General features: G+C 38.1%; 3 protein-coding genes and 2 long non-coding RNA genes across 5 annotated transcripts; 1 reads left to right on the plus strand and 4 right to left on the minus strand.

Annotated features, from left to right (window-relative positions):
• Nucleotides 1-4,051: 4,051 nt before the first annotated feature.
• Nucleotides 4,052-5,335, minus strand: LOC130642282 (uncharacterized). The gene has a single exon (XM_057449371.1). The coding sequence runs from the start codon at nt 5,333-5,335 to the stop codon at nt 4,052-4,054; it is 1,284 nt and encodes a 427-aa protein (XP_057305354.1).
• A 41,423-nt stretch (nt 5,336-46,758) lies between these two features.
• Nucleotides 46,759-60,033, minus strand: LOC130641601 (6-phosphogluconate dehydrogenase, decarboxylating-like). The gene is made up of 18 exons (XM_057448471.1): nt 59,499-60,033; nt 52,215-52,248; nt 52,100-52,141; nt 51,948-52,008; nt 51,453-51,571; nt 51,272-51,337; nt 50,928-51,046; nt 50,763-50,829; nt 50,618-50,686; nt 50,459-50,524; nt 50,255-50,380; nt 49,756-49,819; nt 49,466-49,596; nt 48,880-49,013; nt 48,697-48,796; nt 48,526-48,617; nt 48,389-48,419; nt 46,759-48,309 (listed from the first exon to the last, which is right to left on the minus strand). Exons 1-18 carry the CDS (start codon nt 59,510-59,512, stop codon nt 48,190-48,192), a joined length of 1,455 nt encoding a protein of 484 aa, XP_057304454.1. The 5' UTR covers nt 59,513-60,033; the 3' UTR covers nt 46,759-48,189.
• Nucleotides 60,034-78,573: 18,540 nt separating this feature from the next.
• Nucleotides 78,574-79,632, minus strand: LOC130641603 (uncharacterized). Its single transcript, XR_008982479.1, has 3 exons — nt 79,367-79,632; nt 79,119-79,283; nt 78,574-79,045 (listed from the first exon to the last, which is right to left on the minus strand). It is a non-coding gene; the product is annotated as an uncharacterized LOC130641603 (long non-coding RNA).
• A 1,105-nt stretch (nt 79,633-80,737) lies between these two features.
• LOC130641604 (uncharacterized) lies at nt 80,738-83,890 on the minus strand. Its single transcript, XR_008982480.1, has 3 exons — nt 83,266-83,890; nt 81,147-82,933; nt 80,738-80,995 (listed from the first exon to the last, which is right to left on the minus strand). It is a non-coding gene; the product is annotated as an uncharacterized LOC130641604 (long non-coding RNA).
• Nucleotides 83,891-118,680: 34,790 nt separating this feature from the next.
• On the plus strand, nt 118,681-120,743 carry LOC130640670 (uncharacterized). Its single transcript, XM_057447189.1, has 3 exons — nt 118,681-118,746; nt 118,864-118,929; nt 119,010-120,743. Exon 3 carries the CDS (start codon nt 119,072-119,074, stop codon nt 119,756-119,758), a length of 687 nt encoding a protein of 228 aa, XP_057303172.1. The 5' UTR covers nt 118,681-118,746; nt 118,864-118,929; nt 119,010-119,071; the 3' UTR covers nt 119,759-120,743.
• The last annotated feature ends 23,436 nt before the right edge of the window (nt 120,744-144,179 follow it).

Raw genomic sequence — 144,179 nt, forward strand, 5'->3', positions numbered from 1 at the left:
GACAGAGATGCCGTACCCCACCGTGCCGTACCCCACCTCTAAGATCCGGGAAAGGATAACAGTATGGTAATAATTCAAAAGAATAATGATGATCCCTGGCCATATGTTGCAATCTGTGGACAACAGGTGTATGTAGCACAAAAAATACGTAATAAGCTTGTCGATTACACAAAAGGTGAGATTGTAGTACTGGCAGAGAGCCTGAATTCGATCGTCCATTACAACTGGCTTCGAGAACGTGGATGTATTGAAGTCAACCCGGAGAGGGTTGGACATTTTAGGCTCGGAGAACACTATACGCATGAACACCTGCTGGAACTCGCGGAATAGGCATGATTTTCACTACCTGCAGGTAGTGAAAATTGTATGCAAAATTGGGTGGGGTAGCACCCCACCCCTTGGTTAAGCTCGATCCCTATCACCAATCCTTCACATGTTCTGGAGGCACCTGAACATCCTCCGGAATAAGCATCAACTCTTCCGAGACGAAGCTGCGATCGGGACCATCTTTCAAATAGTATAGCATGCGACTACCTGCTACTATACGATCCAACCTATACATCTCATTTCGCATCACCGTGCTTTTCCCCGGGTTGCAGGAGGTACAAGTATAAACCATCCTCAGGTAGAGGCATTTCCTCGGGATATTCCTCGCTTTTTGCGAGTGGCACATCATCCAGTTTAATCGCTTTGTTAGGTTTCATACCAATTATAGAAGTCTTGGAATTGTTGAGACCTTTCGCAATACTATACAAATGCTTTACCCAGGTGATACTAGTCTCATCGGATGCTAACTCCTGGGCATCCTGTGTCTTAAATAGCTTTTCCGCAAGGACTCTATTGTAGCTTTCCACGAAGGCCGTAAATGTAAGGTGATTCGTGGTGGCCCGCCTAATTTCAATACCTCTACCAATTTCGTTACATCCGATTTAAACTTGGAACCATTGTCACATTGGAAGGTTTTGGGGTAGTGTAAGGGTCCTGCTTTGTAGATATCTTTGATCATCATCTTCGACCTCGCCGGCTTTCTTTGTTCGTAGGGGCCTTGCTACCTTATATCTCGAGGCCACGTCAATACCCGTCAGGATATATTTGTACGTTTTTCCATATACCCTATTGTTGGGCATGTACAGTAGATCAAACTGATGCATCTCATTCGGTGTTGTAATGGTAAAGTGTGGATAATCGATCTTTTTAGGACCTCGAATGTGTCTCAACCATAAGAGTTGCCTACTAAGCCAATGAATAACTAGCTTTTAGGAGAGACCACTCTCCTTCATAAGGAGAGTGACGGCTTTCCGGCCGGTCCAGAGATGTTCCGGAGTGTAGTAGATATTCCTTAGCTTTTCAGCCTCTTCCTCTGTAATGATATGTGATGATTTTTCTGACATGTCTTTATTATATATGTCAGAAAAACGCACGTTGTTACAGATACTTGTAGGCCACAAAGCCCAGTAGGGATAGGGAGCCAAGGATGAACATGAGTTCTCCATCTCGTTGGATTTTTGAAGGGGTGTAGAAGTCCTTCAACTGCGGGTCTTTTTTATCAGAGGCAATATAGAACTGATACATATCATTGTCCAGCTCCTCAAACTTTTTCCCGCCTTAAGTTGCTTCTCTCTTTCATTCGCAAACCAGTCGAGTTTTTTCTGTCTATCCCTGGTCCATTGGGCCTGGGCCGTATTGAGCTTTTCAACGGTCTCGTCGTGCCGTTTACGTTCGGCCTCCCCATGCCCAGCAAGTTTAGAAAACAGGAAGTTAGTCCCGCTGAATGCAAGGGCGTTTATTAACGCCCCCCCCCCTCCTCCGCCATGATCATAAGAGTAGCTATTTTATTCTAAGACGAAACGGTTGCCCTTCGACATGTTTTCGCTTGCCCACATAGGTTGGGTATTGGTGTAGTGAAGTCTTTTCGCCACCTCGGCAAGCGAAGGATCATCGCCATTTTCCCGATACCTGAGCGGTACCTTGTGATCAATGTGCCACTCTCCATGGTTATCCCATGTCATGCCCTGAGAAAACTGGGCCTCGATGTGAGCTCACAGCGTAGCCATGCCGCACCCGATATACTCCCGGGAACTGAGCTCCTTGTTTCTCCTTAGGGAGTTATGGGTTCGGTTGCTTACAACATGGGCGAGATTTTCGTGAGGCTTGCAAATGGGGTAACGCCGCCTTTGTTTTTGATGGTCGCAGATGCCTCCACCTCCACATTCACGGCATGTTGATCTTATCCTTTCATGGTGGCAATACTGACTCCCCTTGCAGTCTTTGCATTGTGATCTCCGCCTTTTATGATAGCAAATCCCACCCCCTTTTATTTATTTATTCTTTCTTTAAAGTCGATATACAATATACAATAAAACATTAATCAAAAAAAAAAAAAAAAATGTTAGCCTTGGGCTAATTAAAATCGACTGTCCTAAAATAAAGTTTCTAAAAAAATAGGAGATTTATATTATAATAATAAGAAGCTAATTCGTATATCCTACGTTACAAATATATGTGGCACAGAGACGACAGCTGCACTGAATAAACGGAATGGTGTTTAGCCCGTGATGGAATAAAGACAACGAAGGGGCATTTCGGACAGAGTTTGGAAGCTTCTCCCATAATTAGACGCAATATAAGATACGTTTAATAGACCATGCTTTGTGGTGCGAGTTCTGCACCTTTCAAGAGAACTTGATGCACGGAAACTATATGCTGTGTTTTTGAATGCAAAAACATCATTCATGTAGGATGGATTCTGTTTCATTTTTGTTTTAAAAACCTCCTTTAACAATTTTCGGCAGAACTTTTCATGAATACTGATTCTGCATTCATTTTCAATTCTGTCGCATAAAAGTCTATTTGCTCTACTATGAATGCTATTAACTTTATGTAGTAGATCTCTACTTGAAAATCCCCATATAAGAGGGCAGTAATTAAATATGCTAGAAATAAATGAATTAGCAATAACATTTCGCTTATAATTAGACATATATGGTGATATACGTTTTAGGGCATTGATCTTGGCATTAGCCTTCTTACATAATGGAAGAACATGTTGCCGGAAAGAAAGCTGATTGTCCAGAATTATACCTAACAAATTTACGTATGGAGACTCTTGTAATATATTATTTTTCAAATTTAAAGTAACAAAGTCTTTGATTTTTGATTTTCCCAGAATGAGCAGTTTGCACTTCTCAGAATTTAACTGAAGCCCATTATTGGAAAACCATGTGCTAACAGTTGAAAAAGCACTTTCTAAACATAATTTTATCTCCTCAAATTGTTTTCCATATGTATAAAGTGTATTGTCATCTGCGTAATTACAAATTTTAACATCAGTTCTATCATTAAAAATAAACATTAAATCATTTATATAAATATTGAATAAAAGTGGACCCAGAATCGAACCTTGTGGAACACCACTAATAATTTCTTTCCACAAGCTGAAATAGCCATCAATTCCGACTCTTTGGAACCGATTGGTGAGATAACTCCTTAAAAGACCTAAAGCACTTTTGGAGAAACCATATGCATGTAGTTTCGCTATTAACAGATTATGATCCACACAATCAAATGCTTTACTCAAATCCATCAATAGCGCCCCTACAGCATTTCCTTTATCAAGATCTTTTCGCCACGATTCTATCATGTGAAGCAAAACATGCTGGCTGCTAAAACCCTTACGAAAACCTGACAAAAGAGGTGATAATTTACTATCAATAAATTCATAAATCTGATCAAACATAATACGTTCAAAAATTTTTGACGCACTGCTCAGTTTACTAACAGGACGATAATTCAATTTTGATGAACGATCTCCGTTTTTAAATAGTGGAGAAATATCAGCCAATTTCATCGCTCCAGGGAAAACTTCATCGACAATAGATTTCTCAAACAGCTTGTTGAGACGTTCTCCGTACACATCGACGTAATGTTTGAGGAAACACGGTGGAATTGCTCCTTTCGGACCGGATTTGTTTTCTTTTAGGTTACCAATATACTTTTTCATGATGTCAATTTCAATTGATTTGAAGCTCATTTTGTTGGTAGTGGTAACATGTTAATTTATCCATATTATACTTGGATGCTGTTCGTAATTCTTGATGACGTTTTCAATATCGTTTTTAATATCGTTATAGTTTTCGTGCGGAATTCCATAAATATGCAAAGAATTCGTGACATTAACAAAATGACCATTTATTATATTTGCTATATGTTCTTTTTCACGAATTATTTGATCATTTTCAACTATTACTTGGACTGTATCTTTTACACATTTGTTGGAAAATATCGGCTTTACAGTTTTCCAGAACCTTTTGTTATCAAAAATGTTGTTCATATTTAGTGATGTGTAATAAATTCTTTTCGCGTCTCTACAAACAGTGACACATTTGTTTCTTTGCCTTTTAAAGTTTTCCCAGTTTTTAATAGAAGGGTGCTTATTGTAGATATTTTTAAATCTCGATCGAATCATTATCTCCTTTCGTACTGCTTTTGTTATAAATGGGGAGTTATTATTTCTAACAACTTTGTATTTTATAGGGGCGTGTTTGCTGACCAACTGACTGAATTGTTCGTCAAAGTCGTTGTAATTTAAGTCATTGTTTAATGCAATAAGTAACTCCAGGTCATGTTTAAAATGTTCGTCATTAAAAAGTCTGTAACAACGATAATTTATAATTTTAGGACCTTTCTTTGCTATTTCCACATTTAAGAAAGTTACAACTACATCGTGATAATCAGAAAGGTCGTTTTCCAAAATGCTGGTGTGGTGGAATCGTTTAGAATCAGACACCCATATGTGATCGACACATGATGGATTTTGTAATGATTTGTGACACGTTGGTTTTTTAATGAGGTTTTTTAAACGCAACTCTGAATTAAAAAGTAACATATCATCGTCATGTTCAACAGCATTAAAATCACCCATTAAAATAATATTATCAGAATTAATTTTCGAAAGAAACTCACGAATGCATCTTGTAAAATATTTAGTATTCAAGGATGGTGGTTTATAAATGCCAGCAACAATCCATTTTTGTTTACGTAAATTAATTTCCAAAAATATTGCTTCTATATCTTCTGGTAAGGACGATTTATCGATTTGTCTGCAAACAATGTTATTTCTAACATAAAACATAACACCTCCACCATATTGGTTTCTATCGTTTCTGAATGGTGGATAAAAACCATCCATATGAAATTGTGAGTTCAGAAAGCTTCCATCAAGTTTTGTTTCTGATACTAAGAAAATATCAACTTTATCACACAAGAGATTGTTTAAATGTTCAAATTTATTTCTGATTGAGTTGATGTTTAAGGGTCCAATCATAAGTTTGGACATGTTTTTCGTTTTCAAATATTTAATGGATTTGACATCACTAATTTGAGGAGATTCAATTGATAGAAGTGCGTCTCTGTGCTTTACATATCAGTCCTTATATTGGGATCTTTGATGGGGGCACTTTAATTTTCCGTTCATTAGACCCCTCCTTCTCCTCTTGTAGGCATGCTAGGGTTACAAGTGGTAGGGATAGACCAACAGCGGTCAGGAAGATCATGAATAACATACTTTTCAAACTATATTGACGGTTGATACACATTTTATTATAGGTTACACATATTCGAGTACCTCGGGATCCTTTTCAACAGCTTTGTTACACATTTCCGTTGTCTTGAAACGATCCGATATATATTTGAGCATGCGTGGATTCTTTTCAACGGCCCCATTACACATGTCTTGCGCCTTGAACCTATCCAGTACAAGCATTAGCAGCCAGTGATTTTTTTCAACAACTTTGTTACACATGTCTCTTGTCTTGAGTCGGTCCGGTACATGCCTTATCAGCCATGGCTCCTTTTCAACAGCCTTTCAACAGTCCTACTTCCAAAGTGATAACGGTAGCCTTGGTATCATCGTGGACATCCGCAGACCTGATCGGGGGTGGGGTGGGACCCTGCCCCATTTCAGGACTTGGTACTTGATGTTTCAACGACTCGATAGTCTGCCTAGGAGGTGTGGTGAAGGATGCCTCATGTTTAACAGTATGACTCAAGGCTTTGGTATTCAAGTCTAGCTCCACCCTCACGCCTACGTCAGAGAGCGCGATCAGAACATTATTGTTACACCCCACGATTTTAACAATGCGGAGGTCCATGTTAGAGGGGATCATGTACACGTTGGACATCACGACGAAGTTTACCGGAGTTCGTGCATACTGGAGCACATTTAGAAACTCCCTGATGTCGTGACCTACGTTCTCCTCACGCTTAACTAGGACTCGAATTTCTGCAGGAGGATCTGTCTAGCCGTGAAGTTATCGGCGTTAGAGCCCAAGATTGAGGGCTTGGCACTCGCTTGGGATCCTAGTAGCAAAATCACGTAAACGCGAATACTCTCGCTAAGCTTCATCAACCCCTCCGATGTCAGACCCTGGATAGTGGGGATGATAGACTTGGCTCAATCCCCATCAACCGGCGGCCACCATCTACCATTTGTCAACAAAGACACCAGGGCTTTGAATTTGTACAAAGCGTTGGGGTCCGCACCGTACTCACGACATATTTGCGCACACCCCGAGATTACGTCTCATGTGATAGTACACGTGGAATTTGAAAATGGATTGAACAAGGGGTACGGAGCCACTCATGTGCTTGTCAGAGATCCCCAACACCGTTGTCGCCGTTGTCGCGCAATGACAAGCGAAATTCACCTGGATGTTCCAATAATCCAAGGCTCCCAATTTACATTCACAGGATCGGTCAATAGGTTAGTGGGAACTTTGATGGGGTACTTAGTGAACTGTAGGAAGGTCACGAAAATAGGCTGAGTCGTACTCACGTAGAGGTCTTGATGCTCCAAGTTAGTTACACCGAGAGGCCACTCACCTCTGTTGGACTTGTACTTTGCTCTCGGATTATACGAGTAAATGTTCATGTTTGTTTAAAGAAACATGAGACAGCTGTATATTACAGATATAGAGAACCCTACGATATTTGGGGACTACCTAGGGCGGGACACGACGATCGCTCTAAAATCGATCAGTATCCGCCCTACGTGGCTGAATCTTTTCAAAAAAAAGAACGATATCAAGATTCATAAAGGGGTGTCTGGGTCGACCGATGATGGGAACTTTAATGTTGGGGCTTTTGAAGCCCTCATCACGATCGAGAGGGGTCTATATAGGATCGAGGATCTCGCTGCCATAGTCAACGACCAAGCAAGGAACAGGATCAAGTTCTTCGTATTCCGAAATGGAGTGTGCAGGGTTAGGGTTAGCAAGGGGTACTTTGCAATAGTCGATAAATCACTGTTGGACCTTATGGGTTATAATCTTCATATCGAAGCAATGTTTACCGAGGGAGACCATGACAGCTTCTACAAGACTGACGTCTACCAGCGGCTGAGACTCACTTGTCACCAGCTCGATGAGGATGACTGCCTGCTTAACGGAGAGAAATCTAAAACTCTTGCAACCCTACCGACCACAGAGGTAACTGCCTGGGGAGATATGTTGACGTGGAGTTTCGATAACCCTGTTTACCTTCCTCTTAAAGGTTCAACAGACAGGCTGGAGTTCATGTTGACGGATGAACATCATCATGATAAGAACGTCTTGTTCGTGGGAATAACTATGCACCTATTGATAGATAGAATAAATGCCGGACATTGTTAAGGTTTATCCGAGCGTACCGAGTGCACCTGCGTAAGAGAGGCAGGATGATAGTTCACAAGTCTACAGACTGAAGAAAAACGAAGAAGTGGAGAAATACTTGCGAGCCTAGATTAGGGAGAGTGACAAACTCGCTAAAAAATTCAAAAGGCATGATACGTGGGTTAGATACATGGATCACGGGCTACTAGCGGTAAGTGTGATAACTTCCGGTGTTGGCATTGGTAGTATACTCTCAGGAATCGGTGTACCACTGGCCGTGGCTATGGGTGGAATTACGATTGCCGTAGGGTTGGGACAAGCGGGTCTGCGGAACGCCGGGAAGAGGTTGGGTGCGAAGAGTAGGAAGCATGAGCGCATCAGATTACTAGCGGAGACTAAGTTGCACTCTATCGTTGACTTGATCTTGAAAGCCGTGGAGAATGGTGTGATCAACGACTACGAGTTCAGCCTAATCATGCAGAAAAAGCAAGAGTACATGGTGCTGAAGGAGTAGATCAGACAGTGTGTCAAGAAGAAAGTGGACTCTATCAATGAACGGGAACGTATGCATCTTGTCGCGAAAGGGCGTGAGGAGGCGAAGGACGAGCTTCTGAAAAAACTTCAATCTGCGCAGTATGTCAGCGGTACTTAGAGGAGCCGCCTGCTTATTCATAAATCTAGTGTGTTGTTCAACATACTAGACGATTTAGAGTACTTCTCCAGTATATCGATCGATGATGAGGTCACCATCATGTACGACACGTCGCTGCTTTTCGGAGAGCTGTCTTGAATATTCATCGATATTCTTCTCCCAAGCGAGTGTGACGCAAGGTTCGCAATAAGGGCCGTCTGTTTGTGTAGAAGCGTCCTTGTACTTGACCTTGCGAATCGCTTTGAGAAGAGGACCCCTATTCATAGTTGAGTAGTTACGGATCTCCAGTGCTTTCGCTTCCTTTTTCAGTTCGGGAACGTTCATGTTTGTTTATGTTGAATCTCAATATAGAACCTTGATAATCCACTTACAACTCAGTGACGCTCTGGGCGCTGATCAGGTAAACCCGAAGGTTCACCTGATTGAATGTCGTCTCCTACTCGAGGTCTACAGAGTCATCGGATGGTAGAGAGCCAAGGTTGTCGGCTTCATCGTCCGAAAAATCTCCTTCATCCACATCAATCATCAGCGATTAAACTGTCTTTTCTTGGTTTTATTTGATAAAGTTTTTCCAACAATATTTTTTCTTTTTCAGTTGAATTAAACTGCTTACACAGCATATCCTTATGGGTGGTTCTAACTTGATCAACATGACAAGCACAGTGGTTTCGCATCTCTTAGGTTGTTTTCAGATATTTTACGCTTGTCCTTAGGTTGTTCTAGCCTGTTCCAGGTTGTTCTTACAGTCTCCGGTAGAAGAGAAGACTCGTGTTTATTGTTCAAGATCTGGCGATTTCAGGCCAAAATTGCAAAATAGACTTTGTAAAATTAATTCTTGATAGAAATTTACTTCCCTTGACTTCGCGATTATTTCGACTTGCAAAGGTTTTTCCTACGAAAGTTGCTTCCTTTAAAGTATTTATACTTTATCAATTTATCCTTTCATCAATATATTTTCCAGAAATAATAAAATAAAATAGATTTCGCGCAGAAAGATATACACAATTTACAAAAATAATCCCTTCATAAAATATAATGAATTTAATATATACAGGAATTAAAAAACTTAGAAGATATCTTTCTTCTCCACTTTACTGATAAATGTAAAGCTACATTCACACACACACACATTTTTTTGGCGTAAGGACTTTATTTTAACGTAAAGAACGTAAGAAAATTTTGCCTTACATGAAGTTTCGTTCACATGATGTACGTTTTTTGTTTACACTTGTTACGTAGTTAACAAATATCAAGTAGCCTTTTTACCGATGTGCAATACAGTATACTTGTACTAAGCGCTTAGCCCAATGTTACGATGGGCTGTTTCTTGTGTTTCTATTCAACCAAAGTTGCAATACAGTTTCTTGGAAAAGGGTTTGTACCTATATGGGTGTGTAACATTGTTTACCTGTACTTAGCACTCAGCCTGGAGTAACATTTATTTTTGAACTTTCATTGGGAACATTTTTCGAAAAATAAAAAACCTTGGCCAGCTGTTTTTGCTATGATATTTTATTTCAGCTAAATATGCAGAAAATTTTTTTTGTAATATATATTATACCTGAAACACCATAATGTTGTGTGCGATTGTACTTCTACTAGAGCGTTCCACCTGAATGTATACCACAGTTTCGGTTTTTATTAATTGCTCCACTGGTTGTTCAACGTTGGGTAACACTTTTACTTGTGGCTTAACCCGTCGTTTTGACGCTGCCCCTCCAGCTAGTAAGATATATATCATAGTTAAGCGTGTTTTATTTTTCTAATGTTTACTATCCATTCAATAAAATTTGACGGCATATGTAAAGAATAGAGACTTTGAATTTTTTAAAGTAGTTATATAAAACCAATTTTCACAAAAGCAAGAACTTTTTTGTCCTAAAATTTCATAGTCACTAAAAAGTGCATTAGCCTTTCTTTATTAAAAATGAAAAAGAGATATTTAATCACATTCAACACATCAAAATGCATCGAGACTGCTTATCGCTATGGTAGCTTCAACTTAAATTTTAGGGCAAAAAAATCTATTAACTATTTGATCACGTCGCAAGAGATATGCGATCCTCGATGTTAAGTTACATTTTTTACAGTACTGTTGTACATTTATTGTACATTGCAATTTCTAGCTTCACACATATTGCATTTTATCGCTTTAGAGTTTAGGACAAATTCGCCACACTTCTTTCGACAGTTCATTGTGTTTTGTACTCAGCTGGTTTGAAGGTTTTTTTTTGGTTCAGAAATAATTTTTTTTTGTTAACTATTATTTTTAATACACACCGTTCCTTGTCAGTTACAATTTTATTCTGTTGATGTACTCTGGTTATTGATAACTTTATTGGAAACGCAATTAACAGAACGGTGAATCTATTATGATTTTGCACATAAAAATATCAAAAAATACAGCAGACCATCTTTTTTATAACGATTTTGGATCAGTGCTGCTAGGTGTTCACAGAAGAATTTCAGAAATAAGAACAACGATTAGCACACAGAAGAAACATATGTTTCGAAATACAGGACTTTATTTTAAACATCTTAATTTAGTAAATATTATTAATTGTGGTGCAAAAGTATTTCATCAAATGGTTTACTGAGCTGACAGTCGTAGGTTTCTTTGCGTGGACTAATTTTTGTAAGGACAGATTTAAAGTTTTATGTCTAGTGTACTGGCTGTGGTTGACTAAAAAGGATTAAAGTTTTTACATGTTAGAGATAAAATACTAAACATAATAGGATATAATAGAAAGAAAATAGAACTATTGCAATAATTCTAAAGGCATAAATTTTACCGTGTTATTTAAAATTGGACGGTCACGCTCAATTAATGAGCTCTCCACCAGAGTAAGTTTAAAATCATTAGACTCTTCTGCAAGTATTGAGAAGTTGTGAAAGGATGCTGGAGAGTGATTACAAAACATCAAATGTTCGAGAACGGTACTGGCCTGGGGACCAAGTTTAACGCGTTTACCTGTAAGTGCAGAAATACCTAAATGCTCAGACATACGGACTTTAAAATGGCGTTTTGTTTTGCTATAATAAGTGGCTTTGCAGCCACTACACTTAAAGCAGTAAACGAGTCCGGAGCGTAACGATTCGGGCATTCTGTCCTTAAGGCAAAGCAGCTACGTAGCTTCCTCTTGGAAAAAAATATAAGTTTAACACAATGCGCAATTTCTGGTTAAACCAACGGTGCAAACGTTTTCTAATTTGTAAGGAAATTTTTCCTAAAAAAGGTAAAACAAGGACTAACTCTTTCTTAGGATCAAGGGACAGTTCTTTCTTTGGTTCGTAATTTCTGCTCTTGAAGATTGAGACAGAATTCAAAAACCTAAAGGCGTTGGCGAAAGCTTGCTGAAAGATATATTTTGGATATGTCGTAAATTTCGTCGTTTGCTCTACCAACAAGGATTAAAGTTGCCAGACCTGATTCTCACTGTAATTAAGCTTTCCTGTAACATTAATTTGGCTATGTAGATTGTGCCAAATATTATTTTCCTTCCAATCAAAGACAAGAACAGTTTGAGGTTTTTCCGTCGAATAACAAAATTTAAGTATAAGTTAGAAGCTAATATTACCAAAACTATAACGGATTATCTCGCATGTTTGATAGGCTGTGTGTTTAATTATTTAAGGAAGACAGACATCGTTTAAGTAGTCAGAATGAATTAAGTAGTAGTCTAATGCCAGGCATTAGCCCTACTTATGAAAATTTTCCAGGTCGAGCTTATCAACATTTGGCCTTAAAAGATAATGACAAGCTCATTTGATTTAAAATTTTCTTAGCATATGCATAGGTTGTGTAGAAATGACTTTGCTCAAAAAATGTCAATAGAAAAATGTAATTTTTCTTCGTTATATGGTAAATTTGTTATTTTCTTTGAAAAGGGTCATCGCCCTCTCCTAAAATGTAGAAATTCTGAAACTCAGAAAGTATAGCTATTACGAATTCATTTACATTGGCCTGAAAGCTCCCCATAATACCGTTCAAGTCAATTATCCACTTTATACTCAACTTAATGCTTTTTGATATTCACGAAATGGGTTTGAGGATGCTCAGTCATGACAATATAACCAGTACAGTGTAACTGATGAAATTCTTTGATCATCTTTTATATGTTGTCAACTGCTTGACTGATATGTGAGAGAATTTATTTCCTAGGAAGAGAAATAACAAACCTAAAACGGTGAAAATACATTCATTCTGTAGTGTTAGATCCAGCGCGCGATGCAGAGTCTCGTTAATTTTTTATCAAATCCTGAGCTACAGTTGCCATTACATTTTTGATGTTTACGGTAGCTCTTCGTGACCCCCAAATGTTTCGAGGATAATTCTTTCCACAACAGTTGGACTTATTCCGCAGTTTTAGGCAATGTTAATTTCCAGTAACTTAAAGTATCTCATAATAACACAATCTGGCTTGATGGATTCTCGCATTCTTGCTTCTTCTTTTAAAACAAGAAGAGCTACCCAAGACAGTAATGTTTCAAGATCAGAAGGAGACATACAGTATTGAAAAAACCGTTTATGATCATATAGTTTTAAATCCTTTATCAGTAAATGAAACTCTCTCTTCTGCTTTCGTTCTGGGTATATTTGGCGTACCCAGAATCTATTTTTATATTTCCTACCCTTTAGTTTATTCTCCAAAGCCAAATACTTTAAAAGCTTATAATCTTTGCCTGCAATAATCAATAATAAACAATCAATAATCTTAGCCGGAACTTTATTTTGTTGTTTACATTTTAATGGCGCTTTTGGCACCATTTTCCAAGTGAAAATAAAATGTATTTGGCGTAGCGGAGACGTCCATTGCGCTGAACTCTGAGCGTGGAATATCACGCGTAGTGAAAATCCTGCCTAATACCCGTTTTTGTAACTCGACCATTTCGTCGACTCATTTCGTCGAATCTAATTTTATTATTTTTAACTTTTTTTAGCTTATTTTCTGTTTGTTTTTTATCACTTAGGCTCAGCAGGAATATGTGGACATAATTGAAGATAATGTTGATGATAGTCACAAAAACGTTCACAGTGCAGCTACGCTACTGGCTCAGGTAATTAGTTGAGTAACAATAAAACAAACATTTTGCTAACTAATTTGTTGGCTGACGATAACCTTTTCCGATTGGGAATGGCTGCTTTAGAAATACCGATCCTGCCTAAATTATCAGCTCAGTTCCTCTTCCTCGCTGATGTGTAAACCATACGTAGACACATAAGACACGATGGCTTAGCCAGGACACTTAGCATAACACCCAGAAAAAAATTACGCTGGCTCACAAATGAATTGCTGCGGTCAGAATGCTGACCGCGTTTTTGATTGGGCACTTCTATCGTTTTTTGCTCGCATGACTATTATCGGGAAAACCCTTTTCTTCTTTAATGTTATGAGGGAGAATGGTCTTATACTCACCCAAACAAACATGATTAATTCCCAAATTATTTAGGAAGGTAAGATTTGGCTACACTTCCTTTGTATCCAGTGGGTGATTTTAATTTGGGGTTTGCTCTGAGAAATTATTTTGTGTTTATTCCTAGATTTGAATCGGGAATTTGCTTTGGCACATTCGTTTGCATCTAAGCTTTCGTATAAAAAATAGATTTTGATATCCTCGAAGATAGCTTGTTAACGAGCGAAATAATTGTTATGGTATCAGACAAATTGCACAATCATTAATTAGGCAGAAGTGCTTAGTGAGGAAAGCAAGTTGTCCACCTAAAAATGTTTTGTTATCATGAACAACTTGTTACAAAATAATATGACAGGCAGCAAAAAAGATTAACATATTTCCATTGCGTTGTGTCTATTTAAAAAAGAATGTTTAATGTGAAAGTATCCAGTTTCATTTTTTTTATTATGGAGGAAGGGTTGATGTATGTAGGATTGTTTTTAATTCTACTTACACACCTCATCTTTCTCTGTGTTAATAATAGCTGTATTCTGTCTACCTATTAAAAGCGTGTTATGCTAATTTTAAAGTTACAGATATCAAATGCGATATATTTTTACCGACTTTGTTGTGATCACTCGCATGTAGTTAGTCAATCACAAGCCCTTATTCTTATGAATAACCAATTAAAGATTTTTACAGTCTTGGCATGCCGATGAAGCCATTATGAGTAAGACTGTTTTGATTTTGGAAGTTGGTCATGTTTAGTGTTAGGTTTGGACGTCTATTTTTGACTTCACTTAATTTGCCACATGCTGTTTTCCTCCGGATGTACGGCACGGTTTATATGAACCTAAGTGCTCAAACTGACGCTCAACCGCAGGAAAGCTTTATCATTGTAAGCGTTCCACTGAATCTTTAGAAACAACGTATACCTGTACTAAAGCTTCCAACCCATTTGTACAACATTGGTTACCTGCACTTAAGCACTCAACCTAGCGTTTAATGCTTCATTACTGGTGACTTGAGCCGTATAGGATGATATATACTTGCTAGTGGGGGGACACTTTGTCCCTCGTGTGTACAGGCTTGTTAGAAGCATTTATGATTGAGATGAGTTAATTCATAGGTCAGAAGTAAAAAAAACTGAGTAGCATGTTTTTCTATTATGGGCGTTGTCCCTGGATGACGTTAAAAGTATGAAAATCAGGGGGTAAAGCTTACATAAAACTTGTTTCATTTTTGTGTGAATGTATTCAAAAAGCCCTCTAGTTTTTATTATTTGTTTGGATCACTACTGGCCTGATTTAAAAGACACCATTACATTCAATGACTGATATAAAATTGTAATTGTCATTCCAGAAACAATACCTCGTGCTTGTAACCCCCTAGAAATAGTAAAATGATAGTCAAAAGCCCATTTCTGCGAAAAAAAAAGGTTTTGAAAAGTATTTTAAACGTTGAAAAAATATTATATACTATAGAAAATGGAAATATCATTAAGCAAAATCTAACCATTCGTCACGGGCGTCGGTTTTTGCACAATCTACATATTTGCACAAGTCTGTGCACCAAATTTTTTTTTACACTTACATCGATTGTTAACGCAAGAACAACAGTTCCAGAAGTGCCATGGGAGCAGGTAAGTTGTCAGTCGTAATGGGTGTCAACCCCGAATCAACATCTTCCCATCCATAATTAACTTGAAGGTAAAGAGAAGCGAAATTGTGCTAGAATCAACAGATGTTTTATGCATTATTCGCCTTTTTATATCCTCTCTTGCCTTATTTATTGTTATTCTTTTAAGGTTTTTCTTGATTTTTATATAAGAGCTTTTTATCCTGGCCAACATTATTGTGTTATCTTCACCAATTTGATTTTTACTTAGCTACATCTGGGGGTTGTAGCTGCTGCCCGGCGCATATCAACTATATTAGGCTACTTTTAGCCTAATACGGTTGGCTACAACAAATTATTAATCAATAATTCATATGCTGAATGCATTTAGGTACAAAATTTATATTACAATAAAAGTTGTAGCTACAACCCTGGAAAAATATTTCGTTTTTTATGTCATAATTTCCTTTAACTGTTCCCCCTTTCTCCCAAAGTCAATGTTGTTTACCTCTAGGTAACTGGAGTACTTCTGCAAACATCAACTAAGCCAATACGATCTTTAACATTGACTTTTATGGGAAAATGGAAACTAAAATAAAATTCCCATTATATTTCAGGATTGTAGCTGCAACTTTTACTGTAATATAAATTTTGTAACTTTGGGAAAAGTTCAAATTTTGTTTATTCAATGATAGAACAGTCTCCATTAACCTGTGATATATATATATATATATATATATATATATATATATATATATATATATATATATATATATATATATATATATATATATATATATATATATATATATATATATATATATATATATATATATATATATATATATATATATATATATATATATATATATATATATATATATATATATATATATATATATATATATATATATATATATATATATATATATATATATATATATATATATATATATATATATACTCTCACTTTATTGCATAGCATGGCATTGTTTTCAGGCTAACAGAAATATTCCACCTCGTGTTCAGATATCGTTTTTGAGAGTCTTAAAACCGTTCTCCTGTTGTTTATTGTTAGAAAGCTCCAGAAAGGACTAGACATAGCTGTTTAAAGATATTGATATTGCATTGCTTTCTGGAAAACCTTCCAGAATATATATTTACCTTCAGAATACATCGTTACAGAAAGTTTGATTCGGGTGTGATTGAACTAACTTAGGTAATAAATATTTTAACTTAAAGTTTCTCAGTAGCTAGCTATATGCAGTATTTTTTTGCATCTAACAGGACACAGTATTTTAAGTATAGCTATAGGCTAGCTATATATAGATGAGTTTTCAATATTTACAAAGTTAGCGTGCGGTTTATGGTCGATATGCGACGTCTGAAATCCTGACGTTGGATCAACGTCGGTTTATGGTCGAAATACGACATCGGAAATTACGACGTCGAAGCGACGTTGTAACAACGTAGCCGACGTCGCGACGTAGCAGCGACTAGCAACAGACGTCTGTACGACGTCGTGGGCCTGCTGGGTTCTTATATTTTAATTGTGTCGTGATCTGTCGATTTCTTATATTTTAAGTAAAAATTTGGGAGGGTTGCTGTATGTAAAAGCTTGAATAGCTGATTTTGGCTTGATATGTTACAAACTGTAAATTGTCGAAATTTTGTAACAAACTTTTTTGTATAACTTAGCGATGTTGTGCTTTTTTTCCCTGGTGTGCATCTGACATGGGAAAAGCCAGTATATAGTTTTAGCAGATTTCGCTTTTAACCTTCGATTTTGTTGGATATTTCGCATTTGGCATTTTGCAATTAGTTTTTTGCACCTGCTTATATTTCCACACGTTTTGTTTCAGCGGTTATAAATGTAAAATAATCAGATTGTGACTTTTAAAAATTCAAATTACTGCGTTGTATGTTTTTGTTTGGTACCTCTACGTGTATTCAACAAGGTAGAGATACAGTGAATTCTTCCACGGGAATACGGCCAGTTACATATAGTTTATCATCGAATTTGGAGGAAATGACTGTTCTTGTAATGTACAAAAGTGGTTGGGTTGAGCTCTGTATGCACATTAATGTAAACTTGGTTTGACTTCAGCTTCTGTTTCCCTAGACTTGCAAGGTTCCAAAAAATTTACTCTCCCAATTTCGGACGTGGTCACTTTACCGCCAAAAATTCTGTCTAAGCAAATTCTACGCTGATTGGAATCTCAATAGAAACCATGATCGAAAACGAACCGAACTTGCGATATTAAGCCTAAAATAATGCAAAACATTTTTTACGGAGCTATTGTGTATCCTGTAATGGACTCTATGTATTAAGAATTTTGGATTAATTTCTTACTAGCTGTATGCACTGATTTAAATACACCATTTTTAATTTTAAACAGTAACAATCTTCATTCTTTCATGTTTTAACGTTTAACAATATAAGCAGTAAAATAAGCAGTAACATGAACAAAAAAACCCTCAAAAGTGTCCAACAAAATAGAGTGACTGCAGTATAGATGTGACATGTTAAAGCTAAATCTGCAAAAATTACTTCTTTAATAATGCGAAAAGTCAATCAGGAATTAAGTTCATCGAAAACTATTGCATCCAACAATGAAATTTAAATCACTGAAAATATTACTCTCATATCTTTTATTAAGTGAAATACAAAAAACAGATTATCACAAAATTTTCAAAACCTACAGCTTGCGTCACGTCACATAAAAGTGTACATACCAAAATCAGTTATTTACCCATTGCATAATAGTCACCTTGCAAAATAAAAGGTTTGCACAAAGTAAAATAGAAAGGTTACACAATTCAAAATCATCTTAAATGTAAAAACAAATGGCTTGCAGGGATTAATTATAATTAACAAGCGGACGTGAATTGTACTGAACGTAAAATTTAAATGAGAAGTAATAGGCATGGTTCAAATGTAACGAAAAAGCTTCCCGTTCCATAAAGCGTGTTAAAAGCAATTTTTTTGTAATAAAGTTTTGTGATAAAGATTAGAAAAAAGTAGGGTTACATTATCATAGGGTTACATACAATTACAGTAACATACAATTTTTTGCGAAAGACAAAAGATTTGATAAAATGATAAAAATAATGAAATATACAATGCATACACTTTTGAAAAAATTGAAGACTTAAATTTTCATATTTTTAACGAATCCATCAACAAGAACCTTAAAGCAGGCTCTATGTTCAAGGAAAAATCATAAGCCAAAAATATTAGCGGTATTGCCACAATTTAACTGTTTGCTAAGATTTTCTGATTTCGTCATTTTTATTTTTTTTTTCATCAAAGTTTTGTTCTCTTCAGTTTTATTTCACAAAAATTCAAATAATGGTTGTGACTCAAAATTCAATTTTTCCTGTAACTTTAGCTGAAATAAAAACACAATATACATGTTGTGTCCCTGTGAATCAGCCAACCTTTTTTATTCTTCACAAAATGTTCCCGTTGAAAAAATGAATTTTAAATCGGGGTGAGCGCTTAATACAGGTATAACGTGTCGCATCGGTGTAGGCATAATACCCTATATCCTAACTTCAGTTTAAATAAAAACAAAGGAAACAACCTGTTATTGTCCTGTGCAGCTGAATCAATCACTCAGTAATTTCATTTGTGGAAAAGTTTACCAGCCCGGCCCCAAAGTGCACTTTATACATTAAATGCCAAGGAGAGGAGTGGAGAGCTATTTTTTGTGGACTTACACATGATATCCGACATTGGGTACAGTTCAGGTCAAGTTACAGAAACAGAAATTTTTACTAATTGCGAAATGTTTTATACATCAACATCTACATTTTCCATTGCTAAGTTATTTTTAAATTCTGGCGAGCGGTGCTGGCTACCCCTACTTAATGTTGTTAACATCGCTTTTAACTCTAGCTTATCCTCTTTCACTAAATTAACTTTTGCTATTCTTTCGTTGATTTTTGTATTTAAACGTTTTTATTTGCTGTTCTTTTTCTTTTTAATTTTGCTAGATCTGCTTCCATTATTTCAACTCAAAGCAACAACAACAAAACACTCAAGTAAACTTTTACGTTCAACGTTCAAAATAACACCATATACAACTCACTCTTGTCGGGTGTGGACAATGTAATAAATTGTATTCAATAATAACACAAAGTTTAATCACAAATGTGTATTCTAGAAAACTGTATTTCTTCGAAAAACGTTTTTAAACTCTCCATGAGGTGGGATGTGTCGGCCCAGTCTCCTGGATGCAAAAATACGCATGTGCGACCCTGCGACTGTCCCTGTTCCACGGATTATAAAAAGAATATAATTTGGAACAGGGTTACCATCGACACACAAAAAACGGTCCCTTCGTCATGAAAAAAGTGAAAAAGTAAAGTGGTTCAAAAAAGCATATATGAAAAAGAAAAAAAGAGTCCAAGTGAAGAAGTAGAAGTAGAAAAGTAAAGTTGGAAACCACAAGAAGTTGCTTCGGAATTGAAGAGTGAAGCTAAAATTAGTAAAGTAAAGTTAGAAGTAGAAAATGAATGCTAGAGTTTCAAGTGGATTGGAATTCAGAAAAAGTAAGAACTTTGACATTATTAGACGTTCCGTTTTTGTATGTAGCACACTTGAAATTGTCACTGCATTCTCAAAAAAAAATCCATTGGAGCTTCAAGTTCTTAAAGTTTTATATTTTACCGCTTTTTTTAAAAAATAAAAAAACTAGCATATTTAGGTTTTTTGCATAATTATTGTGTCCCCTGGTGCGTACCGTAACTAACGTAATTACCCTAAAATTCAAAATGCTACACTAAGCTGTCAGCTTGATACCAAACAAACTTGATAGAGAAAGAGGAAATTTTGGTTTGTTGAACTGCAAATGTCATAATTTTTACATTAATATTGTATGTGTTTTACTAAGCATAAATGGCTACCTAGCTATATAAATCTCCCCTGTTAAAATATATTTAACTGGATGTCCTAGCTACTGTAGCTAATGTTAGCTTCAAGCTGCATTAGCTAACTTGTTAGTTATGTTGTTATTCCTCTTTCTTAAGTATTTATAGTAGCCAAACTTAGGGATTGTTTTAGCACGAATTATGATGTAACAAGCTACAAAACCTTTCAAAGACTTATTGAACTTTTAGAAGTTCAATAAGTCTTTGCCCAGCATAGTGATTTATTTTTTCACGTTTGCTGTAAACATTACAAGGAGGCCACATGCAATATGACAAGAGGAAGGATTTTTTGTAAAATTTAAAGTGTGTGTGTTAAGTGGATTTATTTTTACTATTTTGTTTTTGACATACAGTTAATCTTTTGTGAGCCAGTAAGTTACTAGGTTATTTCTACAAGTGTTATTGATATTATTACAACAGTTATTGATATTTTTAGGGGGAGGATCGTATTTTTGTCTGTTTATATTGTTTGTGTTGCAAACTACCGTTTTTTTTAAATTTTGTGTAAACTTCGTGGAAACAGATCACATGCAATATACTAAAGAACAATTTTTTTAGAATTGGACTCCACTGCAAGCTGTTGTGTAAGCTGTGGTATTTTTATATTTCGTATTATAAACTTTTGTTGAGAAGAACTAAGCTTCTGTAATGTCACTTTTGATGGAATATAATCCCACTGTTTCACGGTTTTGTTTGTGTTAAGAATTTTACAAAATTTAGTGGGAATATATGATTGTTGATGATAAAAAAATTACTAAATGTTCTGATTGAAACTGTTTGTTTTTTACATTTTGTTATCTAATGGGTGAGGACTGATGCACTGAAATTACTGATTTTTCTATAATTTGCTGTGTTTCATAACATTTTTGAGGAAGATTTATGGGTAAAGGCAATGTTGAATGAACTGATTTTTGTTGGCTTGGATGTGCTCCTCAAAAACCAGTTTGTTTTTTGTAAAATTTTGTGACGGCGGATCATATACAACGTTTCCAAGATAATGATCTTTGTTGATTCGAAATTTATTCCTTCTTTATTGCTTTTTTGACATGTCGGTTTAAAATGGTTGGTGAAGGCAGTACGGATCATCTTCCAAAAATTTTTTTTGTGCTGTTAACAACAGGTTAATTTTAACCTTTTGTGTATATTTTTGTGGACAATTTTAAAATGCGTAAAGAACTTGTTTTAATTGGTTCATGCTTGCTCTTGCAAGTCTTTTTCTTTTGACAATTCAGATTTAACCCTATTCGGTCCGGGGGTTTTCGAACATAAAATGACCGGGGGAGGGGAATCCGTCGCCCCTTAATATTTTATAGGCTTTATAGGCTTGTCCAAATTGAATCAAACTTAGCACACTTATAATATGTCACAAAAGGAACAAAATGACAGCAATAAATTTTTGCTTGCGTCAGCACCATTTCTGTGATGTCATCAAAAGCAGAGAATATAAAATGTTCCTTCTAGCACAGTCGCGTGCGCGAACGCAGTGACGTCACAACAAATCCAATACCATCCAGCACCATACCATATTGAGCTATGGAATTCAAGGATATATCCCTAATAATCAGTGCAATGTAGTGACGTCATCAAAGTATGCAGAATAGGAGTAAGAAATTTCTGGCACAATTCCTAAAAGTCTACGCATATCAAGTAGTAGGGTTATTACGGCGTTTCATACCGCGCAGGTCTGGGCACTAGCGAAGCGCTTGTAGGGACAAATTTTTATATCCCCCCGCAGAGCGTAAGGCATTTGCTAAGAAAACATGCAGTACGAAGAGAATTATTCAATTTTTCCTTTGTATTTTTACTTTTTAAACTGGTGCGATATATTGATTTTACAATTCTTTAAAGGAAGGATACGCAATATTGACATAAGATTGTATATTATGAAGGTTCAAGACCTAAACTTGGTTATTAATTTAATTGCTTCAAGTTGTGGGGTACACTCATCATGAAAAGTTGGCAGTCAAAAGAGAAAGAAACCTTATTTTGGTAGTTAGTTACATCACAAGTTTTAATATTGTCTTAAAAATATCACAGTGCTGATCAAAGAGGGATTGCTAGCATGTCATTAAAGATTTATATAGCTACTAGTACAGCCAAAATAATGTAGCTCATTTAACATAGTAAAGAAAACAATGGGTTTTTTTCTAAACTAACAGTTTCATGCTCATTAAACAGATACCTAGCTAGCCATAATATTAAAAAACAATTTAAAAATTTCTTATTTTGTGTTTGCTGGAAACTTTATTTAACTAACCAGGGCGGAGCTACCTACATTTTTTATAAACCAAATTAAAAATTGTCAAAAAGCTAGCTGTATCTGTCACACTGGGTCACTCATATATATCGTAGCCTTATTCATACAGTAATCAGATATATAGGTGGGTAAGTGCCCAGATGCTAAAAATAGGATCATAAAAACTCATTTCTAATATCACTCAACTTAACAGTGCAGTTCAAACACCAACTTAGCCTTGAAAATTGCTACGCCTCAATTTTGCATTGGAATAATTTTAATCTGTAAAGTACAAAGTTTCGACCGCTGCGAAATATAAAGTAAAATAACTGTGGTTAAAATTAACAAATTTAATGGAAAATAACTTTTTTAACAAATTTAGTGACTTTAACTGTTTTCGTCAAATATTTTCGGTTGCCAAATTCTTATGTCAATGTACCAAAATTACTATAGCTATCACAAAATTGTAAAAGTGGACCTTGCCTAAATTTATTCTTGTATTTTATCAAAATTAAGAATACAGTAATACAGTACAACATGTTATTATATATATCCCTTCCTAGCTAGTTATAATATTTATATACAATAATTTCTAACGAAAAGTCAAAGCCAGTCATTATATCATTGAAGTGTGTATTTTATTTTCAGTCGATTTCATCTGTGCTCTTTTTTATATAACTAGTTGGCTATACTTTGCAAATAAATCCTTTATTAAATGCTCTTCCACATTAATCCATGTCAAACTTTCAGATCCATACATAGCTAGCTAGCTAGCTATAGCTTACTGTAAAAAAACTTCCTTTAAGTCTTTCTATAGCTAGCTGTAGTTTTTATTTCTTTTTGCCAAAGTACACTGATAATGATAGAATAGTGTTTCTTTTTAACCATTACTTTATTCCTCACAACACAAAATGTATGGTATATGTAGCTTGCAACTTCAGGAAGTTAACCCCTAAAACCAACATCAACAATATGTCTTCTCTTGCCTCTCTATAAAAGTCATTAATTTAAGTTTTCTTCGATTTCAACATCTTACCCATGTCAATATACCACAAAGAGGGTTAGCAACACCATTTAAACGTGTTATTCACAGATAAAAAAACTCACACTATTTCTAGGTCCCTGAGTTTAAGGTCCCTGAGTTTAAGACTTCCGATGAGGACGGACATGCTCTGAAGAAATAGCATAGCAACGCGCCGAGACAAATAACATGACTGAGAGACCGACTATAGCTCGACTTGAAAAACAATTGAAAGAAGGTTTTGATCATATTGAATCACGAATTGATAACCTAACTTCGAAAAGTGAAAAAATTGATTGTGATTTGAACGAAATAAAAAATAAAATTATAAGCAATTTGATCGAACAAAACAAGAAAATGCAAAAAAAAATCGAAGCTTTAGAAAATACTGTATATGAACAAAACAAAGAGTTAAGAGATCTCCAACTGACTACAGTGGCAACAAACCAATACGGCAGACGTAGCAATATTGAGATTTCAGGTGTAACAAATGATATAGATGATGATCAACTGGAAGATAAAATGATAGAGATTTTCAACAAACTGGAGGTCAACGTTACGAAATCCGATATCGAGTCTTGTCATAGGCTTCCTGCGAAGAAAAATCAAACAAAAAAAAACCATTGTACGCTTCGTCAATCGCAAAAATTGTCAAAAACTCTTAGAAAACAAAAAAAAACTGAAAATATAAATTTCGAGGAAATTAAGCTGCCACCAAACAGCAAAATCTACATTTCCGAAAATTTGAATCGATTTTATCAAAGACTGGGATTTGAATGCAGACAACTGAAAAGAAACAAACTCATCTACAGTTACAAATATCAAAGTGAAGCTTTTTTTATAAAATTTGATAAAACTGATGAAAAACACAAAAAAATTACACATGTGGATAACACAGAGAGTTAGATTGTTGTCTTTATCTCACTTTTCTCTTCTTTCTGCTACACACGATTTTCCCGCCTAAAGTTCTTTGTTTGTTTAATCTTATCGGTGATATACGCTCAGGTAATTTTAACTTCAATATGGCGCAAGCTTGCTGTGCAGTCAGTATATAGCGTTTGTTTTATTTGTGAAATCGTTTGAAGCCCAAAACCTGTTCTAACTGGTAAGTTTTCACTTTCTCTTTCTTTTTTGTACTTTTAGACCCTGTTGTCCCTTTAAAGCTGCCAGTTTTGTTTCCCCCCTATATATAATTTTTATGCTTAGCTGTAATGTCTGCAAAAAGCTAGTTGATGAATCATGTAAAAAATCAATTTTTTGTGATATCTGTAATTCCTGGATACATTTTCAAAACTGCTCTAGACTTTCAGTATCAGAATTTGATGCCTTATCTCACAATTCTAGTAACTGGGCTTGTCCAAAATGTTTGGACAGGACATTACCATTTTTTGATTCAGAACATCTGTCAAATTGTAAACCAAAACCAACCCCAAATTCTACATCTCGTATTAATGAAAATGTGAGATCCCTTCTTTCTGATCTTAATAGTATTGTTCATAGCATGGACAACGATGCTGACAGTATCAATTTTCATACAACTAGTTGTAAATACTATGAATGTGAGGACTTTAACAATCTTAATCTAAATCCAAGGTCGCTCTCAGCTTTTCATCTTAACATTGCCTCAATGGCTAAACACTTTGATGAATTTAACACCCTTTTGGCCCTTTTGAGACATGAGTTCTCTTTTATTGGTATTACTGAAACCCGCTTTATCAAAGGCTCACCACCAACTTTCAATTACCATATAGAAGGTTACCAGTGCTTATCCACCCCCACTGAATCCTCAGCAGGAGGGAGCTTGTTGTATATTTCTAACCAGTATAATTTCATTCCTCGTACAGACTTGGATGACATTATGTACCAATCTAAATACTTGGAATCAAGTTTTGCAGAGATGATCTTGCCTAACACAACCAACTTAATTGTCGGTAGCATTTATCGACATCCTTGTATGTCAACAAATTCCTTTAATCGTGATTTCTTAAAACTCTTGCTCAATAAAGTCAGCATTGAAAAGAAACAAATCCTTCTACTGGGGGATTTCAATAAAAATTTGTTAAAACTCAATGAAGATGCAGAACTCTCTGCCTGCATTGATATACTCGGCTCCCACCTTATACTTCCCCAGATCTTATTACCAACAAGAATAGCAGCGACTTCCAAGACGTTAATTGATAATTTTTTTTTCTCTGTCACTGGTCAACCATCAATCTCTGGTAACCTTATTCACATGATCTCTGACCACCTGCCTCAATTCTTTATATTACCTGACCAATTGACTAACAACTCAGAAAAAAATATTCAATACCAAAACTGGTCCAAATTTGACGAACATAATTTCATTTTAGATTACCTGGATATTGAGTGATATTGAGGGTGTTGAGTTTAATAGTCCTGGACAAATTGACCCAAACAGCTGTTTTGACATTTTTAATTCTAAAATTCAAAAGCTTGTTGACAGACACGTTCCCACAGGCAGGCTCACCAAAAGGCAAATCAAAACCCAACAAAAACCATAGATTACTTCTGCCATCATAAAATCCATGTCTAAACGTGATTTCTATTTTCGGAAATTCACTAAAGCCAAAGATCCAGATTCTAAATCAGAGTTCCGACAACTTTTCAAACGCTACCGAAACATGATTGTCAGCTTATGCAGACAAAGTAAAACAAACCATTATACCAATTACTTCAAATAACATGCACAAAATTTGGGAGGGTGTTCGTAGCATTATTTCTACGAAACCGTCGAAACTAATATTCCTACCTCCATTCAGGTTAACGGTAAACTTGAGACAAACCAGATTGATATTGCCAATAGTTTTAATGACTTTTTTACATCCATAGCAAATTCTATTAGGAACAAAGTTCCACCTACATCCAAGAGGTACTCTGACTACCTCAAAAACCCAAACCCAGACTCAATTTTCTTATCACCTGTTACCCAAGAAGAAATCATCGGGATTATTGGCAACATCTCTCCAGGAAAATCTTCTGGACCAAACAGTATTCCAATCAAAATTCTAAGATTGTTGGAAAATGATATTTCCAAACCTATATCAATTTTGATCAATCTTTCGTTTGAATCTGGTATCTTTCCTAGATCTTTAAAAACATCCAGAGTGGTGCCTGTTTACAAAAGCAAAGGTTCTTCTATAGATGTGTCAAATTACAGACCAATCTCATTATTATCAAACATTGAGAAAATCTATGAAAAGGTTATGTACAACAGAATCATAGGCTTTCTCACCAACCATGATATCCTATATCCCAAACAGTTTGGATTCAGAAAACAGCATTCAACATCACAGGCTGTGCTTACTATAGTTGAACGCATTAGACATTGCCTTGACAAAGGTGAGCTTGCCTGTGGAGTGTTTGTCGACTTACAAAAAGCTTTTGATACTGTTGACCACAAAATCCCTCTATCCAAGCTAAATCACTATGGTATTCGGGGAAAAGCAAATGATTGGTTCAGGTCTTATTTAACTGATCGTCTCCAGTATGTCTCAATCGGTGAATTCAAATCTCAACTTAAAGCCATTCTACATGGTGTGCCTCAAGGCTCTGTTCTTGGTCCGCTGCTGTTCTTGTTGTATATTAATGATCTGCATAATTGTATCAAATCGTCAGAGACCTATCATTTTGCTGACGACACTCATCTGCTGAAATTCTCAAAATCACTAGAATCCCTTTGTAGAGGGATGAATGCTGATCTTAAACGCCTTGTGTGTTGGCTTAACGCCAACAAAATATCACTGAACTCCAGCAAAACAGAGTTTCTTGTATTTAGATCCCAATCTCGTAGGCTTGAATTTTTACCTTTTTTGATTCTATGCGGTAAGCGCATTTATCCTAGCAAAAGTGTGAAATACCTGGGTGTTCATGTTGATGAACATCTTTCCTTGAAGTATCATGTCTCATCTGTGGCTACTAAACTTCAAAGAGCCAATGGGATGTTATCTAAAATTCGTCACTATGTTCCCCTAAAATCCCTGCTAAACATTTACCATGCTATCTTTAGTTCTCACTTAAGCTATGCTTGCCAAGTATGGGGCACTCAAGACACCACAGTAGCCCACAGAATACTTACCCTCCAAAAGGCTGCCCTTAGGCTGATCACCTTCAGTGAACCAAGATCCCCATCTTTGCCTATATTTGCAGAACTTGGAATTCTTAAATTCTTCGACCTAGTTAAAGTCCTTAACATTCAATTTATCCACAAATTCCTAAACTCTAACCTCCCATCTGACACACTTACCTCACTCAAATTTGATCGAATCTCACACTCTCATGAAACTAGATGTAACACAATTGGTTTGCTTATTGAACCAACAGTTAACACATCGACGTTTGGATCTTTTTCATTCTCTAGAATCTCCACATTACAGTGGAACAATCTGCAAAGAAATTATCCTGATACTAACCTCACAAACTGTAAATTAGGCACAATCAAATCCCTAGCTACAAGTTTCTACATGAGTCAATGCATCAACTAGCTTTCCTATTCATTATTTTGTCTCATTACTTTTTTCTATTTGACTATATGGTACTGAATTTTCATTTATACTAATTATAATCAATAATGCTTTTTAATTTTAATCTTTGTAAACTTACAGTATTTACTGACATATGAAAATATTTCACATTTTTCTTGGTGGCTTTCTCCTTTGTTTAGCCTTGGCTATCGGGAAAGTCTCCTTCCTAATTGCTAATTTATTCTTTTAGTAATGTAAATTGTCATTTCTTAGGTAAATAAGTGTTTACTTACTTACTTACTTACTTACTTATTAAAAAGCAAAACGTCAGTTAAAGTAAAAAATTAGTTGAAGAAACATCAGGCATCTTTTTTGCAGCACTAACCAGAATAGTTGTGAAAAACTGACCATGAAAATTATCTGGGCTATCGAGACAAATGAAAACAAGCCAAAAATTTGTCCCTACAAAGCGCTTCGCTAGCGCCCAGACCTGCGCGATATGAAACTCCGTAATTCCCTATCAATCAACGCATGCGCAGTACCTGCTCGTCAATCTTCGGACCTTGTTGCACATATAAAAATGAGTCAACTCAAGAGCAAAAGATGTGCAACAAAGCTGTTGAGGAGGAGCCCTGGGCGCTCATGAATGTACCAGATCAACTCATGAGGCAAGACATGTGTAACAAGGCCGTAGGAAAGATGCCGGACATGCTATGGTGGGTACCATACCACTTTAAGATGCAGGATATGTGTAACGAGGCTTTCCTAAAGGACCATGATATATTTTGGTTTATTCTGGATCATTTAAAGACGCATGACATGTGCAACAAGGCCGTTGAATATCATAGCTGTTTTCTAAGGCTTTTGCCAAGCAAGTTCAAAACGCAGGCTATGCCCTACAAAACGTGCCCTGTATGTAGGTGAAGAAGCCAATGTTATCTTACAACATTGTTGTAAGATACCATAATAAATGTGCATCAACTGTCATTCAAAATTCGATATCTTCGGAACTGCAGCATTGATGACCTTTATAGTCGGTATCGGCATCTCCCTACCCTCATGGCCCTGGTATTAGTACAAGAATCTGAGAGGGAGAAGGAAAGTGAACGGAAGATTCCAGCCCTAAATGATCGTCTTGAAGACTATGGAGTAAATGGGGCATTGTAAGGACTGTGAAAGGGTACTAAATTTGTACGACAGGTGCAATTCTCTGAAGTCGCTTGAAATATACAATAAACAGGATGCTGCAATTTGAAAATGAGCTTGTCAAACCCAAATTATTCTACTCATTTTCTGCTACATTTGCAGATATAAACGATATCAACGCGGACTACCTGACAGTGTCGGATCCCATTCCTGCTAATGGGGGTAATGAGCAACGGTATATAGTAGGATACCATACATGGGACCTTGTGGTAGCCCTCAGGGTAAAAACACCAAAAATCTACTCCCCACATGGGGTCACCCGGTACAACGCCAATGCAGTACCGGTAATGAGTCTTGATTTTGAAGAGTACCCCGATTGGATTGCAAAGTATCGTCAAATCTGGTCCAAGATCGGGGAGTTGATTTCTAAGCAATTGAAGACGGAGCCCGTGAAAAAGGACCGTTATGTAAACGCCAAGCTTAAATACTACAAGAATGCAATCACGACTAAATTCTATGGTATGCCGGTACCCCATGATTAGTTGTGCCATGTCAGTGCCATCCTGGCCATTTCATCGGTGTATGTGCAAGGCAAAAACCACTACCCCCAGGTACACATCACAGAATGCCGGTATAAAGACTTTAAAAAGGAATGGTTGCTTAGTGAGGATTAAAAAGCCATATATTTTATAGGCCTTGTGAACCTATAAAATATATATAAATTAGGGGCTGTAAACAGGAGGTGTGTCTACATCGTGCTTGCATACTGTGCAGATTGAAGTTTTTTTAAAATCTCATCTCTTACCTTTTGCTTTCTCTCCTCTCGGGCTTTCGCAACTAGCTGGGCACGCTCTTGTTCATTAATGGCATTCACGATACGATTAAAACGCTGCCGCATCTGTTCCTTCAATAGCATATACTTTTCCTTCTCTCGAGAGATTAGGCTGTACTCATAGTCACTGATTACACCATCTTCCGTTGCCTTTGAGATGAGATCAACAATAGAGTTCAATTTCGCTTCTGCGAGTAGCCTTATACATCCATGTTTCTTGGATTTGAAACGGAGCCTTTTTGAAGCGTTCCGGAGACCGGCTTGGCTCATACCGGCTGCAATCGCGAGCCCCCCCCCATGGCAATGGCTAAAGGAACTTCCATACCCGACGCAATGACCCGATTCCAAGCCCCGACGTGATAACGCTTATGCCAAGCAAACCATGATCTTCTTCTTCTTCTTAATTTATTTAACGTCGGAGAAATAACTATGTACATATAGCTTCCTGATATAAAAAAATAAATAAATACATACTTATAAATATACAGGAAACTAATCAAATCCGACAAAAATTTGTTTATGGTTTTATGAAAAATGTATAAAAATTAAGAAAAAATATTTAAGTAGACCGAGTGACTGAAATCATACTCCTTTAGTTTCGTTTTAAATTTTTTAAGGCTGTTACAACTTTTCAATTCGGAAGGTAAAGTATTCCAAATTTTAGGCCCCAATGAGCGAAGACATTTTTCCCCAAAATTTTTTGTATTAAAGTTCAATGTTTTAAGATTATTTAAATATTGACTTCGTACTGGCCTGTTTGTTTCGCTGCGTTGAAAGATGTCTAACATAAATGGCGGATTTAAATTATTAAGAGATTTAAAAATCTCTATACATAGATTTCGTATTCGCATAATTTTCATGTAGTTACTTTTGTTCTTGGTAGAAATGTACCTTTCTTTTCTCTCTGAATATCCGCTATCTACAAATTTTAGGGCTCGCTTATGGAGTTTTTCGACCCTAGAAAGTGATTTTGAAGATGAGAAATTCCAAATAAGTGGACAGTAGTTAAAGTTTGAATACACAAAACTTTCTGCTAAGACACTCTTAGCTTTAAAAGGAAGTATGTTTTTAAATCTATACAAAGCATTTAGTTGCGCAGATGCTTTCTTGCAAACCTCATTTAAGTGCTGATCAAATCTAAGGTTATTGTCAATTTTAACTCCTAACAGTTTGACTGTGTCTTGCGAATATATGTTTTTATCTCCGATTCTTATCAGTTTACTACTTGTGTTTTCTATCCTATCTTTGCTGATTATAATGCATTGAAATTTGTCAGGGTTAGCAATCATTTTATTTTCATGTAGCCATGCTAACGCCTGCTCAGACTCACCTTCTAAAATTTTAATGAGGTTTGGAATTGAATTGGAAAAGCTTGACAATGTATTATCATCAGCATAGTTGTGTAGGTCACTTCTGGTTATAAAAAGAAAAATATCGTTAAGAAAAATATTAAAAATTATCGGGCCTAAGATTGATCCTTGCGGCACGCCTGAAAGAATCATTTGGAAAAGACTGTAGTGTCCGTTTATACGAGTAGATTGTTCTCTATTTGTTAGGTATGACAGGACAAATTTCAGGGCATTAATTTCAAATCCATATGCCTCAAGTTTAGCGATTAGTAAATCATGTGGCACACAATCGAATGCTTTTGATAGATCCATTAAGACTGCACCAACCACGTAATTCTTATCAAGTTTTTTTTTCCATTCTTCTAGTAAACGAATTAAGACATGCTGTGTGTTATAGTTTTTCCGATAGGCTGACAAAAATATTGAAAGTTTCGATTCTATGAAAGACATGATTTGATCCTTCATTATGTTTTCATAGAATTTTGAAAATACATTCAACACACTGACAGGTCTAAAATTTTTAATGCTATGTTTGTCTTTGCCTCCTTTGTCAAGAGGTGCTACCGTTGCACGTTTGGCTCCATCGGGAAAAATATTCAATTTTATGCTGCTGTTTATAGCATTTTTCAATGGGCCAATCAGATATTCACTAGCTAACTTCACAAGCTTTGGGGGTATTTTGTCTCTACCTGGAGAGGAATTTATGTTTAAATTAGTAAAAAGTTTTTTGATTGTGTTGTCATCTACCTCCTCAAAGTTAAAAAAATTTATATTTTCGTTGCAGGCTTTAATTTTGACAATACTCGGATGACTCTCGTATGTTTTAATTATCTCATTAATTAGTCTCTCTTTGTCTAAGGAATTTCGATAATCAATTGATATTGGCTTGGTTCCACTACTTTTTTCTACAATGTTAATATAGTGTTCATTAAATAATTCAGCAAGCTCACTGTCATTGGTTATCTGAGCACCATCTTTGATAATCATAATGTTATCATTGTTCAAACCACTTTTATTGGTTATAAACGGCTTAATAGTTTTCCAAAAAGTTTTATTTTCTACAATCCCAGAATCTATAACATTTTTAAAATACATTTTTATGGCTTTCTTTCTGATCGCAGAAGCGTACCCACGTGTTATGAAATTTGAATCTCTTCGCAAGTCTGTTCCGCTCCTTAATCTCATCCCGCAGGTACTTTACAATATCCTCAATATTTTTTAGTCTGTAAACCTGTCCTTCATCCTGCATATCGGTGCCCTGCACAGGTGCACTCGGCAAACGCGGATACAGTTTGCTGATATTGCTCATCTTTATTCTATGAGAATGCACATGGGTAGGCCTGTGAGCGAGACGTTCTTCTCATTGTGGTAGACGTCTGTAAGTATAAACTCTAGACGGTCCGTAGAGCCCTTCAGTGGAAGGTAAACAGAGTGTCAAAATTCCAGGTTAACATTAAGCGTTTAACTCTTTGGTGGAAAGCAAGGCCAGAATTTTAGACTTTTTATCATCAAGCAGACAGTCGTCTTCATCCAACTGCGGACAAACGAGTCTCAACCTATGGTAACCGTCAGTCCTGTAATAGGCATCGTGGTCACCACTCGTTTAGTACTTTTTGCGGGATCGTAGGGTAGGCCCCAAAGCTCCTTTCTAGGGTCCGGTGCAGACAATTATACAGCAAGGCAGATCCTATTGCAAAAGTTCGAGGCCATGGTACAACGCCAAGAAAATGTAGGCCATGACATCACGGAATTCCAAAAAGTGTTGCAATATTCCCAAACTCCAGTAAATTTTGCCGTCATGACCTGCAGGACGCGCAAATGAACATCCTGGATGGTACGCTCGATGGTGTGTGGTGTATTAAATAAAAGATGGCAACGATAGCTGTGATCGTGGCCGGGGCTGCAATAAACGCACTAGCCTTCTCCGGGACGAATTATCTATTTTCTAAGCTCTCGGGACACGGCGAGGCGAAACGGAGGCGTCACGACGAGGCTGTTGAAAAGCTTAACTCTGCCCAAGCGAAGTGGATACGAAAAAGGCAGGCTAAATTGGACTGGTTCAATGAACAGAGGGAGATACAATTAAAGGCCGGTAAAAGCCTTCGTGATCTCGATGACGATATGTATAAATTCTATATCGCCTCGGAAAAGAAGGCCCCGAAAAAAGATTTTTACACACCCTCGAACTAGCAACAAGATGGTGAGTTAACGTTTGTCCTTGGCTCGTTGTCTCTACTGAGATTTGTGGCTTACAAATACTTGTAGGAACGTTTTCTGACATATATAATAAACATGTCAGAAAAATCACCACATATCCTTGCGGAAGAAGAGGCCGAAAAATTAAGCCAAATTTACTATACCCCGGAACACCTGTGGACTGGCTGCAAAGCTATTAAATTACTCGCGAAGGAGAGTGGTCTCCCGAAAAAGCTAGTAACTCATTGGCTGAGTAGGCAACTCCTGTGGCTCATGCACATCAAGGGCCCAAAACTTATTGATTATCCACGCTTCACCATCACAACACCCAATGAGATGCATCAGTTTGATCTATTGTATATGCCACATGACAGGCTATACGGTAGCACCTACAACCTCTGCGTACCAAAAAAGCCAGCGAATTCGCAGGGATGATCCAAGATATCTACAAAGCAGGACCTTTACACTACCCTAAAACATTTCAGTGTGATAACGGTAGTGAGTTCAAATCGGATGTAACCAAGCTACTACAGGGTAAAGGTGTGGAAATTAAGAGGGCCACCACCAGATATCATCATACGTTTACGGCCTTTGTAGAGTCCTACAATAACGTACTTGTCGAAAGGCTATTCAAGCCCAAAGATGCGCAAGAGCTAGTCTCCGGGAAGCCCAGTACCATTTGGGTCAAGCACCTGTACACCATCGTCAAAGTCTTAACAATACCAAGACTACTATGATAAACATGAAGCCTAGCAAAGCAATTAGGATGGATGAGGTACCGCTCGCGAAAAGTGAGGAATATCCCTAAGAGAAACACCTACCCAAGGATGGCCTTTATCTCTATCTGCTACAACCAGGAGAGGAGCACGGGGACTCAAAAAGACGCGCCACTGACGCCTTTTACAGCAAACATACTTACAGGTTGGACCGTATTGTAGCGGGTAGTCGTGTTGTGTACTACCTGAAAGACGGTCCTGTTCGCAGCTTCGTCTCGGAAGAACTCATGTTGATCCCAGAGGATGTTCAGGTACCGCCGGAGGTTATCAAGGAATGGTAAAATGCTTTCACGAGTTCGCCTAGATCACCCAGATCTATTTCATTATCCTCGCCATCATCTTCATTCGGATCCCTTACATAGTCCAAAGGATGCTGGGTGTAGAACGGGTATCCATAGACAATGCCTTTGATGACATTAGGTTCATTCTCCAAATCGGAAAGTTGAGTATATTGCCTATTGTTGCGATATCAGCCAAATCCGATAGCTTCAAATCCTTATCCTTGATGACCTGGTAGCAGAGTGCCCCATAATTTTTCGCCTTGTCCGCAACGATATGGAGCCCTAGACGTTCAATATCATCCTCGAGATCATCATCGATCCCGTTTCTCGCAAATGTTGCCCATGCTTTTTCGCTTGATTCTACCCTGTGTAAAAGATCTTCGTCTGTGGTATATTCAAATCCTTCGTAGTATACTCCACCTCGGTACCTAAAATTTTCCAGGAAGGTAGGGCAATAACTGGTCACTGACCCTGCTTTTATACAGCAATGTAGCACAGGTACCTGAATATTGTAGTTGATTGTAAATTGATTCCTTTGAAGATAGGATTCCATATTGTTGATATTTCAGTACCTTTTAACATACAGCTGAATAGGTCAAAAAGGTATATTCCATAGGAGGGGTTGGGAACCCACCACTAAATGAGGCTTTTTCCTCTTCACTACCCACAATTTTTACTACTCTTGTAGGTAGTGAAAATTAGCGCCTGCTTACGACATATCAATGTCGAGCATTCCCTCAAATAGCTCCAAAGTATCATCGTCGGGCATCGTGAAATGGTTGAGGTAAAAATTCTCAATGCCTAGGGTATCGTCCCTGAATCGGCACTAGGCATGTACGGCATTGGGGTCGTCGCATTCCGGTTTCCTTACAGTCTACTCGGGGTACATCTCCCCTAACGTGCTTATTCTTGTACTTAGTTGCTTACGTTGGCATAGGATCATATAGTGCTTATATATACCTTTTTTCCATGCTCGTGAGGATCGTTTTTATCAACCACACATATCACGGTATCATATTGATATCGGTGTGGAACATGCCTATGCCGTAGTTCCGAGTTGTCTTGTTTAAGAGCACTAAGGTGTTCGTCTTTATCCTCGAGCTTATCCCCCAACACCATGAGTTGGTTGTCCCAATCCTCGACTTCATCACCGAGAAAAGCCATAGCCCCATCCCTGTCTTCGAGGGCTTGACGCTGCTCCTTAATTACATCTTGCAGTTTTTTCACACCTGGCCGGGCTAACCATTTGATGACCCCAACAGCTTTTGGTTTTTTTGACCTACGCACAATTTCCAAGGCGCCCTCAAGCGTGACAAAGACGTCATGCCCATTTTACCCTCCTCCTCGCATACCTGATCGGGGGCCCATGGGAGGAGTCCCCGCCCCGGCCCTACTATTTCAGACCTGGTAGATAGAAATGCCAAAGGTATTGTCATATTTTTAACTTTTTCGATACCCAGGAAACGTCCCAAATTGGCACGTTTAATCATAGGCTGATCCTGGTTGTTGGCTAGGATCTCGATGACTCCTGCGTTGAACATAACTTGCGACTACATCTTTCTATATACCGATGCTTACCCAGAGGATTTCACTGTGGTCATCCGAGGATCTTCCAAGTCCTGGGGTGTTCCAATCTCACATACAAGCATGCATGCTTGAATATTTTCAATTCGGCCTTGGTATCATCCCAATCGGAGATCATGTTCGTCTCTTCATCAGCTTGCCTCATGTCGATCCTCTCCGAGGGGTACCACAAAAACAGAGCCTTCTTTTGGCTCCTCAGATTTTTAGGAAGAGTGGTATATGACTGCGTGAGTAGCCACAAACTATGCTTACGATGCCTTCCCGAAATAGTCAATTCAAGTAGTGATTGTCGACGCTTGTCAAGGTCTTCATCGGCTATGACGTCGTCAATCACAAATAACGTCTCTTGGCTTGCCAGTAATGAGGATAGTTTTTGGATCCATTCAAACAATTGATCCTTAGGATCAATCAGAAACACATATTCGTCACGCCATAGCGATGCCCTCTCTAAATAGGTGGTTTTCCACCGTATGGTCAGGCATAATATTACAATATTGTGGAAGTGCTTCCTGTACTCATTCTCGAGGAGGTCCAAAACACGTTGCGTCTTGCTACAACTTGTGGGCCCTGTGAAAATTGCCGTGTGGGGGTCCCTCACAACCTCCAACATTTTATTCTAATAATTCGACCCTTTTTGATCGTGAATTTTGAGGTATATGGCAGCACACGAGAAACATATTAACACACCACCGTTATTGTTTACTAGGGACCCTTGACAGGCAGGGCATAGCTTGGTATTTTGGGTCTGATATTCCAGAGGTAGTGGAGTATATATTAATTTACCCTGTAGACATCGCAATGCATTGCGGTACCTTTTGACGAGTAGTGCCTTCTCCAGGCCCTCCCCAATGAGTTCGGCGTACCGGGGTATAATGTTGTATGTCAACAAGGTATACAAAAGCAGGTAATCTTCATCCTGTTTGGACCCTATAATTTCCCCATCAATGGCAAGGGGGTCTATTTCATGTTCGGGATCATTAATGTCCTTGCATTTGGTGCACCGCCTCGCCTTAGCTTTATCGAGGCAACTTATACAACTGGAGTATGTCCCCTAATCTCGAACTTGTCTGGAGCAAGCAGTTTTTTGTACCCCCTACAACGTTTGCTCTCCATTTAGTATTGCGGTGTACGCCTTGTATAATGCCTTAGCAACCTCGGCAAGCGTTGGGGACTTCCATGTTTCCTGATACCTGAAAGGTGTCTTGTGGTGTACATGCAACTTAAAGTTCTCAGTAATAACCCTCGGAGAACTGGGTCTAAATATGATCCTGCAGCATAATTATCAACTCATGTAGGGGCTGCATATAGGTGCGGCGCTTGCCCTTTGACAGCCTCTTAAGATCAAGACATGGGATACATGTACTCATTTGTTGGCCGTCTCGTTTGATCTTGAACTGGTTCAAGGGGAGAGATTTTGAACACTTGGAACACTTTTTAGCCTCCTCCATATTGACTAGTTTTTGTCGTTAGGGACAAACACGAGCTCTTACTGGACACTTTTGTTGGTTTTGGCACGATACTTGCCGGCAACCACCTCTTCTTGACGGCCATTTCACGACTTGCTCTACCTGCTGCGAAGTACGCAACCATTTTGAGGACGTCGTTAGTGTCCATCTTGGTAGAGGGCCTCGTTATGCCCAAAAATTTCTTACCTGCCATGGCAAAGGCAAAGGTGAAACCAAGGTCCACGAGTGTCTCGTACAACATATCCAAAATCTCCTTTTCCTTCGGTGTTACGTTGCTTGTGGTCATTTATTATTATTACCGCATTTTGAAAATATCGACATTTGACTAGGCTTTGCCCTGCTGGGGCTCTGATGCGGGGTTTTGAGATTCATTATTACCCCTACTAAACATATACCAGACGCCTACTCCTATGACAAGCACAGCCAAAGTCCCTACCCCATAAAGGTATACATCAGTTGACTTGCTAGAACCTGACGCAGGTTCTTGATCATCCTGTGAAGTACCTTTGTCCACGTTCTTCTGTAAGTTAGCCTTGTTCTTTCTGTTCCATTCGACAAGTCTCTTGCCAGCTGCGACACGATCCTCGTTCTTCGGTGGTTTTGTTATAACCCTCTCCTCTTGTTTTTGCTCCTCTTCACTCCTTTTATTATAGCACCGTCTTTGCCTCCTCTACCTCCTTCCCCGCATCCTCTTTCCTCTTGTCCCTCCACGAGAAGTGGGGACAGACACCTCCCGATAGTGCAGTACACAAGGATTCCCAAATCTGTCATGGATATCTCGTCCTCGATATCTCGACGTAATTCATCTACATTGTCGATGTCGACAAAGTTCCAAATCAAATTTGCATACAGGCTTATAACATGGGTAGACAGTGCCCTAGCTGTTTTCTCCCCCTTCTCCTGGAGTTCTCGCTGTAAATATTCGGCATGGACTTTGTCAATTGCTTCCTCCGAAGCCTTGTCAACGAAGCCCTCTATGCATTTTTTTGGTAGTAAACGACCCTTGCCTTTGCGTAGGGCCTCTTTCAGCACCTGACGCTTATCGATAGGCTTTTCAATATTTTCATATTCTGCAGAGGCATTGTCAAAGACTTGTGCAATATCTGACACCTTTATTAGTAGTCGTTTATAACGAAAAAGTATGTAAGCTATCATGGCATAAGGTAGTAGTATAGCGATTAGTAGGCACACCTCCATTTTAATCTCCTGTAGACGCTTGGCGGTAATGGCCCCTGGCAAGTGTTGTAATTTGATCTTGTTGCACGATCCGTTTTTCATCTGCCCTGTTTAATGCTAACTTCGATACCTCCTGGGTGTATACCTTATGGCACTTGTTTTGGATCAATACCTGGCTCTTGTAGACGTCAACGCCCTCTTCTAGACACCGCCGATAGTCGTCAAAGGTGATGGATGTTTTAGTCAAACATCTTTTGACGACCTTCGCTTTGCGATCACCGCCCTGTTTTGTAATGCTCTTGTAAGCATATAGCTTGGCCCTTAAGGTGACGAACTCGGTCATAATTTTACCGCCTTATTCGTCCTTCATGAGGCCTACCACCTTCTTGTTTTTACCTATAGGAATAGGCCTACCATCATCCGGATTATAGGCACTTGTATCGAAGCGTGCTTCAACATCTTTAGCGATATCAACATAGAAATCATGTGTCCTTATATGGTACACAAAGGAGTTTGTATCCATGTAACAGAGCTGTATTTTGCTACCATATTTTGGTTGCATGTAGTCGTAATTGAACTCGTACATCACCATTTTTGACATATCCAGGATGACCTGGCCAATGTATACGGGCTTGTTCATTTTAACCTCTGTTTTCACCATCTCTACACCTACCAGGTGCTTGCTAAACCTGCTTCCACCTTTGAAATTTGTCTTCATCACCAACTTCATGTACTTGTCCTCGTTGGTGACCAGCTGGATGTTGCGATGATATTTTCCATGGTCTTTCCGAACACGCTTAAATTCATCAGCTTGTAAATGTTTTTCTCGAACTCGTTTTTGGCATACGTTCTCAACCTCGTCTTGTGATCGATGTACCCCTTCAGCCATGCCTTCTGGTTAAACCGGATCACCCTGCGTACTTTCTTCAATTCAAGATCATGTTTTAAAGCCTCGTGAAGGGCCTTTACATGTACCACATATTTACATCAACCTTATGGACTATCTTGCGTTCGGGTAGAAAAGGCAGCTCATTATGTTTGTCATAGGTCCTGACGCATCGCCCATCCATATAGGTTGTTGGCATCGAGATACTACAGGTAGGATGATTCAACCTCCGGATCGTACCCGTCTCCCATGTACTTGTTGTTTGCCTTGGCATAACGATGTACGGCGTGGGTTATACCTCCTCGGATACCTCTCTCGAACTTCAATAGCATGTCCGGATCGGTGAGAAGCTCTAGCTTGATTCCGGTATATTTCAGTGCTGCCTTCCAGGCCAACCCGGGCGCACTATAGAAATGGGCAGGATCAAGCTTGTAATTCCTCAAGCACACCTCCTGAAACGTCTCGAAGCAACGGCTAACAGCAGGACGTCTATGGTCAGGTAGATGTCATGGTAGTCCCACATGGTGACGTTGCCAGGTATTTATTTATTATTATTATTATTATTAAACATATATTTGGCATCCATAATTTACAAATGGTTCTTCTGCCTACAAAAAAATAAAAACTATAAAAATCTATAAAATCTATAAGATCAGTAAAAAAATATATTGAATCTAAGTGCATAATGAAATAAATGGGCTCACAGAGTACGAAATGGTGCCGGTAGAGTAAGTAGACACATTGAACAAGAAAAAAAAAAAAAAAAAAAAAAAAAAAAAAAAAGAAGAGACTAATTAAAAATAAATAAATTGATGGCACCGATGTAAGGACACACAAAAAAGGTAGAACTATAATGAAAAGATGGGGGGAAATAGGTAGCCTACATGCATAGAGTTATTCACATTATTTGGATAAAAGTTTGCACAAAGCACTATCGTGTAAAAATAATTTGACTTTTTTGATAAATTTTTTATGGTTGACAACGGAACGAATATTGCCAGGAAGATCATTAAACAACGCTGATGAGCAATCCATAAACGTTTTTCGGAATGTGTCGCTTTGTAGTTTATTTTTGTTTTCTGCATCAGATCGCAGGCTTCGACCATTTTTGTACCATTTCAGTGTAAGGTATTCAGGTGAGCATTCGTCATACAACACCTTGTGTGCCAGTTTTAGTATCGATAAATTTACACGCTCTTGCACTGGCAGCCATTTCAGTATTACTAACACATCGTTAGTGGAAGCATATCTCTGAAGAACAAAGCTGGCAGCGACATTTAGAACTCTTTGTAACCTTTTCATTTGATATTGTGGAATATTATTATAGACAAGATTTCCGTAGTCTATCTTTGATAATATCAGTGCTTCAGCGAGATTCTTTCTCACGTGAAAAGGTGCCAAACGTTTCAATCGCTTTAATGTCGAAATCGTAGCGTATGATGATCTAATGATGTTATTCACATGTGTAGACCACGTCATATGTTCATCGAATGTTATGCCCAGTATTTTGAGAGAGGATACCCGCTCAATCTCAGCACCATTACTATGGAATTTGAATAAGTTACTGAAGTTTAAATTGTTTATACAGCTTAACTGGCTTGTCGAGTACATAATTGATTTTGTCTTTATGGAATTAAACATCAGATTGTTTATCTTTGACCATGTTGTTATTTGGTTAATGTCACTTTGAAGCTTTGCTGTTGCGATATCCATTTCTTTTAGTTTGAAGTGTATGTAAAGATTTGTGTCATCTGCGTACTGGATAGAATTACACGACGAATTCAACGATAGGTCAGAGACATAGATGTTGAACAATTTAATTACATATATGTTGAACAATTTAATTACATTCCATACCTTTTTAGCATATTGGTAGTGAAAACCTTATTCCCCTCGAAATACTCCTCATCGTTGGCCTCCTCCAGGTTCGTCTTCTTCTTCTTCCACATGATCTATTGGAATATCCGTACCTTCGCTGAGCCCATATCTTCCACCTGCCCTTCAACCAAGGTTTTTACGTTGGGCCTTACCATTCCTATATACCCATCAACATCTGCTCCTCCTATGCCGGGAATTCTGAAACTTTGATACGTCCTGTTATGAGCATGCTTATGTTTCTGTGGTGTAAAATCTTACCCCGACTGTTCATATAGATAGTCTTCCTCGGCCTCCTGTTCTACCTCGTTATGAGGTGTAGGTCTTGCGTTGGCCGCCCCGTTATATAGATTCATCACCGTACGTGATGAATCTATATAACGGTCTATCTATACGGTATAATCTATATAGGGTCGCATATGTTCTCTTGACCCCCTCTCTTATAGCTTTTGGGACATCGTCCACAAGCCAAATATAAAATCCGTTCATTCCATCCCTTACAACAGAACGATTTTTCGACAGCTCCTGTTTCTCGAAGACGTCCATCTGAGATGGGGGCAATACCCATTCCTTGATTTTACCTCCTATGGTTGACGGGCCTTCGCCATCTCCTGTCTCTCGAAGACGTCCATATCCTCAGGTGTTATGGACTTGGCCGGTTTCTGTGATACATTCCCCAATAAAGAAATCAATTCGGCCTTGCGTAGCTTATAATACCCGGTTAAGCCACGGGTTTTCGCAATATCGCGTAATTGTTTCACGGTGTATGTATTCACTTCTTTATTGTATAGAGTTGTACTTTCTCGGAGGATTTCATTTTGCTCGACTAACACAGTTATTCCCGACTTTACTGCGCATGCGTTGATTGATAGGGAATAACCCTACTCATTTTTGTATGATAGGGACTTACCTTTGATATACGTAGGCTTTTAGGAATTGTGCTAGAAATTTTGGACTCCTATTCTGCATACTTTGATGACGTCAATACATCGCACTGATTATTAGGGATATATCCTTGAATTCCATAGCTCAATATGGTATGGTGCTGGATGGTATTGGATTTGTTGTAACGTCACTGCGTTCGCGCACGCGACTGTGCTAGAAGGAACATTAGAGATAGGAAAACGTATGTTCTGACACAGTCGCGTGCGCGTACAACAGTGACGCCACGGCAACCCCCAGCAAAATCAACGACAATCCCCTAATAGTCACTATCCAAGACCTAGTCCCTATTAATCCAGCACCATTCCAAGACCATGCCATATTAATCTACATAGGACCTAGTATTCACTAATGACATCATCAGAAGTAAAATAAGAGGTCCAATATTTTCTAGCGCAATTCCCTAAAAATCAACGCACATCAAAGTATACATCAAATGAGTAAAGGGAAATAACCATGTTAGTTTTCACCGTTATGAAATCCACCGACAATGCAAAAATTCTATAATAAATAGAGAATGGAAGGCAAAACGATATCTGCATTAAAATTGTTGGCTAAAAAACGAGGTCTTCAATGTTATTCAGCTCTTAATAAGACTGATCTTATTAAATTAATTGAAAAACATGAATATTTTAACAAGGCTGTTGAGGATATAATCGTTAAGTTCATGGATATACCGGACCATTTCAAGACGCAAGATATGTGTAACAGGTTCGTTGAAAAGGAGCCCCTAATGTTGGAGTATGCGCCGGACTGGTTCAAGACGCGTCGCATATGCAATAGACTTGTTGTAAAGGATCCCCATGCACTCAAATTTGTCCGCAAAACGCAAGACATGTGCAATATGGCTGTCGAAAAGGATTTCACAATGTTAGAGTATGTACCAGATCGGTTCAACCGATCCGGTACATATCTTATCAGCCATGGCTTCTTTTCAACAGCCTAATTACACATGTCCTGTGTCTTGAACATATCTCCATGAACATATCTCCATGAACATATCTCGTATAACGGAGGTGGCTGCGTATGTACGAACATGTAATGCTCTGCAGTCATTCAAAATATACAATAAAGAAGATGCTGAAATTTGAGAACGAGCTTGTTAAACCTAACATATTCAGATATCGATGATATCAATATAGAATACTTAACGGTATCAGAAGCCATGCCCGCCAATGGAGGTAAGGACAAACGATATGTTGTAGGGTACCATACACAGGACCTTTTGGTGGCCTTGAGGGTAAAGACACTTAAAATCTGGTCCCCTAATGAGGTGACCTAGTATAACGTCAATGCGTCACCGGCAATGAGCCTAGATTTTAAGAAATATCCTGATTGGATCAAATATGGTTAAAAGTCGAGGAGTTGATTTTTGAGCAATTGACGACAGAGCCTGTAAAAAAGGACGGTTATGTGAATGCTAAGCTCCAATATTACAAGGACACAATCACCACCAAATTTTATGGTATGCCGATACCCTACGATGAGCCCTGCCAAGCCAGCGCTATTCTAGTCTTTTCGCCTGTATATATACAAGGCAAAAACAGAATGGCGGTATAAGGACTTTAAAAAGTAATGGTTGCTAAGCGAGGACTAGAAAACCATATATTTTATAGGCTCCATATGACCTATAATATGTAATACAAAATTAAGGCCTATATTCAGGTGGGGACTCTACATTGTGCTTGCATATTGCACAGATTGAAGTTTTTTTAAAATTTCGTCCTTACTTTCTGCTCTGCCTTTGCCAACTAGCTGGGCTCTCTCCTGTTCGTTGATGGCATTTACAATCCTGTTAAACCTCTGCCGCATTTGTTCCTTCAACAGCATATACCTTTCCTTTTCACAGCTAATCAGGCTATACTCATGGTCGCTGATTATATCATTATCCATTGCTTTGCTTATAAGGATGGAGTTTAATTTGGCCTCCGCAAGCAGTCTTATCCCCTCATATTTTTTTGGATTTAACACGTACCCGTTTTGAAGCGTTCCGAATACCGGCTTGCCCTATTCCGGCGGCAATCACGAGCCACCCCATGGCACAAGCCAAGGGTACCCCCATGCCCGAGGCCATGGCTCCTATCCCAAGTCCTGACGTAATCACACTTACGCCAAGCAATCCATGGTCGCACATCCTGACCCACGTGTTGTTCATCTTAATTTTTTTCGCCAATCTATTCCTCTCCTTTATTTCAACCCGGAGACATTGTTCTATTTCCTCAATCTTCTTGAGTCTGAAGACCTGTCCCTCATCCTGATCAGAGCCTTGCGCGAGTGCACTCGGTAAATTTGGGTACAGCTTAGCTATGTCGCTTATCTTTATTCTATCAGGATTTGCATCGTGAGGCCGGTGAACGTGACATTTTTCTCATGGTGATATACGTCCGTTAATATGAACTCCAGACGATCGGTTGAACCCTTCAGTGGAAGGTAAACAGGATTGTCAAAGCTCCAAGTCAACCTATCCCCCCAAGCGTTTAACTTCTTGGTGGGAAGCAAGGCCAGAATTTTAGACTTTTTGCCATCAAGCAGGCAATCGTCCTCATCCAACTGGTGACAAGCGGGCTCAGCCTATGGTAAATGTCGGTCATATAGTACCCATCATAGTCTCCTTTCATATAATACTTCTTACTAGGGTCGTAGGGTAAGCCTAGGAGCTCTTGTATTTGTCGATTCATTACCACCGAGTACCCATCCTGACACGGAGCCTGCAGTAGCCACTTTTCAATACGAAAAGTTTAATCTTATCCTCTGCCTGACTGTTCATAATAGTCGCAATACCTTCTATCCTGTATAAACCGCTGATGATCTCGATCCGGGTCAATCTCTGGTCGAGTCCCACCTTACGTATGGTAAACTCTGTATTGCTATATAAATTCAACCATCCAGGTCTGATACTGATAGATTTCAGTGCAATACGGGTGTTCTGCCCCAGGTAGTCTTTGAGTATGGTAGGCTTCTCAATATCTGTAATATAAAGTTGCTTCATATCCTTTTGTTTTAAAACGAAGAGGAACATCTACCAATATAACCACTCTGCAAAGTATAAAAGTAACAGGGGGGTGGCCACTTGGTATAACCAACTTGGAACATCAGGACCTGTGTGTGAGTACGGAGTCTCATATTTCTGTGGCATTCCCGGAGTTTACCAAGTACGCCATCAAGGTCCCAACGAACTACCTTAATGACCCCGTTCAACTGGGGTGGAAAGGACAGGCCTTGGACTATTGGAATATCCAGGTAAAATTCATTACCCATTGCGCGACCCCCGCATTAGGCATATGTGCTAAGCCCATGAGAGGCTCCGTACCCCTCATCAACTCCATCTTGAAATTCCATGTCTATTACCACATGCGTCGTATTCTGGCAAGAATGAAGGTACCCATGTCGTATGATGATGGATTCTCTCAATATAAAAACCCCGGATACGCCTAAGTGTGTCGCGAATACGATGCAGATCCTAATAGCCTCTACAAATTCAAAGCTGTAATGTCATCATTGACAAATGGTAGATGGTTCCCGCAGGTTGATGGGACTGGGCGAAGTTTATCATGCCCACAAGCCAAGGTCTAACATCGGAAGGTCTGACCAAGCTAAGCGAGAGTATTAGAGTTTATGTGATCCTATTGCTGAGATCGCAAGTAGTACAAAAATTCGAGGCTATGGTCCAAAGGCAAGAAAATGTAAGTCACGACATTACGGAGTTGCAAAAGGTGTTGCAGTATGCGAGGACTCCTGTGAACTTTGCCGTAATGCATCATGTGCATATGTTGCCCTCCAACATGAATCTACGTATAGGGAGGATTGTAGGGTATAGCAACAACATCCTCATAGCTCCTGAAAATGCGATGATTGGTATACGACTTGACTTAAATAACAAGCGTATTGCAAAGCATGCGTCTGCCGCACCCCTTAAGCATACTGCCAAAACACCTATATATGCCCCAAAGCATGACACGCATCCTAAAGCTCCGAATCATACCACACCCCATATACCAGATCATACCATACAGGCTATACCATCCGTACCTCCCGGCCCCACAACATCGTCTCCCATAACCGAACAACTCCCACCAAACCAACACGAGGATACCAAGGCCTCAATAATCACCATAGGGGTTGGTATAATCCTTGCCTATATATGGCTACCAAAATAGGACTTATTTAATGTAAGTAAGTAAGTAAGCGTGCAGGAAATTCCGCGAAAGGTCAGGAGGGAAATAACAGCAGGAAATTCCGCGAATAACAGTAACAGTAAGTAAGTAAGTAAGTAAGTAAAATATATTTTCAGGGCTTATCCATTTACAATAAAATGGCTCTTTATCCCAATAAAAATTAACAAGAAATATATTACAGATAAAATACAAGTAAATAATAAAATATTATTAAAAGAAGTTGAGTAACACACGGGAATGGAGCAAATATGCAAAGAAAAAATAAATAAATGAATAAATAAATAAAACATCAGTTTCCCGCAAGGGATCTTGTTATTGCAAAATCTAACAAGTAGCCTTTAACGTTCTTGCAGAAGGTGGAATAAACGTTTTCGTTTTTTAGTTAGATGGAAGCTCATTGAACAACTTACTAGCAAAATCTTGGAAAGTTCCTGATACAACGGATGGTTTAACACGGGTATCAGGGTTCTGCAATGTTCTTGTGTGCACTTTAACATCTAAATGACATGTAGAAGACCAATATACTGAGTTTAAGGCCTTATGAGTAGTTTTTAACAAGTTAAAATTTCTACGTTCTGTAATTGGTAACCATTTTAATTTAATAACATCTTCCAATTTGCAAAATCTACCAAAAACAAACCCGCATGCTACTTTCTGAATACGCTGTAGTTTTTTTCAGCTGTTTATTAGAGGTGTATATACAGTCGTTGAAATAATAATAATAAAAAAAAAAATAGGGCAAAAAACAATGTATAAATGCAGTTAAATACACACGAATAGACATTTTCGAAAGCAATGGTGCATTATTAATAGGTCCCTCCCTATATCTTTGCCCCGACCACTTTCCTCCCTATGACGCCGTCATATTTTACTCAGATTTATCTAAACATTCCTTAAATTATTTAAACACGACACACATTACCAGGGTTTTGCTACAGGTCAGTACAAGTATACAAGCAAAGCAGAAAAATTATTTGTTGCGAAAATAGAAAGACGCTTTTAAAACAAAACGAACGAAAACTACAAGAAAGGAAATCTACAATAACTTCGAACTTTTTTCACAAAATATTTTTCTATTTCCCCTTCGGACATAAATTGAGAATGTTAGTTAAATAAAATTAAGCAACCCTCAATCTACTTTACACCTAGATATTGGCTTAAAATAAGCCAATACCTTGCAATTATGGCGACAAAATTGTGACTGCATTCATCAGGGAAAAAAAGAACAAGGTTTTTAAGTAATGTGCCTTAACTTTTATAAAATCGTGATTCTTACAATTATAATGGATTCAAGAAAATTAAAAAAAAGAGTGTCAAGCATATATATGTTAAATCAGTACGACCAAAATGAGATTTTTTTTTCATTTTAAAAAATTTTAATCGCGGTTGTGCATAAACAAAACAAAATATAAACTACAAAATAAATATACAACATGCCAATATAGCAGAATTACTGTGTCATTAAATATTATTTTTCTAATTAAGTAGTCGTCGTAGCTATTAACAAGCAAGGTGCTAACCAGTTAGGCTTGATAAGTTGTTGATGACACTCGTCCACCATGACCAGTCCAATCAGTATGATGAAACTTTCCTGGACTTGCAAGCAATTCGTAAGTGTGTGCACCGAAGTAATCACGCTGTGCCTAAAATTAAATCTCTTTAATAATAGCCGTATCCGTCTGTTTTTACAACATAGCTTTTTTGTCGCACATAATAACTCACCTGTATTAGGTTAGCAGGAAGTCGTTCCGATCTACAAAAAATTGCCAAATTATCAACAGGGCAGGTTTACAAATGAAATGTTAAAAAAGGTAATTTAAAGTTGGTGCAGTAAGCCGTGCAGGTCAGTAATTTCCTACCTATAACCATCATAAAAAGCAAGTGCTGAGCTAAAGCAAGGCACAGGTACTCCCAATGTAAATGCAGTGGATACCACGCGTCTCCAAGAGGCCTGCAAAAAAATCAGCACATGTAGATACAGAATTTAGATTACATTCCTTCTCTTGCCACACAACCCTGCCGAAACTTACCTGACACTTGTGTACAGCATCCCTAAAAAAATCATCTAACAACAAACTAATCAATGCTGGCTTCTTGTCGAAGGCTTCGCGAATGTTACCAAGGAAACGACTAAAATGAAAAATTTGATCAGATCAAAAACAGCGACACGATACAATCACAGGCAAAATAAATTAACAAGATTTATTCCTGACCTTCTAATAATACAACCTCCTCTCCACATTAAAGCAATGCTGCCATAGTTCAACTCCCAGTTAAATTCTTTAGCAGCCTCTCGTAGCAACATGAAGCCTTGAGCGTACGATACAATTTTAGAAGCATACAAAGCCTACAAAAATAACCAAGACATCACAGCCAAAAGCGGAATGGTAGTCAACCTAGCTGCTAAGGGCATAAACCTCAAATTGCGAAAAATTAAGTCACTTGCTAGCAATGCTTTGGCCTCGATAAAATGACGAGCACGACGTTCCCGGATAGAGTTCACGATATCAGTACTGTGTCAATAAATCAGATACTAAGCAACGAGAAAAGCAAGGCTTGACTCCCAAAATAGGATCACTTATCAAAAAACGAGTTGTAAAGCTCCCACATTCTAATCAGATGAAAAGTTAGAACTAGACAAAACTAAATAATCCGTCCAAAAACGATGAAAATTTTCAAGGCATATTGAAGAATATTGAAGAAAATTGAAGAATATCGATTAAAGTTAATAAGTGATTGGAGTCTTCTAATTTTACAGATGCATATCTTTTACACTAAAATAGATTGTATGCTTCATACCTGTCGTATATCTTCAATGAAAGCTTTCTTATCACCTGTAAATTTATTCGTGTCTGGTCCTTTTAACGACTTGCTTGCTTCCACACGATCAGTTTTTAACGCAGACAAACATCTAGCAAACACTGATTCGGCTGAAATGGATGACAGTTAAAAACGTATTTTACAATACTAACCCGTGGAAAAATCCAATGATTGGCTGGCCCCACTCACAGCTATCATCTTAGGCTCACAAATAAAAAGTCGGATATTATACCATAGATCAATATTAAAAAATACCGTTAAAACCCTACCTATAAGGGTAACTGGTATTCCGTAATCAAGAGCATTTATAGCTGTCCATTTTCCAGTACCTTTCTATTAATAAAAAATACATAAAAAATATATAAATTATAATACATAAATAATATTTATAGAATACAAACTTTGTCTTGTTTGACACAACAGATTCGCACAAATAGAATAAAACGCAATTTTTATCAACCCTTAAAATGTTAATATCTTTATATTATATAGAGATTGGAGTGCAGGTCTTGGATTCAAACCCTGGTTGAGTCATGCTAGAGATCCTTTCTGCTTACGTTCAGCATGACAATAGGACTGATATCTAAGGCGGTTATTTAGTTGAGTGGCTGTTGTGCTTACACGTCTTTCGCAAATCAAATAGGCCCTTTGAATGCATCAGAGCACTCTTCGCACAACCCTTATTGATAACAGTACCAATAGGGACTGAAGAAGCTATCCTGCGTAAATAATAATAATAAAAACAATATCAATAATAAAACAGATTACCTGACCAGCAGTATCTCGAATTTTCTCAACCAAGTATTCACCCTTGTCATCCTTGTATTGTAAGATAGATGCAGATATTTCGATTAAATACGAATCCAATTCTGTTTTGTTCCATGCTTCCATTACCTAAGCAGTAAGAAAAAATGGCGTTGGTTAATTTTAAGAAATGAGAAAAAAAGATGCTTAAAATACATTGTTTCGTACCTTTCCTATCTCTGGTGGAGTCATGCCGAGGCAGGTTTTCATCAGATGATAAGCTTCACATATGACCTAAATGTAACAAAGTCAAGTATCAATAGTTATTATTAGAGGCATTTTTTTCCAATTGAATATAATCCAATGTTATTTTGGAATCAGTTTTACCTGCATATCTCCATATTCAATTCCATTGTGCACCATTTTAACAAAATGTCCTGAACCTTCATCTCCAACCTATACGAAAATAAGAGACATAACTTTGAATAGATCAGAAAATCAGATCTAATATCTAAAATAAACACTATTGTACCCAGTCACAGCAAGGTTCATTATCTTTTTTCGCCGCAATTGATTGAAAGATATTTTTAATGTGTGGCCTGAAAAAATAAAATAATGAAATAAAAACCTTTTTTTCTCTTTGTAAATGTGTAAAAATAACTATGTATAAAAACTAAACGATAAATTGAAACAATACCAAGCTTTTGAAGACCCTCCTGGCATCAAGGATGGTCCATGTCTGGCTCCTTCTTCACCTCCGCTGACACCACTGCCAACATACTCAATACCTTTTGCTTTTAAATCACGACATCGTCGCTAAAAATACAAAGAAAATTTTTTATTATTCATACACAGCAAGTATATGCATGTTCAATCTGTCAATGTCTGATATTATTTATTGCATTCTTTTCTACTTATGAAAATAAATATAAAAAGCAGTAAAGTGTAGAAACGGGCTGCTAAGGGATCCCTTTGCTCTTTCCAATCAAAATGTAAATTTGCTGACTTATTTTCTGGATTACAAAACGTCATAAAGCTTACGTTGGTGTCTTTATACTCAGAATTTCCACCATCAATAATAATATCTCCTGTTTCCAATAATGGTACCTATATATAGAAAAAAGTATTACGCACCAAGACAAGATAAAGTACTTGTAAAATGGAGTGACGCAATGCTGGAAACAACATTAAATAAGTCTATTTCTATTTCTAAATAACTTACTAATTTCTCAATGAACGCATCAACAGCTGAACCAGCTTTAACTAACAGCATAACTCGGCGTGGCTTTTTGAGTTTAGAAACCATATCTTCAAGTGACTTTGCACCGATGACATTTGTCCCTAAAATTATCGAGTTTCAGTCACCAGTTTTTATAAGTTACCTTCAAGTACTTTAGGTGAAGGGGATGTGGCATCCAAAAAATCTTTTAAGTGTAATATAATAAACCATCAGACAAAATAACTCAAAAATAGTCTTATAATACTTTAGGGAAAGAAATTTTCACGAACAGAAACTTCCGCAAATGGAAAAATTTGCGAAATTTTTACATAAACTTTCGCGAATTAGCCACGGAAGAAGATTTCGCGAACATAAACCGCAAAATAGGCTAAAATTCGTGAAATTCGCAAAAGTTTCTGTTTGCGAAAGTTTTTTTCCCTAAATTTATTAGTGTGGAACCAGTTGTTTTATTTTATTCAGTGAAAAAAAATTTGTTACCTTTTGCTTCATTAGCCATAAACTCATCAACTTTGGCCACAGTTCTGTTAAATGCAACAACCTGTTGACAATCGGAAATTGCAGAATTAATACCAAATTTTTATAATTACTATTTTAGTTCTTGTAGAACAATTACTGAAAAAATGACTTACCGTAAACCCATGATCGTTCATATTTAAAATAATGTTTTGGCCCTAAAAATTAAAAATAAAATATTAATTAAATTTAAAGAAAAATTTGTACAAGCATTATTTTGCATATACATACCATTACAGCCAGTCCAATCAATGCGATATCTCCCCTAAAACATTTTTTGAAAATATGTAAGTTTCTGGAATCAAACATTATATATACATTGATATAAAAAAAAAATGGTACCATGCAGACAACAAAACACAAGACAAACAAGAGAACAAAGCACTCACACAAAAAGGATGTTTTAAATAAGATTTTATATTATGCAACACATGACAATTAACAACCAAGATAACGATTCCATATCAAAATTTAAAAAAAATATGAAAATAAACAAATAATTTTCAAAAGAAGAAAAATTTAATCAAACAATCTTTTGGATTTTTGAAACAAAATAATTCCAAACATATTGAATAATGCAAAACTAAATATAAAAATAAACATACCGAAACAATATTGTTAACGTGAAATAATGAAAAAGGACCCCTAGGAAGTATATAATCGTTTCTAGGGAATTTTGATGATATATAGTTAAGATTGAAAATGAATTCGATTCAAATGTGCAAGTTAATGTCTGCAACACTATCTCTATAATGTATTTCTTCACATATTTAGTACTAAAGATTGAAAGAATATATTTAAAAGGCTTTACTAAGTGTTTTTCCTTTTACTATGCTGCTGCATGCCTGCAGCAAACTTAGACCATAACTTCTGTCTAAAACGTTCATCAAGCATTTAATTATGTTGTAATTACCAAAATCATTTAGGAGTGGTGGGGTTTTTGTCTGAAGGCTGTTTTCCACTTTAAGAAAATTTTCTGTGGAAAGAAACAGAACAGAACAGAAAATCTTCTGCTGTTAATTTCCACTTCATATTAATGAGCACATTTCAATACAGAAAATAAACACATTTTGGGCAATTCTAACGAAATAAAATAATCTGATTGGCAAATTAATTTTCTACCTGTCGTTTCTACACAGAAAGCAAAGAAAATGTTGAACTTTTCCACGGAACAGAAAGGAAAATTACTATTTCTGTTTGGTCCATTTCGCTGAAAAGTTTTTCTTGAAGTTGAAAATATCTTGAAAGGAAACCCAAGATGATGTTGGACTTTATAATATCTATTCATTGATAAAGTTTAAATACAAGTTCCTTAACAGGTCTAAAATTACTAATGACAGAAAATGACAAAATTTGCTATTACTTAAAAATGAAATCATAATTAATGCAGCATAATTAAATCTGAAATGTGAATATCTTTAGAACAAAAAGAGCTTCTTAAATTTTTTTAAAAGACTTGCTAACCAACTTTTTAAGCTCTATAATATTAGTCCATACCTTGGGTTCACTTAAAGTAGTTTATCTTTTCATTATTATATAGAAGAAAACCAATATTTTTTTAAATGTGCTAAAAATGTGGTTGCCTCACCCTTTTATTATTATAATTATAATTATAATTATTATTATTATACAGGATATATACATTTCAGTACATGTGTCCTGTGTGGGGATAAAATAATATATATTTTTACATAAAACCTATAAAAACATAAAAACATTTAGGGAGACAAGTTGTGCAGATTCTAGTTTAGTCTAAATAGCAACATAGAGACTACAGAGTAGAACATGGACTGTAGAATTTTAAAAAGTGAAAATGAATTGTATAAATAAGCTCCAAAATAATAGAAAGAATTCCTAGCTAATTCTAACTTAACAGGGGGAAGTTTGATGAGACAGTTATTATTATGTGTGGATTTAGCATGAGCATTCAGTTTAAAGTATTCGTTAAAGTTCTCACACATGCTTCTATTAAGACAGGTTCTAACAATATTAGCAGATCATTTGTAAGTTTGGTGTTTGATGGAACAAACACGTTGAACACCGATGATTCGTGCTGACCTGCGTTAGATTGGTTGTAGCTTTTCCTATTGTGTTCTAGTTAAGTTGAGGTTGATGATTTTGCAGTATGTCCGAACTGGCGTTATCATGGAATTGTAGATGCTGAGTGCTGTAGGCTTCGTGAGATATAGACAAAATTTCTGTAGGAGATGCACTCTGCTTGAGGCTTTTCAGTACTTTTTGTCAAAATCATTACAAAGTATCAATGATGGATCTACAATATTTCCGAGGTATTTATACTCGGCGACGTTGTTGATAACGGAGAATCGATACATTACTTCAAACTTGTTGACTTTACTCTTTTTAAGATCCTCGTTCAGGCACTTTTCAATGTCCTTGACTTTTTTGTCGGCGTAATATAAATCAGGTGAGTTCTTGGTCCCAGATACAGTGCAATGGTAATTTCGCAAAGAGTTGACTATGATTGACTGTGTCAAATGCCCAAGACAAGTCTATAAATACGGTTCCAATAATATCTGAATATTATTGGTGAACATAGCAGAGGCAAACTCTGTCAATCCTTTTGCCCTGAATCAGCACCGAGATTCAGATAACAAGTTTTCAGACTCAAGGTCTTGAATGAGCTGAACATGGACTGTTTTTTCCAGAATTTTGGAAAGTATTGGCAACACCGAATTTAGCTGATAATTTCTGGATCGCTTGCTTGTGCTTTTTTTCCAAATGCATGTTACTGTGCTGCTCCTGAGTGACAGGTTGATAATGTGTGTCAGAGACTTCAGATGGTTTGCGCACAGTCTTTCAGCATTTTGGAGGCAGAGCATCTAGGCTAGGAGCCTTCTTTCGTTTTAGCTGTTTTAGCTGTTTAAGAAAAGATTGTTTTAAGAAAGGAATAAAATGGAACGATTTCAATGTTCTTGGTACAATGTAGGCTGGAACTCGCCAAACAAAATCACAACATTGTATGACTTTCCACTTCAGGGAATGAATGACTTTTGCATTGTGTTCAGAAAAATGTTTGACACAGGACTTGTTCAAATGTCCGGATGATGTGGCATTGGTTGAGGCTTTCGAAAGGAAGATCTTTCTAATAACTCTCCAGCAACCTTCAAGGTTGTTACGATTTTCAGCTAGATTTTTATTGAATGGACTTTTTGCATATGTTAGCAAATTGTTACAATGGTTACGAAGTGTCTTATAAACTTTCCAGTCATTTCCGTCCTTTGTACGACGTGCTTTACGTTATGCTTTGTCACAGTTGTTGAGTGCAGCTTTCGTATCTTTGTCGAGCTAAGGATAAGGCTTTCCTTAAACTCGCCTGTCAATGAATGGTGCAAGTTCATTGTTTACATTAACAGTGTTACACTTTAAGTAATCCGGAACAAAAATAGTTTTTGCTTGAAATCTCATGTGGTTACGTTTGCGAATATGACCGATTATTTCATGGTCAGATATTGATGTTAAAAACATGTCTCTTTTATAACCTTGGGACGTGTGGTGGCAGTTATGTCAATTATAGATGAGGTTTCTTTTGTTATAACATTTAACGACATTATGAACTCTTTCTCTCCCCCATTTCTTTGCATTTGTTGACATTAGCATCTTCCAAGACAATTGACTCAAATGATTCAACTGTTGCTAGACTTGCTAGGAGTGATTATTTTCTATTCAGAGAAATGCTAAGAAATAGTTACTCATTACTGTGCCTACTAAAAACTTTCCTGCAAGGGCTCACGCTACACCCATCTAACAAATTAAAAATGTTTCCATTGCAGTTTGATTTTGAAGTTTTGGATATATTTTATTTACCTTACTCTTACAATGAAAACGTTCTTGTTTCATGTTTCACATGAAATGAAAATAAACAACATTTTTCTACATATTTTTTCTCTCAAAAACAGAAAGCACTTTCTATTCTTGATGATAAGCATTTTTACTTTAACGATAGCTCACAATAAAATCTAACTGTTCTAAAACAATACAGGGTAACATCTAACTAGTAAAAAGTTCCATAACTACACATCAAAATATGCAGGAAAAAAGCTTTTACTTTAGGCGAAGAAACTCTTGTGAACAAAAACATTTGCGAATTGGAAAATTTGTGAAATTTTTGTATTTTGCAACATAAACTTTCGGGAATGAGCCTTATTTAAAAACTTTTATGAATGAATAATTTTTAAGATTTGCAGAAGATTCAATTCTCCTAAATTACAAGAGTTTTCCTTAAAAATTTTAAAAGATACTATCATATGAACAGGAAAATTAGAACTGGTCAATTGTAGGCTAGTTAAAACATCTTTTAAGATCAGCGAGGTCATAAAACAATGAATCAACTTAATATGGGTTATTTTTTCGGGTTACACTAACTTGTGCGAATTGAAATAAAATACCTTTTTTGGCGTAAATAAACTTTCGCGAATGAGCCACGTCTAAAGTTTTCATGGACATAAACTTTTGCAAATTTTAGTCTAATTCGAAAAAGTTTCTGTTCGCAAAAGTATCTTCCCCTAAAGTAGGATATTTTTTCCAATTCTAAATCATCTTTAGTTATATAACAAACAATGTAATAAAGTTATACAAAACTTTTTATTTGAGCTTTAATAAATTTAAATTAATTTGTTTTAATGGTCAATAAAAATTTCAGATTGCAATTTCTATTGTAACTGCATGTATCTGCTTTGTGCCTATACAATTGCTCTAAAATTACAATATTTAGGTTAAAGTCAAGAAAAATGTCCATAAAACGAAAAAAATATAATTATTAGATAGATAAGTAAAGTGCAAGAAATAATAGTAAGATATTCAGCCCAAAAATACATATAAGTCCAAATTATGCACCTTTACTAACCAAATCAAAATAAAGTGTTCTTCTTTATATATATGTTTATTATTTATATAAGTTTGAAATTATTATTTTCATAATTTTTATTAAATGTTTGGAAATTTTGTGTTTGTAAAATTTAGGTTAGCTATTTAAAAAATGAGCCACATTAAGAATTTTTGATAGCAGCTCCATGACCACAACCATCAGTATGATGACAAAAAATGGCAAATTTGTGTTGAAATTACATGCAGCATATGGAAACATGTGAACAATTGATCTAAAACATCCAACAAAGAGTTAAGTTGAGGAAATACTAATGATTCATTTAAAAAGAGGCAATTAGAGATTAATTGAAGGGATAAGATAGTTTTTCCTCTTTTTTTAATTACTCATTATTATTTTGTACTTCCTTAATTCTAAAAGTTCCTTCTTAAGCTACATATTCATTAAATGAATACTTAGATTCAATGGGTTTATTTTAAAAGTCCACTTTCATGTAGGTGGATTTCTCACCAGAATGTTTATTTTGCTGTATTAAATTTATATTCAAATACATATATACATACTTCTTTAGCTACAGAATTCTATTTATAGTTTCACATCCATAATTCATTAGTGTCAGGTTCCCTGGATAAATGTTCTGTTCCTTTTTTGAAGTTTTTTTTGATATTTTTATTATTAAAGGCTTTAAGTAACAAAAAAGAACCCTGGGGTTATTAAACAAATGACATTTTATATTATTAATTTTGTAAGTATGTAATGCAAATTAAACACATGTGCACCTCACAAAAATGTTGCACATAGTTTTGATTGTGTTCCAAACATCACCATATTACTATAGATGACTTGCTATCTTGATAATTTTTTTGTTTTTATTTTTTGGCAGGTAAAATAAGCAATTTAATTGGCTAATAATTCTTTTTAGAAGATCTGATTGGTTAAAAAACTATTTGCCTGCCGAAATAAAATGTAAACAAAGATTCTAGCAAGTCATCTTAGCCTCTTTTTAAAAATTACTGATGCTTTGCTAAAAAAATGAAACTCAACATCGTATTTTATTGCCCCAAAAACATACATTCTTTCAGAAAAAAATATAAAGTCCTTTAGTTACCTTTAATATTTGAACATGCTAGCAAGTGTGTGGGTCTGGTGCTTACATGGCTAGCTACAAGAGCATTATTTATGGTACTTTGTACATACTTAAAACTCATCTATAGCTACCTTCGTAGAAAATAAATGCCACAGTTTTTTAATTTTTTTTTAAATCTGGAAGTGTAAATAAAACTTTATCATAGATGAATTTCTGCATGACGTTTTTATTCGTTAACTTTTCAGGAGTACACTCTTTGGCTCTAGCATTTGCATGACAGGAAAAAATGCTATGATTTGGTGAATGGATGTCTTTTCCTGTGGATTTCTTTTGATGGAAATTCGTTTGAGGTTTCAAACTTTATCAAGTGTAGATTGATGCCTTCTGATTTATTTCAATTCAATTAAAATCCTAACAATGCATTTTTGTGAATGGACTGAACTTTGCTTCACCTGGCAGAGCTGAAAAAGCTTACTGCTGAAAATATAAACCAAATAATTCATGCAAAGAAGCAGAGTGTGTAGAGGATTTGTTAGCTGGCGTTTTTAAAAAAAGTATCGCTTACACTGGCACAGGAAAAGGATTCATTGAAATATACAGCTATATCCTAAGTAAATATATAGAGTTTTTGGTTATTAACCACCAATTTTTTCATATTTTTTTTCAAGTCAAGGTACCAACAAAGATGAAGTAGAACGATTCAATGTATATATTTGAAAATAAGTGATTACGGAAGGAACTTTTAAAAAACGGTGGTACACCCATTGCTACGATTTCAGAAATGAATCAAAAGAAAAATCGACAGAACTGTTAAAACATATCTGGAGTTTGAAAAAAACAGGAACAGTGCAAATTTTGAAATGGGAAATCATTGACCATGCCCCTGCGTACAAAAACAATAGCAAAACGTGCATTTGTGCATCACCGAAAAATACCATATAATAACACCCAAACTGAAATTACTAAACAAAAGAACAGAATTAATATCGAAGTGTCATCATAGCAACAAGTTTTATTTGAACAATTTTAAATAATTTTATACATCTTTCTTCCCACCGGATTTACAGTATTTTCAAAAAAATTTTGAAGTAGTTTATCACCGTACATTTGATAATCGTTCAGCATGAAACTGACAGTTATGTACTTTTACATTTATTTGCCGAAATTCATCTATGATAAAGTTTTATTTACACTTGCAGATTTAAAAAAAATTAAAAAACTGTGCCATTTATTTTCTACGAAGGTAGCTATAGATGAGTTATGTACAAAGTACCATAAATAATGCCCTTGTAGCTAGCCATGTAAGCACCAGACCCACACACTTGTTAGCATGTTCAAATATTAAAGGTAAATAAAGGACTTTATAATTTTTTTTGGAAAGAATGTTTTTGGGGCAATAAAATATGCTAAATATATGCTTGTTTGAAATAAAACAGTGAAAATTAACTACGGCATGCTACGCCAGAATATTTATCTTAAATAAGTATGAGCGTGGAAGTGGAAATAATTTCAAATAAAATTCCATTATTAACACAACTTTTTAGAGGTCACCAGCAGAAACCATATCACAAAAATATGTACTTACTTTGGTTCCGCCATATTTATGTTTATCAATACAACTTAGTTTAAAATCTGTATCTTTGTTTCTGCTTTATACCCAGCCAGAGATACTCTCATCAAACACAAACAGCTTTAGAGAGGAAAACTGCATAATCATCCAGGCTTTTATTTGTTTTCAATTATAGACGTGTCTCGATTAGAAAGTTGCCCAACAGAATAACTAACCGTAAAAGTGACAAGAAACGAGTCTAAACGCCGCGACTTAGCTTTTGCGTTATTTAAGTCATGACGTCTTTCCTTCCTTGTGAACCCACGCAAGAAACCTTTTTCCTGTAATACATGCTGACAAATGCCACAGGTTAATTATTGTGTTTTTTTCAACTTGACATCTGAACTATTTCTTAAACGGTTTGGTACAATTTGCAGATAGTTTGTGTGCCAAAATACAAATAAACTAATTTAACAACATCCGCCTTCCGTCTGTAGCGGAAGTAAAGACGGGTTATTTCGTTAAGAAGGCCTTTTTAATTTCGGACGTATTACGGAATCTATGTCTTCCCCTTCTTTTTTTCTTGCTTTTTAACCAACAAGTTTTGACGAACTGCATCAATAACATGTGGTAAACAAATGAATAAACCATAATTGCCTTAAATATACATATATACATATCCTTTCTCCCAAGGGGTTTTTCAGAGACGCTAATGCTTAGGCTCTATAGGCCCCTAAAAATAAAGTCGCTCGAATATGTATACAAAAGGCCATTAAGCCGTGATAATGACCATAGTCTTTAAAGAAGAGGCGAACTGCGCACGGCACGGCTGCTGTATAAAAGTTCATGATGGCCAAAATATAAAACAGTCTGTTAAAAATACAAGTTTTGTTTACATTTTGCTGTGCTGAATTATTGATAACTAGTTAATACAGCCCGTGGAAAAATCCACTCAGGTAGATAAAAATGAGAGAGCTTCATTTAAATTTTGATGACGTCAGCAACCTATCCACACACAAAAAAAATTAGAACGTTGTTTTCACGTTGCCTCTATTGTGTAGAGCTTAAACTGCTGATAAAGAAAATGTATATGGTTATGTACTTTTGACAAACGGTTGCATAGATATTAGGGTTGAAGGTTTTTTGATAACGTCATCGGCCCGTCCATTCCGAAACGGATTTGGTCACACAGCTTTGGGAAACTTACCAAAAAATTGGTCCCAGGTGGTCCTTAGTTACCCACGCGGTGAGAAATCATTGACGTAGTAGATAGAAGGAGTCACTCAATACAGAATTTGGGGTCACATCGATAAAACCCACTAAAATAACACTCCTTTGACGCCCCCAAAAAGTCTGTGACGTCATCAGCATAAATTAACATACTATTATTATTTTAATTATTATTGCATGCCCAAAAATTCGATAAACTCCACCGACGACATCATGCGCAAGTTGAGTAAAAATAATTTTCTGTCCATTTAAAAATTTTCCTGATAAAAAAATTATGTATATAATAAAGGAAACATGAGTTGGTTCAAAATGCAATGCGATGTTCTTACCGTTCGATTTCGAGTGTGCGGGATACTATTACTAATTATTACAAAAAAGCCAAGGAACAATTTTCGAGAGGAACGACGCTTCACGATGAGGTCGAGTAGAAAGCACAAGAGAACTACTACAAACCGCATACAAGACGAATTTAAGAGAATTTAAGGGAATCAAAGACATATTCCCAAGACAGAAGAAGCAGGCCACAGGGATCGAAGACGTCAAACACATATTTCCGCGAACCTTAACCAACCGGCTCACGCGTGGTATCATTGATAAAATCACCCCTCAGACATGCGAGTAAGTGTTGTTTACAGTTTCAGCTGTGATATTCACAAAGGTGGAGGGAGATCATCTCCGTATTGGAAGATTAAAGGCTCCAGGTCACTATTAAGTATCGCGGACATCGAAGCTTTCATAGACGAGTGTGAGATGAAGCGTCTAGGTCTGGAGGATGGAGAGTTTTGGAGCAAAGCCTACTTGCCTGTGGTGAGAACTATAGAGACCCTAGAAGCAAATGAAGGTAAAATCATCTTCGATCATGTGCAAATCAAGATTATCTGTTAGGATGCGGACCCCTTGATCGCCTTTTTCTTATCAGTCCCGACGTGATCGCATGCTTTAACTTGCAAGGCACGGATAGTGTCATCATTCGGGTTGATACCTTCTTGGATCAGGGTGTTTTCGCGCTCGAATTTGGGCAACCACAAGTCTCTGTAGACAGCCAGCACGTTGTAGTCATTTATGCTTCGCACCTCGTTTCTGTTCAGCAGATTCTAGGTTCTGCACCAGACTTTTACCAATATTGTTCACGATAGTGCGCTTCGTGTTTGTGCCTATCAGCTCCAGATCAAACAGTCTAAAACTCCCTGGGGAGATGACATCGTTCTGCCCCATGTTAGGTACGTCAACATACAAGTCTTTTGATTTTGATTGATTGTAGATGGCGTGGTTCACCTTCCCACACTGCTTCTTCCCCTTTATCGCCAGCATCGTTCTAATCTCCGCGTACGGATCGAGCTTATTTCCGAATATGTTACTCATAGCTGCTTTATTACTAGGTAACTTTGGTTGGAATAAATGCCTATAAATCCTACTTATGAACCTGGAAACGATTTCACGTCTGAGAAAAATATCCCAGATGATGGGTCCTTCAGCAGACCTGGGGACCTTTCTGCCCAGTCTGGTACCAGCTCCACGCAAACTCAAGAAGAACGACTGATGCGTAAGCTGTTGCAGGAGAGTAGCAAATTAACTCGAGAGAAGAGCTCAAAAGGTTGAAGATCGAAGATCTCTATGAACATCTTGGCAAAGAGCTTGGGCTACGACATGTGGGAATTAGGACGATTTTAAACTACTAGGGAATCAACTCCTCTATGACGGCATAAAGATCACAAGAAAAAAAACGATGAGTTACGATTTTATAGTGCTATAAAGCAGAAACTGAGCATCTATACGTGGCAACTGTTGGCGCTGTTGCGAAATCTTACGCCATTGTTGTTGCATACATGGGTAGGAAGTGCAAAAGATCGTAAAGACGATGGCATTTGTGTGTAGACCGTAATATTTTGCATCCATACATGATCGGCTCCATCTGACAGGCAACTACTACTTGAGCCACATGTAGGCGATGATAAGACCTATTCCTGTTGTCACCAACACAGCCTTGGTATCGTCATGTTGTCCTGCTTTTTTCTACACCCGCCATTGCGCTAGTGTTAATCTTCGAATTAACGCCGATAAAGAAGTACTCCTTGCTGATGAGAATTTTGTTTGTGAAATTTAGGATGCTTCCAGTGTGAATGTTCATATCGCTTGGTATCATATAGACACCGTGGGCAACGCTAAAATCCACCTTAGACCTCGCATACTTCAACATATTATAAAATTCAGCTGGAATTAAAAACAGGTATTATCAACAGTTTTTATGATATAAATTCAATATTTTTCACTAAATCGTACAAATTTAAACAAATGAAAAATGCTCAAACTGCATGTATTATCTTATAAGCCTTATCAGAAAGCCAACAACAACTTTTTGCTAATGCTTTATACTAATCATAATATTAAATTTAAAACTTACTTTTATTTATACATTATAACATCTTTTACACACAAAAAATATTTTCTTAAAACCTTAGTTACAAAAAGAAATAAAAAGCTAATAATATCATAACCAATTGTCTTCCTAATTGTTAAATTATTCATTTTGTCACAATATAAAGAAAGAAAAGAAAAGAAGTAGTAGTGTGAAACATGGTTGCTATGGTGACATTAAACTTAGTCCTGTGATTGAGTACAAAATTGTCCTACTCCTTTTTTTCCTTTACGAAGCTTATTAGAATAAAATACAGATACATTGATAAGAGTGAGCAAACTACCGAATAATTTAACTTATTATTTTTGTTCAGGTACAGAATTATAAAAACACAGGTAATCTTATGAACTTGTAAAATGAAAATTAATATCTTTTGCATTGTTACGTGATATTTCAAGTCCAAATGCTATTAAATACATTTTTCTCAAATAAAAGACAAGAAAATCCTTCTGTTATGTGAAAGGAGCTGCAAAGTGTAATACAAAGCTTTGCTTGAAATTGCTTTCTTTAATTCCTATAAATATGCAAAATCTACCCATTTTTTTGTTGATAGCCACCATAATCATCAAAATTTAACATGTACATATCTCTATATGTGTAAGTGGTATTTTGTTTACCCTTTTGTTGCCTCAGGAAAATTATGACATGGATTTAATCTTTATAGTTAATTTTTTTTTAACCTGTTATCTAACTAGCCTCCAACAAATCAGTGCCAGAAATTCCTGCTGAAACGACTTATTTAATTGGTACTGTTTAGAGTCCCCCCTGCTAACATAAGCAAAAAAGTTAAGATGCAACCATTAATATATAAGTTTGTATGATACATTCCTTGTTCCTTGTTTTCAGAATTAATTTTTGAATTTAAAGTTAAGCACCATTTTTAAACAAGGCAAACATGCATTCACTAAACATGTACGTGTGACTTTGCAGTTTCTTTTTTATCTTTATTCTAGTTAGTATATGTAAAGCTCTAAAAGCAAATCATAATTTTTGTTTAATACTTGTGTGTTTTAGATATTGTTGCATTCTCAATCTCTTTTTGTGATAAATTCTCAATTTTTTTCTGATAAGGAATTTTTCACTTTCGAAAGTACTGGCAACCCTAAGTAGGACATATTTTAAAGCTTAAAAGATGTTTCCTGAGCTTTGGGGTCCTGTTTGTAATGCAATCAAAATTTCATTTTTTTTATTCGTAGTTGAAATCCAAGTTAGTCCCCTTTAAGCAAAATAGGTAATCCAAAAATATATGCTAAAACAATATTTTGCTCTGTTAAAGCTGATTGAAATAAACTACAGGATCACATATATATTTTAAAAACCTGGTGTTTTTATGACGTCTTAGAAAATGAGCCATTACCTTTTGTATTCTGAAAAGCTTTTTGCTTAGAACAGGTTGAAGGCATACAGAACAGTGTTACTATACATTATGTGTTAACTGTTAAAATTTTTTACCACATCCTTCAATGCATGCATATTGCATCACCTTTTGTGAATTTGTGAAATTTTGTGAAAATTAGGGACTTGCTAATAGAATTTATAAAACAAAAAAGGAAATCACTGCCTCTATAATAATAGCCATTGTCTGTTTGTTTGCGACAAGAAAATTGTCATGCTGCAGAAACACAAAATGTAATGTATAGTATAAAGGATGGGCTAACAACTATTCAGGTCTAATCATAAAGAAAAAAGATGCTGTTCTGTTGTTCACGCACAATAACTAATTTTAGAATATAGGGACATGTGGAACGTTTTCGAAACCATTTCAGGCTTATCGATCTTACTCGGGATAACCTGTACGATTTGGGTGTTTCGGCATTAGAGGATTAGGCGGACGCTAATTTTTTCACTACTATTGCAGGAAGTGAAAAAAACTTTTTGACCTTTTCGGCTGTATGTTAAAAGGTAGTGAAATATCAAAAAAAGATGGAAGCCTACGTACAAAAAGAGCAAGTAAGAGATTATGATATTCGGGTACCTGTGCAGCATTGCTGCATAAAGGCAGGATCAGTAACTGGTTATTGTCCTACCTGCCTAGAAAATTTTAGGTATCAAGGTGGGGCATACTACGAAGGTTTTGAATACCCCACGGATGATGATCTTTTACACAGGGTAGCATCAGGCGAAAAAGCATGGGGGGGCATTTGCAAGAAGCGAGATCGATGATGATCTCGAGGATGATATTGAACGCCTAGGGCTCTATATTGTTTCGGTTAAGGAGAATAAGTATGGGGCACTCTGTTACGAGCTTATCAAGGATAGGGCGTTGAATTTGTCGGATTGGGCCGATATAGAAACAATAAGCAAAATACTCAATTTTACTCTACCGAATAGACAATTGGTTAATATTGATTTGGATATTGAGCCTGATGTCATCAAAGGTATCGTTTATGGATACCCATTCTATACCGAGTTTCCTTTGCTGTATATACAAGATCCGAGTAAAGAGTTAAAGGATGAACCCTTGGACGTACTTCTGAAAATACTCTTTACCAATCCCTTACAAGCTCCGGTGGTACCTGAACATCCTCCGGAATAAGCATCAACTTTTCCGAAATAAAGCTGCGATCAAGACCGTCTTTAGGTAGCATAAAAGACGACTACCCATCACAATACGATCCAACCTGTAAGTATGTTTGCTGTAGAAAGCGTCGGTTGCGCGTCGTTTAGAGTCACTATGCTCCTCTCCGGGTTGTACAAGTACAGCCCATCCTCGGGTACGGGGTTATTTTCGGGATATTGCTGACTTTTTGCAAGTGAATAGTCTTTCGGCGATTACCTTGTTGTAAGATTCCACGAAGGCCGTGAATGTGTGGTGGTACTTGGTAGTAGCCCTCTTAATTTCAAAACCCTTGCCTTCTAGCAGTTTCGTTACATCCGATTTAAACTCGGAACCATTGTCACATTGGAAGGTTTTGGGGTAGTGTAAGGGTCCTAGTTTGTAGATGTCCTTGATCACGTCGGCGGCCTCGCCGGCTCTCTTTGTTCTTAGGGGTCTCGCTACCTTATAACGTGAAGCCACATCAATCCGCGTCACAATATACTTGTACGTATTGCCATAGAGCCGATCATGGGGCAAATATAACAGATCGAACTGATTCTTCTTGTTGGGTGTACTAATGGTAAAGTGTGGATAATCGATACGTTTTGGACCCTTGATATGCGGTAGCCATAAGATTTGCCTACTTAACCAATGAGTTACTAGCTTTTTGGAGAGGCCACTCTCCTTTGCAAGTAATTTGACGGCTCTGCGTCCGACCCACAGATGTTACGGGGTATAGCAAATTTGGCTTAGCTTTTCAGCCTCCTCTTCAGTAACAACGTGGGTTTTTGACATGTCTTTATTATACATGTTTAAAAAACGCGTTCTTACAGATATTTATAGACAATGAACCCTAGTAGGTATAAAGAGCCAAGTACGAACGTTAACTCACCATATTGCTGTTGCTTACTGGGTACATAGGAGTCCTTCAGCTGAGGGGCTTTGTTGTCAGAGGCAATATAAAATTGATACATATCGTTGTCCAAACATCTTGTCCTTGATGACATCGGCATGCCCCGCAAAATGTATTACGAATTGGAGGCGGTCATATGCATGGAAGGCATAGAAAACTCTCGTTGTGGTTGTTAACTCAGAGTTATACCGCTTTACCGAAGAATATCTGCGGACAGAAAAAAATGCTATTTACATGGTATCCCTGCGAGAGATCGGACCTAAAATTAATTGATGAAGAAACCAACCTGATAGACGATTGGGACACCATCAAGAATCAGTGGAAAAAATCCAAATATGCCTGTTTGTATATTAAGCTTGAGCACCCAAGGACATGGAGTATATTAGAATAAATTTCATCTATCAGAATATTAGAAAATCAGCTGAAAGCCTGTCACAAAGAAATGGACAGAATACCTTATCTAGAATCTCAATAGGAAGCCCTTCGGGAGGATCTAAAGGATGCATTAGAAAGGGAAAAGAATACTAAGTATTTTTTCATAACCGTCTTAATTATACGGACCCTGGTTAGGCTAATGTAAATTAAATAAATATGTCCTCAATTACATTATTTAACACATTGCCCGCTGGAGCCATCGAGACTATTCAATCCGCAAAATCAGCCTCTTTTTAAACGTTCTGATCTCGGGAAGTTTCTTGGGATTGAGAAGATTGCAGAGTCATATCGGGATATTCCCACCATCTCCCGTGATGAAATAGTGTTGGTTTCAAACCAACCCCTTGGAAAAACTAAAAATCCTCATGATGCTTTCATTACATTTAATGCTGCCCTTGAGATATTTGTGCACGTTCGAGAAAACCAAAGGCGCTTGATATCATGAAATGGCTTGCAGTAAAGGGTATCGAAAAATTACAAGAAGCCATCGAAGAACATAGTAAAGCCCTGGCAATGCTCACTGATGACCTGAACGAGAGAGAACAACAGCTTTATCTTCGAACTTTAGAAAATGCGGAGCTTCGTGATCAGTATGTACCCACAGGTTATCCATATGATAATGTGATATGTATTATTGACAAGAACAATCCTAATGAATGTGGGAAAAAGGGGCAACATCCTTACTATATCATTCGTTGTCAGCGCAGATCATTAAACGATCAGCTTCGTACACTAAGGGAGATGTATCCTAATATGATAGAAATAAATCCGATATGTGACGATCCAAACGCCGTACATACATGGAACAGGTTCAGGGATGATAATCTCGGGATAGAAAATTCATGGTGAAATCATTTCAGCTTACCCGATGACGCCACACGCGAGTTATTCGAAGGGTTGTGCGATATTGATATGGCATAATATGTATATGTTTTGTATGCTATGAACATACAAAAATCGAGAATTTTACCATTCTTTCACATACTCCGGAGGCACCTGAACATCCTCCGAGATCAGCATGAGTTCTTCAGAGGCGAAACTACGCGAGGGCCCGTCTTTTAAATAGTACAGGAGACGTGTACCAGTTACAATACGATCCAGCCTGTACGTACGCTTAGACCACCAGTGATCCGTGGCACGTCTCCGAGTTTCCCCATTCTCTTCGCCGGGTTGCAGCAGAACAAGAAAAGCCCGTCGTCAGGTAATGGTTTTCTTCTGGATATTCCTCGCTTTTCGCAAGCGGCACCTCCTCGAGCTTAATGGCTTTTGAAGCCATTATACCAATCATCGCGGTCTTGGTGTTGTTCGTGCTTTTCACGATATTATATAGGGTTTGACCCATGTTGTACTTCGTTTCATCAGTGACCAATTCCTGCGCATCTTGAAGAGTCTTTCCGCGAGTACCTTGTTGTAACTTTTAACAAAGGCGGTGAAGGTATGCCAATACTTGGTAGTAGCGCGTTTAATCTCAACACCTTGGCTCTCTAACAGCTTCGTTACGTCCGATTTAACCTCACTACCATTATCACATTGGAAGATACTCGCATATCGTAGAGGTCCGGCTTTATAAATATCCTTGAGCATCTCCGCGACCTCACTGGATTTCTTGCTACGTAACGGCCGCGCTACCTTATACCTTGAGGCCACGTCAATACCTGTGAGAATATACTTGTATTTATTATTATACAGCTTGTCATGAGGCATATAGAGTAGGTCGAATTGATGCATATGATTCAGTGTTGTAATGGTAAAATGAGGATAATTAATGCGCTTGGGGCCTTTTATATGTCTGAGCAACAAGAGCTGGCCACTCAGCCAGTGAATAACTCTCTTTTTGGAAAGACCAGAGCTCTTTGCGAGCAATTTGATGGCCTTTCTCCCGATCCAGAGATGTTCGGGCTGGTAGCATATTTGACTCAGCTTTTCAGCTTCCTCCCTGGTAATGATATGTGCTTTTGACATGTTTACTATACATATCAACGACTACAGCCATTTGTACGCTACAAACCCCAAGAGGGCCAAGGACCCTACGATGAACGTCAGCTCACCGTCCTGTTGCTGTTTCGGATAACTTAGGTGCGTTCTCGATCGTCGCGATATAGTATTGTCGCATGCCTTCGTCCAACTCTTTCAAACTTTCTCCGGCTTGACGCTTAAGCTTCCGTTGCTGATTGTACCAATCGATCTTTGCTTGTCTATCACGTACCCATTGGCTTTGAGCAGCTTGTAATTTTTCAACCGCAAGGTCATGCCGTTTGCTTTCTCGTCGCTATGTCTTGACAGTTTTGAAAACAGAAAATTTAATCCGCTGAACGCTAATGCATTTATAGCAGCACCCGCTACAAGGACGCCGATTGTTGCCGTGTTTATTCTATAGTTTATGAACCATATAATAACGCCTGGTACTGAATATCTTAATATTCCACCGAGTAAAAACGCCCATCCAGAATATTCAGCTGTGCATCCATTAAGAGATACACGTAGCAGCGTATATCCCCAGTTCCGTCAGCTTTCTTAGCCATATGGAGAGTAATGCCGTCTGACAACTTGTGTCGTTCTTCTTCATCATTATAACATTGCTGTGGAGGATACTTTTGTAGGGCAGGGTCAATCTAGGGTATCTGGACATCATAGCAGTGCTAAGGCCCTCGTTTGTCACTTTATCAAATTCGAGCGAAATGTTGATGATCTTGTACGCAGCATCAGCAGCCTTTGCCGCTGTTGACCCTGATGCTGCCGTACCAGCATCCTTGATGACTTGGTCATAGCGAGCAAAATGCAGGACGAACTGGAGCCTATCGTGCAAAGCTGCCTGATAAAAAGGTAAATCGTTAGTCAACTCAAACATTTTACCCAGGGGTATACAGAACGTATTACCATACGCCGCGGCAATCGCTTTTTCTTCATCGTTCCCCACGTGGCCGCTAGCCTTCACCATTAGAGCGGCAATGGTGCCATCATTAGGATTTATACCCTCTAAAATCAGGTTGTTGTCGCACTCAAACTTGGGTAGCCAAAGGTCCTGGTATGTTGCGAAGATATTATAGTCGGCGATGTTCTGTAATTCATTGCCATTCAGGCTTATTCGAAGGTTTTGCACCAGGGCTTTGCCGATATTAGATACTATAATGCGTTTGGTGTTTGTGCCAGTCAATTCCAAGTCAAAAAGCAACTTGATTGAGCCGGGAAAAATTATATCATTTTTATTTAGGTTGGGGACATCGACATAAAGATCTTCATTCTGATTAATCGTGGATGGTACGTGCGATATCTTGACTTTTTGCGTCTTACTTTTCATTGCCATCATCGTTTTCACCTCCCTATTGGGATCAAGCTTAGTTCCGAATATGTTAGACATCTTTATTTATAGCGGTTTTATTTGAAATAAATGGCTGATAATACAGGATACGATAACGAAGGCTTTATACCAGAGGAAGACATTCCATACGAACCTGAAGAGTTCAGCAGCGGGATCCTTCGACCCGAGGATATTCAAGCAACAAGCACTGAGCCCGCAACACCTTCACGAGGCAGCCTCACTGACACGGCAAGGCGGGAATTACTTGAATCGAAGGTTGATAGCCTCTATGAAGCCCTTAATGAGGAGCTCGGTCAACCACTCGCGAGACATTATGATGACTTTGAAATGGATGGGAACCAGCTTTTTTGCGATGGCGTATAACTCACGAAACAAAATGGTGAAATTAGGAAAGCTTCCGCGATAGTGAGGGATCTAGGCGTGGGACGATTGCGAGCTCTGGCCTTTACCGACTATACCACACCACACAAGGGTAGTAAAAAGATGGCGCAGGGACTCTTGAATAATACTGATACTATCGATGACAACCCCGTAGACATCGATATGCTCCCGCTAATCGAGAATGTACTTGATGAAACAAAGAGTCTTATGGAGGATACTTGCTTTAGCGTTGATATCACGGAACGTGAAATAAAAAAGCTTCATTTCTATGTTGGAACGCTCCAGGACGAGTTGAATAACGTGAAAAGTAAGATGATCTACTATGATGGCGAGCTTTCCAAGGCAGATGAAAAGATCAAGAGGCATGAGGCGAAGAAGACTGCGTCCGACGTATCAGAGGAGCAGCAAATTATCTGGGATGAGGAGCTCGATAAGGTCAAGGAAGATCGTGAAAAGTTAAAGGATGATCGAAAGGCGGCAATGGAAGAACATGGTTTACTATCATCCAAAATTCACAATCAGTTGAAAAATATCAAAGACAACCTCATGAAAATAGCTGCAGATGACACATCGCTAAGGGAGAAATTGACCATTTTGTTCAAAGAGCAGGGGCTCACTATCGCGAGCATCGTCTCAGCCGTGGGCGCACTGATATCAACCCTCGTATTAGCACTCACGGGTGGTGGGGCAGCAGGAGGAAGTGCTGGAGGAGGTGGTGGTAGCAAGGGGTTTGTGAGAAAGCAGCTGGAAAGACTGGAAAAGGCTGGGGCCGCATTACCAGGTATCATTGGAAGCGTGTTGTCGTTCTTTTTTAAGGTAGCCGCCCAAATCGTGGAATATATAGCGAGACATCTGTATAAAGCCTTGGCTGCAGCCGTGGGTGTCGTCGTAGCGTATGTAGGTAACAGAAGGAGTGGGAAGAGATCGTAGATTATTCTGGTAAACCACCTAACTTACCAGATGACAATCTTAATGTTTCATTCATATAAAGGTGATAAATAGCAATATCCCCACAGTGATAATGGTAGCCTTAGTTTCCTCATGAACAGCAGCTTCCTCGGAGGATGGTGGAGGGAGGGGTATAGGCTTGATATGTTGCCTCAGAGGTGTAGTGAAGGATGCCTTGACAGCTTTGGTATTCAGATTTAGCTCCACCCCCACACCTATGTTAGAGGGTGCGATTAGAACATTATTGTTACATCCCACATTCTTTCCAATACGGGGTTCCATGTTGGAAGGAAGCATGTATACGCTGGGCATTACGGCAAAATTTACCGGAGTTCGTGCGTACTGTAAAACCCTTTTTTACTCTGTTATGTTTTTACCTACATTTTCCTCACGTTGAACCATGGCCTCGAATTTCTGCAATAATATTTGCCTTGCTGTATTGTTATCGGCGTTAGAGCCAAGGATTGAGGCCTTTGCACTCGCTTGAGACTCTAGCAATAAGACAACATAGACGCGTATGCTTTCACTTAGCTTGGTCAGACCTTCTGATGTCAGACCCTGGAATGCAGGCATGATAAACTTGGCCAAGTCACCATCGAACTGCGGCGACCATCTACCGGTCGTCAACGATGACACCAGGGCTTTGAACTTGTATAAAGCGTTGGGATCTGCACCGTATTCGCGACATACCTGGGCGTATCCAGATGTGGAATAGGGATTCTCGTATTGGAAAAGCGTCCTTCGTATGGCATGGGTACCTTCATCCTCGCGAGAATACGTCTCATGTGGCAATAGACGTGAAATTTAAAAATTGAATTGACAAGGGGTACGGAGCCACTCATATGCCTAGCAGAGATCCCCAACGCCGTTGTTGCGCAATGACAAGCGAAATTCACCTGAATATTTCAGTAATCTAAGGCTTGGCCTTCCCAATTTACACTCACGGGATCATTCAACAGGTTAGTGGGAACTTTGATAGGATATTTGGTGAACTGTGGGAAGGCCAATGTGCTGAGTCGTAGACACGTAAAGGTCCTGATGCTCCAAGTTAGTTACGCCGAGAGGCCACTGACCTCTGTTCGTCTTGTACCTTGCCTTGGGATTATAGCTACATATATTCATGTTTGTTATAACAAACATGAAGCAGATATACGTTACGAATATAGAGAAACCTATAATTTTTGATGATTATCTGAGTGAAGGCATAAGGATAGCCCTGAAGCAAATTAGCATTCGACCAACATGGTTGAACCTCTACCAAGACTGTGATTTCACCATCCGGAAAGTGGGGCCTGACCAGATGGAGATTAGGATTTCAATCATAAACGGCCTGTATAGGATAGAGGATTTGGCGGCCATTGTGAACAGTCAGGCAGAGGACAAGATTAAGCTGTTTGTCCTGAAAATGAACTCTGCAGGCTACGTGTTAATGACGGGTACAAGGTGGTGATTCATCGACAACTGCAAGAGCTCTTGGGTCTACCCTACGATCCCAGTAAAAAATACTATATGAAGGGTGATTACGATTCATTCTACAAGACTGATGTATACCAGCGACTGAGGCTTGTTTGCCCTCAGTTAGATGAGGATGATTGCTTGCTGGATGGTAAAAAATCAAAAATTCTAGCCATGCTTTCCACCAAAGTGCACTAAATTAGTCGCGCAAGGTCAAGACGAGGCGAGGGCTAAGTTGTTAAAAAACTTGCAGTCTGCACAATATGTAAGAAATACCTAGAGGCACCACCTAAATATTTATAATTTTAATGTTTTGTATAAAACATTAAATTACACCAAGCACTTTACCGGCATCTTTATCGATCATTCTGGATGTTGATGCATGTCAAATGACATGGTAAGCGACGAGCCATCAATATAGCGCGAGGCACCATTGCTATATAAACTCTTTGGTGTTCGGATCAATAACGATGATACCCTACTGTCATTTTTATAACCAATGACAAAGCGCTCATCCTTGCCTTTGTTGGCTTGGATGGGATCGCTTAGTATAATGTTCTCAATTTGAACCTCCCTATGCTTAGTACTGTTGGTTCTCTGTAAAAATCTCTTGTCTCTACGGAGTTATTGCAAACTTTGAACATTTTATTATAATAACTAGGGCCCAACTAAGATTTTTACAAGGACATATTCCACCGTTGTACGTTATATGTATGTAGAAACAGGACCAGCAAAATAGTTTGTCGTTTACAAGGAACCTCCGTCCACATTTCTCACATCTGTCGTAGTCATCCAGAGTAATCTTGCATTCATTGCTCAATCATGCTTTATTTCTTGTAACCATGGCTCTGAAACGATCCGGAACATACTCGAACAGACCCGGATTGCGCTGGACTACCCCTATACACATATCCAAGTTCTTAAAATAGTACGGAACATACACGAATACTATTGGATCCTTTTCAACCGCTGAATTGCACATATCACGAGTCTTTAAATAGTCTGGTACATACTGGGGCATCCATGGGTTGAAATTCACATTCCTATTACAGATCTCTTGGTAGTGATCCATTATTTATTTTGAGATATTCAGATTCGGAGGACGGTTGAAATAATTAGGGAATTTCCCTTTACTCGTATTCTGTATAATATGAGTATATATTATTATTATATGATTTCATATGATTTTGTGTTGGTTATTGGTATGTATATATTATTTTGCGGGAATATTTTAGGGAATTTCCCTTTGGTCGACGTCGTCTGCGCCAGAACGAACATTTCTCTATCTCTAGAGGTTTAACAGAATCGTGAATGCTATCAACGAACAGGAGCGTGCCCAGTTGGTTGCTAAGGGCAGGGAGAAGGGGAAAGACGAAATTTTAAAAAAGCTTTAATCTGTGCAATATGCAAGCACTATGTAGAGTCTCCACGTGAATATAGGCCTTAATTTTTTTTGTATATTTTATAGGTCTTGTATGACCTATAAAATATATGGTTCTATTCATCGCTTAGCAACCATTCCTTCCTAAAGTCTTTATACCGGCATTCTGTGATGTGTGTCTGGGGGTAGTAGTTTTTACATTGCACATACACCGATGAAATGTCCAGGATTGCACTAGCTTGACAGGTTTCATCATAGGGTACAGGCTTACCATAAAATTTAGTGGTAATTGAATCCTTGTAATATTTAAGTTTGGCGTTCATATAGCGGTCTTTTTTAACAGGCTCTGTCGTCAATTGCTCGGAAATAAGCTCTTTGATTTTTTGCCATATTTGTCGATACTTTGCAAACCAATCAGGGTATTCCTCAAAATCGAGACTCATTGCTGTTACTGCATTGGCGTTATACCGTGTCACCCCATGTGTGGACCATATTTTCGGTGTTTTCACCCTTAGAGCTACTACGAGGTCTGGTATATGGTACCCTACTATGTACCGATTATCCTTACCTCCATTAGCGGGGATGGGATCCGATACCGTTAGGTAGTTTACATTGATGTCGTCGATGTCTGTGAAGGTAGCGGCAAAGTTGTAGAATAGTTTTGGATTGACAAGCTCATTTTCAAATTTCAGCATCTTGTTTATTGTATATTTCGAACGACTTAAGAGAATTGCATGTCATTGTACATACGCAGCCGCCTCCGTTATATGTGATATGCTCATTATAACAGTACCAGCATAACATTTTACCGCTTACCACGAACATACGCCGCAGATACATCTGTCATATGCATCGAGTACCCCTTCACAGTCATTAAATTCTTCATTCATTTATTAGGACATCAAGACGATCCTCCAGGTCTTTAATCCTCCGTTCATTGGACCCCTCCTTCTCTAATTCCTGTACTAATTCAAGGGCCATAAGAGGTAAGGATATACCTATGCCGGCCATAAATGTAATCCGTGTTGCCGTTTCAAAAATATCGAATTTTGATTGACAGTTGACACACATTTTATTATATCTTACAACATAGTTGTAAGATATTTCAAACCAACCCCACAAATTCCTCTTGCGTCAGGTCACCCCCAAATATGACGAGGCGTCTGCAATCCGGTTCGGGCCCTCCCTTATAGCGCCTTTTCAACAACCGCAACGGCATTTAGAACGCGCTGTAATACAACTTTCGCTCTTCCACGTCCTCATACACATACCCGTCACTGTCGTCTGTTCGCCTATATGGGCAGCCATGTTTTCTTTGACACGATAAACGCCAGATTTCGTCGTACTCACCTGTGGAGGGTTGTATCTCATGGGGCACCTGACTTTGTCGCATAGTTCTACGGAGCACCAGTAACAGAGTACCATTTTATATACATTCTAATAAGGTCCGAAGCTACATATTGGACACATGTTGTCGCGCATGTCTCGCGTCCTGAATCTTTTGGGGACATACTTGAATAGATAGGGATACTTTTCAACGGCCCTGCTGCACATGTCTTGCATCTTGAACCGGTCCGGGACATATTTGAGTAGATGGGTATTATTTTCAACAGCCTTGTTACACATGTCCTGCGTCTTGGCATGGTCCGGAATACTGTGAAACCAACTCATCTTTATTATATACCATTTCAACAAAGTTCGAAGATTTCATTCTGCCCAACTAGATGTTACAGCGCATGCGTTGATGATCAGTGGATTTTGCTGATGATCAACGGTATTTTGTGCAATGGAGCGTGACGAAAAGTTGTGACGTTACAAACAAAATTGTGTACGATATTTTTTATGAGAGTTTGACCGTGATTCTTTAAAAAGTGTGGTTATATTCCATCCCTACACTAGCTAGGACTGCGTTTAAACAAACGGAAAAGTGATTTTATGAAAGAGTCAATCTCATTTTTGGAGTTGTTAATTTTTCGGAAAGAGTTCAAGCCATACCCAGAGAAAATCCAAAGTTTGGTAGAAGCATTGCACCCAACTTCTGTTACCGAAGTAAGCAGTTTTCTTGGATTACTTACTCATTTGTCAAGATTTATTGATCATTTTTCAAGCAAAACAGCACCGCTAAGATTATTATTATTAAAGGAAGATACGAAATTCATATGGGGAATTGAGCAACAAAAAGCATTTGACGAGTTGAAGGACTGTCTAGTAAGAGATAAAGTAATCTCATTTAATCTTAACACGGAATTAGTTACCGATGCATCAGATTTTGGTATTTTGCAAAACGACAACAACGGACATCAAAGACCGATATCATCCATATCAAAATCATTAACAGAAACCAAAAGCGATATGGTATAACAGAAAAAGAAGCACTTTCTGTAGTTTGGTGTATTGAATAAATAATATCATCGTTATTTATATGGTTTGAAATTTAAACTAACAGTTGATCACAAACCACTCAGTTTGTATTTGAACCGCAAGGAAAGTTAAGCTTACGAATAGCAAGCTGCCAGCTAAAGTTACAGGCATACGATTTTGATATCAACTATGTTCGTGGAGAGCAAACCATTACCGATTTTCTGTCACGACAACGGAATGACCAACCATTGGACGAAAATCGTACAAACCATAGTCACATGCACAAACCAATATATCAACTTTATTAGGAAACACAGCACACCGATGTCAATTAGTCAAAATAAATTCAGGAACCAACCAACCTTAAAGAGTACAAAGTTATGCAACAAGAATTTTGTGAAGTCGATGGAATTATTCTTCATGAAAGTAGAATTGTGTTACAAAAATCACTTCGACAAACAGCTATCAACATTGCTCACCAAGGACACTTAAGTGTTCAAAAAGTCAAGAATTTACTTCGCAGCAAAATTTATAGGAAAGGCATGGACAATCATATAACAGAAGCATTATCAAAATGTGGAGCCTGTTAATCTGTCACTGTTACCTTCACCGGTACCAACCATCCATGGGAGGAACTAGCTATCGATTTATTTGGTCTACTACCATCTGGAGATATTCAAGATATCCTATCGTTGAAGTTATGAAAACACTATTACTTCAAATTTCATCAACAAATTAGAGAAAACTTTTTCGTTAATTTGATGTCCAGAGAAATTTCGTATGGATGGATGGACCCTCTTTTAGTGGAAATGATTTCAAAAAAGATTTAAAATTATGCAATATTAAAGCCAAACATATTACACCCTATTATCCACAAGCAAATGGTGTAGAGAAAGATTCATGAGAGTTATCAAGAAAACCATCGGAACAGCATTTTACGACAACAAAAACTGGGTTAAAGAATTAAGCAGAATGTTACTATATTACAGAACAGCAACACACATGGTAACTGGTCAAACGCCTCCCAATTTACTCTTTAACAGATCCATTAATAAAAATCTACCATTCATCGATCAGCGGAAACATCCATCAGATCCAGAAGTGAGAAATCGACAGAAAGCTATTAATCGAAAAACGAAAAAATGGTTTGATCAGAAAAAGAAAGCAACCGAATGTAACGTAGTTATCGACTATTACTTTATCCTGAGGAGAGAGAAGAATGCTGATAAAACGAAGTCGAAATATTACAAAACGATTTTTAAAGTTATTGACATCAATCATAACATGGTCACAGTGATAAGTGAGAGAGGAAATAAATATACAAGAAATATTATGTATGTGAAAAAAGTACAATCACCTGAAACAGAAAAACCAGCCCCTCACAAATGGCAAACTAGAAAAAAGTAGCCATTACAGAACAGACAGAAAGTTTATGGACACAACTGAAATAACAGGTAAGCATTCTTACATGATTTTGTGTGGACATTATATGTACACATTACTGCACGAGTCAATTTCTGTTTTCATGTAGCACCCGGGTGGTGTTTTGCTCTATGTTTAGTACTATAGTTCCTGGGTCTGCGTTTTATAATGTGTGTCACGTGTTATTATATAAACCTGTATCTTTCTATCTAGAATTAGTTTATATTGAACATATAAAACGAAAGGCATTACTTGGTATTCTCTGTGTAAAGCTCGACAATAATTTATTTAATTTCTGCTTTTTGTTTTTTATTCACTTTTACTTTATACATACTTTCAATTTAATTTACTTTTACTTTGCTTTTCTATTTTAATTTACTCCACTTTGGATAAAAATTTGAAAACCTGGTTTCTATATTGTCATAAAGACATGTAGTGTTAGACATCTTGTTGCTTTATTGTCATTAGCATAACCTTACTCAGATGCTATTTCAAGAGTGGCGTGGTTTGGATTAAGGGTCTGTACAAAAGAATGGTCTACATAACGTGTCGGTTAATGTATTGTACATATAACAACACACATACAAACATTTCAGCACCGTAGTTTTTCTATAATGTATTTGTAAGCTTCGCTAAATTCCTTCGCTTCAAGATCAAGAGGATCTTTTAAATACGCTTGTAGCTAGTGATGTTCTTTCTTCAATGGTCAGTAAATATCTTTCACGACATCAAGACCTGATTGCATCCTGACTTCTTCAATTTGAGCAACTCTGAGTGAGTTTCCTAATAAATAAAAACAATATCTTTCTTTTATATCGAGCAGGTAGATCCTTAACCGAGTCAATTATAGACGTACCACATTGAGTAAGACCGTATTCTTCAGGAAACTCGTATATTTGCTCCGAGACTCCAGAAAAGGCAGGAATGTGTCTTGCTGCTGTCTTATTCTGTGCGTGTTTCATACTGTTGTCTGAAGGAAAACCAATGTATGAGCGGAACTATAATATATGCAAGAGCAGCCCTAAAAATAACAAAAGAATGTATCAGACAACATTTTTGTTCCCAGGATTACCTGCATCATTTGTGGCGCCGGCAATGTCTTACCTGTGTTTTTCACACGTGGAGTCGTAATGTTTGTTTTCTTTTAATTCATTTAGGCCAGGATTAGAGAAATTTATTCACTGGAGTTCTAGTTATCGCGCAGTGCCGAGAAAAATGTCGGCAATATTTTTTGAGTTTTTTTATGTTCTCAACAAGATGTTCTGTCAAGAACACCAAACCTGGATAAAACTTGATTAGTTTAAACTCGCATTATCAAATCCATATGTTATCCAAAAAAATTAATCTTAAAACTTCAAACTGTTTTTCACAAAAGTAGAGAATTGAAACTGAAATTTTTATGAAAACAGTTTAGCATCATGCTATTTATTCACTTTCACTATTCGAGTAAAAATTCTTCTTCTTTTTCTTGAAACCGAAGTAACAGAGGATGTATTACCGCTTTTGGTTACTGCAGGTATGCCACCAAAGTTAACTGTACAGTTGTTAAAACTGAATGTGTTGTGAGTGACATCGGTTGTTTTATTTTCATGTGCAATACAATCCTAGCTAGATGTTTGGCAAATGTCATTGTGCATAAGTTCAGGATTTGATTTAAAATCACTTCTTTGCAATTCTTCTAATTGATTTTTACCTCAGCGTAAAATCTCTCTAAAACATTGTTCAACTCGTCCGGTGGGTACAAACTAATATCTGCGTTGAAATTTCTGAATTTTGCTCATGATTGATAGACACATGATTGATACATACCAATAATTAGTTGCTTAATTTGTATTTTCACTTTTAGATCTATTGTGTAGTAACTTTATTTCTTTTTCATCTGTTGTAGTGAATTGGTATATATTAGTTCCCGTGAAAAAAACACAATAGTCCAGGAGCTCATAACAGAACTTTAGGTCCCATATTTTCTACAAAAGCTTTGACCCTCTAAATAGGTTGGTAGTATCATGGACTACAAAAATCACATGGTCAGCTGACCCAATTTGGGGGCGTTTGGGTCTCAGGCTCCTAAAATTACCCTAATTCAAGACTCCTATTTGGTCCCATAATTCTCAAAGCTTAAAACTTAGTAACATGTGTCATTATATGAGAGAATCTGAAAAATGATAAAGTTTACCAAAGAATTGGGTCTTAAGACTGGGTCAGACCCCCCCTCAAAGACCATTTTAGGACCTTAATTTGTCCCCATAAGCTACAAACTCCAAATTTTGCACAAACATTCTCTAACATAGTGTAATGTCAGTGGTCATAAAGCTGACCAAAAATTTGGGTCTTTGACCTAGTCAGACCGCGTCTTGACCCAAATCCCTATTTTAAACAACTCTTAGAAGGTAAAAAAAACCAATGACTACAAAGCCCAAACTCAATATTTGTGTTCTATACTAACTATGTAATACATAAATGGTCGAGCTTTCCAAAAAATGCAGTCCTATCAGCAGGTCAGACAAAGATCTGAACAGGGACTCAAATTAGACCTCATAAGGTACAAACTAAAGATTTTGGAAGACTATTGTGATTAGGCAAAAAGCAAACCAAAAATTACGGTCTCTTGATCAGGTCAGAAAATAGTTAGCGATATCAAATTAAAAAAGAAATGCTATGATAGCATTTAATAAAATATAACTATGTACAATAGGTTATAGCAGCATGATTGATATTGTTCTGCATCAGCATCTAAAGATGAGTAATGTCATTCAGTCATAAGATCTAGTTTAAACTACAATACAACATTAAAAAATATTAAAAAGGTTACTCAGTTCTAGAATATATGACATTGAATCCTATTCGGTAAATTTTTTGTCATATCACACAAAAAAAATCTAACCTTAAATTATCATTACTCGTCTTCGTCACTAGTTTCGCCATCACTGTCTGAATCGTCATTACTTGACAGTTCATCAAACCCTTCAAAATCTTAAGGAGAATGGAAATACTTTTAATATTTTAAATAGCGGCGGCAGTAGCGGAAATAAAGAATTGCTTCCGAGTAATAATTAAAAAACTCAGTGACTAGATTGTAAAACTTAATATCCAAAATTCTTCTCTGGAGAATCCATAATAATTTTCATTGCTGGTGACATCTACTGCTTTTGGAGACATTTCGGCTTCGTACCACTTAATGATATAGCTGCCATCTTTCAGCAGCCAACCCATGTCTTCAGGAAGGTGATTTGGAGGCTCGGACGTTATTGATGACATCCATAACTGTGCAACCTACTTTGTTCGATAAATCTTTTGACGCAACACTCGTAAACAAGGTGGTAGAGAACTTCCATCAAACTTTTTAACACAGGAAATTGCTTCATTTTCTAATCTAATCTTGAGAGTGACTTTTGGGTTCTTCGCAGCGAAAATAATCCCCTTGGAAATTCACTGTAAACCTCGGGATGGGAGTCCTTTAGTTTGAGAAGATTATCATGATAACGGACAATCCAACGAGCGTAATTTGGATGGTTCATGCTAAAGAAATAGTTTATGATTTTAGTCAAGCAGCACACATACAGATCAAAGTTTCCATTCCTCAAGCTTCTACTAAAATCATGGTAAAGTCGTATCATCTTGACGTACCCATCCAGTATTGTGCTGTTGCACCCTGATTTCCTTTCTCTGTATCTTGCCTGAATTGACTGTATTCACGCAAGACATTGTTGACTTCTTTGAATACTTTATGTCCTTCATGCAAGTTCAAGGGTTCTTGGGATTTTATAAACTTGATTTCTTCTTGGATATCTTTTTTTAATTGAATTTCCTCTCTTTCTTGAAGAAAATATTGAAAATGAAGAATCTCCATTGCAAGTGCAAGTATTTGGTGACATCTTTTACTTCTCTTATAACACTTTCATAGTAAAAATGACTTGAGAGAACCTTTTTCAATCACACCAGCTTCATTTAGGATATGTGGAACACCAGATTCAGCGATGTACTTGCCAAATGCGCTAAACATGGCCATCTCTACATGGAATGCACCTAGAGCGACAAATATATCGTCAAACTTTGAAGATTCTTCCGCTTGAAGTTGCATAGCCACTTTGGCAATCGCAAGATCATATGTTACTGAAATGGTTTTTTTACCACATTCATTCGCAATCACCTGTGTACGCCTCAATGTTTCTGCTACTACAGCTATAGAAGTTGGAGACTGATTAATTTGTGGCAGGTACCAAACTTTTTGCAGATTGTTGGTATTTTGAAAAATTATAGAATTCTAGCCAACCCACATTGGTGTAGTGTCGGGTGAAAAATAAAAATCCATCATCCACAAGGTATAGTACATGCGTGCTTTGATATATGAAAGGGGTTCTGACGCCCTTCTCTGGTCATCTAGTGTAAGCATTATTCTTGTTAAAATCTTAGTGTTTTTTTCTGTACGGCTCTATGTCTAATCCTACAACCAGAAATGATCTACGTTTTTTCTTTCCAGCTGGCTGAGAATTGCCAAGGGTAGAATCGTCATCTTGGTACAATGATTTTTTATTATTTTGTGACACAACTTGGTACGCTATCCCAACGGTATCATGCAAGGTATCCTTTCTTTTTCCAGGGTTTCCATATTGAAGAGATTTATTTTGCCAACTTTGTATCCATCACCAGCATGCAGCACACAGCATCGTTCTAAAAGTTACAAAATTGACAAAAACGGTTTTAATTGTGGTGAAAAGAAGGTTTTACGGAAATTTGGGTGTTCCCATTAACCAGTGATTTTAAAAACATTAAATATACTTATAAATACAATACGCCATGTCACTTAAATATAATATACAAAACAACAAAACGTTAATATGAAGATATATTGTAATTCTTCTGTAAATAGCGTAAAAAAAACAGTTAATATAATTAGAACGTAAAAATGTACAAAGAAATTAATATTTACAAGGCTTCAACATAATCTAACAGGTTTGTAAATCAAAAAAGGTCTCATTTACATTAAAGCATATTCAACTTACCATCACTGTCAGTATCTCCATTTGCATTTAAATCGTCATTTACAGTAGCTACAACATCGGCAAAATATCACAATAATAACTTGTTATTGGTTATCTTAAATTAGTATATTCTAATTAATTATGTTTTCCTCTTACCATCGCTTTCATTGATCTTATTGAATATTTCTTTGTTCGAAAATTCTACGAAATGAGAAATTCAATCAATGAAGTAAAAATTGACATAATATATGTTTAAAATTTAGTTCAACAACAGACTATTAAAACTTTTTTGACTTATCATCCGAAACTGACTACAACATGTAGTTACTAAAAACTTGATATAATTACATATATCTTTACCTGTCATATCTTCTATCTATCACATTTTATCTACAGTTTCTAATTTTCTATATTTGATAGTCTAATATGCGAATATCCCGGTAATTTGTTCACGTTTTTACTTTACTTGCTTCAAAATAACTGCTTCTCTTAACTTTTTTCTTTCACTGTCTGGTTTGTTATGTCGGTTTCCTGTTGTATTTGGACGAAAACGTTCTATTCTATTTAAAAAAATTCTAAAAATAGGTTAAGGCCCTCAACACATTGGAAATAAGACAAATGTTTTTTCTATTGCTTCTCCTCCGCATTAAAAATAGAGATATGGGGCGAGACGCGGTCCGACTAGGCCAAGAGACCCAAATTTTTGGTCAGCTTTATGACCACTGACATTACACTATGTTAGAGAATGTTTGTGCAAAATTTGGAGTTTGTAGCTTATGGGGACAAATTAAGGTCCTAAAATGGTCTTTGAGGGGGGTCTGACCCAGTCTTAAGACCCAATTCTTTGGTAAACTTTATCATTTTTCAGATTCTCTAATATAATGACACATGTTACTAAGTTTTAAGCTTTGAGAATTATGGGACCAAATAGGAGTCTCGAATTAGGATAATTTTAGGAGCCTGAGACCCAAACGCCCCCAAATTGGGTCAGCTGACCATGTGATTTTTGTAGTCCATGATACTACCAACCTATTTAGAGGGTCAAAGCTTTTGTAGAAAATGGGACCTAAAGTTCTGTTATGAGCTCCTGGACTATTGTGTTTTTTTCACGGGAACTAATATATACCAATTCACTACAACAGATGAAAAAGAAATAAAGTCACTACACAATAGATCTAAAAGTGAAAATACAAATTAAGCAACTAATTATTGGTATGTATCAATCATGTGTCTATCAATCATGAGCAAAATTCAGAAATTTCAACGCAGATATTAGTTTGTACCCACCGGACGAGTTGAACAATGTTTTAGAGAGATTTTACGCTGAGGTAAAAATCAATTAGAAGAATTGCAAAGAAGTGATTTTAAATCAAATCCTGAACTTATGCACAATGACATTTGCCAAAAATCTAGCTAGGATTGTATTGCACATGAAAATAAAACAACCGATGTCACTCACAACACATTCAGTTTTAACAACTGTACAGTTAACTTTGGTGGCATACCTGCAGTAACCAAAAGCGGTAATACATCCTCTGTTACTTCGGTTTCAAGAAAAAGAAGAAGAATTTTTTACTCGAATAGTGAAAGTGAATAAATAGCATGATGCTAAACTGTTTTCATAAAAATTTCAGTTTCAATTCTCTACTTTTGTGAAAAACAGTTTGAAGTTTTAAGATTAATTTTTTTGGATAACATATGGATTTGATAATGCGAGTTTAAACTAATCAAGTTTTATCCAGGTTTGGTGTTCTTGACAGAACATCTTGTTGTTATTTAATAATAATTTATTCTTTTGAAAATTCGTAGATTGTATTTCCATTCAAATTCTTTCAGGCGTGACATGTACATAATTTGTTATAATGTTCTAAATCGCACGTGACTTCATAAAATCAAATAATTGAATTTCCGCGCCCGAAGGCGTAGGAAATTCTTTAAAACCGTCGTTTTTTCTTTCGGAGCATTTTTTGAGAAAAAATCGACCCTGGGATTTCACGTTTCTCTGAGAGGAGGATCTAACTAACCCTGTCCCAAATAGTCAATTGCAACGTCACAGATTTAAACTTCGTACCCAAGCTCCCTAAGTACTGGGAAGTCATCTAAATGACGTTTCAGGCCAAATTGGTATTTGTTTTCGACAAAATTTGGCACAGTTAACAAATAAAGTATGCTGAACATGATGGTGACATTAGAATTTTAATTTTTTGCCACCTTAAATGTCATTTTAGGCCAAAATTGGTCCAAAAATTAAAACCACTTCATTTTCGACAAAATTTGACACAGTTAACAAATAAAGTATGCTGAACATGATGGTGACATTAGAATTTTAATTTTTTGCCACCTTAAATGTCATTTTAGGCCAAAATTGGTCCAAAAATTAATACTACTTAATTTTCGACAAAATCTGGCACAGTTAACAAATAAAGTATGCTGAACATGATGGTGACATTAAAATTTTAATTTTTTGCCACCTTAAATGTCATTTTAGGCCAAAATTGGTCCAAAAATTAAAACCACTTCATTTTCGACAAAATTTGACACAGTTAACAAATAAAGTATGCTGAACATGATGGTGACATTAGAATTTTAATTTTTTGCCACCTTAAATGTCATTTTAGGCCAAAATTGGTCCAAAAATTAATACTACTTAATTTTCGACAAAATCTGGCACAGTTAACAAATAAAGTATGCTGAACATGATGGTGACATTAAAATTTTAATTTTTTGCCACCTTTAAATGCCATTTTAGGCCAAAATTGGTCCAAAAATTAAAGCTGCTTCATTTTCAACAAAAATTGGCAAAGTTAACAAAAAAAGTATGCTGAACATAATGGTGAACATAATGGTCACATCAAAATTTTGATTTCTTGTCAACTAAATGCCGTTTAAGACCATAAACGTTTCAATCGCAAGACTTTCAACCATGAATGGCTGTATTTTTTGTTAGCACGTTTTGTTTGCGTTTGTTGTAAGATATAATGTCACTTGTGTGCTTTATCTTCAGAGCTTCATGCACCAAACCTCTTCGAATGTTTGGCACGATAACACAACGAATAAGCAGGTTGTCATCAAATGTTTTGGTAGCGAACGGAAATTCTTAGAGCCCCCAGGGCTTCTTGTTTATAATAATTCATGAATATAAATTAAATAAATTACCTTGCAGTGATTTTATTGGCCGCCATAACAATGCTTGTCATGTCGTGAACATAATTAAGGCTCGTGAAATATGTAACGAGAACATAAAAAAAATCAAAAAATATTGCCGACATTTTTCTCGGCACTGCGCGATAACTAGAACTCCAGTGAATAAATTTCTCTAATCCTGGCCTAAATGAATTAAAAGAAAACAAACATTACGACTCCACGTGTGAAAAACACAGGTAAGACATTCCCGGCGCCACAAATGATGCAGGTAATCCTGGGAACAAAAATGTTGTCTGATACATTCTTTTGTTATTTTCAGGGCTGCTCTTGCATATATTATGGTTCCGCTCATACATTGGTTTTCCTTCAGACAACAGTATGAAACACGCACAGAATAAGACAGCAGCAAGACACATTCCTGCCTTTTCTGGAGTCTCGGAGCATATATACGAGTTTCCTGAAGAATATGGTCTTACTCAATGTGGTACGTGTGTAATTGACTCGGTTAAGGATCTACCTGCTCGATATAAAAGAAAGATATTGTTTTTATTTATTAGGACACTCACTCAGAGTTGCTCAAATTGAAGAAGTCAGGATGCAATCAGGTCTTGATGTCGTGAAAGATATTTACTGACCATTGAAGAAAGAACATCACTAGCTACAAGCGTATTTAAAAGATCCTCTTGATCTTGAAGCGAAGGAATTTAGCGAAGCTTACAATTACATTATAGAAAAACTACGGTGCTGAAATGTTTGTATGTGTGTTGTTATATGTACAATACATTAACCGATACGTTATGTAGACCATTCTTTTGTACAGACCCTTAATCTAAACCACGCCGCTCTAGAAATAGCATCTGAGTAAAGTTATGCTAATGACAATAAAGCAACAAGATGTCTAACACTACATGTCTTTATGACAATATAGAAACCAGGTTTTCAAATTTTTTATCCAAAGTGGAGTAAATTAAAATAGAAAAGCAAGTTAAAAGTAAATTATATTGAAAGTATGTATAAAGTAAAAGTGAGTAAAAAAGAAAGTGAAGAAAAAAAAAGAAAGTAATATCATACATACCCCTGATATACAGGTACATTTCACGCCCCATATACCTGAACTACCCCCACCAAACCAACACGAGAAAACCAAGGCCACATTAATCACCATCACCAGGGGTAGGTATAATCTTGGCATATGTATGGTTGAGAAAAAAATAGGTCTATTTCACGTATAGCACGACAAGCCCGGCAGCTCCTGCGATGGCTGTGTACAGATGTTTTGCCGCATATTTAAGGATGGTTGACGCTACCCTCAGGAAGAATGAGACTACCGTAACAATGATCCCGGGTAGCGCAACACCTGCCTTGGCTCGAGGTCATTCCCTTTCTTTCACGTCGGGTGATGCCACCTTCACCAGGCCCAACAAACAAAGTGTCTTGTATAAGGCTCTTCGTGGCATCTACAAATTCATCCGTCTCCTCCAACGATTCCATCTCAATATGTTCGCCCTCCTCCTCTAATTTATTATACCTTTTCAGGAGGTTCTGGGCCCCAAGTTTACCACCATTTGTTGGGTGTAACATAGTCTACAAACCCTAGGACTTGCAGGCGATTACTACCCAGAAGCGTTTGTATCTGACCAACGATTTTTAGGCTACCATCTTGATTTGTAACCACTATTTCCTTGAATGTTTTCTTACCTTTCACTATTTCCTTTACAATAAGTTGATTACACCCTTGTCTTCCCTGAACATATCATAATACCTCGCATTAGGCTGTAACCCCAACTTTTCCATAAGATGATCGTAAAGGCCATCGATCTTTGATTCGAGTAACTTTTGCCTCTACCCCCATGCTGTTTTTCTGTTGAAGGCCCCGATGTTCTAGGGAGCTTTGGCGTTCCGGGAAGTTTTGATGTAGTATCATTGTACCAAGTAGTAGAAGGGAGTCATTATGAGTACAATAACGCTCCTTCGACACTTTCAACGGTCAAACCCTTGCTAAAAAACGCTCCTCGATACCCCCAATCCTGCAACCCTCACACTAAAATCTGCTGACATCATCAAAAACTACTCAATCCAACAAATCTGCTGACATCATCAAAAATCAACGCATGCGCAAAACCTTCCACGAGCGATAGCCTTCGGTCTGGCAAAACCGCACGGTATTTTGAGTAGTGGGGGAGGAATCCCCTACTCAAACCAAGACCTTTTTGAAGTTCAGCTGTACTTATAATAAACAGGATGAGTTGATTCAAAAACGCAATAAGCAAAATATACGACACTGTATCAGCGCCAGTAGCAGCAACTCAGGGCGCACTTACCGATCGATTGAAGAGTGTGCGGGATACTGTTACTTTTTATTACAACAAAGCGAAGGAGCAAATTTCAGCAAGAACAACAACAACACATCACGATGAGGTAGAACAAGAAGCACAAGAGGATTACCGTGGAGTAGAAGACATCAAGCACCTGTTCACACAAGAGAAAAACCAACCCGAAGGCGTCGAAGACATCCAGCACATATTTGACGAGAATGACACACAATTTTTGGAAGACGGAAATCGTGCCGAGACAAGGCGGTTTAACAAGAATCTAAACCAACCACTGACAGATGCGATCATTCGAAAAACCACGCCTCATATGGACATGCGCGTTAATGTGGTGTACAGTTTCAACTGTGATATTCACAAGGCGGAGGTCGTGTAGCTCCCTATCACAAAAGTAAGAGCGCCAAGTCGTTATCAACCATTGCCGAAATCGAAGCCTTTATAGAGCAGTGTGAAATGCAGCGCCTGGATTTGGAGAATGTCGAGTTTTGGGGGAAGGCGTACTTGCCACCAGTAAGAATCATCGAGACTCCAAGATCGTACGAAGGGAAAATAGTCTTCAACCACGTGCAAATTAAGATCATCTCTACGAGAGAGCCTTTACTTGGATATGGACCTCTTCCAGACTGGTTGGGAAAGAAGAGGTGCATCTACGGCTTTGACAAGGAAGATGAAAGAACCGATAAATTATGCTTTTGGCGATGCCTTGCCGTTCACTACTGAGGGGAACGAAAACAACTTGAAAAGCATATCACGCAATAATCCCTCAAACTAGCTAGCGAGTACTATGAGGACCCCAATCTGAAGCGTGATCACGTGCGCCCTACAAAGCTGGTGGATTTGGAGGGTATAGCGAAACACTTCAAGATCAACATCAGAGTCTTTGAGCCTAAGACAAACTCTGACAAAGCACCATGGGGACTTGTATATGGACAAAACCAGATCAAAAAAGGTTTGGATGATATCAATCTTGGTATGTTGATTGGTCACTATTTCTACATCAAGAATTTAGACGTACTGGCGCAACAGAAATGGGAATGTGATGCATGCGGTCAGCTTTTCACAAAATCCTGCAATCTCACGCGGCATAAAAAGAACGACTGCAAGGGTGCTAAGACGACAATTATTTGCAAAGGGGAGAAAGAGAAACGTATGCCGAGCAAGTCGGAGAAGGTCTTTTGCGATGAGAGCTTTAGCTACGCTGCGTGTCATTGGATAGAGGCGATGTCGGAGCACACGGGGAGACACATACATCACGTGCTCTGCGGTCATGGAGGAGAACAAGTGCTGCGAAATAATCTAGGGCATGAGTTGTGTAAATTTAATGGTTATTACCCTGTTTCAAAGACCGTCTACGAATACAACGGCTGCAAGTGGCACAGATTCCCCTGTAAACCAAATAGATCCAATCCAGACAAGAATCGCTACGTTGCAAGTAAGTTGAAGGAAAGGTTGATAAAGGGTTCAGGTTATAACCTTGTCACGGTCTGGCAATGTGAAATCCACCCAAAATCAAGAGGTGCTTCAAGAAGGACTTTCGACCGTACCCCGACTACATCGTTTTTGATATTGAAGCGCTTTTGCTACCATTGAATCAGCGGCAAACAACAGACCTAGTGTACAGCTCAGAGCATATCCCAGTAATTGTCGCCATTCATGATAGCCTGAATGATGATCCAACATTCATCGAGCACCATGATCCTAAGATTTTGGTTAAACAGTTTGTGGAGCAGCTGGAAAAAAGACAAGCCCTCATAGTCGAGGAAGTTGAGAGAATATACCCGAGGTCCGACGATTTTGATATGCTTCGGAATAGATATCAAGACGCTTGGAACGAGTGGGTAAATCAAGTGGCGGTAATCGGTTTTAACAATGGCAAGTATGATATCAACATTATCAAGCGGTACTTTGTGGAGCAAATTGCTAAAGACGATAAGGAGAAGATCACTGTGGCGAAGAAGGATAACGACTACATGTTCCTCACAACTTCAAGGTTCAAATTCCTTGATATCACGAATTTCCTGGCTCCTGGGATGAGCTATGATAGTTGGTGCAAGTCCTTGGAATGTAAGCTTGAAAAGCTTATGTTCCCCTACGAATGGCTGTCAAACTACAGCAAGCTGAGCCATGTCGGCCCTGTCGAGCACGAGGACTTCTATAGTAGTCTTAGCGGGAAAATTACACTAACGCCTGAGGAGTGTGAAACATTCCGCCGAAAGTTTTACAAGCGAGGCTGCGTCACTATGATGAAGTGGTTGCGTGAGTACAATCTAGCCGACGTGTAACCGTTTATTGAAGCCGTGGATAAGACAAGGCTGCAGTATTACGACGATGAGATTGACATTTTGAAGGATGCGGTGAGTCACTACGGTTAAACTCCGAGCTAGAGCTCTATGCTCCAGGAGAGCCTTGTCAACACAAGTGTGAAGATAGATGTTTCAACAGCAAATGCAAGGCTTGCAAAGAAGTTCAAACATCATGCACTCTGTGCACGAAGAATGAGACTTACGAGCTCTTGCAGACGGGGATGGTCGGTGGCCCCGCGATTGTCTTCTGTCGATATCACGAGAGGGATGTGACGGGTATCAGATCTCACATCTACAAAGAGTCAAACAAATGCAAGACAATTCTAGGGTACGACGCGAACATGCTCTACCCGAGTACGCTACTGGAAGACTTTCCATGTGGGAAGAAAAAGCTGATCAAGGTAACTACACCGACAGCGGCGGACAATCTAGATATACTAACGGGAGGTGTTCAAAATGGCTCACTCTTCGGTTTTGCACAAGTCGATATAGAAGTACCCCCGGAGCTGTATGACAAATTCTGCGAGATGGCTCCGCTATTTGTGGTCAAGAAGATACCCGACGATCAAATCCCCGACCACATACACCAGTACTTGACAACTACGGGGCGCAAGCGTGTTCCAGGTACGCGTAAGCTGCTAGGGTTGATGAAAGCTGAAAAGATCTTGTTGTATACGCCCGTACTGAAATGGTACCTCGAGCACGGGCTGAAAGTGACTGCTTTTCACCAGTTCATCAAATATACCCGAGGTAAGCCATTTGCATGGTTTCCGAAAGAGATTGCCGATGCACGACGACAAGTTGAAAAAGATCCTGACAAACGTATCGCGTGAGATACGGCTAAGTTGAAAGGGAATTCATTCTACGGCAAAATGATCGAAGATATAGAGAGGCACGCGAATACTACGTTTACTAGAGATGAAAGGAAGGTAGATGCAGTGATGAGATCCCCGTACATCGAAGACCTTGAAGTGATTGGCGATGCATATGAGATCCGGGAAGGCAAACACAAGGCTAGTATTGATAGAGCTTATCAATGTGGTATAACCGTCTATCAGCTATCAAAATTGCGCATGCTCGCATTCTACTATAACTTCCTGGACAGGTACGTAGACCGTCGAGAATTTGAGTATGTGTACATGGATACGGACTCTGCCTATGTCGCCAACTCTAGAGAAGAGTTGAGAGATGTCGTTCGGCCTCGAATGCTTGATGAGTACGACGAAGACGTGCTAAAATGGCTCGTCATTGACAAGTACTCGAGTCGAACGGAAGGGTTGTTCAAATCAGAATTCATGGGGTCTCGGATGATCGCTTTGACAGGCGAGTGCTACTTTGTCGAAGGTAAAGAAGGCACAAAGCTTTCGTGTAAAGGCATGTCAAAAAGGCAGAATGCTTTGACGTGGTCTAGGTACATGAGCACGTTAAAGGGGAGTTTAGACACTGCGAAAAACGTAGGTTTCCGCGTGCACAGCCAGGGGATGGTCACTTACGAGCAGAGCAAGCTCTCAGCGTTCTGCGAGAAGCGGAAGGTGCTCGATGACGGTATACATACCGTGCCTTTGGAATTGTAGTGCTTCCAACGTATGTTAATAACCATTAAAGTTAATAAAATAAAAAATAATAATGCCTTGGCAACGTGATTGCGAGCGATTATTTTGCATTGGCGACTGTGGTCACAGGGGGCGTTGGATTGAAGCAATGGAAGTGAAAAAAGTCCCTAAATTCACGGACAGCACAGACACTCAAAAAAGATCAATAAAACCCGTGAAATAACATACACCACAGAACATGGGGTTGAAAAATACATCCTTGTCGATAGGTTACGCAAACACATTAGCCAGCAGTAGTAGCAACGCGGGGATTGCGCTTTGCCACAGAGTCCCATTAGCCAGCAGTATGAGCAGAATTTGTCAAAGGTGTAGTGTGGCTATAACTTTGCGCTTGGGCCCTTCAATGAATGGAAGCCTTGTTACTCCTCGCTATTATTTTACCATACGCTCTAATCGTGTTCGTTTACCTGAGGCACAAGTCTTTAATAAATAGAAAGAGTGATCTCGCTGATATATTTGATGTAGCTGATACCCCAGCAGGGGCCTTTGAACATCGAGAAAAACCTATCGACAAACGACAAGCTTTGAAAGACGCTATTCGAAAAGGTAAACAGCACCTCCCGCGGAAGAAATGCACCGAAACCTTCCTCGACAAAGCATCAGATGAGGTAATTGACAAAATACATGCCGAGTACGTTCAACGTAAGATCCAGGAAAAGGGCAAGAAGACTGCCAAGGCACTCTCCTGTCACGCCATTAGCATGTATACCAAAGCTGTCAGCAACGTCGTGCAGCTGGATAGTGCTGAGACCTCGAAGACGACCCCATTATCAGGGACATTAAGGCTCGTATACGCAGCTTTCGGAAAGCTTTCGGCACCTCTGTTAGTGGCAGCCCACACCATAAATCACACACAGCTCAAGATGTCCACGGACGGTTCTGAGCAAGACGATGAGGAGCAACAAAAAGATGAGCATTGCGTGTAGTATTATCATCAATCAACAACAAACCAAGGCCACAGAAAAAATTGTTGAAGTGCACAAAAAGCATCCGCGAAGGGTTGCCCAGGGGCACAGATTAGCGGCGCTGATGAGGGATAGGAAGCTTGGAATAGCCCCTCCAAAGAAAGAACCCATGACGTTTAGGGAATTCCTGCGATACTTCGATAGAGATTTAAACACTCCAGAGGCTATACTCAAGGGGATAAAAGAAACCATGGAGATCCTTGGTGAACAGGGTCTATCCCTCCATCTTGATGTAAAAAAGAAGTGATTTTTGTACGTCTAACGACTTACAAGAAATGAGCGAGGAATCTACTACTACTTAAGTCATAACCAAGAAGAAACACCCAGGTCGCGTTGCTGCTGGGAAGAGACTTGCCGAATGGAACAAGAATAACAAGGTCGACTTGCAGAGGAACGTGGGCGAAGGCACTTCACAAGAGGATCAGGAACATGACAAAAGTACTTCGCAGGTTCCTCACAGTGTATATCTGTATAGCGCTGGAGGTCTTGCCGTACTCGCCTGTGTTGGAGGGGTCTACTACATTTTACGTAAGCTGCCTATGCTCATGCCTGCGCAGTCTACCGAAATCCCGGAGCCACGTGCGCCTCAGCAAAAACCCAGCGCATCCCAGATTGACATTTTTTAGATGAAATAACCTCTAATAAATGAGTTCTAACGTAACACCAAAGGAGAAGGAAATAATCGACATGCTGTATGAAAGTGTCGTAGACCTCGGATTCACGTTCGCGTATGGCATGGCTGGCAAAAAAATTCTGGGCATCATTCTGAGCCCCTGCACCAGAATGGATACAAGCGACGTGATGAAGATGGTGGCATACTTTTTAGTTGGACGCGCTAGCCCCGAGATGGCCGTGCAAAAATGTTGCATCCCCGCGAGTATCGTGCCAAAGCCGAAATGAATGACCACGCTCGTGTTTGCTCCTCCTAGTCAAACACAAGTTAACATGGAAGAGGTTAAGAAATGCACAAAATGTAAAATGATCAGTTCGCCGGATTCCTTCAAGGTGATGAAAAATGGTCAACGAACAAAATGGTGCATCAAGTGCATCGATAATATGAAAGTATCGCTGGAACGTAATAGATGCCCTCATAAAAAGCAGAGGAATTGGTGCAAGGAGTGCAATTTCCCCGGGTATATGTATGAACTTTATCTAAGTAGGATTCACGATGCTCTAAAGTATGATACGGAGCTTAGCTCTACCGAGTACCTGGGGTTTGATATCGTAACATTCATGAAGCACATCCAGGCTCAGTTTAGGGGCGGGATGAATTGGGGAAACCGAGGCAGTGGCAGTTTGATCACAAGGTGCCGCTAAGTTATAGGGAGAATGGAGAATACCCCAGCGAAAATGTGCAATTAAAAAAGCTCCACTACACCAACATGCAACCCATGTGGGTAAGCGAAAATCGATCAAAAGGCAACCGCTTCATCTCCCAGTAAGCGCAAGGTTCTATCTGCTATTGGCAGACAGAATAAATATGACCGTAAACATCGTGAAAGACCCGCATACAGTAATCTTCACTGGGCCGACAAGCTGTGGCAAGACGCAACGGGTCTTGATTTGCTCGAGAACGAGTACAAAGCACTCTTCCATAACATTATCATAATCTGTCCTATGATCCGCTGGAAGAAGACATATCTCGATAATCCTGCGCTGTGGAAAGACGATTAAGTATTCATGATCGACCCTGGGGACCAGCTGTTTGAGTGGATTCAGAAGCTGTCATCATTGCTAGCGGGCGAAGAGACGTTGTTAATCGTCGATGATATGATAGCCGACGCATCTCTAGACAAAAAGCGTCAACCTTACTTGAGCTTGCTATCAGTGGTAGGCATCGGGGGCACAGTCCCTGGTTGTTAACGCAGTCTTACACCGCTTTGCCTAAGAACCTGAGAAGGCAGAAGAAGCAGTTGTTCGTGTGGTACCCATCAGAAAGGAGTGACATGAGAATGATCGATAAAGAGACGAACATGATCAGTGACTGGGAGACTATCAAAGCTGATCTGAAAAAGTCCAAGCATGCTTGCTTGTATGTGAGACGGGAGCATCCGAGGACTTGGAAATTAGTGGAGTGACGCGGACATCAGTGTTTAAGTTATACTTATACACTAATCATACGATATAAAGACGTTACAAATGTTGTGGAAAGGGGGGTCAATATTGACCCCCTTCATCCAGACACAGTTTTACTGACGGAAGTCGGCCTTTATTGCTTCCTCCTGAGGTGCGGCAGACCTGAGGCAGAGTCCGGCTGGCGCTATCGCTCCTTGAGCTCCAAGGTTACAAGAAAATGTCTTCGATTGCCCTATTCAACGCAGCGCCCGCGGGAGCCATCGGGGCTCTCTTCGATGGACAAAAGCCTCTTTTCAAAAAAGCAGATCTTGGGAGGTTTTTGGGGATTGGAGAATTTGCAGAGTCGTATCGAGATATCACTACTATTTCGCGTCATGATATAGGGTTGGTTTCAAACCAACCTCGATCAGGTATGCGAGGAGGTGGAAAAAACCCTCATGACGTCTTCGTCACATTAGATGGTGCCCTTAAAATTACCGTCAGATCAAGAAAGCCCAAAGCCGTAGAATTGAAAAAATGATTGGCTGGAAAAATTGCAAGATGAGGTCAGGGAGCAGCGCAAGCTACTCGAAGCCAGGGACGTGGCCATCGAAGAGCAGCACCAAGCTCTGGCGCTTCTTGAAGATGACCTCAAAGACAGGGACCAACAACTTGCTCTTCTTAAGGATGATCTTGATCAAAGGGACGTGGCCATCGGTAACCTAGAGGACGACCGCCAGGAGAGGGAGGAAGAAATTGGTGAGCTGCGAGAAAGACATGTCCCTCACCGATACCCGTGCGACAACGTACTCTGCGTTGTCGACAAAAACGCTCCTCATGAGGGTGGAAAAATGGGGATGCGCAGGTACTACATGATCAGGTGCAAGCGTAGGCAGCTGAGCACACGAATAAATCTTTTACGGGCGATGTACCCTGATATGGTCACAAAGCCAGAATGTGAAGATCCAAATGCTGCGCATGCGTGGAGACGGTTTAAGGAGGCTACTCTTGGTATTGAGGAATTCTACCGAAACCACTTCAGTTTAACTGATGATGAGACGGGTGAGCTGTTCGCAGAGTTGTTTGATATTGATATGGAGTAGGCGCGCACAACCTTTTTGTGTTTTTAAGGGGCCCATAGCATGCCCCCCCCCCTTGGTAGTGGCAGAAACCATCATGACGTCTTCGTCACAATAGACGGCGCTCTGGAGATATGGCTTAAGCAGCAGCGCCTAGCGGAACGCGTTGCTTTTGTGACTCCTGTGACTCACAAAGACGAGAAATTTACCATTACTAAAGTCTGAAACTCGTATGATGATAATAGAACTATTTTTTGGCTCAATTTCATCAAACCAATCTAAAACCATATCATACCAAATCTCAAGTCAATATTTTAATTTTTACTGGAGTTATGGGACGCTAATAAACTATATACTCGGTTTAGACTTCTTTTGTTATTTTTTATGTTCACTGCTTTGTAATTTGTATTAAAACTCTTGAGATAATATATCACAGTGGTGAGCTGTTAAATATCCACCACCATCTTCAGTACATCCTGGATTTAACCATATGCCTGATTGAGCGCTCAATTAAATTTGATTGAGTTGGATTTTCTGAAATTTCCTCATAACGTGTTAAAAAAGCCTAGCAAGAATCAGTTTAAGAAAATCTTCCTACCTTTTTCTCTTCCTCAAAATGGCTTTGTAAATTTTTTATGCCTCATGTAAAATTATATTTTATCAGATTGGTTTAAAAGTACTCCTTAACAAGTTTCAAGTCAATAACTTTATTTTTTTACTGAAGCTATTGCACTTTGAATTTTCTTGAATTAGGCCGGGTAAATGTGCATTCAATGATAAAATGGCTCCGACGGTTAACCTACTGGCTTTTTATATCTTTTATAGTAACCAAAGCATATAAGGTAATAAAACATGTCCACTAATAACAACCTGATATAATTTAAAACGTAATGTGTACATATTTTGTAAAAAAAACATTTTCGATAATGAATGCAAAATTATTTTGTTTATGAAGGACACGGGCAGCAATTTTATGCAACGTCATTCTTTGCAAAAAGCTGCAAATTAAATCTGGCCAGTTGGAAACAAATTGAGTTTCTTTCTTTTGTTCTTATCTTGATAGTTTGCTAGGTATAGTATAGCGCTAGCTAGCTACTTTTCTAGCTTTATTAAACATTTCCAGCTATTGACACATTGTCATGTAAGCAACATTACTTTATGATGTCTTATTTTATACTCTCATTGCTTAGTAATGCTTTTTATTAAATTTTTCACTTTGAAAAAAACTTGATACTGCTGATACACCTCCTCCGCCATTTTAATATAAACAGCTTCCTCCTGTTGGTCACAGACTCGCCGCCACGCAAAAATGTTTTGTATGCCGCAATAATTATTTGACATATCCGCGCCAATCAGGTTTCTTATGGGACTAGCCTCTTTCAGGGCCATGTTCGTATCGCCGTCCTGGCGTCAGAAAAGATACAAGATGCCCCGGGGACGAGGTTGGCTCCGGAGGTACTTTAACATCCTCGGGTATCTGGATCAACTCCTCTGACACGAAGCTTCGATCAGGCCCACTGTTAAGATAGTACAACAACTTACTACCAGTCACGATACGATCGAGCCTATATGTATTTTTGCTCCACCAGGCGTCGGTTGCGCGTCTTTTTTGATCACCATGCTCTTCTCCGGGCTGCAGCAGATACAAGTAGAGGCCGTCGTCGGGTAATGGCTTTTCTTCAGGATATTCCTCGGTTTTCGTAAGTGCGACTTTCTCAAGCTTGATCGCTTTCGGGGGCTTCATGCCGATTATGGCAGTCTTGATATTGTTCAAACTTTTCACGATATTGAACAGATACTTGACCCAGATGCTACTTTGTTCGTCAGAGACCAACTCTTGCGCATCTTGGGGTTTGAAGAGCCTCTCCGTGAGCACCTTGTTGTAGCTCTCGACAAACGCCGTGAAAGTGTGGTGGTACTTGGTAGTTGCGCGCTTGATCTCGACACCTTTTGCTTCTAGCAGCCTGCTCACAGCAGACTTGAACTCGGAGCCGTTGTCGCACTGAAAAATCTCTGGATATCATAAAGGTCCGGCTTTGTATATATCCTTGATCATGTCCGCGACTTCGCTGGCTTTTTTCGTGCGCAAGGTTCTAGCTACCTTGTACCGCGATGCTACATCGATGCCCGTGAGTATGTACTTGTACGTGTTTCCATACAACTTGTCGTGGGGCATATACAGCAAGTCGAACTGGTGCATCTCGTTTGGTTTCGTGATTGTGTAATGTGGATATTGATTGCGCTTGGGGCGTCGAATATGTCTAACCCAGAGCAGCTGGCGATTCAGCCAATGGGTTACTTTCTTTTTAGAGAGACCACTCTGGTCCTGCAGTAGTTTAATGGCTTTCCGTCCAGTCCAAACATTGCTTGGAGAGTAGTAGATTTTGCTTAGCTTTCCTGCTACTTCAGCCGTAACGATATGTGCTACGCGCTTTGCTGATTTTGTCATCTTTATTAATGACAAAATAATTGCGCGTCGTTGCCATCAGGCCCATTTGTAGGCTGCAAAACCTAGAAGTGCTAAGGATCCGAGAATAAACGTGAGCTCGCCGTCTTGTTGTTGCTTCAAGGGTACGTAGAAATCTGAGAGTTTGGGAGCTTTTTTGATCGTGACGATGTAGCACTCTTGCATGCCTTCGTCGAGATCTTTCAAGCTTTCCCCAGCTTGGCGCTTAAGCTCTTGTTGGTGGTTATACCAATCAATTTTCGCTTGCCTGTCTTGAACCCACTGCGCTTGGGCTGCTTGAAGTTGTTCAATCGCTTTATCGTGCCTCTTACGTTCTGCCTCGCCATGCCCTGAGAGCTTACTGAAGAGGAAATTTGAACCAGAAAACGCCAGAGCGTTAATCGCAGCACCTAAAGTATTGCCATACGCTGCCACGATCGCTTTTTCCTCGTCATTGCCTACATGGTCGCTAGCCTTCACTTGCAGGGCTCTTATGGTGCCGCCATTAGGTTTGATGCCATCGAGGATCAGGTTGTTCTGACGCTCAAATTGGCCAAGTCACAGGTCCCTATAAACTTTCAAGGTGTTGTAGTCGCTAATGTTTTGCACTTCTTGGCCATTCAGGATTATGCGAAGATTCTGTCTACCAGGGCCTTGGCGATGTTGCTGACGATGGTGCGTTTGGTGTTCGTGCCATTAAGCTCCAGGTCAAAGAGGAGTTTGAGAAAATTAATTTTTGGGAAAATTACATCATTCTGTCCCATGTTTGGTACGTCGACGTACAAGTCTTCGTTCTGATTGATCGTACTAGAAACATGGGAGACCTTGACACGCTGCTTCTTGCCTTTCATTGCCAGCATAGTCTTTAATTACTTGTGCGGATCTAGCTTAGTTCCAAAACTCATGTTTATTAGTAGGGGCTGGCGGGTTGAATAAATGAATAATCCAGCATACGACGATGACTTTACGCCAGAGGAAGACATTCCAGAGCAGGATGAAGCTTTTGGTAGGCCTGACGATCTCCCCGGCTCCACCCCAACACTAGAAGATCAAGGTCCCAGCAGAGCAGGAGATCCTCTAGAGGATCAGAGGCGGGAGGTGGTCGAAGGAAATGTCGCCGAGCTTTACGACCGGCTAAGTGAGAGCTGGGGAAGCCTAACGCTGCGAATTACGACAAATTTTAAGCACGAGGAAACCAGCTCTTTTACGACGGTAAGCAGCTCACGAATCAGGATGGTACATTTAAAACCATTGACGTGATACGGACGGCGTTGGGTGTAGAGCGCTTGCGAGCCATGGGGTTTACCGAGGTCACTACACCAAAAAAGGACAGTAAAGCAGCGGCTAAAAACGTCATGGGTAAGATTGATTATATCGAGGGCAGGGGTGATGATATCGATATGCTGCGGCTAATTGAGAATGTCTTTGATGACACAGAAAGTCTGATGGAAGATACATCCTTTGGAGTCAGCGAAGCCATCACAGAGCGTCAAAGAAGATGGCTCAACCTCGAACTTCACACGCTCCGAGGTAACCTCAAGATGTTGAAAAGCAAGATGATCTTCTACGATAGCGAGATCACAAAAGCAGAATCCAAGGTGAAGAGGCTGGAGAGGGGGGAAGCTACGCCTGGGGCATCGGAGGAACAGCTAGCTATCTGGAGCGAAGATATCGCGAAAGTTAAGGAAGATCTAGAGGGATTCCATGATCTGAAGGAAGAATCACTTAAAGCACACGGCATAGTATCCTCCAACATCCATACCCAGCTCAGGAACATCAAAGACACGCTGATAAAAATTGCAGAAGGCGATAAGTCTCTGGTCGAAAAACTCAAGATCCTGTTCAAAGAGCAGGGGATTACTATAGCAAGCATCGTGAGTGCTGTAGGTCTACTGATTTCCACCATCATACTTGCGGTTACGGGAGGAAGTGCCGCAACAGGCGCAGGAGGTAGTGCCGGAGGAGGAGGCAAGGGTTTTGTACGGAAACAATTTGAAAGACTCGGACGGTTCTTGAAGTATCTAGCAGGCAAAGCAGATGCAGCTCTTCCTGGCATTATTGGCAGTGTAGTGTCGTTCTTTTTCCGGGTAGCTGACAAAATTGTAGAGTACGCGGCTCAGCATCTGTACCTTTCTGTTGCTGGTGCTGTGGGTACTCTTGTGGCTTACGTAGGGGCTAAGAGGAGGTAGTCGTAGATTCACGTCTAATTTGTTGATCAACACATTCGACCTTTACTTAAACCATATGTATACGAGGATCAGTCCTGCTCCCACCGTAACCAAGGCTGCCTTGGTATCCTGGTGTCTCTCAGGGGCATGCGTCTGACGCACCCTTCCGAAGGTGTCGGTGCCACCGACTCCCCCCTTCCGTCCCACAAATTCTTGTCTTGCTAGCTCGCCCCCCTCCGGAGTTTCTGGTTTCGTCGACTTTCCAAGGGCAGGGTTCATAGCCCCTCCCTCTTGCTTTGCGTTCATCTCCGGATTTACACCGATGAAGAAGTACTCCTTGCTTATTAGGATTTTGTTCGTGAAATTCACGACATTCCCTATATGACGGCTCGTGTCACTGGTAATCATGTTTACGCCATGAGCAACACTGAAATCGACCTTGGACCGCGCGTACTTGAGCACATTTTGAAATTTGGCAATTTCCTTACCCGTGTCGCTAGGTCTGATGTTCAGCTCTTCGAAGTTCGTCAAGTATAGACGCTGTGCATCGATCGCGCTGCCTTGGTTGCTGAGGATGCCGGACCTCGCATTTTCTTGACTCTCGAGGATCAAGTAAGCATAGAAACGTACACTCTGGGATAACCGTTCGAGAGCAATACGGGTGAGACCCCGTGATTTCTAGAATCCACCGGCTCCAAGAGTCTTCGTCAAGATAACTAGGGATAGTCCGAGCGATGACTTTGCCAGCTACTGAAAAGGGTCTCGTTCCTCCACTCATGCTTGCTGTCGCTTACCCCAAATTTACGAGCCAGTTGCCGGAACTTTTGGTTGTTGAAGGGGTTGTTGAGACGTCGGAACCTATCGGAGGCCGGTAGAGAGATGTCAAGCTCTGATAGAACTTTACGGATTTGGAAGTAGACGTGGAACCGGTAAACAGCACGAACTAGAGGCAACTCCGCGGTCAGATGCTGCATGGAAATACCGCAAGCGGATGTTGCGCAAAAGACGGCAAAATTGAGAGGTGGACCAAATATTGAAAGGGTGGCTTTGCCACTCCTTCTGCTATACCTGAGTGGAATTCGTAATCGACGAAGGTGTCTGGAAATTTCACCTTGAACGAGGACCCCTTCGCGTCAATGACGATGCTCTTTACTGAAAGGTCATCTCCCTTGAGCCTCTGCAAGTATCTCCCATGTGTAGGCGCGTACTTTGCTTTAGGGTTGTACGAGTAAATGCTCATATTTTCTTAAAGAAACATGAGACAACTGTACGTCACGGATATAGAGAAACCCACAATATTCGAGGACTACCTAGGCCAGGACACTAGGATCGCTCTATGGTCGATCAGCATTCGACCTACATGGTTGAATATCTACAGTAACAATGAGTTTACCATCCGTTAGGTAGGGTCTGATCGAAGGGTTACTCGAATTTAAATAATGAATGGGTTGTATAAGATCAAAGATTTATCGAGTATCGTCAACAATCAGGTAGAGGACAAGATTAAACTGTTTGTCCTTAAAAATGGATTATGCAGGATCCGTGCCAATGACGGGTACACGGTGGTGATTCATCGACCACTGCAGGAGCTCTTGGGCCTACCCTACGATCCTAGTAAAAAATATTATATGAAGGGTGACTACGATTAATACGACTTGTTTGCCCTCAGTTAGATGAGGATGATTGCCTGCTTAACGGAAAAAAATCCAAGATACTGGCTATGCTTCCTGTGAAGGAGCTGGAGTCCTAGGGAGATATGCTTACGTGGAGTTTCGATAACCCTGAGTGATATTACGAATTCTTACCCTCCTTTACCAAGTGCACTTCTGGAAGACGCGCAGAAGGATACTTCACAAGTCTACAGGCTCAAGAAAATCGAAGAAGTGGAACAATACCTGAGAGCCGAGATTAAAGAGCGGGACAAGCTCGCTAAAAAGTTAAAGATGCATGGGACCTGGGTGAGGTTCTGCGACCACGGCTTGTTAAGCATCAGCATCATCAAATCTGGTGTTGGAATAGGGGCGTTGGCTTCGGAAATAGGAGCTCCCCTCTGCATAGCTATTGGTGTGATCACTATCGCCGTAGGTCTAGGGCAAGCGGGTCTGCGGAACGCTGTAAGGGCTAGGTGCTAAGAGCAAAAAGCACGAGAGCATCTATTGGCGGAGACCAAGCTCAACTCTTTCGTTGACTTGATCTCGAGAGATGTGGAGAATGGAGTCATTAGCGACTACGAGTTCAGTCTAATCATGCAGGAGAAGCAAAAATACCTGGTGATGAAGGAGCAAACCCGACAACGAACGCGCAAAATCGTGGACTCGATCATTGAACGGGAACGTATGCAGCTTGTCGCGCAAGGTCGAGAGGAGGCCACGAACGAGCTTCTGAAAAAACATCAATTTGCGCAGTATGTCAGCGGTTTTTAGAGGAGCCGCCTGCTTACACAAGGGTCTAGTGTTTTAAACAATACATTAGACAATCTCCATCATTTCCCCGGTGTCTCGATCGATGATAAGACCACAGTCCCTATTCAAAGTTGATTAGCAAGGAACGCGTAATGCTTTCGCTTCTTTTTTTCAGTGCGGGAACGTTCATGTTTGTTCCTATGGCTGAAGACAACTATAGAGTCTTGATAAGCCACTTACAAGACAGTGAAGATCTTATCGTCATCGGAGTCACTAAAGTAGCAAGCGCCGTATCCTTCAACCTCTTTGTATTTACACTCTTCCAGTTAGGTCTGCATATAGTAGTTGCGCCCTTGGTTGTAGATACTCGCCAGCTTGATGATAGCTTTACACTCGCAGCTTTTTTGTGGTATCTTCTTCTTATGGAAGTTGGTTCTGACTTTACCATCCCACATCTTGAGCTTGGTACTGAGGTACCGCCCTTTTTTCACGCTGGTGTTTGTGAAGCAAATCCCCTCCAAAGACTCTACCCTGACCATATCAAAGGACATAGTTAGCGCGGAACCCTCGCTATATTGAGAGACACCCTTGGAGCGGACTTTTCAGGGGTCAGTATCAGTAACGATGCTAGATTGCCGTGTTGGTCCTGATAGCCAATCACGAAGCGCTCATCCTTGCCTTTGTTTGCTGGGATAGAATCGCTCAGTACAAGGCTTTTGACTTGGACTTCTTCGATTTTTAGCGGTTTTGAATTGGTGTAAAAGTTTTCAGATTTTGCAGTTTTTTCTCCAAATTTCATCAGCATCCTTTATTGTAGAGACAAAATCTCAACCAGAGTTTTTTCTATGTTCTTTTCTTTCCGCGGACGATAGGCCTCGAGCAATTTAGGCTCATATTAGAAGGCCCTGATGCACATGTACTTTAATTGATCTGGTACATACTCGAACATATCGAAATCCTCTTCAACGGCCTTGTTGCACATGTCTTGGGTCTTGAACTGGTCCGGGACAAATTCAAGCATCGAGGGCTCCTCTCGACGTAATCGTTGTACATCTCCTGCGTCTTTAACATCGAATATGTAGGGATCTTTTTCATAAGCTTTGTTGAACATGTCCTGCATCATGAACCGGTCCGGTACATACCTTAGCGCCAGAGGATCCTCTTGAACCGCTATGGTAGCACATTTCTAGGGTTTTGAACCGATCAGGCACACACATAAGCTGGTAGGGATCCTTTTCAACAGCCTTGTTGCACATGTCCTGTGTCTTGAACAGGCCTGGTCTGTACTTGAACCAACTCATCCTGTTTTTTTATTATAAGTACAGCTCAACCTCAAAAAGGTCTTGGTTTGAGTAGGGGATTCCCCCACTACTGAAATTACCGTGGGGTTTTGCCAGACGGAAGGCTATCGCTCGTTGAAGGTTTTGCGCATGCGTTGGTTTTTGATGATGTTGGCAGATTTACGTGTGAGGGTTACATGATGAAGTCTGTGACGTCACATATTTTGGGGGTATCGAGGGAGCGTTTTTTAGCGAGGGTTTGACCGTTGAAAGTGTCGAAGGAACGTTATTGTACTCATAATGACTCCCTTCTACTACTGGTTTATCTGGATGACCTCCATCCTCCTCATCATCAATATCAATGTCAGGTACAAATATTGGATTAATTGGCATTCTTTTACTTAAGAGTTCCCTTTATAATAAATATGAGTGCATTTGGAACGACGCTAGACCCCTATGCAGAGATGAGGCAACTCTTTGGTATAAAGGGCCGAAAACAAAGGGTTCAGATAAGTCACATACCTTCAACCATCAACCAGAACGAGGACCTCGTGTGGATATGCCTAATATGTCCGGGAATGATGTCATCTTTCCAGGTAGTTTTAAGCTTCTACTTGACCTGACGCTGACGGGGATCAATACAAAGCGTACCATTGTCAGTAACATTGGTAAAAACCTGGTACGAAACCTACGTATCACCCTGAACGGCAACGAGACACAGAACATATCGGATTACAATATCCTGGCAGTGTACCGGGACCTCTGGCTGCCCAAATTTGTCAGGGACAATAATCTTGTCCTGGAGGGTATCAATCCAAACGACGGGACCATCAGGGCCCTGCAGGTCAGCGCCAGTAACCATTTCGGGACAGATGAGGAGAAGGCAATCGTGGCGGCATATGGCAACACCTTCTGCATACCACTAGGCAAGATGTTTGAACTGACGAGGGACCTAGCCTTTTATGCAACGGGTTTATATGACCGCCTCCAATTCGTAATACGTTTTGCGGGGCATGCCGATGTCATCAAGGATGAAGGTACGGGGTCCGGGGCAACGGCCAAGGCAGTCGATGCTGCGTACAGGATCACCAACATTAGGCTAGAATTTGACAAGCTTAGTGACGAAGGTCTCGCGAGACCCATGATATCGAGGTATGCAAGATTGGCCCTGCCCTACGAAAGGATACTGCGTAGCAAGGTGCTTACTATGAAAAAATCCGACACAAGTTATAACATCCAAATTGACACCCCCTCCAAATCGTTTAAGGGTGTCTTGCTACTCTTCATACAACCTGGAAAGGTGAAGGCTTACGCTGGTGTTAACAAAACGTTTTATAACCCCGGGATTGAAAAGGTTAGCGTTACTGTCGAGGGAGAGCCCAACGATTTGTACTCCCATGCCATGCTCCCTAAGGATCGCCTTGAGCAGATTGTGAACCTCTTTGGTAGCTATGATTCCAGCGTGACCATTGGGTAATTTTTCAATGAAAGGTATGCCCTGTTTGTAGACTTTCGGGAATCTCCCGATCAACACCTACATGGTAGTGGAAGGATGGGATTACCCTACATATCACAAAGAAAGCAGACGGAACCGGGGATTTCATAGCTTACGTGTATTTGCTTCAAGACGGCCAGCTGAATATCTGGACGGAAGGTTTCATTCCGTGGAATATTAGTGTCCACACTTTGTATTTGTCCTCAGGGTACCCGCATCAAAAGAAAAGGCCTAAATGCAAAGACTGTAAGGGAAGGCAGATTTGCCCCCATCAAAGGATGAGGAAACAATGTAAAGAGTGCGGGGGGAGTCAGATTTAAAAGCATGAAAGACATAGGGCCTATTGCAAGGATTGGGGGGGAGTCAGTATTGCGACCATGGAAAACTGAGATCCACCTGTCAAATTCATGATCCTGCCGGACATGTCGCCCATAATGTACGCGGCCGGGTCTGCAAGGTCATAAAGGGAAACAAGGAGCTCAGCTCTCAAGAGTACCTGGGTTGTCATATGGCTACGCTGCGGGCTCATATCAAGGCCCAGTTTTCCGAGGGTATGACATGGGACAATTTTGGTAAGGGGTGGCACATTGATCACAAGATACCGATTAAATATCGAGAAAATGGGGTTGTTCCATCGCTTACTGAGGTTAGCAGGAGATTGCACTACACCAATACCCAACCTATGTGGGCAAGCAAAAATATATCCAAGGATAACCGATATGTCTCAGAATAAAGTTAAATTACTTGCAAAGGAGAGTGGCCTCTCCAAAGAGCTAGTAACTCATTGGTTGAGTAGGCAACTCTTATGGCTACGGCATATCAAGGGTCCAAAACGTATCGATTATCCACACTTTACCAATACTACACCTAACAAGATGCATCAGTTCGATCTGCTATATATGCCCCATGATCGGCTGAATGGAAATACGTACAAGTATATTCTGACGCGGATTGATTAGCTTCACGTTATAAGGTAGCGAGACCCCTAAGAACGAAGAGAGCGCGCGAGGCCGCCGACATGATCAAGGACATCTACAAAGCAGGACCCTTACACTACCCCAAAACCTTTCAATGTGACAATGGTTCCGAGTTTAAATCGGATGTAACGAAACTGCTAGAAGGAGGGGTTTTGAAATTAAGAGGGCTACTACCAAGTACCACCACACATTCACGGCCTTCGTGGAATCTTACAACAAGGTACTCGCCGAAAAACTATTCAAGCCCCAGGATGCCCAAAAGTTGGTCTCTAGGAAGCCTAGTACCATTTGGGTCAAGCACCTGTATACCACCGTCAAAAGCCTTAATAATACCAAGACCGCCATGATCGGCATGAAACCTAACAAGGCAATCAAGCTGGAAGATGTCCCACTTGCACAAAGTCAGAAATATCCCAAAAAGAACCCCGTACCCGAGGATGGGCTGTACTTGTACCTCCTACAACCCGGAGAGGAGCATAGTGACTCTAAGCGACGCGCAACCGACGCTTTCTACAGCAAACATACTTACAGGTTGGATCGTATTGTGATGGGTAGTCGTCTTTTATACTACCTAAAGGACGGTCTTGATCGCAGCTTTATTTCGGAAAAGTTAATGCTTGTTCCGGAGGATGTTCAGGTACCACCGGAGCATGTGAAGGATTGGTAAAGAGTATTTTCAGAAGTACGTCAAAAGGTTCATCCTCCAACTCTTTACTCGGATCTCCTATATACAGCAAAGGAAACTCGGTATAGAATGGGTATCCATAAACGATACCTTTGATGACATCAGGCTCAATATCCAAATCAATATCAACCAATTGTCTATCCAGTAGAGTAAAATTGAGTATTTTGCTTATTGTTGCTATATCGGCCAAATCCGACAACTTCGACGCCCTATCCTTGCTCGTAACAGAGTGCCCCATACTTATTCTCCTTAACCGAAATATAGAGCCCTAGGCGCTCAATATCATCCTCAAGATCATCATCGATCTCGCTTCTTGTAAATGTCCCCCACGCTTTTTCGCCTAATGCTACCCTGTGTAAAAGATCATCATCCGTGGGGTATTCAAAACCTTCGTAGTATGCCCCACCTCGATACCTAAAATTTTCTAGGCAGGTAGGACAATAACCAGTTACTGATCCTGCCTTAATTCAGCAATGCTGCACAGGTACCCGAATATCATTTACACATCGAATATCATTTTTTATTGTTTACTTGCTTTTTGTACGTAGGCTTCCATCTTTTTGATATTTCACTACCTTTAACATACAGCCGAAAGGGTCAAAAAGGTATTTTCACTACCCGCAAGAGTAGTGAAAAAATTAGCGTCCGGCTAATCCTTTAATGCCGAAACACCGAAATCGTACAGGTTATCCCGAGTAAGATCGATAAGCCTGAAACGTTCCACATGTCCCTCCTCTTTGAACCGATTAAAGGCTTGTATACCGTTACTTGTATATATATTGCGCCTCTGAACATACCTCGGGCGTACTTAAGGAACTTGTGAAAGGCAGTAATCTTTAGCCCATGGTTAAAGTACCATTTTAGCACAGGGGTATACAGTAGGACTTTTTCAGCTCTCATCAAACCCAAAAGCTTATGTGTACCGGAAAACGCTTGCGGCCCCTAGTTTTTAAGTATTCGTGCATGTGCTGGGGGATTTGATCATCAAGTATCTCCTTGACGACAAACAGGGGAGCCATTTCGCTAAACCTTTCGCGCAGATACTCGGGTACCTCGATATCAACCTGGGCAAACCCAAACAACGATCCATCCATCACACCACGCGCCAGTAGCTCTAAGTTATGTGCTGATTTGGGTTCAGCCGTAGAGACATGTTCAATACGTAGCGCATCGACACGCCCGGAATACTAACCGCGTCCTTCAAAATATCGATTTCATCATCGTAATACTGCAACCTCGTCTTGTTCGCGGCTTCAATAAACGGTTCCACATCGGCTAAGTTGTACTCACGCAACCAGTCCATCATGGTGACACAGCCTCGCCTGTAAAACTGGGAGCGGTATGTCTCGTACTCCTCGCCGGATAGTGTGTTTCTCCCACTTAGACGGCTATAAAAGTCCTCCAGACGAAATCCAGATGTTGGAGGATGGAAATAGGATCAAAACATGGCGTTTCAATCAACAAGCATCTAAACCAACCTCTAAAGGACGCGATTATCCAAAAAGTTACACCACACGTGGACATGCGCGTTAAGTTTGTGCACAGCTTTGGCTGTCATATTTGTATTTGGTGGGTGCGATGTGTCTTATTACCACAAAACTAAAAGCTCCAGGTTGTTTCAAGTATAGCGGAAATCGAAGCGCTCGTAAAAGAATGCGAAATGAAGTGCCTCGATCTGGAGGATCACGAGTTTTGGACTAAGGCTTATTTACCACCTTTTAGGACCACCGAGACTCCCGGGCGCGTATGAAGGCAAAATTATCTTCGATCACGTACAGATTAAGGTGATAAGCACACGTGAACCCCTTTTGAGATGCGGCCCTCTCCCGGGCTGGCTGCAAAAAAAGAGGTGCATCTACGCCATGGACGGGAAAAAAGAACGAACACACAACCTATGTTTCTGGAGATGCTTAGTTGTGATGGAGAGGGCCAACGTAGCACGAGGAACAGAACGTCTAACGAAGACAGCTCTCATATTAACCCGAGAGTACTACAGGGACCCTAAGCTTAAGCGTAAGGACGTCAGGCCTACGAGGCTGGTGAATCTGGAGGGTGTTGCCAAACAATTCAAGATCAACGTCAGAGTCTTTGAACCCAAGACAAACTCCGAAGAAGCACCATAGCGACTCGTCTATGTTCAAAAGCGGTACAAGAAGAGTTTAGACACTATCAATCTTGGTATGCTGGACGGGCACTGTTTTTACATCAAGGATTTAGATGTGCTGACCCAACACTGGCAATGCAAAAAGGAGTGGGAAGTGGATGGCTATGAGCCTGCCACAAAGACCGTTTACGAGTACAACGGTTGTAAGTGGCACGGATGTCCCTGTCTGTCCGGGAGAACCGAGGCGGACAAGGCTCATTACGCTGCAACCTTGTCTAAGGAAAGGATGATACGGGAAAAGGGCTATAGTCTCGTCACATCTTGGAAATGTGAAAAATCACCCAAACTCAGGAGGTACTTTCAGAAGGAGTTCAGGCCATATCCTAACTACCTGGTATTTGATTTCGAAGCCCTCCTATCACCTTTAAATTACCAGCAAGCATCCGATCTAACATACCTTTCGAGGCATGTTCCTATAAGTGTTGGTATTGCCGATAGTTTGAATGGCCACCCGACGTTCATCAAGCACGAGGACCCCAAGGTTTTGGTCAAGCAATTTGTGGAGGAGCTGGAAAAGAGGCATGCCCTCATTGTGAAAGAGGTCGAGAGAATGTACCCGAAGCCCGACGACTTTGACATGCTCTCCAAAAAGAACCAGGAGTTGTGGGATGAGTGGGCAAATGAAGTAGCTGTAATAGGGTTTAATTCCGGCAAGTACGACATCAACCTGATCAAGCGGTAATTTGTTAAAGAGATTGCGCGGGGCGATAAGATCATGGTGGCGAAAAAGGATAAGGACTACATGTTCTTCACTACCTTGAGATTTAAAATTCTAGATTTCCTTGCCCCCGGCCTAAGCTATGACGGTTGGTGCAAGTCGTTGGAATGTAAGCTCGAAAAACTTATGTTTCCGTATCAATGGTTGACGAGCTACGCAGGGTCGGATTGAGGTATAAGCAAGATAAGCGCGCGCTTACTTTCAAAAACGTAGAGAAAAACCTGCACGCGTCTTGTGCGTGAAGTTTTCCTTGTTTTTTTTAAGAAGTCTGGTAAGGAAGTTGTGTTTTTGCTTATTGCGCTTATTCACTTTCCCAAACAAAGTAGATAGAAACTCCTCTGAGCAAGTGAAACGAAAAGCAACTTTGCTTTCTCGCTTATTTAAGAATAAGCAAGAAAGCGTGTCAAAGTTGATATATTTGCTTTTTTGCATGGAGAGAATGCGTAGATGAAAAACTACTTTGCTATCGCGTATAAGCAAATAAGCAAAAAAAGGCAAGGTAGACAGAATTTCTCAACCGTAACAAAATGAATGCAAAGAGTCCACTTTGGACGGTACGGTAGAGGTAGAGTGATACTTTTAGGTTTCTGGATGTCTTTTTTACTATTTCTTATAAATTTCAAGTACCCAGTGTGTAGTAGTATGTATAGTTTATTCTCTAAGCTAAAATATCAGATTTTTTTTGGCTTGAGAAGATTATTTTAAAAGGTTTCTCGCTGAAAAAATATCTATAGCAATATGGTGAATGAGATAGCTACTTATTTATTATTCACTATAGTAGTTGAGAATGTGTGTACACTAAGTTTTTCACTGATCCAGTTCTGTATGAAACTTCTGGTGCTATATTTTTTCAACAAAATGAGTTTGTAGCTACTGCTTTCTCTTGTGTTATTTTTTACACTCAAACCTCCCACCACACAAATAAATAAATCGAAAGAAAAATACACTCAAAATAATTCTGAAGTGTTCATGTGGTGCTTCATTTGTTATTTTATACCTAGCAAGATACACTAGTGGTTGGATTTTGAGAGAATATTGAGCCAGTATGATGAGTGGAAACGGAGCTGTATTAAGGATTGAAAACGTATCCATCAATTTTCAAGCCAAGTCATCGCAGTGGTGCCCTCTGCCAAGACTACTTGACATATGTTATATAGCTAAAACAATATGGATAGAAAAAATCTTACCAATCTTACTAATATTTTTTATTTCATAACTGCCTTTTAATATATCTGATGTATTTTTTTGTTATGCAGTGTCAGTGGAGATGGTAACTCTCTTCACAGATCTATTTTAGTGTTGCTGATTCGTGGTGAAACCCTGGCTTTTGAGAATTTTGATCAACCGCTTAACAATATTTTTGTGCAATGTTTATCGAATGGTTGTAATGTGTATACAAAGACCAAGTCAAGAGAACTGGCCATAATTGAGTAAGCAAAATGTGTTTCAAAATCCTTCATTTAGTCATCATTTATGTGTGTTTTATCAATTTTTAATGTTGTTGAGGAATAATAATTTTTTACTACTCCTGTAATCAAATGGTATGATATTTATGATACAATTTCGTAAAAGTTTCAGGTTCGATTCCTGACAGGAGTAAACTATATGTGATGCAGGCAGTACCTTTAAAATTTGTGTCACTCTATATATTTTTTAATTTTGTAGCATCCTATTAAAACCACCTATCAAAGCTTATGATATCAACAAATGGACAATTTATTCAACACAATTGTTGAGCCCAGGAGAGGTGTTGCTGGTGTTTCTGTGAAGGTATTTTGATTTAACTAGAAGGTTAAGTTTAAAGAATTTCTGCGATTGTTTGCGAGTGATATTCCGACCCTTAGTAACATATGCCCACTTGGATATGTGGAGGATATTTTGGAAAAACTATCAAGGTGCTCTACCAACAGATATCACCTCTTTACTTAAAACCACAAATAGGTACACATTTCCATCAATCCGTGAAGTTTTAGAATTTTGGCTACAATTCCTGTAACCTCATGCACTTGTGAGAAAAGTATCTCTGGACTAAGACGTTTAAAGACTCAGATGCGAAACATGAAGTCAGAGGAAAGGTTAAGCAGCCTAGCAGTGGTCATGTTTAACAGGTCAATCACTGTGATCTCTGATGAAGTGATAGATGAGTTTGCTGAACAGAATAAAAAATAAAGGCTTTTTGAAATACATATACTTGCTGATTGATTTATACATAGTTTACATGTTTTACATATTTAAGCTGTATATTTTTTTTATGTATATTGTTACTTTTTGTACTTTTTAACGCTGGAAAAAGCCTGAACAAGGTGATAAATTTTGTTACTATTAGGTCCGCCTATTTGGCGTATTTTAACGCCCATTCTGGGTGTTAATCTCCCGGAAAATTTTTTTGCTTAGTTACATAAAAATCCTGGATCCGACCCTGCTACGAGAAGCTTATTTTATTATTATTTCATTTATTTAAAGTTGGTTTTACATAGTAAATGGTAAATACTAATTTACACCAACTAAAGTAAAAAATAAATAAACAAAAAAATCACAAAGATGTACCAAACATTAAAAATAAGAGACGAGAATAGCCGACTTATGTAGCCTACATGTGCAGAGATCTGAAAGATTAAGTGAGATAAGTTCCTTTTTAAAACTCTTGATGGATAGAGAACTCTTCACTCTGTCAGGCAAAGAGTTCCATAACAAACAACTTCGAAACAAAAAAGATCTAGTACCAAAGCGTGTTGAACTTGTGGATGGTAAAAGTAGACTATTTTTGCTGCGCAAATTGTAACTGATACGTCTTATAGCGTAAAAAGACTGCATAAATGACGGATTTTCGTCTGTTAATGTTTTATAAATCTCTATGCAGATTATACGTAAATGCAGTTCGTGAATTTGCACACAGTTACAGTTTCAATTTTATTTTAGTTACAAGCTGAACCATGTTGGGCCTGTGGCTCACGAGGACTTTCATGGCCGTCTAAGTGGGAGAAACACACTATCCGGCAAGGAGTACGAGACATTCCGCTTCCAGTTTTACAGGCGAGGCTGTGTCACCATGATGGACTGGTTGCGTGAGTACAACTTAGTCGATGTGGAACCGTTCATTGAAGCCGCGAACAAGACGAGGTTGCAGTATTACGATTATGAAATCGATATTTTGAAGGACGCGGTCAGTATTCCGGGCGTGTTGATGCGCTACGTATTGAACATGTCTCAACAGCTGAACCCAAAGCTAGAGCTATACGCTCCAGGAGACCCCTGCAGGCATAGGTGTAAGGACACTTGCTATAGCAAGACTTGCAAGGCCTGCAAAGAGGTACGGAAAGCATGTGAAAAATGTACGAGAAATGAGGCCTACGACCTTTTGCGAACGGGGATGGTGGGCGGTCCCGCGATCGTATTCTGTAGATACCACGAACGAGACGTGACGGGTATCAGATCTCATGTGTACGGCGAACCTCACAAGTGCAAGACCATTCTAGGGTATGATGCAAACATGCTGTACCCGAGTACCCTTATGCAGGACTTTCCTTGTGGGAAGGAACAGTTGATCAAGGTGGCCACACCGACATCAGCACATAACTTAGAGCTACTGGCGCGTGGTGTGATGGATGGATCGTTGTTTGGGTTTGCCCAGGTTGATATCGAGGTACCCGAGTATCTGCGCGAAAGGTTTAGCGAAATGGTTCCCCTGTTTGTCGTCTGAGATACTTGATGATCAAATCCCCGAGCACATGCACGAATACTTAAAAACAAGGGGCACAAGCGTTTTCCGGGTACACATAAGCTTTTGGGTTTGATGAGAGCTGCAAAAGTCCTACTGTATACCCCTGTGCTAAAATGGTACCTTAACCATGGCCTAAAGGTTACTGCCTTTCACCAGTTCCTCAAGTACGCCCGAGGTAGGACCTTTGCCTGGTTCCCGGAGGAGATTGACGATGCACGACAGGCTGATAAAGACCCCGACAAACGTATTGAGGGGGATACGGCAAAGTTGAAAGGCAACTCGTTCCACGGCAAGATGATTGAAGATTTGGCAAGGCATGCAAATACTGCATATACGAGGAATGAAAAGGAGGTTGACGCTACTCTGCGAAGCCCGTACCTTGAGGACTTTGAAGAGATGGGGGATGCTTATGACGTACGATTTAGACAATGGGGTCATTCTCCAAGCGTCAGCTTCAAGCTTTGATGGTTCAGCTGCTTCTTTGGTTTTGACTGCCGTCTTTTGTATGCTCCCTCCGTCAATGTTATCATAGGTCGTTCGGTGAATAAATTCTTTAGGTCCCTGCAGCAGTAAGTCGTCCAATTTGGATCTGGGTGCTTATCCAATAAAATTTTATTACGTCATCGTTCATTCTCAAAACACCCGAAGAGCTTTAGTTTGAAAGAACATTTAGGGCCGAATTCACTTTACTTAAAAGCATCAGGTTACTAAAGCGTTTAGCTATTAATTCTTTCTTTAACTTCTTGCTTTGTATGAAGCGATTTTGAATTGCACTCTGGGATAATGTCGTTGAAATCTCCGCTAAACCATTTTGTAAGTCTTTGCTTTAGACATTCTGAATGTTCTTTTGATTTCGAAGATTTGCAGTAGTAACGAGGGAGTTACGAACAACAGTTTCATCGACACATTATCAATTTGTGACTTGTTGTTCCAGTTTGTTATAAGTCGAGTGGTTTTTTCAATGAATTTTTTCCCGCAAAACCACTTGGTATCATAAAGATGTTTTTTCGCCATTTCACTATTGTATCGTACTGTAATTTGCTTAAGATCTTCGATAGTATGCCAACCATAAACCCGGATAGTCTGAATCCGTTCAGTGATTGGTCGTTTAAGGGTGCAAGTGACTTGTTCTTTCTTTTTGCACTGGTTTTGATGGTTTGTTTTTCCACCTTTACTTAGGAAAGAGCGACCACATACGTTATATTGAAAGCATTTTAAAGGTTTCGTTAAATTCTGTTCTTCATCTGCTTTAGTTGAAGGTACTGTAGATACCTTTCCTGGTCTTTTTTCGCGATAGCGTCGATCTCTCTATTTTCTGCATAACTTTCAGAAAACAGCTTCTGCATTAGGTCTTCCATCATTTAATTTTTTTGTCTAAAGAAATGTCCTCGAAACTTTTTAGTGCCCGAATCTCCTTTGGCAATCATAACTTTAGTCTCCTCCAAAGTCAGTTCAAAGTGAGTGTATTTTGTTTTAATTTGATAAGCGTTCCTGCCTAATTAACCTCCTTGCCAAATAAGAACACCCCAAAAACATTTATAGGCTACATTTCAAAAAAATTAAAAACATTGTCAGGCTTTCTTCCATTTAAATGATCTTATAAAAACAGAATGTCTAAAAAAAATTAAAATATCTTACATGTAGTATTGTCAAAAGAAAAAGAAAAGCTTTAACTCGATGTCTTTATAACAAATCCTTTTATGTGAAATTAAACTTCTGAACAAGTTTATTGAATGTTACAGTATTAAGGCGTTACTCTTTCTCTAGACATACTCTATCATTATCAGTCATTATCAAAACATCTCTAGATGTTTTGATAATGGCTGATAATTCTAATTCAATTTATTTCGTGTCGGCAACAAATTGCCAACATAAAATACCATTTGCCTGCTCTACGTCGGCAATTTATATTTTGTTTGCGATTGTATGCTCCGATGCACGAATACTAGTTAAATTTAGAGAGAAATTTAAAGAAAATGAACACGAAACTTTTTAAGTTTAAGTCACATCCACCTGCAACAAAAAATGTGTCGGCAAAAACAAGCCAAAGTGAATCAAGAATCTTTGTTAACACCAAATTCGCCGAGTGTTGACGTGAATTAGAAAGCTAAACGTATATATACGTGGCCTGGATTTTATCAGTTTACGGAAAAACATAGCTATATGTACACGATCCAGATTCAACGTGTTAAGGTAATATATATCCCAATTATAATATAGTTGTAAAAACAATTAAAACATAGTATATGAGTGGGCAATACACAAATCTTGAAAATAAAGTTTGAAGTGGAGTAGTCTGTGGATTACCACCTGCGTTTATTTAACCTGTCGATTAGCGTTAGGGGTCTGGAAATATTAACACCACCGTGCCACGATGAAATATGTCTAGCTAGCTAGCTAGCTATCTACTCTATATGATGAGGTTAAGTGTAGCTAGAGACAAAGTGCTTTATACATAATTATTTATTTTTTGTAGCTCTCTATTATACGGAAGCTTATTAGTGCCATCTGTACTGGGCATATGAGAAAAGTGAGAACCGATACCCTATGTGATACCCGAGACCCGATACCCTGACGCCTATACCCGAGACCCGATACCCTGATTTTTTTCTTTTATTAATTTTTTTTGGCGATGTTTTATTTCAATAAAAATCTAACTTTTTCGCATTATTTTCTTGTTTTTTCAACCTAACATATCAGAGATGATATGTTAAGTTTATTCGAAGCAAGACGTACGTACGTTCGATCGAATGAATGAATAATTAATGAGGACGTCCAGATTACGCATGTGAAAGTGTCTGTTCGATGGATTGAATGGGAAAGGAAAAAGCAAATAGTGAAGTTCGTGTGTTTAGTGAAGTAATAGTAATTTTAAAACGCGTTTTAATTATATTTTACATTCAATTACAACTACAATGGAAACTAGGTATGTTCTCTTTTAAAGAGAAATTGTATTCTCACCCAATTTTTCTTCTAACAGTTACATTTTGAAAAAAGTGAAGTTGATGGAAGCGAGAATTCAGAAAGTAAAAGGAGATGGTTTTTGTGCGTGTTGGGTGCTACGAAGCAAAAAGAATTTAGCGTGATACCTTCGCTGGATGGTCTCATTGAAATGACAAGATATGAACTCTTAAGCAATTTAGATTATTATGGAGTGTTTACTGCCGATGACACTGATATTATCGAAAAATTTGATGAATACGTAAAGATGAGGAATTATAATCAGAGTATAGTTGATTTAATCTTACACGCTATTAGCAATAGCATGCATTTAACTATAAAAATATTTTTATAACAAGAAAAAGATTACGTGTTGTACGATCTCAACAATATTGTGCCCAACAGAACAACATCGTATAACGAAATAGACGTGTTGAAAGTTGGCGAACACTATGATATTTTGACATTGGGTGAGCATCATTTATTTACGTGTATAATTGTTAGTTTAATACAGACAAGTTTTAATTTGAATATTATTTTCCTCAATTAGGCACCCATGGAAGCTGCGTGGATTTCATTAATCTTGATTCTGACGATGAAATTTCAGACGCAATGTCCGGTATGTCTAATTATCATATACTTTAGTTTTTCTCGCATTTTGATTGAATAATCTACACAAATTATTTTTTCTTTTTCTACCGAGTGCATTTTTCACTTACTTTTTTTTATTTCTAACGTGCAGAAAGCTTATATTATTTACGTGTCTAAGTGATGATTCAGCATAATGTCTCTAGGCATTAAAAGAGAAAGGGATGATAGAGAATGGATCCGGGTCGGAAAAGTGGGGAAAAGAAGTACGTTAATTTTTTTGATAGCTTTTCATGGTGAAACAACGTTGGTAAAACGGCAAAAATTATCATTCATAAAGTAAAAAAATTTATCATTTTTCACTTTTTTATAGTTTAGAGCAGCAAGTAGATAACAAACATGATACGCAAAGAAAAGTTATAATAATAGGTAAATAATTTTATTTCCATTTTTCAAACTGGAAGACAAACTTGATATTCTGGATCTTTGGGTATGGAGCTAGTAGAGTTCAACGTTATAATTAATGATAATTACATAATATTATAGATACAAGTAGTGATAGTGAAGATAACATTTTATCGAAGAATCCATTCGAATGCAACTTTCCAACAGGTTAGGAGGTTTAACATTTTTAACAATGTTTTGGTGTGTCTGTTCAATGATTTTTACGTGTCATTAATTATTCGAATTAGATAACGCGGGTTTAAATGAAGAAGAAAGTATCTGTGATGAAACAGCTTCTGATAGTTTCAATATGATGGATGAGAGTCATGGTAATGAAAGTGATGTGGATATCATACCAGACGGTAAGAAATCAGAAGACCTCTCTTTGGTGCACCTGATGGCTTTAATGAACCTTTTCAACAGGATAGCCAATAATAAAAAAAATTATGTTATAGGTATATCGTATTACAATAACGACTTGACGATACCAATTCTTAAATCTGGAAGCTCTGGGTCATGCGAAACAAAATGGATAGCAGGTATGATCATTCGTCAGGACTTTCCTGCCGGAAATATTGCTTCTGCAACATCCGTTTATGTTCAACATAATGTTGAATTTGTTGTCGACACAACTAAGCTTGGAGATTGGAGGGATGTGAAAGTCGATCTCATTCCTGACATAAAGAGGAAGGCTACAAAGAAATTTTACTATGTCACTGATATTGATGGTGAATTGAGATCTGCAGATCAGTTCGAGTCGCACGATTACAAAGTCACGAGATTTCTTTATTCACATGGACAAACTGGTGATTTTCATAAAGTCACCATCACTGCAACCGATGGAAATGGTGGAATGAACCCATTGGTGTACATAAAATACTACTTTGATAGCCACGAACATGCAATAGATATGAAAAAAGAAGGAAAAAATAATCGCAAAACATTGCACTCAACAAGAAAACAATTGCTAGAGACACGTAGTAATGTTAACAAGTAAAAATAGTAAAAAATACTTTCCATAAAGTCAGTGATAACATTGGTGGGTTTGAAAATGCACGAACTGTGGCTGAAATACCTAATAACTATAGACAATCATATGATGTCAGTAAAAAAACTGATGGTCTACACAGTAAAAATGAACTAGTTGAGTTGCTGGATTTATGCCAGGGTCAACTTGGCACAAGTACAGGTTTTTGAGAGATATAAGAACTGCACCGGAGCAAACATTGTTGATGGCCACTGATACTCAGTTAAATGACCTTGAGCGTTTTTGCATTAACAGTGCACCGCCAAGTATTTTAGGTGTGGATGCTACTTTCAATATTTGTGATTATAACGTAACAATCACCACTTACAAGCATCTGTTACTTGTAAAAAGTAACACTGAAGAACATCTAGTTATGATTGGACCTACCAATATACATTCTCACAAAACCTTTGATTCATATTACACACTTCCGAGTAATATCGTCAGATTTTAGCCCAATGCTGTCAATTTGAAATCGTTTGGAACCGATGAAGAAACAAACATCCATCGAGCATTTACAACAACCTTCCAAAAAGCCGATCATCTGTTATGCTCCATGCATGTAAAAGACAACATAGTCAAAAAAGCAAAAAAAAACTTGGTATGGAAAAAAATTTTGTGGGATATATTTGGCAAGATCAGTGGTGAAACAAAAATAAAGGGTTTAATGGACTGTGAAACAGAAGAGGAGTTTGAAGAAATGTATGAAATGATATTAGAAAAATTAAACCAAACGGGCCAAAATTCATAGAATATTTTGAAAATTTCAAAAAAAATTCAATAAAAGAAAAAATGCTGTCGAGTGTTAGAATCAAGTGTGGCTTTGGTAATCCACCAGAAACATATACACAAAATGCGAATGAGTCAATCAACTCAATGATAAAACGGAGCAAAGAAAGTGGAAAACTAACGTTGAAACAAACAGTGAAATTGATGCAAGATGAGGTAAAGAAGCAAGAAGGGAAAGTCAAACTTGCTTTAAGTGGGAAAAGTGGGCTATTTGATACTTTACTTCTAAACTATTTTAGTTTGAATCAGAAGATCTATATTGCAATCGTACTACTAAGATGAAAATATATGCTTACTCTGATTCAAAGAACTCTTAAGTTGTGTTTTTTTTCTATATTCGACGAAAATTCGCCAAACATTTTCGTCTGGGACTTAAGTTTAATTATTTTTCCTGTGTCTCCATAGGGGATTGGAAACTAGCAAAGGGATACCAGCAGTTCTTTATAATTGAGAGCAAATTTTACAACATGATCCAGACCCAAAGGAAAGCTGAAATCGATAAGTTCAATACATTCTTCCCCGATGCTGAAAAACAAGATACACCAAGAAAATCTGATATTATTCAGAAAAAAAAATTACCTTTTCTCAAACTCAAAATTCAGATGGAAAAGACGTCAAGATTGTGAAAACGTTAAGTTGGATTCCAGAGTCGATAGTTGAAGAAATAATGAAAGATGCCAGATTGTTAGCTTGTAACAATGAAGATGTCATCAAAGGATTTGGATATACATATTATGTTAAAAATGCTAAAAACGAAAAACAACCATTCACAGTTGGAATAAACAAGAAAAAAAGCATTTTAACTTGTTGTGAAATTTGCTATCGGTTTAAAGGTTTCGGAATATGTGCGCATACTGTCTGCATAGCATTCAAATTGAATGTGGTCGAACCTTTTTTAAAGCAATGCAAAAAAAATACAACTAATGTCAGAAGCCTAGTAGACTTTTCCAAAGAGAAAAACGCGGGCAAAAAGAAAATGAAGGCAACTCAGAGAAGAAAGGGGCCAGCTAACGTTAACCCTATTCGGTCCGGGGGGGGCGGATTCCGCCCCCCCTGACGGTTTTTTTTTAATAACTCCTGATTGCTTTCTTATATGGCTATGATACTTACTGAGTTTCAACATTTATCTATTAGACACCTGCATGCTAAATTTTTAGGTCCCATATCTTTCAGAGGCTTTGATATTGGCCATTACTCGAAACTACCCCTAAAATCTCTATGAAATCCTTATAATGGGGAAAATATAATAACTTCTGTTAGGATTATCCTTAGAACTTGAAACTTGCAACACAACTTTGTTTCATCAAGAAGAATCATTTTGAATAATTTTGACACGTGACTAATCCGATTTCTTGATTTTGTCGGATTTTACCCGAAAATCAGAAAAAAACGGATTTTCGGGCAATTTTTGGCAATTTTTTATTCGATCCATGTAAAAACCGGAAGATATGTTCAAAAAAATTTATTTAGCTTTCAGAAACTTCAAACAGAATGTAAAAATTCGCTCTAGAACAAATGTAATTATATTTTAATCAGATAGTGGCATTTTTAACAATTTTAAAGCTTCTGATGACGTCACCGAAAATGTACTGATGCAAGCAAAAATTTATTGCTGCCATTTTGTTCCTTTTATGACGTACTATAAGTGTGCCAAGTTTGATTCAATTTGAACAATCCTATGAAAAGTTATTAAGGGGGGGCGGAATCCGCCCCCCGGTCATAGTATGTTCGAAAAACCCCGGACCGAATAGGGTTAAAAAGGTTCCAATCCACAAGCTTCTGCACAAACGAGAACACCATCAACGCAACCTATTCTACCTTCAGCAACAGTTAATAAACCAGCACCACCTGTACTAACAGATAATGGTTATGTCTTGTTCCTACTCAACTACACCCACAAAAATGTATCAACTTGCTATGGTTGTGGAGGAAAATTTCAGTCTAATATTTCATAGAAAATTTAATCGTGGTTTCGAAAACTAAAAGGAGTTATTTCGACTCTGCAACGAAAAAACAAACATTCGCTAATGAATTTAAAAACGTCTAATATCACTTTAATTGTTCATGTTTGATAAGACAAAATAATTTTTTTGATGCTAGTTTCATTGTAGTTCCTGGTGATATAAAACCATTGTTGAGCCAGCAACATATTTGCATATTGCGTGCAACAAATATTTCCGCATGATGAAGAAATATATACATATCAAAATGTGTTTTTTATTATCGTTCATATTCAAATAAAAAATTAAAAAAAAAATAAAAAAAAATCAGGGTATCGGGTCTCGGGTATCGGTATCAGGGTATTGGGTCTCGGGTCTCGGGTATCGGGTATCGGTGTCAGGGTATCGGGTCTCGGGTATCACATAGGGTATCGGGTCTCACTTCTCTCATATGCCTCTATACTGACCTACTTTTCAAAAAAAATTATAAGTAATTTTTTGAATTATTTTTATTTGTCCACTTGTTAATTTTTTTTATAAGTGGTTTTGTGCATTATGTATTTTTCTTGGTTTTTTTTGGTGTTTTGCGTTAGGAATTTTTCCACTTGTTAAATATTAACAAATGGTTTTCACTTTTATCCTCCACGTGGTGCTCTGTTTTCCTGCCGTATGCAGTAATATTTGTTTTGGAGAGTGGCGAAGATGGCGGACGAGAGTAGTAAGTACATGGCCACAGAGATAATAAAATGTTCGTTCTGGGACAGTCGCGCACGCACATCATACAGCAAATGAGCAACTGCCCCAGAAATGATGTCACGCTTCATTGCATAATATAGGGAAAGTCCCTTAGTCGAATATTAATATACAGCCGAATTCCCGTGGAAGAATTCACTGTATTTCTCATTTAATTCATAGAACAGTTATACCATCAAAAAGCAAACAACACAGCAGTGTGAATTTTACAATCTGCATTATTATATAAATGACCAAAAAATTAAAGGTGTCCAACAACTGCAGTATAAATGTGACATTTAAAATCTAAATCTACTAAAATTACTTGCTCTAACCCTCTGACAATGCGAAAATTATTCGCTAAAATTTTTAGTAAAGAAGTTTGTCAAAGCATTTCAAAACACAGCTCACTAATTGTCTCCATGAAATGCGTGTAAGGGATACCAAACAAAAACATGCAGCATGGTAATTTGAATTTTTAAAACTTACAATCCAACCTCGGCCCTTTGTTTTTTTTTATAACGGGACGGAAAAGAGAGAGAAAAAGCCCTGGGATCGAGATTGCTCACAGTCTGCATTACTTTATATTTATACCCATTGAAACCAAAAACGTTAAAAATATAAGCAGGTGCAACAAAAAAAAAATAAAAAAGCAAAATGCAAAGGCGTGTAACAACTGTTACTTAAAAAGCGAAATCTGCTAAAATTTATACTTGCTTTGCCATGCCAGAAGTACACCAGGAACAAAAGTATATCAGACAACACAGTAATTTGAATTTTCAAAACTCACATTTCAACCTCGACCCCGGGCTCTTTGTCTCTTTTGTAACGGGATGACAAAAAAGAAAAAGCCCTGGGGTCGAGGTTGCTCACAATCTGCGTTGTTCTATGTTTATAACCGCTAAAACAAAACTTCTAAATACATAAGCATGTGCGAAAAAAAATATATATAAAAAATAAAAATTGAAAATGTCCAAAAAAATCAAAGGTGTCTAACAACCGTTACGTAAAAAGTAAAATACGCTAAAACTATATACTTGCTTTGCTATTCCAGAAGTACACCAGGGAAAAAAGGGATACCAAGCGTTTGAAAAAAACCCAACATTTTTCATTAAGTCGCACAAAATCGGCTATTCAGTCTATTGCATACGGTGAATCTTTCAAAGTCATACTCAAAATATAAGAAATTATTAGTTAAAAACACATAAAAGAGAAATATAAAAACTTGAATCAGTTGATATAATTGTATATCTACAGAAATATTTCAATCCAAAATATTAAAAGAACAGTTTGCCTTACAGACCCAAACTTATAATCAATAAAATCACGCATAAAATCAAAGAAGATAACAATGCAGTGTTTTCAAAATTTAAGAATCGAATATATTTCAAACGGTCGTAAAGTAACAGATGTAAGCATTGATTTAAGTTTAGGATTTAGGTTTTTTATAACGACATCAACACTGTATTACACAGTCTGTACTGTTAAACACAGTAGCAACGAAAAAATTATTTCTCTAGGATATACACGCTGTTTTTTAACAATAGTATGTTTTAGTTTCAGCCTCGATGTTCTTAAGTTTTTTGACAAATGCTATCATCATTATTCTCAATATGTTCTTAGCATGACTATGGCCTGAAAATATATAATGCCTTGATAAAATAAAGCATGCTATAAGTTATTATAGCTAGCTAATGGCCATTTCTACTACATGTAACGGCCTATTGCTTGGACACAGAAAAGTTCAGTTCGTTTGATATACAATAAAAGAAGTAAACTTCTAATCAATTTTGAGCGTCACACAAATGTTTATAATTAAAACAAACTATCAAGCTTAGACGTATTCTTAGGATATTCTAAACTTCTGACCCATTTTTTAGAGTATATTCTTGCAAAAATAAGTGCTTAAAGAAAATATTTTTCCGGCGCAAGGCACAACAAGAAACTTATTATTTAAGGAAAAATTTAGTTCAGAAAGAAACGGCTAAAAAATCGTTATACACCCAAATTCATTTCCCTACTAAATAATCTAAACAACACACCTTTCTCAGTGAGTAGCTTGCTAGCGTTCTCCTAATAAAACTCCAATCAGTTTTTTACTATGAATACTAAACTTCGTTTCATCCCAAAGAGAACGAATTGAAGATGCATACAATTGCCTGAAACATTTCCAATCAGTTCTTTTTGTGATGTTAAATCATCGTACGTTAGAAACATTTCTAACTACAACACCAACTTCGTTTGACAACAACACAACAGTTTGTTTTTTACATTTCAGATTCGAATTACATTCATATTCGAATCCGATATAAAAGGAAGCAACCTCGGTCCCAGAACACAAAAATGGAAAATATAGAATACAAGCGTCAAGCGTATTATTATATAGACTAGCTGAATACCCGTGAAAGAATCCACTGAAACTCTCATTAAACATGTAAGGATACCAAACAAAAACATATAACACAGTAACATGAATTTTTAAAAGTCACAATTTGTATTATTCTAGTTTATAACCACTGGAACAAAACGTCCAAAAAAATAAGCATGTGCAGCATAAGAAAATAATAATAATAAAAGAGAAAAAAAGCCCTGGGATTGAAGTTGTTCACAATCTGCGTTATATTTTTACCCGCTGAAACAGAACGCTTAAAAATATAAGCAGGTCCAGCAACAAATAAAAATGCAAAAGATGTAACAAAATCGAAGGTGGCTAACAAATCTGCTAAAACTATATACTTGCTTTGCCATGCTAAAAGTACACCAGGGAAAATAGTATACCAGACATTAGAAAAAATCGTTATAAAATCGTTAAAAATCGTTAAAAAGGTTATTGCAAAATTTCCACAACGTACAGTTTCTAATGCATCATACCAAATTAGCTATTTAGTCTATTGCATACAGCAACCTTCCCAATGCGCAAACGTGCAGTGCATTATAACAATGCAGTGTTTTCGAATTGAAAAATCGAATATTATTTTAAACGGTAACGTAACAGATGTAAACATTGATTTAACTTTGTTTACATTAAGGTTTATTATAACGACATCAACCACTTCGTAGCGTTAAAAACAGTAACAACGAAAAAATACTTTCTACATTATATATACACGCTGCATTTTATAAGAATAGTGTTTTTTTTTTTCGTTTTAGCCTTCATGTTCTTAACTTTCCCTGGTGTACTTGCCCATTGCTTTGGAGAGAAAAAGGTTCAGTCATACAAATTTTTATATTAAAAAAAACAACCAGGCTTAGACATATTCTTAGGATATTCTGACCCATTGTTTAGAGTATATTCTTACAAAAAAATGTTAAGTATGTTCAGGCTGAAGACAAAACATATTAAACTTCATATTTAAGGGAAAGTTTGAAAACTTTATTCACCTAAATTTATTTCCTTACCAGATAATCTAAACAACAGACCTGGTTTTCTTTCGCTTTCTCAGTAGTAGCTAACGTTCTCTGGATAAAAGTCCAATCAGTTTTTTACTTCGATTACTAAACTTCGCTTCATTCCAAAGAAAACAAAATGTATAGCTAGCTACAATTGTCTGATACATTTCCAATCAGTTTTTTTTGACGTTATATCATCGTACGTTTTTCTTCGTTATAACAAATATTTCTAACCGCAACATAAACTTTTTTATTCTCGCTCGACAACAACAGTCGCTCTGCAATAACATATTTGTTTTGTACATTTGAGATTCGAATTACATTCATATTCGAATGCGATACAACCTCGGTCCCAGAACACAACAATGGAAAATATAGAAGAAACAAATAAGCTTTAATCTAACCTTATGATGAGTGAACGTTGTTTGAAATAACTTTTTTCAGGGTTACTTGGAAAAAGAGACAACATTCTTCGCTTCGGTTTTCTTTTTTCAGTTGATAAACGTTCAAATACATTCATGGCTTCGAGTGTAGGGGGAGCCGAGGCTCGATCTTACTCTTAATAGGACGGGTTTTTGCCATCTCCTGACGCTCAAAAACATTCCTGGCTTCAGGTGTGAATGCTTCTCCCGGAGCAGAAGCAGGTCTTAGGGGTGCCTCTAATAAAGCAACAAGGTCGGCCTTGCGTAGCCTGTATTATCCCCTGAGCCCGCGGGCCTTTGCCTCATCTCTTAATTGTTTCACGGTATATGTATTCATATCCTCTTTATTATATGAATGTTAGAGCTCAACCAACAACATTTCTGGGACAGACGTCGACTAGGGGACTTTCCCTACTGGGGCAGTTGCTCATTTACTGTATGATGTGCGTGCGCGACTGTCACAGAACGAACATTTTATTATCTCTGTCACAACATCTATTCGTTCATATTTGCAGTCTTCAGATTTTTACTATATAATGTAACTTTTTAGGAGAATCCTTAACAACATTTTTGTTTCATCAAAACTTTACTTACAACGAGATATTCGTTTCGTTTATTTACAAAACGCTTTACCGCAGAGGTTGAATATCGCGGCAATTTAGTTTAAATAACTTTTAAACAACTACTCAATTGCATCAACAAATCGTTTGATAATAATGAATTCCCAGACATATTGAAAGAGGCTGATGTATCACCTGTACATAAGAAAGGTGACACCACGGATAAAAAAAAATATTGACCTATAAGTGTTTTACCATTACTATCTAAGGTATTCGAAAAATTAATCTATGAACAACTTAATACGTACATACAACAGTATCTACACAAATTACTATGCGGATTCAGGAAATCACATTCAACTCAACACGCTTTATATAGATTAATTCAAGCATGGCTTTGTAGGGTCAGTACTAATGGACCTTTCTAAAGCTTATGACTGCCTATCACACGATCTCCGATCTCTTGCTGCTTACGGTATCAGCACAAATAGTCTAAAATTGCTTTTAAATTATCTCACGTCCCGTAAACAAAGAGTTAAAATAGGCTCATCATTTAGTGAATGGCTTGAGATTATTTGTGGTGTTCCCCAAGGTTCCATTTTAGGACCACTCCTATTTAACATCTTTATTAATGACTTGTTTTTTGTTATTGTAGAATCAGAGGTATGTAATTTTGCCGACGACAATACATTGTATGCATGTGGTTTGAAGTTGGCTACTGTACTAAATTCATTAACTGTTGATACACAAAATATGCTACATTGGTTTAAAATCAACTCACTAAAAGCCAACCCAACCAAATTTCAATTTATAATACTAGGTAAAAAAACAAGAGATAAAATCACTCTACCACTTGAATCAGTTACTTTAAATGAGTCTGACCACGTTACACTCCTAGGTATTCAAATTGACAATAAATTAAACTTCAATCAACATATAAACAACTTGTACTCGAAGGCAAATTTTAAACTTCATGCATTACGAAGACTACGACCTTATTTATCGCAACCCAAAGCAAAAATACTCAGCTCAAGCTTTATACAGAGTCAATTTAACTATGCACCCCTTATTTGGATGTTCTGCAGTAAAACTGCATATAGTAAAATAGAGCGAGTACATTATAAAACATTGAAGGTTGTATACGATATAGTGAAAGCTGACTATATTGACATTTTAGAAAAATACAAGGACAAATCCATCCACCAACGCCACTTAAAAACTTTAGCAATAGAGGTGTTTAAAAGCATTAAGAATCTGAACCCTGAATTCATGTGGTGCTTATTTAGTTTTAACACATGCCAATGTGAGCATAACCTCCGGAGAGGCCCTTCTTTGACTTTACCTAAAGCTAAAACCACTACCTATGGTACAAATTCCATCTTGTATCAAAGTTGTTGGATATGGAATAATCTTCCCCGTGAAATTAAAAATAGTTCAACCATTGAAGAGTTCACGGTTAAATTAGCCTGCCAGGATTCTATTTTATGTAATTGTAAAATATGTAAAAAAAATTGATGAAAAAAAAAAAAAGTGTAAAATATGAATTGTAAACTTTAATTTATCTTTACCCAGAATGTTATTTTTCATTATTATTATTATTATTATTATTATTATTATTATTATTATTTGTTACTTTAGTTGGTTTTTATTAGCGAAAGCTATCTTGTAAATTTGACCAACGTTAAATAAAGAAACATACATACAAACAGAGCGATGAAGCGTGCCGTTAAAAAAACCACTTAAAAAATATTAAAGGCGAAGTTAACCCAAAAATTATTTTTTGATATTTCATAGAACACAAGTCAACAACTTCAAAATTTAAAGTTTTATTTCAAACTTTTAACAGGAAAAGTTAAAAAAAACTCACGCTCTTTCTCTTAAGGTGGTAGGGCTATAAAAAGCACTTTTTTTGGAAAGACCTATAAAAACATCATTTTGGTGTTTCGAAATGGTGGGGTAAATAATGCAGACAAATTTTCAGGAAAATTTTTTTTTATTATTTTAAAGGTATTCCATAATGGCGGAAAAAATGACCTAAATATGACAAAATAAATGAAATGTTTGTGACAACATAACTAAAGTTACCAACAATATTAATAAAAAACCTTTGGCAGTCTTACAAAACATTATATTATACTTCATTTAACAGATGGAATTTTTATATATTCAAATATTTAAAAAAATATTGTGATTTGTCCTGATTAAGTCAAATTACCAACTTTCAAGCACTAAACAACTTCACTCCTACAATAATAATTTCAGTTAAAAAAAGTTGTACAAAAGATCTATCTGTCAAATGAAGTACATAAGCATTGCAGACACACCCTGAAAATTTGAAGTCAAAAGCTTAATGCAATCTCAATTAATCATGTTTTGAATTTTCGGATTTAGTTGAAAAACGCAATTGTTAGAATATCACAAAACAAAAATAAGTTTTATAAATATTACATGAAAAGTATATATTATGTTAATATGCACCAGCTTGATAAGAATCTATAGGCTCTTTTTCTTTCATATCATCTGTGTAACCTTTCTTCCTGGCTCTTAACCTCTTTCTTTGCTTTTTATCTTGGTCGGTTGATCTCCTATTCATACGAGCTATGCGTGAATCATCTAACTTTTCTGCCATAATTTGGGAAATTGCGCCTTTTAAACCAAAATGACTCAAAACGTTCAGCAATCCTTTTTTACCATCATTGTAATGAATGACAGCAGAGTGAACACCCATTTCAATGGTTTCCCTGCCAACGAAAGTGGCTTTTGGTACACGAGACCATATAATACTGTTCAACGCCTCATTAGCATTTTGCGTTTTTCCATGCATGCATTTCTCTAATAATTCTTCGGACATAAGGGCTTTGAATATTGGTTGGAGCAAGTTTTTAATAAATACAGGTATAGTGTTGGAAGGTTTGTACCTTCTATCACCTTTTGACCAGTACTTACACCAGCTGCTATTATCACGGGGACAGAACTGGTGACATGTCGCAAAATCATCAAAATCTGTAAAATGAAAAAGTATGGCATAAACTGCTTTTTTCATTGCATACAAGTTTCCAATGTTATTTCTTATGGCCATGCCATAATAATTCTGCATTGAATCAATGCATTTATTTGTTAACTTTCCTTTACCAGATAAAGGAGTTTTGGTACCCTTGTAAGATTTTACAAGGTTACGTAAACGTGTTCCAAGGCGTTTCTGAACATGTCCAACACATTCCAGTTTAATTGGTGTAATGCCATGATTCTCATAGGGATTTGACTTAACCACATCATTAAATGATGAAGTATCTCCATCCCCTAAATATTCCTTGTAAATTAAATTACGTGTGGCAATCGAACGATTAAATATGTCAATAGCACCCGCAGACTCCATTGCGCCTGATGATTTATCATGGTTTATCTGACAATTATGTTCAAGCTTCCAAATTTCATACTCAGGGGTGTCTTTTTTATTCTCCCACATTTTACATCCAAAGCAATGTCTTGATTTCACTTCAATGTCTATACATTTGTCTCCAGAGATAGATGTTACAACCCCATGTAATGAGGAATGTCCTCTTTTTTGCCATGAGCCATCTATTGAAACGCGCGTACAAGATATGTCATTGACAAAATCAATTTTTGGAACTTCTTTTGCTGCAGCTTCCATACTGCTTTCTGCTGCACTTTTATATGCAATCATTGCTTTTTTATTCAGCTGTTTAAACGGAAATGATGACAAACATTTGACATTCATGACTGATGAAAATGTCTCCATGGCTGAAAATCCACATCCTATTTCCCGAAATGCAATAACCGCTCTAGTGTTCACATCAAATGCTCTACGACCTTGAGTGTTTTTGTTTGTAGTGGTTTCAGGAGATGTATAAAATGACTTAATCCAGCCACACTGCAAGCAACTGATATTTAAGGAATGAGCAAAACCTCGTCGTTTTAATTTGTCATCAGAAATACTCACTTCACCAGCACAATTCGGACAGGCGAGTTCTCCACATATATTTTTGAGCACATTAAGATGAATGATAATAAATAAGTTATTATCAATATCTTCCAAAGACATATCAAAAGTTATTTTGTTACCATTATCACGCCTAGATGCTGAAGATAACTTTCTTTCACTGGAACTGGAGTTAGAAGTTGAGCTTGAAGGTGTATAAACAACACCAGCAGCGATCACATTTGACACTTCAGAAGATAAAGTTTTTGGGACAAAACCGTTCCATTTTCTTTTTCTTTTTCGACTATAGTTCTGTTTATTGCTACTTTTAGTAATTTTGCTAGTATCCTGTTGGTTATCTGCATTATTTTTATCCATACTGACAACGTTATATAGTTTTTTCACAACACAATCTTCGGCAAAAAAAAGTAGCTAGCTAACTTCACTTTAAATGGGATTTGTGATTTTAAAATGTGGGTTTTAGACCGGCAAAATAATCAGAAAGCAAAGTAGATATGTCAATATCTCTTCCAGATCAGTGTCTCTAAATTTGGGGCAATAAAGGGAGAGGTAAATTTGGGTAAAACTTCTTGATGTGGTAACTATGGGCGTTGCTAAGGAACTTTTTTGCTATAAACGAGTTTCTAAAGCCTCAAAAAGCACAAAATGTATCAGATTATCATTATTATTGATTGGTAATGGAAAGTAGATATATTAAATAGTCAGATTCAAAAAAGAAAAAAAAATGTAATTTTTAGCGTTTTAAGGTATTTTTTATAGCCCTACCACCTTAAAATTACGACCGCTATCTCGACCCCTTCGACAGTTAAAAAAAACTGGATCTAGCGCGGTTTATGACGTAAATGTGTTCAGAAAGCAATTTTCGCAAACAAAGCTACAAAGTACAGTCTCGTTTTATGTCTGAGTCGATTAGCTAGCAATACGTTTAATAACATCAATTCTTACATAAATAAAACATGCCCAACTGTTCAGCATTCGGATGTACAAGCTGATCGTCACGTGAAAAAGACCTGAGCTTCCACAGAGTTCCTTCAGCGAAAAACAACAAAACCTTGCGCAAGAAATGTACGATGGCACTGAAGGGTCACACTTCCATACAAAAAAATTGAGACTTCTATTCAAAAAATTTAGACTTCTGTTTAAAAAAACAAAAACTTTTATACAAATAATTGAAGTAACTATTATTGAAAAAAATGCAAACTTCTATTCATAATAATAAAAACTTTCATTGAAAAATTCAAAAAACTTCTGCAAAAAAAAATTGCGAACTTCTATACTTCTATAACTTTTTTTGAAAGGTTTTATCGGCTACCGTAAAATTAATGATACTAAATTATAAACAAACATGGACGCCATGCTGGAGCAAATTGTACGCAGCCAGGTAGAATCGTACATGATGAATACTTTAAAGTCAACAGCAAGTAGTTATTGTAATGCAAACAACCCCGATGACGGTTCTTCAAGTTCTTGGAGCACTAGTAGTGCTAACAAAAAACGGAAAACAGAAACTCGTCTTGGCAATTTATTGTCAAGAGTTCGTCAAAAGGCCTCATCATCCTCTTCAAAAAGTTACACACCTCGAAAGATCAAAAAAGTACAAGTGAAATGGGAGCGATATAATTCATCGAGAGAAGGATACGAAATAGTAAAATAGAAAGATGGGGGTGGATATCGATTCATCAAGGTGGAAGTTGGAACATCATTGAATTTTGAAAATGACTGTAATAGTTACATGGAGGCAGAATCAGAGTGCATGAAGTCGTTATGTGGTCCAAATGGAGAAACATTAGATGAAGATGAAGACCTTTGGGCATACATTGAAAGGAAAGGTCTATTTTTATCGAAGTGTTGGTTTGTTTTATCAACTAAATCTGTAGCATATGACCATGATAACGAGTATGAAGAAGCTGGTCAGGAAACTTTTAATAAACAAAATGATTACGTTGAAACTTTCACTGAGAACTTTTGCCATGCAATAACAGAACCAAAGGAAATTAGCAGGCGACGTATATGTTCTGTTTGTAATTGCAGCTATATTGGAAACCAATGTATTATTTGCATCCAAAATAATGAGTATAGTGCTTCTTGTATTGCAGATAGCAACTGGAACTTGTTTGGCAATTTGTTTGAACCTTCTTGTGTTGATGATGACTATCAACTTTCAAATGAAAACGAAGAAGAAAGGCCATCTTTAAATCAATTGAGAGAAAGAAGGATTCACACTTTAGCTGGAGCTTCAATAGCTATAGCAACCGCTGGGAACGAGCCTTCGAATTTGGATAATGCAAGCGCAAGAAGAAAATGGTGCAGGGTCAGGTGTTTCTCGGGATATTTATTCTTCATTCTGGAATGAAGTATACAATGCATACTTGTATGGCGAGCAAGAAAGAGTGCAACAAGCTCGGCATGATTTGTACAAACAAGAGTGGCGTGCAATTAGCATGATCATTTTAAAGAGGTATGTTGAGACTGGTTACTTTCCAATCAGTTTCAGTCGAGCATTTTTATCTTTTTGTTTTTCGGAGAAGTTCCAGAAGAGCTGCTGATATCTTCATTCCTGAAATACTTGTCATCAGATGAAAGTCAGTTGGTGACAAAAGCCATTGGTAAAAACGAAGGTGAGAATGTTATTCACAGTGATGAATTTGCTGAAATTTTGGAACAATTCAAATGTAAAACTATAGTAACAGAATCAAATGTGAAATCAGTTATCATTGAATTAGCTCGCCAGCAACTTGTACAGAAAAGTCACGTTATAGCCTCATGTTGGGAAGTTGCCTTTTCAGAGCTTAAAAAGAAGCCAGAATTTTCATCCATGGAGAATATTGTGAAGTTTTATGAAAGATTGGAACCAACCACAAAAAAGGTTGTAGCCTTGTTCAAAAATGTCCATACGAGTAGCAGTGCTGAACAAGACTCATTCAATTATTTAAAGCGGTATGTGAGAGGTTTGGAAACCATTATGTTGAAAAAATTTATGAAGTTCATAACAGGCTCAGATAACATGGTTGTTGATACAGTAGAAATAATTTTCCCGCGACCGGAATCGAATTTTAGTCGTAGACCAGTAGCTCACACATGCACACCAAGCTTAGAACTTCCTTCAACTTATAATAATTATTGCGAACCCGTGAAGAATTCAGCAATATATTGCAGTCATCTGAATGGGAGCTGGACATCATTTAAACTGATTTTGGATCCTTTTTTGTTTTGTTGTTATGTTTGAACTGACAGACAATAGAGTTTCCAGTATTCTGTTTTGTTAAAACTTTTTTTATACAATTTTTAAGAGGGTTTTTAGGTCCAATAAAAAATTATTAGTTTTTTTTTATCAATTGTATAAATATCTGGGAAAATTGAAGAATGCCTGAAAATTATGAAGGGGTCTGTTCATTCTTCGATATTAAACACGTAATACTAAATTTGGATTAAAAAAAGAGTTTAAACAGTTAACTATGTTCTATGAATACTGTTCGATCTTTGATAGCAAGTACATGTACAGACGTAACGCATCTGAAACAACATTAGGAAAGTCCCATCCATTTTGCTGCATCAAAGTTTGTGCGAACTCCTTAAACTGGGGGGAAACATCTTCAACTGTGTTGTGGGTAACGCATGGATAAAATTGTTCAATTTCATCAGCATCTACGTTTATTAGGCAATCAGTGGAATGATACAAATGTAGCAAGTAATACATTACATCCGGTCTTCCACGAGGGCCAGAGTTCCTACTCTTAGAAATAATGTGTGAATTCCACTCATCCCGAACAGTCTGTAACTCCTTGCGGATTAACTTCATAAGGCAAAAACGTATGCAATCGACTAACACAGGATCCGAACTCGTAAAAACATTTAAGTCGGTCATATCTCTGAAAAATGATTTCCACCAACCAATGTGATCACGCTGTAAGGTAGACCAGTAGGACTCAATTCTTTGATTTTCCGGGGAAGAGATAATACTAAAAGAACCCAAGCTGTTTTGACTGTCAGTTGAACTATGTAAATAAACATGAATTGGCTCAATCAAAGAATGTTCGGTACCGTCACCTGCCTTGATTTGACTGGGTATGCGTCCCAATTTCTTGATCGCGTCTAAATAAAATTTTGCTACGATTTCCGAGAGTTTATTGGAGGATCCCACTTCAAGCCAGATTAATTTTCTCGAGAAGCCATCAATACAACCGTGGATCGAAAAACCAAAGGGTTTCAATTTGTCATGACCGTCAATGTGCCATGCGTAATTAGGCCCTCGCGAAACATATTTGCGTCTGTGAAGTCGTCTGTTTTTTCGAAGAATTACTCCTTCGGGGTTTAACGATTTTATTATAAATCTTACGTCTTCGTGACGACAAATAATTGACCTAGACATCATTGCTGCTCGCTTTCTACGATAACCTAAGATGTAACCACTACCATTCATCTCCTGCTGGATTGCTTGAACAAGTTCCTGATTTGAATTACGATTTCCCTCTACAGCTCTACGTTTCAAGCCATGCTGTCTGAGTCTTCGTTTATGAGTCGATAAACTAATTTCAATCCCATGAACATGTTTCAATAACCCAATTATTTCAGAATATAAAAAGCCTTTTACAAAATAGTCTCGGATTACATCCATCCTTCCTCTTCAGCTCTTCCTCAGATCATCTCTATTTGGCTTGATCAAGAATTTTCAAGTTTTAAAAACTGTGGAGAGTTTCAAATATTTATGAAAAAAATAAAATGTGTTATAAAAGTTTCAAAAACAATTTGTAGAAGTTTCAAAAATTTTTGTAGAAGTTCCAAAAACGTTTCTAAAACCTTGAAACCTCTAAAACCTTGTTTCAGTTTTTTGTATAGAAGTTTCAATTTTTTAAATGGAAGTGTGACCCTTCAGTGCCATCTTAGAAATGGTTGCAAAACATACGTGATGGAGACTTGCGAAAAGATTCAAGCTTTTTTATTTGCTCAAAGCATTTTAAATCAGAGTGTTTCCAGAGAGACCTGCAAATAAGGAAATCATCCATAATATTTTTCACACTTTTTGATTCATTATTTGCTGAACAAATTTTGTTAAAACAAGGAATAATTCTTATTGCATTTTAGACGGGGGTTATATTTAAATATTATTTTGCGTTTTAGGCGGAACTACTTGGTACCACCCCGCGTAGAAGATTGTTGTCAGATACTGTACAGTCTTTATATTCACGTCAGAATGTAAAAAACAAAAACACACAGAAGAAAGGATAAAATCACGGGAGAAAAAACAGGTAAATATAAAATAAAAGCCAAACAAGTCCTGGGGACGAGGTTGAAAAACACTCATAAAAAAGATAAATGTTGTATTTTGTCAAACTTGTTTCCACAGCCTTTTCATTATTTAGGCGGTAGAGTTAGTACTCGAAGACACATTTTCCGAAGCAAACGTGTCTTCAGACAGATATCAACATTTTGCTGCTCAAGTTGCACCTGATGTTGTGGATAAAGGTGTCAATGCTGTTGCTAGTACGCAGTCGAAGAAAACTCAATACTGTTTTCAAGGTATCTCAACAGTAGAAGTAAACGACTTGCAAGCACACAAGAAACCGCTGCTTGTAAAAGTCCCCGGGAAGAAGTCTGTTAAGAACAAGAGTTGCAACACCATGATGTCATTTCCACCCCATGTGACAGTTGAAATGCATACTGTGTTGTTTAAAAAAAGCAACGTGGAAAACAATGACGACGACCCAGCTGCATCCGTGTACAATGATGACCAAGATTCTTTGTTTCACCTGGATAGCGTGACGGAGAGTAAAAGTGATGATGGTGATGAAAATGATTCTGGGAAACTCACTGGTGACTACAAATCAAGTAACTTTATTGTACATTGGTCTTGCATACTTTCACTACTGCGCTGTTTCACATGGATGAAAGCGGTAAGCATTTCCAACTCCATAATCATTGGGACACAGCTGATCTTACATATGATATGCTCAGCTGGCCACACTCACAAGTGGTGCTCGCAACCTTTTATTCGGCGACAACCTATGGAAATTTACTCGTGTCAGCAGCTATATTATTTACAGGCAATACTTACCAGCGAATTAAGGAATTTATGGTAATTTCCAAGATAAAGTTTATTTCAAAAGTCGCATTTTATCGATTCCAAAAACATTTTCTTTTTTCGCCTGTCCATAAAGTGTACACATTACACAGGGAACTTCGTTTTCAAAGCTGTCTTGATGCTTAGGATAAACTTGATTTGATAGGCGACGGAAGATGTATTCACCGGGTTATAAGGCGAAGTACGGTACATACACCCTTATGAGTTTGGAATCTGGAGAAATTTTGGCTTTCCATGTGATCCTTGTGGGAGAAGTGGAAAATTCATCGCGGATGGAAAAAGCTGGGATGATTAAAGTACTAGAGCGTGTCGGTAATGCTGGAATATCCATTAACAGCCTCACAACCGATTGACATATTCAAATAAGGAAATACTTAAAAGAGGAGCGGAATGACATTAATCATCAATTTGATATATGGCACATTAGTAAGAGCATAAAAAAGAAATTAGTGAAGCTCAGCGGGAAAAAAGTGCCCGTGATTTACAACCCTGGATAAAGTCTGTTATCAATCACTTTTGGTGGTGCTGTGCATCATGCGAGGGTAATCCAACAATTTTAAAAGAAAAGTGGTTCAGTCTTTTACATCATGTGAGTAATAGACATCACTGGGAAGGAAACACTTATTACAAGAAGTGTGTCCACGCCAAACTCAGTGAAGACGACAGCCAAATTAAAAAATGGCTTCGAGAGGGTTCTACTGCTTTCGTAGCGCGGGAGAAAGTTGTGCGAGACAAACTATTGGTACGAGATTTGAAGTACCTAGTTGGATTTAAACATACTGGCAGTTTAGAGGTATATCATGCCCTTTATAACAAATACTGCCCCAAACGGCATTTTAGCTACAGTGGTATGGTCGCGCGTTCTCAGTTAGCAGTGTTAGATCACAATGCTGGCACAAGCTTAAAGCACGCTCAAACGAAAGATGGCAAATTGCGGTTTAAACACCAATACTCAAAGGTTTCTGGCGCCTGGGTAGTAAAAAAAATTTCGACAAAAAAAGATAAGAGCTATACAGAAGATTTGGTAGAGGAAGTCGAGTATTTAGTGTCTTCTCAAGAAGAATGTGCTGTTCCAGATCTTAGCAACGTACCAAAATACATCGCACCTGTACAACGCCCAGAAAAAGCAGAAACTGTATGCAACACAAAAACAAGATTCTTGTTTTGAATTGATTTTTTATTGTAAAACGTTTTTCTTCTTGTTAGTTATACACCTCAATGGTTGTCATCAACACTGGTTTATAAAGCCAATTCATTCTGAAATCGTCCGACTCTGTGATTCACTCGTTCTCTAAATAAGAAATAAAAATTAAACAAGAAGCCCTGGGGGCTCTAAGAATTTCCGCTCGCTACCAAAATATTTGATGACAACCTGCTAATTCGTTGTTATCGTGCCAAACATTCGAAGAGGTTTGGTGCTTGAAGCTCTGAAGATAAAACACACAAGTGACATTACATCTTACAACAAACGCAAACAGAACGAAACGTGTCATAATAAACTCACACTTTAAAAGAAATTGCGAACAAAAATTATAGTGACATTACATCTTACAACAAACGCAAACAGAACGAAACGTGTCATAATAAACTCACACTTTAAAAGAAATTGCGAACAAAAATTATAGCCTATCATTTATGGTTGAAAGTCTTCCGATTGAAACGTTTATGGTCTTAAACGGCATTTAGTTGACAAAAAAACAAAATTTTGATGCCACCATCATGTTCAGCATACTTATTTTGTTAAATGTGCCAGATATTGTGGAAAATAAAGTAGTTTTAATTTTTGGACCAATTTTGGCCTAAAATGACATTTAAGGGGCCAAAAAATCGAAATTTTGATGTCACCATCATGTTCAGTATACTTTTTTTGTTAACTGTGCCAAATATTGTGGAAAATAAAGTAGTTTTAATTTTTGAACCAATTTTGGCGAAAAATGACATTTAGGTAACAAAAAATCAGAGGAACGTGAAATCCCAGGGTCGATTTTTTCTCAAAAAATGCTCCAAAAGAAAAAACGACGGTTTTAAAGAATTTCCTACGCCTTCGGGCGCGGAAATTCAATAAATAACCCCCCGACAGATCTCACAATAAGTCATATATGTTTATTCCGAATATGCGCTTAAGTGATGGAACACAATACAAAAAACCCAAATTAGACTGTCGTAACAACACGAGCAGTTTTAAAAAGTTTAGAAAAATATTTAGCAGTGAAAAAACTTTAGAGCAAAAAAAGAGAGCTTAAGAAAATATATTTTCGAAAAGATATTATTTTTTGCTTAATTAAATTTGGTTTATTTTACCTTGGAAAATTACTCCAGTGTTGCTGTAACAAAACTTTCCGTTTGTTTGCATGCCTTGGCATAACCAACAAATTCAAGAGTTCTTGTCGCTGTTGTCACACATAATAATTCCAGGTATGTTTTAAAATATTTTAAACTACGTATGATACTTTGAAGAAATAATAAATGTCAGTAGAAATTTATTCTAGTACGCTTTTCTATACGCGACCTCAAATTATTGTTTCTGAACACATTTACGTCATTTTTGTTGTTCGATCCCAGACCGGTACAAAACGCGCTGCGCAAAAAAATGGCAATTCTCGGAGGCGAAACAGCAGCTAGTTCACAAAGAAAACACAACATTCAGGAACTAATATAGGAACTATATATTTTCATGATTTTATGGACTAGTTGAATGAAATATCAAATAATAATTTTTGGGTTAACTTCCCCTTTAAGTGGTCGAAAAAATATTTTTTAATAAAAAACCACTTAAAATATATTATGATTGTAAAAAAATATAAAGAATGAAAGGTTAAAAACACGTGTAAAACCATTGCAATGAAGTAAGCAGGCAAAAGTGGCACTAATACGCTTCCGTACTATTACTATTGTATAGGTTGGCGACTAGACAAAGACATGTTGGGATCAGCTGAAAAACAAAGACCTACTCTCACTAAGCTAATCAAGATACAATGATTCTTACCAGATAAGTATTGCGATCAAATTACACGATTTTGAACAGATAATATCATATCGAGCATACTGTAATATAAGCTACTTTGGAATCCCCACCAACAATCCAAACCCTAAAAAAATTTCCCACAGCCAAAGGACGATTCAATTCAACAAGAATTAATAGTGCTTTTGGTCATAGCTCAAAGTGACTATGGTTTGGCCAAGGAACGTTAAACACTAGAAAGTCGTGTATATGAAATTATTTACAATCTGCATTCTTATTAGTTGAAAACGACACAAAGATTTCCTATTGGCTTTCCAGGTAATGACACTCTCGTAGCGGTCAGCGGAAATCAATAATCTAACAGTCATGGAAGATACAGAGTTATAATCAATATATTGCGAATCATAAAGGGGCGGAAGTGGTCAGCAACAGCCAGGTAGTTAAGTATTAAAAAATAATAAACCTGTGTTTGAGGTCGAGCTGAAGAAAGCAATGCTCTAACTTTTCAAATATAAAATAATTTTTAGAACTTGCTTGCCGGTATTAATAATGACGGACTGATAAAAGCCAAGTGGTGAGCGGTTTTTTTTAGCTACGACGGTGTCACGACAAGTTATAGTTTGTGTTCTTAATCCAACTGAGGTACCAACTTGCAATTTTTATTTATTTATAATGAACTTATCAAGAATAACTGTCAAATATTTGTAGAACATGATTTGTGGATTAATTTATCACAATATGAAACGTAAAGCGTGCAACTTCAAGTGGACGTTCCTGTGAATCAAATGCGTCAGCTAACTCCAAGATTTTTATACTATTGACTTCAAAACGAGTGTAGCTATTCGTTTGTAAAATACTCTTTAGGTTAAAAATTCTCCGTTCAATAGTACCAAATTATGGATGACTTTGTGACACGGTTTTATGACTTAATCAAAATGGAAGTTTGAGTTTAAGTACCATCTCGCTTAGTATTTTAATATCTTTTTATTTCAATAATACATCATCCGGCATAACGTTTCTGTGAAGGTTAGAATGACTGGGCAACATTGTAAAGATGGGCTCGTTAATGAAAGACGATTTATGGATCAATTTTATTGCTGGACATTATTATACTAAATTTTTAGGGACGAATTTTTTAGTTTCCAACAACAATCGGTCCGCTAAATTTTATGGCAAATGGAGATGGACAGTTTGCTACCAGCAACATACCTCTTCTAGTATAGGATATCGAAGTTATAAGAGGGAACTTTCAACTCTATGGTCTCTTACTTCTAGGCCTCCTTTTTTCTTTTTGATAGCTAATCCTGATATGAAAAGGTGAAAAAGAGACATTCTATCTGAAAATAATGACTCTGGCGTGTTACCTGCTGATGACGAGACAATAAGAGAACTTCGAGCAAAACATCCGTCTCCAGCTACTATACTACCAAATAGTTTATTACAAGGACCATTAAATCAGCTGCAAGATTCATACTTCGCCAACATCAACGAAGACCTCATAAGAATAGCTGCAAAGCAAACACGAGGTGCAGCAGGACCTTCAAAGATGGATGCCGACCAATTTAAAAATATGCTGGTTAACAACAAGTTCAAACAGGAAGGAATAGAGCTTCGAGAACAAATCGCAACTCTGACTCGAAAATTAGCTACCACAATTGTAGACCCTAATACAATCGATTCTCTTGTCGCATGTAATTTAATCCCGTTGAACAAAACCCTGGTGTCAGACCCATTGGAGTTGGTGAGACGTTGCGCCGTATAATGGGCAAAGCCATCGGCTGGACTCTCAAAAAAGACATACAAATAGCCGCAGGTCCACTTCAAGTCGCCACAGGTGTCGAAAGTGGCGCCGAAGCTGCTATTCATGCGATGAGAACTATTTTCGAGACTGAACAATGCGAGGCTGTCATACTGGTAGATGCGAGTAATGCGTTCAACACACTAAACCGTAATGTTGCACTTCATAATGTACAATATACTTGTCCACACTTTGCCACGATACTAATCAATACCTACAGAAAGGCATCGAGACTTATTGTACGAAATGAAACTGAGTTATTATCACAAGAAGGCACAACTCAGGGAGACAATCTTGCTATGTCCTTTTACGCGATCAGTACCGTTATTATACAGGATTGATTGAGATCTATCGCTTCCGTAAAGCAGGTCTGGTTGGCGGACGATGCTACAGGTGCTGGCACTGTGAACGGTTTACTCCGATGGTGGAACTTAGTGATATCTGAAGGACGCAAATACGGATACCATGTTAATGAATCGAAATCGTGGTTAATAGCGAAGGACGATAGGGTACTCGAACTTGCCAAAAAAGAATTTAGTGGCTCCTCTATTAAATACACAATAGATGGAAAACGTCACTTAGGAGCTGTAATTGGTAGTGCAGATTATAAAAAGCAGTATGCAACGGAAAAAGTGGATCAGTGGTGCAATGAAATGAGAAAATTAGCTGAGATCGCAATTAGCGAACCACAAGCCGCATTTGCTGCTTATACTCATGGCGAAATGCATAAATTCAATTATTTTATGAGAACTATTCCAAATATGGAGGATTTCCTCACACCACTTGATAAAGTCATCGAGGACGAATTCCTGCCTGCTTTGTTTGGAGAGACCATATCTGAAACTGATCGTAAACTGTTCAAATTACCAATTCGAGATGGCGGAATGGGCATACCTGTGTTGACTCAAAAAGCGAAAATTGATTGTAGTTCATCATTGGCCATATCTGCACCCCTTGTTGAAGTGATTGTATCTCAAGGTAACGACATATCTTCAAAAGAAACTGTAAGACAAGTTCGCCATGACAGAACGGAATTAGTCACAGCCTTACAGAGACAAGAACGTGAGAATGTAATCAGTGAACTTGATAATAAATTGTCAAGAGTTCTTTCTCAGAATTGCGAAAAAGGCGCATCAAGTTGGCTTACTGTCCTCCCCCTGAAAGACCAAGGATTTGATTTATCAAAGGACGAATTCCGTGATGCATTGGCTTTAAGATATAATCGCAAAGTCAAGAACTTACCATCAAAGTGTGCATGTGGACAACCATTCGATACGAATCATGCCATGAACTGCAAAAAGGGAGGATTTGTTTCTATTCGTCACGACAACGTAAGAGATTTTGAGGCAAACCTTCTTAAAATGGCATGCAATGACGTTGAAATTGAACCGAAACTACAACCGGTTGAAAATGATGAAGCCCGACTAGATATACGAGCTCGCGGTTTTTGGCGTCCGGGACAATCCGCTTATTTCGACGTTCGAATTACCAATGTCAACTCCAACTCACAAGCGAACATTCCAGTAGCAGCAATATATAGGAATCACGAGAGCGAAAAGAAGAGGAAATATAACGACCGCGTCATCAACCTTGAACATGGCTCATTCACTCCACTTGTTTTTTCCATTAATGGAGGTATGAGTCAAGAAGGTACCATATTTCACAAACATCTCGCTGAAAAGATTGCTAACAAGACGGGACAAAAGTATGAACGAATAATGTCATGGATAAGATGTAAATTAAGTTTTGTAATAATGC

This window comes from Hydractinia symbiolongicarpus, chromosome 4 (genome assembly GCF_029227915.1).
Source record: "Hydractinia symbiolongicarpus strain clone_291-10 chromosome 4, HSymV2.1, whole genome shotgun sequence".
Classification (NCBI taxonomy): domain Eukaryota; kingdom Metazoa; phylum Cnidaria; class Hydrozoa; order Anthoathecata; family Hydractiniidae; genus Hydractinia; species Hydractinia symbiolongicarpus.

Bases quoted from the DNA above. Each gene is read 5' to 3' on its own strand.
- LOC130642282 (XM_057449371.1), bottom strand. From the start codon at position 5,335: ATGTCCAAACTTATGATTGGACCCTTAAACATCAACTCAATCAGAAAT.
- LOC130641601 (XM_057448471.1), bottom strand. The intron at 52,009-52,099 runs GTAAGTCATTTT...GATTGTCAACAG, and splicing joins TGAACGATCATGGGTTTACG to GTTGTTGCATTTAACAGAAC. The intron at 48,797-48,879 runs GTCAGGAATAAA...TTTTCATTTTAG, and splicing joins GGAGGTTGTATTATTAGAAG to TCGTTTCCTTGGTAACATTC.
- LOC130640670 (XM_057447189.1), top strand. From the start codon at position 119,072: ATGATGGATGAGAGTCATGGTAATGAAAGTGATGTGGATATCATACCA.